This window comes from Sceloporus occidentalis, unplaced genomic scaffold (genome assembly GCF_023333645.1).
Source record: "Sceloporus occidentalis isolate IW3139 unplaced genomic scaffold, rSceOcc1.0.p SCAF_92, whole genome shotgun sequence".
In the NCBI taxonomy this organism is placed as follows: Eukaryota; Metazoa; Chordata; class Lepidosauria; order Squamata; family Phrynosomatidae; genus Sceloporus; species Sceloporus occidentalis.
The window spans coordinates 3,804,238-3,948,416 of record NW_028317072.1 but is presented as its reverse complement, the minus strand read 5'-3'; the positions used below and the strand labels follow the sequence as shown (position 1 = coordinate 3,948,416).

Sequence of the window (144,179 nt, the reverse complement as noted above, 5' to 3'; positions counted from 1 at the left end):
CACTTGTGGGAAGCCGCGGCGACCAAAGGCATCCATAATCTGTGGGGGAAAGGAAGGGAGAGAAACAGAGGAATTGACATGACAACTCTTTTACACATGCGCAACTGCACCATAGCAAGAACAGCAAATGTACAGTGAGGGGGTGACACTTGACACAGAATATCACAGAGCTGCCAAAGATTAAAGAGAAGGTGGTGTGGCTGTCCCTACCTCACGTGCGTTCCCCAGGTACACGGTCCTTGACAGCAGCAGCTTCTCCATGGCCAGGGCAAACTCCACCACGATCTCCCCCACGGTGGCAATGCCAGTCCCAAACAGCGCCCCCGTCACAATGTAGCTGGACTTGTGTGCCAGTGAAAAGACACCAATGGCCACTCTCTTCTCCACCGGGATGGCTTTCCTCATCACTGTGTCTGCCTTCTCCAGTTCTGGGCGCAGGATGCCCACTAGTCTGTGGAAGAGGGCACGGGGCATTCGGAAGAAATGCCTCCATTGCTCGTCAGACCATATGGTTGAGACAAAGTTGTCCTACAAGTCTTGTGATGCAGGGACCTTCCAGCATCGGCGGAGGCGTGCCACTCTGGCCAGGGCCATGGCACCGCCAACAGCAGCCTGATGAAGCGCCATGGCAGCCACTGCAGTGCGCTGTTCTGTGTCATCATCATCATCACTGCTGCTGTCATCCAAGTCTACAGCTGTTATGGTGGTGGATGATGGGACCTCCATTGCAGCGGCAATGGAGGCGGAGGGGGCGGAGGGGGCAGAGGAGGCGGAGAAGACGGCGGTGGCACCGGCGACAGCTGTGGCTGTGGATTGCAGCTTCAGGAAGACCACAGGGAAAAAAGGAGAGGAGGCATCCATGATGCCAGTGGTGGCACTCGCAATGCGCAAGCGGGCAAGGATGCCAACATCAGCTGATCACCAGCTGGCAGGAGGCCACCTTTGTTCTTGGGCAGGGCGGGGAAAAAAGTTTAAAGGGGCCTGGGCGCTTTAAATGTGCACATGCGCATTCCGCAGCCAGCAAAAGGGAAATTGCCAGCTGCTGCTGGAGTGCCGCAGCTGCGCACTTCTCATGCGGCAAAAGAAAAAAAAAAAGCCGCGGTTTGGGCCGCCCGTGCGGAAGCTGCCCCTTTCTTTGCAGCGTCCTCCGAGGCGGCGGTATAGAAGCTACGGGTCTGAAACGGACCCAGGTGAGGCGTCTTCACTGCCCCCCGTGTGGAAGCCCCAACACCTGAGCCACGCCCCCGGGGCGGGCGGTCTGGAGGCTCCGTATTCAGCAGAATACACCACCAAGACGTCTTCTCCTGCCCGTCTGTATCCCGCCATGGCTTCCTTTTGTAGGTAATTCTGTCTCATCTAATTTATTTAAATCTTGATTTTAATGTCCTGCTGGACAAAGTGACCAGTTGTTGTCCTGACTCCAAAGGAGGACAAGGCACGACAAAACGTTGGACATTCAAGAAATAATGTAGGACATGACCAAAGAAAAGCTAGAAACACTTAATATAAATGTAAATTCATGCTTCTTAGTGATGCTCCAAATGGAGGACATTCCAAAATTCCTTCTGGACATAAGGTTGAAATGTAGTATGTGTCCTGGAAAAGGAGGATGCCTGGTCGCCTAAGCACAAAGGAGGACAAGGCCCTGCAAAATGTCAGACAAGTGGGGGGAAATGTAGGTCATGAACAAAGGAAGACAAAGCACTGCAAAATGTTGGACTAAAAACACTTAATATAAAACGTAAGCTACAAACACTTAATATGAATATAAATTCATGCTTCTTAGTCATGCTCAAAAGGCAGGACATTTTGAGATTCCTCCTAGACATAAGCTTGAAATGTAGGATGTACAAATGTAGATTTGTTCAGAGGGGGTTGCCATTGATCTCCCAGAGGACTAGTCACAACAAAGTGTTACAAGAATTTCCTATCAAGATTTGTTCAGAGGGGGTTGCTATTGACATCCCCTGAGGCTGAGAGAATGTGACTTGCCCAAAGTCAGCCAGTGGGTTTTTGCCCAAGCAGGGAATTGAACCCTGTTCTTCTGAGCCATAGTTCAACATTCAAACCACTACACCATGCTGGCTCTTGTTGGCCGTAATGCAAAGTATAGTACGTAACATCCAAAATCCACAAAAATAGTGATATTCATCCACTGGTGTTAGTGCTGCATCTGCACTGCAGAAATAATCCAGGTTGGCGCTGCTTTAACTGCCAGGGCTGAATGCTATGGGATTCTGGGATTTGTAGGTTGGTGAGATATTTAGCCAGAGAGCTCTGGCGCCACAATAAACTACAATTCCCAGGATTCCCTAGCACTGAGCCAGGGCAGTTAAAGCAGTCTCACATTTAATTATTTCTGCAGGGTATTTTGGACTCTTGACTTTAGCTGTGGTTCTGCCCCTTGGAATTCCCACCCCCGGCACCCGGTGTCACCCAGCGCGGGAATGCCATTGAGTTTGGACACTAAGTCTCTAAAAGATTTGCCATCACTGCTCTAGATGTATTGGACTAAAACCTCCATTATCCCAGCCTGTGTGGAAATGATGGTAATTGTATTCCAACATACCCAGAAGGCACCAGAATGGGAGAAATTGCTACAATATATTTCCCTTCTGGAGACACAAAACTGACTTAATTGAACTATAGTCAAGTCAACTTTCAGGTTATTTTCAAAATTTGAGTCTGTTTGCTTTGAATTTTTAATACCACTATTGCCTTAGTATCTTATGTTTATACCCTTTACGTTTTTTAAACTGTATGTTGGCTTTTTAAAAGAAAAACAATAGTCACAATAAACAGCCACACACAGTTAAGGCACACATGTGCACACATAATGGAACCATTTTTTGTTTGTTTCTGTGTCCTTAAAATGATGATTCCAAAATTATATGCAGAAGCATAGCACTGTGTCATGAAATGCCATACCCAATGTTGGATGCATCCACTAGCCCTTGAAGCCATCCCTTCTATATGCCTACATTTATTATCAACACCATTCTGAAGGAATGGGGTGGAAGGCGAAAACAAAATACTTTCCAATGCAGTGAGTACTACAACTGATAGGCATGGGGTAATTTGAGCAGCTGCTAGGCAGAGGAAGGACTAATCAAGGACACCTCAGGGTTCTTAGTGGGCTGCGTAACTGATGTGAGCTCAGGACACATGCGCTCAATGAACCAAAGGTGTGGATGATGTAAAAAGGAAAATGTTATGTTGCTCATAATTTGAAAAAGTTTTTTTTAAATGAAGCACTCATCAGACTAATAATAATAATAATAATAATAATAAATGTTATTTATATACCACCTTTCCAACAGATCAAAGCGGCTTACAAAAATACATAAACATATGTATATGAACAATTACATAACACATAAACAACTATAAATTCATCCCCTTACCTTAACTAAATACAGTTAAATTAATCAAAATGCAGTTAACATCAAAATACAGTTCAATTAATGACATTCAAATATATAAAAATATACCGTCCCTACCAGCCAAATGGAATGGCCCTTGCCCTGGCTCTTCTAAAGGGGCAACCCCCCCCCCACCAGAGGTGGGCCCGCCACAGCAGGCACCAAGCCTTTATCCCCTTCCCAAGGGGAACAGGTGTTCCTGGCTGGGTACCTGGGGCCTAGCAGGAAGCAGTCTGAGGCCAGCAGTCCACCAGGTGAGATGGAGCATGCAGGTAGCAAGCAGCAAGTCCACGCAGCAGCAGCAGCAGCAGCAGGTAGCTAATGGAGGATGGGAGCTGTCAACAGCTACTACTCATGATGGATAGATTCATCCACTAGTAACAGTTAATGACAGCAGGAATGGGTAGCAGCTATTTCATTTATATCTCATTTCCTTAGTTAATTAATTGGCTATAGGTGCTAAAAAATATGGGAAGGCATAAGGCTTTGCTCTGACCGACCAACACAAGGTGTTTTTACTTTACAATTGCAGGTTATGCTTAATGATATCACCAGGAGCTGGCCCTTGTAATATCACCTGAGTAACATCAACAGGTCTCAGCCCTCTGTGACATCACAAAAGGTTTGTCCTTAGGTTTCAGATCTTTGCCCTGATATTTCAGGGCCTGAGAGAGTTATGACCTGGTAATCCTAAACAGAACATGTGATATTTTATTCTTATGATGGGATGATACCTAGACACCATATGAATTTGATCATCTTGAAGTTGCATTGTAGAACTGATTGAGAAAATACACATTATCTTTTGGATGCTCAAGCAAAGTGTGATTCATTTTAATACAGGAAAAAACCTGTGCCCCTGGCATCAAAATCTGGAATAACATTTGCTTGGGAAGATAGTTTGCTATAGTGAAAATATCTTCACAGCTTAATTTTAACATGTGCCCGTACACACATTTCTCCCTGGAGTCATCTAAATTCTCTTGGATCAGTCTTTCCCAATCTTCAGCCATGTTTTCAGGAATCTACCTTTTGTAATAGGTAGCTATTTTTCCTGAATCCTCTTAGGCCAAACTACTAAGCAGGGGGCAACATAAGAAGCTTTTACTGAAAAGCTGGTGGATGGTTGCAAAGTCAGTGTTTTATAAAGGACTAACATTTGGCTAATTTTTCATGTTATAAGTCTTATATGTGAGAGACAACAACTGATTCTTGAATATGTTTTGTTAAACCATCATTTTCAGAAATTCATTGACTTTCCTCTAATTTCTGGTATATTCTGCCTTTCTCTCATATATTTGATATTCTGTTCATCTGCTGTAATTTCAATAAAACTTTACATTAACTGTACCTGTGAATAGCTTCACATCATTTCTGATTATGTCCTCCAGCCCACTAGAGAAAACCTCATTCTCATGTTACCTTGAATCAAAGTGAATGGGGTGGGAAAAATTCAGGTCTTTTTTAAAAGGCATGTAATTAATCATATAGGAGGGATACAGACTGCCCCTTTGGGGCAGCCTGCACCCGTCCCTTTCCCCGACAGATCGGGGCCTGAACTGCCACAGCGGCAGCCCCAGAGGCCCCAATCCTCCGCTTTTCCAGGCCTTGGGGAAGCAGCAAAATGCCGCTTCCCCGATGCCTAGAAAGGGATGTCCTTGGGTCTTCATGCGCCAAGGACACCCGGACAGTGGCAGGGAAAGAGAGAAAGGAGCCACTTGGCCCCTTTCTCTTTTGTATCACTGGTGCAGCCATGTAAAGGCTGCGCCAACAATACAAGCAGCGAAAAGAGCTCCTGGCAGCAGCGCCAGGACACAATGGCTGCGCTGCGCTGTTTGGACACGACACGGCCATTACGTCAAAATGGCAGTGCCCAAGAAGACAGGGCACCACCATTTTGACGTCCTGGCAACGTACTAGGGTTGCGGGGCGTATATAAACAATGCCCCGAGGCAACCCTAGTACATCGCCAGGATGTGCTATCAGGCCCATCTGTACAGGGCCATAATGGCACTTGGCTATAAATGGAGAACTCTGTCTGTTTTACTTTCTCTTGCATTTGAAATGTTTAAACCTAGAGTTATTTCCGTCCCAAATGTGTATACGTCAGTGTTGCAAAATTTGTAAATGTTGGTAAGTATCTCAAAAATGGAACTGAAGTAAAACTTTCACCCATTTTCTCTGCCCAAATTCAAGAGCCATTTCCAATATGGAGAGGATCATACCTGCCATATACGTCTCAAAAAAGAGAAGCATCTCAAGAAAGAAAGAAAAAAGAGAGATGGCAGCCCTAGGTCAGTACTGACATGGTTGAATACATAAGGATGAAAATCCATCTTTTAAGAGTCAAGAATGGAATATCTTGGGCCTGTATATGTTAAGATGTGTTTTCTCTCATATTTGGTTTTTTAAAAACTTCATATTCTTCTGTGGATGTTGTGAAATTCTTGTAAAATGAACTGAAACAAATTGTTTACTCATCCTTTAGTTTTGATGACTTATTGACTTACAGGAAAAGTAACGCATATAAATTGCAAAACAGTTAATAAAGACCTCAGGTGCAGCCTTCCTTCATTCTTTGTAATTAGGGCTGGTTTAACTTCCTGTCCCGATTTGGTATAGATAATCTAACTTAACCCATTGTCAGTTCACCTTTCCAGCTGCTTTTAAAATGTCCTAAATTCTTTCTCGATCTCACACTTTCCCCATTTGTCTCCAGCTTGATTCATAGTTGGAACAGACCCCAAAGGCCATCCAGTCCAACCCCATTCTGCCATGCAGAAACTCTCAATCAAAGCATACCCTACAGATGGCCATCCAGCCTCTGTTTAAAGACCTCCAAAGAAGGAGACTTCATTATCCTCTGAGGGAGTGTGTTACACTGTTGAATAGCTCTTACTGTCAGGAAGTTCCTCCTAATCTTGAGGGGGAATCTCTTTTCCTGTACCTTGCTCTGTGTCCTATTTTCTGGAGCAGCAGAAAACAAGCTTGCTCCATCCTCAGTGTGACACCCCTTCAAATACTTAAACAGGGCTATCATATCACCTCTTAACCATCTCTTTTCCTTTTGTGATAATGGCATTGCTTTCTAAGTGTTCGCAGACTCTCTGTTTAATGATCTGCTCTTGAAGCTTTCCTGGAATTGATGTCAGACTAACCGAGTAATAATTGTTGGGATCCTCATTTTTCCCCTTTTGAAGATGGGGACAATGTTTGCCCTCCTCCAGTCTGCTGGGGCTACTTCTGTTCTCCAGGAGTATTGCCAAATTATTGCCTCCAGTCCATCTCCCCTGAACCAGGCGTCAGAGGTAGAAAAGAACTGCTGACCCTCATCCCCTTCACTCCCTTCTCCTTTTGTGTCATGTCTTTTTAGATTGTAAGCCTGAGGGCAGGGAACCGTCCAATTAAAAAGATTGTATGTACAGCGCTGTGTAAATTTACAGCGCTTTATAAATAAAGGTTAATAATAATAATAATTGCCAAAGTCTCTGAGATTACATTTGCCAATTCTTTTAATACCCTTGGATGTAGGTCATCTGTTCTGGAGACTTAAGATGCTGCAAAGTGAGTTTGAAGTGCAATCATATTTTACTCTCAGTTAACTCAGCAGGTGTGAGAGGGGAGGAGGGAGTGAAATCTTGCCCTTACCAGTAGACTCAGGCAAAAGCAAACTGCTTCTAACTCCTCCTAGATTGTGTTCCTTATTAATAACCTTTGTCATCATGGCAACACTCTGATGTTGCTTGCTTACACATGTTCTGGCTTTCATTTGTAGAAAGCTGAAGGGCACAGACTGGCAAAAGACAACTTTCTGCCTGAAAAGGAGTAACAAATGGCATCACTCACCTACTCAAATTATGGTGGATAGTACCAAAAGGCAGCCAATCTGTTTTGACACAGATGGGATAATATTTCTCAAGCACCCCAACCTCCCCATCCCAGCAGGAAAAACACAACAGCAGCAAATTAAAGCTTTCAAATACAAACACTGCTGCTTGAGGTAGTTGCCTTGCTCTGCTTCATGACAGGGCTGGCCCAGTTTCCAATTCACCTTCATTCCTCTGTCACTGCACTTTGGCATCATTTGACTTCAGAGAGCACAAAAGCTCCCTTTCATCTGCCGTCACCACCACAAATGTAACGGGCAGCTCTAAAAGGATCCTAATAAACAAGCTCCCTTCTCCTGCACTAATAATGTACCAGCCAAGGTCACAGGAAAGCCACAACTCTGGTTCAGAACAGAGCAATATTGGCAAGTGCTATGTCCTTCTCTGAAGGGCACAATGCAGTTATAACAGCAAAGGCCAGGCTAAGGGAACAAGGAGGGTGTTTTCAAATCCTAGCACAGAATGGGTGCCCTGAATAATATCCTGCCAAATCTGTGAAACCAGTCACCCAGGGATAATTTTATAAATAAATAACTACACTGCTGCAGACAACGTGGACTGCCCAACATCGCATGCGGCTGGTATCAACATTGCTGCAGTGGCACTGAAAATGTTTTCTCACCTCCCTCAGACCAGCCCCCAATTGTAATTGGTTTACCATATAGATATGGCAAGGAATAAAATCAGGTTTACTGGTCATAATAGCAAAATAGTGGCTGGGAGGGTTTTGGTGCTAGCAGACATGAGGTATCAAGGAACATGCTGGGATAAAGTTGTGGCTCACTTCAGGTGAGCTACCTGCCATTGCTATAAGAGGAAAGCCATTGCTCCTGTTAGGATTAAATTTTGGAGGAGATTTGTGTTCCAGTCAAGAGGATGGTGATGGTAAATACACATCATTTACTGGGTGGTGTGGGAAGGGATACAAAGTTGTGTCAAAAAGAATCTGTCTCAGAATGCTAGGCATTCATCCAGTGATGGTGTTGTTTGCATTCCCAGCATTTTAAAAAGGTGTTGTTTGAAAAGATCACATGGACACTCACCCAGCAGGAGACACTCCTCCCTGCAACCCCCAGCCCTCTTTTTTTGAAAGGGTGAAATGAACATTTTTACAAGTCCACCTATGGCACAAGCCTGAAGAAATCAACCCTTCCTGTGTTATCTTAAAGATGATTTGGTGGAAAGGCAGAATAAGAAAAACATTTCTGCTTAGTTGGATTATGTCCAGTTCCACACACCTTGCAAAGGGACAGCAGGGATTTGAATGTGGGTAACTATGGAGTTTATCACACGTGCAGAAACAGGATTTAAAATGGGATTTAAAACATGAAAAAACTCTAAGACATGCAAAAGCGCAACTGATTTTCAGACACATCAGGGTTAACACAACATTAAACCAGCTAGAAAGTCGACAAAACATGATTCTTTTTACTTTCAGGATTTTCCAGAAGTAAAAAAGAATCACGTTTTGTCTACTTTCTAGCCAAGTTAATGTTATGTTAATTACTTTAACAGCGATGTCGTCTGAAAATTAATTGCGCCTTTGCATGTCTTTTCTACTTTCTAATGTTGAGTTAACTTGGACGTCATCTGATAATAAATCCATTTTTGCGGGGTGGGTCCACTTTAAATCCCATTTTGCATATGATAAGGTCCTATGTGTCTTATTTTACAGAGCACAATCTTCTGTCTGCAGAGATGTCAGAGGAACATCTCTATCAGAAGGCATCACCCCTCTGTTTTGTTTGTTATGGTGAGCACTACATAGAAACAAAGGTACATTACTGCTCTGACAACATGCTTAGAATGTATATATCCTAATAGAAAATAATGGGTGTGGCTGTACCACCTGGACCACTAAGACATTTTGCTGAAAAACTAAAATATGAAACTATTTTCAGGGAAATCAAAAGTCTCTGTTGTGTCATCACACAGAACCCCAGAAAGCCACTTTGCACAAAAAGGAACCATGCCTCAACTGTTGTTACTTTTGGTGAACTAGATCACTGGAGTTCTGGCCTGTCAGGAGTTTCTGCAATGCCTAGCTAGAGGCAACAACACAAAATAATAAGAGATGCATAGCTGAAAAAACAGAAAGTATTCAAAATTCTCTTTTCTTTTCTTTCTTTCTTGAGAATTCACTGGTGGTAATTTATTTTGTGGGTTAGCTCTAAAGGTACTGTATTCCAGCAGCTTTCTACACACCAACAGTAAGCATTACCATATCTCCATTTCCAAAACAACTTAGGATCACGAAAACTGAATTAATGTTAGTGCTCTTTCAAACGTCTACACATGCATACAGAGGTGCACTGGACAGGCAAACAAGTATGAAAAAAGAAGTGTTTTAAAGGAAGTTCATTTCCAAGGAATGTTTACATGTTATATTTAAAACATTAGGTATGCAATGTACTGCTTTAATGGTGAATCAGGTGACTGTGACATCTGTGTGAATAAAAAGATGGATAGATAGTGTGTAAGTAAACTTTACCACATTGCATAATGAACATGGTCAGTTGAATCCTTTTCCTGTTGGCTGTCTTTGTTTGTGGTCTCTGAGAATTTAAACAGGGCAAAATATTTTATTATTGTTATTATTTTTATTTTTATTTCTAAATTAATTTTAACATGAACAATCTAATTTACTATCAAGGTTAACATTCATTCAGAAAAGAAAAAGACATAGAGAAATGATAAAGAAAACCCATCACAAATAACTAATAAATAATAGGCCTCTGATCCCTCATTCCTGACGGTAATTTTTTTTTTTTTGGGGGGGGGGGGAGTAAAGAGGAATACAATATTATTCTGCTATTACAGATTCAACTGAATAATCCTAATGAAATTGTTAAAAATCATAACCACAAATTCTTTCATCGCTGGATTTCTTATTGGTCAAAAATAACAAACAAACAAAAACAAATCTGTTTCCAGTACTTTAGAAAGTCTTCATTTGGCTTATCTGCTAGAACCCACATTAATTTGTCCATCAGGGCTAATTCAGCAACCTTAACAATCCATTCTTCCACAGTTGGTACTTCAGTCCATTTCCAAGTTGGAGCAAACAATATTTTTGATACTGTTAGCATATATTTAGAAGTAATTCACATATGCTCTCCAGTTCTTTATCCATAATACTCCAAAAAATATTTCTGGTAGCATTACAAAATCTAATTATTCTTTTTATAAATGTATAAAATTTTAGACCAGTAAATCCACCATATATGAAAAAGGAGCCCTTGAAACATTCTGGGACATTTTAATCAACTTATTTGGAGTTAGATACCATCTATTATAAAGGTTTTATTTTAAATCACAGCACAATGTAAATTTTATATCTTTAACCCACATTTCCCACATACATCCATAAGAACATAATGGTCAAAGCTTTGGGCTTTGGCCTATATTATCATCTTTTCTCTCTAGTTTCAGAAGCCATTTACACACTTTTTAAAATTACATGGTCATCATTTTTACGCAATTCTAAATAGAACTCATTTATCTAACCTCTATGGCTGTATTTCTCATCTTGATTAAATCTTTCCTTAAGTTGCTTATAAGCAAACCAATTAAGATCTTTACCTTCCATAAGAATAATCTCTCTTGATTTAAACTTCCAACTATCTTGTTTCATATCTAAAAGATCATCATAAAGCAACCATCTACAATTTTTAACCCATTCTTTCATAGGGCAAAAGATTTTAAACATGGTAAACTGGACAACCTCCCATTGCATTACTTTTCTATGGATATGGGGCATAAATGGCAAACCTTTTAAGGACCGAGTGCCCAGATTTGGTGGCGTCCCCATACTGGCTGTCACTGTGTGATCACCTGAGGACCTCAGCAACTGCATGGCCCAGTCTTAAAACATGCTGCCGCTGTGGTCCCAAATAGGTTGCCAGCAAAGAGCGCTTTTTCTATGCTCCTTTTTCTGGTGGCCTGAGGCCATCTTAGGCAGTCCCGGAGCAGCTTCTGGCCAATCTGGGGGCATGCATTGTCTGGACGCCACACACCCCAAATCTGAACTGACAGCAGGAACATTATCTTGGAAGAATGAAAAAGTCAATATGTCTAACCAAAAAGAAAGGTTTTATTGGATGACAGATGAAAACTTTTCAGACAGCTCAGGGACGTAGCTAGGATTTTAGGAAGGGGGGGGGGTCCAGACTAAGTGCCACCATTATTATGGGGCTTGGGTGCGGCGGCGTAGCAGCACACACCATTCATTTTTCTAATGGAAGGGGGGGGGGTCCAGACCCCAAGAACACCCCCCTTGGCTACGTCCCTGGACAGCTAAGAAGCAGGGGGGGAAATGACAGAAATAGGGTCAGAATCCCAAACGTTTAATAATTTGGGTGTAGGGACAAATAAATATTATAATAACTACAGAGAAAGAGAAGACAATAAAAAATGTAGAACCGGCAACCTGTCCCACAAGATTTGAGAAATTAAAAGGAAATTCAAACTAAGAGTATGGATGCTATACAGGGAACACATTATATGATCATGATAAAAGTAATATGATGAAGAATGACACAAAAGAGATAAAAGGATGACAGTTCCCTTCATGAAAGAATGAATCCACAATTTTAGAAAGTGCAGTGGAAGCTGCTGTGAAATCACTTGGAAGAAATAAATCACCCGGAACAGGTGGCATACCAACAGAGCTGTTTGAGCCTGTAGTAGATACAGAATCCATACAAATTCCAACAAAAATATGCCATCAAATATGGAAATCAAAACAAAAGTCCATGAACTGGAAATACTCAAAATGCATTCCAGTTCCCAAGAAAGGGTACACCAGGCATTACAGTAACCATTGGCCCATTGCATTAATCTCCTATACAAGCAATGTGATGCTCAATATTTTCCAACAATGATTCATACCATACAGGGGAGAAAAAAATGCCTGATGTCCATACTGGATGCACAAAAGGATGGCACTAAAGATCATATTACAAATGTACCTCGGCTAATGGAAGGTCAGTGTGGTGGTTTGAATGTGGGACTGGTACTCAGGGTTTGAATCCCACTCAGAGATGGAAACCTACTGGGTGACCTTGGGCAAGTCACACTCTCAGCCTCAGAGGAAAGCAATGGCAAACTCCCTCTGAACAAATCTTGCCAAGAAAATCTTATGATAGTTTCACTTTAGGATCACCGTAAGTCAGAAACAATTTGAAGGCACCCAACAAACAACAACAACAAATTGAGCACACCAAAGAATTTTAGAAGAAAATAAATCTGTAGATTACAGCAAAGCCTTTGATTGTGTAGTATAGATCATGAAAACATATATTTATTAACACATTTATCTGTTGTTGTTGTTCTTGTTGTTGTGTACCTTCAAGTCTTTTCTGACTTATGGCGAACCTAAGGTGACCCTATCATGGGGTTTTCCAGGGCTGAGAGTGTGTGGCTCACCCAAGATCTTCCAGTGGATTTCCATGGCTGAACAGGAAATCAAACCCTAATTTCCAGGGTCATAGTTCAATGCTCAGACCAGTACACCATGGGGCGAGGAGAGCGTGGAGGAGAGCGCGGAGGACCATCAGCTGCGCCCGCGCAGCGTCTGGAAGGGGAGGGTGCCGGTGGGAGCGGCGTCCTTAAAGCCGGCCTGCCAGCTCCTGGACTTGCCATTCATCTGAAGGATTCTCGCGCTCTGCGCCAGCGCTGCCTCCGGCGCAAGGAACATCAGCTGCACTCGGTGCTCCGTGTGGGCGGAGGAAGGGAGAGGCGCCGGTGGGAGCGGCGTTCTCAAAGCCAGCTCACCAGCTCCCGGACTTTGCCACACGCCTGGAGGACTCTCGCGCTTGTGTGTGTGTAGGCCTTTTAGGACCTTTGGGGGGGGGGGTTCATTGGGTTGCTGTTATTAGGGAATGTTGTTTCTTTTTGCTTTGTTTTGTTATGGGGTATCTTTGTCCTTGACAGGCCCAGGGGTGGGTAGGGTTGGCTTGAGGATGTGCTGGATGCTAATGTGAATATAATGGAAGCTCCTATTGAGGTTGTGCAGGGCAAGGGGAGGTATGGCGGTAGGAGAGTGGAAATTTGTCGAAAAGGAAGGCGAGATCGATGTGTAATATCTATCTCTCCTTCCTTCCACTCTCCTAACCAAAGAGATCTGAGGGTCAGCCCATCTGTACCACAAATCCTGCTTCTGCTCCTGTGCAACGACAGGTCGGTAAAAAACAAGACCCACATAATTTATGATCTTCTCCAGGATAAAAACTGCGACCTGGCGTGCATCACTGAGACCTGGCTTGGGCCTGAGAGTGAGGCTGTGTGGGCACAGGCCCTCCCATCTGGGTACTCAGTTAAGGACCAGATCAGGTTAGGTGGGCGGGTGGGTGGTGTCGCCTTGATTCATAAAAACACTCTCTCCTTAACCAGGAACCCAGTCCGGAAAATGGATTACATTAAATGCATTTACCTGACCCTGAAGGCCAGAGACAGTCTGGGGATTCTGTTGGTCTACCGGTCACCCCATGCGCTAACAGACTCCCTGGCTGAGCTGACACAGCTGGTCTCGGAACTGGTGTTGGAGTCCCCGAGGCTTCTTGTCCTGGGGGACCTCAACATCCCTTCCGAGGCCAGTCAAAATCCAACAGGTGCGGCTCGGGAGTTCATGGCTACCATGACTGCCATGGGCTTGTCTCAATTGGTCTCGGGGCCCACACATTGCGCTGGTAATACCCTCGATGTAATCTTTAGTACAGACATGGAGTCTCCATGGGCAGAGATCTCTAATATCTCTGCCCTGTCATGGACGGATCATTTTCTGGTTAGGGCTCGAGTCAAGGCTTCTACCTCAAGCCCCCCCAGGGGTGGTGGACCTATTAGAATGGTCCACCCTCAAAGGCTGATGGAACCCAAAAGGTTCCAAGAAGCCCTAGAGGGGCATATGGCTGGAGCTGACAACGATTCTGTTGATGCCCTGACTAACATCTGGGATATAGATCCCTCCAGGGCTATACACAGTATCGCTCCCAAGCGTCCTTTCCGGCCTGCTCCCAATAAACAACCCTGGTATACAGAAGACCTCAGGGAAAGGAAGTGGGCTGTGCAACGACTAGAGCGCAACTGGTGAAGACATCAGCACTTAGCCGACAAGGCACTCCTAGAGTCTCATTTGAAGGCCTACGGAGTGGCGATAGGTGCAGCAAAGCATTCGTTCTATACTGCACGTATTGTGTGTGCAGAGTCACGTCTGGCAGAATTGTTCAGGGTAGTGAGGGAGCTAACTCATCTGCCCCCCTCCCTGAATCCTATTTTAGAACCATCTAAAGCCTGTTGTGACAAATTTAATAACTTCTTTGCGGACAAAATCTCTCGGATAAGGGCTGATCTCGACGCCAGTATTTCTTCTGAATCTATTAGAGAGGTGTCCAGAGCTTCTGTGGCCTCTGTTATACTGGATCACTTTGAGTTTGTTAGTACTGAGGAAGTGGACAAGATCCTTCGAAGTGTTAGGAGGACAACATGCTCTCTCGATCCCTGTCCCTCATGGCTGGCGGCCCAGGGGGGGGGATGCGGTGCTAACTATGTTGCACCGCATAATTAATACATCTTTAAGAGAGGGACAATTTCCATCTAAATTAAAATTAGCAGTGGTTAAACCCCTACTAAAAAAACCCTCTCTAGACTCCCTGACTTATAACAACTACTGGCCTATATCGCTGCTGCCATTTTTGGGGAAGGTGATCGAGAGGGCGGTCGCCTTCCAGCTTCAATCAATCTTGGATGAAATGGATTTTCTGGACCCATTTCAAACCGGCTTCTGGGCGGGCTATGGAGTTGAGACTGCCATGGTCGCCTTAGTTGATGATCTCCGTCTGGGCATGGACAGGGGAAGCGTGTCCCTGTTAGTGCTTTTGGACATCTCAGCAGCCTTTGATACCATTGACCATGGTATCCTTCTGGAACGCCTGAGGGAGTTAGGTATTGGGGGCACTGCGCTCCAGTGGTTCCGTTCCTACCTCTCGGGTAGATTCCAGATGGTGCAGCTGGGGGACGTTTGCTCCGACAAGAGGGCGCTTACATCTGGCATCCCTCAAGGAGCGATTCTGTCCCCCATGCTATTTAACATTTACATGAAACCGCTGGGAGAGATCATCCGGAGACACGGGGCGCGGTGTTATCAGTACGCTGATGACACCCAAATATGATTCTCTGTGTCCCCGACTGATGCAGTAACTAGGGATGGCATCTCTCCTCTAAATGCCTGCTTGGAGTCGGTAATGGGCTGGATGAGGGAAAACAAACTCAGTGTGAATCCAGAGAAAATGGAAGTACTGGCGATAGGTTCCCCGGGTCTGGGTGGTGAGATTTGCCACCCGGTCCTGAACGGGGTCACGCTCCCCTTGAAGGACTCGGCTCGCAGCTTGGGAGTGCTCCTGGACTCATCCCTCCAGCTAACATCTCAGGTGGATGCGACGGTCAGGAGCGCTTGTTATCAGCTTCGGCTGATACGCCAGCTGCGTCCCTACCTAGACCGGAGAGACCTTGAAACTGTAGTACATGCTCTGGTAACCTCTCGATTGGATTTCTGCAATGTGCTCTACATGGAGCAACCCTTGTACCAAACCTGGAAGCTACAGTTAGTGCAGAATATGGCAGCGAGATTGGTCGCTGGTTGTTCCAGGTCTGACCATATAACACCCATCTTGAAAGATCTTCATTGGCTGCCTATTCGCTTCCGGGCTCAATACAAGGTGTTGGTAGTGACCTATAAAGCCCTAAATGACTTAGGCCCAGGGTACTTGGAGGACCGCCTCTCCCCATATAATCCGCCCTGCACACTCAGATCAACAGGGAAAAAATTGTTGGAGGTCCCAGCGACACGCTATGCGAGGACCTCACAGAGGGCATTCTCTATTGTGGCCCCTAGATCTTGGAATAGTCTCCCAGTTGAGCTCCACTCCACCACATCCTTAGCTCTTTTTAAAAAGAATCTGAAGATGTATTTCTTCTCCCAAGCCTTCCCACCATGAAAAATCTTTTCCCCTTACCCTCTTTCAGTGATGACCCTAGAATGTATATATCGACTTCCCCTTCTATCTGGCCCTTTTGTTGTTAGTATTATTATGCTGTTTTTAATGCTGTTTTTAATTGATTTTATTGGAATGTTCTTATACATAATTGTTCACCGCTTTGATCAAATTTTGGAAAAGTGGGTTACAAATAAGCTATATTATTATTATTATTATTATTATTATTATTATTATAACAGATTTCAGGGTGGCATACAAATGGCATTAAAATAGGTTAAAAAGTATAAATAAGCTAGAAACATATTAAACAATATAATGAGTTTTTAAAAAAAATTTTTTTAAAAAACCCTACCAATAACAGTTTTGGGTTGAATTAATAAGGCCCAAAGGCTTTAGAGAACAGCCAGGTTTTAGCAATATTTTAATAGTCAAGGAAACTATTGATCTCTCTAAGATCCACAACATTTGATTGTCCTGATGTGTAACCCATACTCTCAATAAGATGCCACTCTCAGAACAGAATGTGGAGAAACAGAATGGTTTCCAGTTGCTAAAGGTGTCAGACGAAGCTGCATTTTATCATCCTATCTATTTAACTTATATACAGAACATATCATAGAAAAAACAGTATTAGATGTGGAGGAAAGAGCTGGGAAAACTGGAGGAAGGAACATCAATAATATAAGAGACACATATGATACCATATTCCTAGCAGAAAATAGCTAACACTTGTAACAACTGCTGCTGAATTTTTTAGGAAGAAAGTGGAAAAGCAGGGTTGCAGTTTTATATTAAGAAAGCAAGTATCATGGCTGCAGATGATTTACCTAAGTTAAAAGCAGATTACTTAAGACATCAAAATTGTTAAAGATTTTCTGTACCTTAGCTCAGTCATTAATTGAAATGGAGACTTATTGAATCGGAAAACTAGGATGTGGAAGAGTAGCTATGAAGGAACTAGATGCGAGCTTCACGTACAAAGATACATCACTGAATTCCAAAGTCAGAATCATCCCTACAGATTTCTATGCATGGTTGTGTAATCTAAACACTAAAGAAAGTTGACAGGAAGAAAATCATCTCATTTGAAATGTTGTGCTGAAGAAGAATTATTTGGACACCACCAAGAGATCAAAGAGCAGTTCAAGCCTAAACTCTCCCTAGAAGCTAAAATTAGTAAACTGGATCCATCATACTTTGGACATATAGTGAGACAACATGACTGAATGGAAAATACAGTAACTTTACAATAATGAAAAATGAAAAGTAGTTAGAAGAGAGGAAGGCTACACTACAGGTAGATTGACTCAGGGGTGAAACAAGCTGCCCCTGAGAAAGCTGGACTGGGGCCAAGGCAACCATGTACAGTGGCCCCAATCTGCCTTTTTGCAGGCCAAAAAAGAAGCGGCAAACACCAGCTCCTTTTTGCGCCACCAAAAAGCCAGCTTTTCCACCCCACCATGGCTTTAAAGTGCTCTGGTGGTGTACGATGTCTAAATAATGCCCCACTGGAGCGTCCAAAAGCTGAGCCACATGTGGGCAGCTGGGTAGTGTGGAGCCAGCTTCCAGGTGTTTTGGAAGTGTCGTCGTGCATATGCCATGCCCCCAAGCCAGCTGGAAGCCAGCTTTTTATGCTGGTCTGTTCTAGCTCTCAGTCAAGGAAGCCATGGCCTGAATTTGTAAGACCTAGGCAGGGCTCATGATGATCAGGGCTTATGGAGGTTTCTCGTTCATAGAGTTGCCATAAATCAAAGCTGACTTGCCAGCAAATAACAGCAAACTGAGCAAGAGAGATGGGTTTGTGCTGTAACTGGGCTTATTCAACAAAAAATCTAATTTTATAAGCACAGTCCCCCTGTTTTCACCAAAGAAAGAAAAATAAAATCAGCAAACATTCATCAATACATATTTAGAAATCCAAAGAGTCATATTAAAAAACATAGGAGAAGCACAGGAAATAATTAGCATGCAACACATAATTTCTCCTGAACCTACACTGCAAAACAAGCTTACACCATCTACAGTTCCAATGAGATAACTATTGAACTGTTTTCTACAATTTCCTTCATAACTTGATCTTCTTAAGAATGTGCCAATTTCTCCCCAGTCTTGTTATTAGCCACTATTTAGTCTTCTGCATTGTATCATATACAAAATAAGCACAGGGAAACAAACCATGGGTCACCAACTACCACTGACACTCATGAGAGACCATTTGCCATTCTGGAGTAGAATCATATGATCATCAAGTTGGAAGAGACCCTAAGGGCCATCCAGTCCAATCCCTTGCCATGCAGGAACACAGTATCAAAGCACCCCCCAACAGAAGCCATCTAGCCTCTGTTTAAAAACCTCCAAAGGAGGAGACTCCACCACATTCCGAGGGAGTGTGTTCCACCACTAAACAGCTCTTAAAGCAAGTAGAAATTACACAAACTTGCCATAAGGTGTTGAATGGTGATATAACTGGGCTGTTGTTTTGTTTAAACTTCTCGAACCCCATCACGATGAAAATTTTCAGTCAGTCTCAAATAAGTGATAGTTCTTCAACTGTAGGGTATGTGGTCTCAAGTCTGGTTTTTTTTTTTTTTACATTATACAGTCGGCCCTTCTTATACACGGATTTTTTATACACGGATTCAAGCATACACAGTTTAAAAATGTTCCAAAAAAGTATAAATTTACCTTGATTTTCCATTTTTTATAAGGGACACCATTTTGCTATGTCATTATATTTAATGGGACTTGAGCATACACGGATTTTGTTATACACGGGGGATCTTGGAACCAAACCCCAGCGTATAACAAGGGTCCACTGTATAGACTGAAATGCTGGTACGTACTATGAAAATACTTTATTGGATGATAGGAGGAGAAATCCACAAACCAATGGGTTATTCCCCACACACCAGCTAGATAGCTAGGGCTCCATTCCCACTGGCTTATAAAGCGGTTCAAGACGCGGATTATGGGGCATCATTTCCATTTGAGCATGCATTCGATCCCCATTGTAACAATTTCGTTCCCATTGGAATTTGGATCTGATCCCCATGTATTCGATTTTTCCTTGGAAAACCCGAATCAGTGGTGGATAAACCAGTTTAAAAAGGGTGCACATTTTTAGAGGTTTTTCCTGCGCCTCCTGAGTCTGATTCAGGGCAAATGAATGGGAACGACAATGGTGTCTGATTCGGGAACTTGGGGATGGGAGGAGCAGTGCTCAAGGGGCTGACCTGGGGGTGTCATCCGCTTGTTCTCTTTCCTGCATTACCAGTGCCATTTTCTCCCATTCGCATAGCCTTTCCCCTGGTGGAGTGGGAAGCAGGGTAAGGCGATTGCATGTGTAGACAAATTTATTATTTAAAAAATTAAGCTTTCGATCGCTTAGGCACTCTGTCGGGTGTCCAAACATAGCAAATTGCTACATTGACCTCCAAATACGGTAAACACATTACGTCTCCCTGCAACCTCCCCCCTGCTCCACATTCATAGATCGATGTGTGAGGAGACCTATTGAACACCATTTTTAACTATTATTTTTTCTTTTTTTACATGCCTGCTCGATAGCTCCCCAAACAGCCCAGGGAGCAATGGGGGAGGCAAAGGGACTTGGGGGGATGGAGGCTCCCTTTCCCCTTTCCCAGAGGCACTCTGGGAAGACACAGGAGAGCCCGGGAGGCAAAGGGACATGGGGAGAATAGAGGCCCCTTCTCCCTTTCCAAGAGGGGAAAAGCACCTAAACGACTGATTGGCTGTGACATCAAGCCCTTAGGCACTTGATTGACAGCTACTTTTTTAAAAAAAGAGGTTCTGGAAGGGCAATGGGAATGGGGAGCAAAAAAGTCAGCTTCAAATTACAACCGAGATAATTTCAATGGGGACGAGAACATGGGTCAAAAAAACCCAGAGTCCATTTGCCCCCTTTCATAATGGGAACGAGGGAGCAGATTCGAATATGACTCGGAAAAAAAATCCAAATCAGAATCACAGCAATATAAGCCGCTTTCTTTGCCCAGTGGGAATGGGGCCTTTGAGTTTAAATTCTTTTTTCAGTTGCATCAATTTACTCCCTTCCTTTGTTCATTGTTTGTTTGTTTTTTTTTCGTGCAGCCATGTACCAGATAGGGGTGGATTGCTCCTCCTACCATCCAAGAATGACTTCTCACAGTAAGTACCAATTTTCATTCTCTGGATGGGTTAGAAGAAGCAATCCACAAATCAGCAGGAGATGACAACTCCTTGGCATCAGCTGTAAAAGTGAAATAGAGCTGCTTATCATCTGCTGGGCCAGCCTAACTGACATACTGAATTCTCCATTGTGAGGATGTTCTGGTCTAAACACTTTCAGGCAATTTTTGTTGGTCCATTTTGCCACCTTCAGGGACACATTTCATGGGAATTCAGCCCCTCCTAGGTTCTGCACTCTGCCAAAGTACAATATGTACTCCCACAACTGTTGTCCTTCCACTGACAGATAAATACTTTTTTATTCACACAAGCCTTTTACATCTAAACTGGATTACAACTGAAGGGGGCTGTTCTTTTTGTATATGTGTTTGACTGATTCATATAATAATAATAATAATAAAACTTTTATTTATATACCGCCCTTCCATTGATCAGGGCGGTGAACAACATAGTAAACAGTACATACATTACATAGTACATAGTAAAATCAATACATACATTAAAGCAAATTAAAACAGTCATAAAACCCCCCCGGTCAGCCATCCGACTTGCCGTCAGCAAAGAGAGGGAGGCCATCCAGGCTTTAACAGTATTAGGCATTATTTGAATATTACTGTTATTAGCCACCCCAAGAATTACACCTCTGAACCTGATTGTTATGGTACATTTCCCAGCTGAGGCACACATCGAAAATTCAGGCTAGATGAAATTCATTTCGTTTCATATTTACATCCATAAGGATTGTTCATGAAAAAGCCCATTTGCTTTCTTAAATCCTGAACTGGAATTTTGACCAACCATATTTATATATGTGCCACTATCAGTACTTTGGTCCTAGAGAGGTACTCCATGTCTGATCAGCCATCTCTCTTACTGTTATTGTTATTCCTTTTAGAGTGTACGCCTCGGGCAGGCTTTTATATATTCCTTAATTTTACTGACTTTGTACAGTGCTGTGTATAATTACAGCGCTTTAGAAATAAAGTTTAATAATAATAATAATAATAATAATAATGAAGTTATTGAGAGAGAGAGAAATACAAAAGCAGAAACAGAAGATATTTGGCAACTAAATGACAGAGGTACGGAACCATGAGAAGTGAGGTGGGGTGGTGTTATAGCATCTCCTCATGCCACAAATTGTAAAGTCCTCAATTAATATAATATTATATAAAATATAATGTTCAAGACACACACATCCAGATGTGTTTTGAGTGTACATAAAACAAATATTTGCATTTTTTACATGCTTGTATTTTCTTATTTCCTTTTAAATTAAGTCACAGTTTTACTCGGACACAACATTAGCTCTGAAACAACTGAGGCATGTGATTTCTTTGTGGACCATGATGCAATTTCTACTGGCTTTGTGGAAACGAGAGAGGAACAGGTTTTACAGTTTGTTTTCATTTTGGTACAGCCATTATATCTCTTTGTTCAACTGTGCATAAAAAAATCAAGCAAAGGTGCAGGTATCCATTGGGTGGCAGTATTATACAACATTGTACATTTAGAGCAGGAATGTGGGCCATTCGTTGTTCTTACACATCCATATATGGTCTAGTTACAGATCCATAGGTGGAGACCTGTTTTTCCTGATCCTTCAAGTAGGCATGACTCAAGCTATAACCATTTCCAAAAGAGTCTGAATCTCATAAAAAGCAACTATAAAAGCAAGATAAAGCTGCTTTATGTCTTTCTCTGTCATAAATGGTTTGCACATTGTGATCCAAAGAAAAAGAACAAATTGATTCAGAAATGAAACTGAAGGATATTATCTGACACATCTTAACTATCCCATTTAAAAACCCTGTAGCCCTATAAATAGCCTTTAGTTTGACTCTTGGGCCAGCATTATTTTGAGAATTTAGATTGGGTTGAACACTTATAAGTGCTTGTAATGTTGAAAAATATAAAGAAATGGAAAATATCTAAATCATCAAGCCCTGGACAATCAATAATTTTCCAAATTACCAGTCTTTCAAAACAACAACAACAACAACAACGCAGCATGGTGGATGAGAGCAAAGGGGAAGAGTCCCCAAAATGTAAAGTAGCGAGTAGGATCCTTGTGAGACTCACAATGTATTGCTAAATTAGAGCAGTCGCTTAGAAAACTCCCAGGTGGAATGCACCAAAAGCATCTGCAGGCATTAATGCTGCATATAGAGTGCAAATGCAATATAGAGGGGCCAGGAGCTGATCAAGAATGAGAGAGAAATCAAATTAGACTAGTCTGGACATGCCAAAGGAATATAATGCTGTTATAATGTTTACAGCACTAACATAATTGAGGGGGGAAGTGCAAGTACTGTATTCCACTCTCAGTTCAGCCTGTTACATTTCTAAGGAAAGACTTCAGCAGTCTCAAAATAGCAGCCCAATCCTTGCTGCCAAATATAACTCGAAAGTGTGTGTGTTTTCTTTTAAAGAAAAGGTAACAAGAACTTAAAGAGAGATAGTGTAGTACAGTGGTTTAAGCACTGCACTAGAATTCTAGGAGGCTAGGATTTAAATCACTACCCAGCAGTGGAAACCCATTGGGTGATCTTGGGTGTCACACTCCCTCAGCCTAAGAGAAAGGAGGTAACATATTATTTACTGCATTTATATATAATAATTCCAGTTAAATTGGCATCCCATTTGCTTAAAAATGTTGTCATACTCCAACACTTGCTGCTTTACAGAGATGGAAACACACTGCATATTAGTTAGGAAGAACCATCAACTTTGTCAATGTTAGGCATTCTGTTACTGGCTCTCCCCCTTCTGCATGGGAGACAGAAACTATCATGGGTTCCAGGAATAAATAATATTCTGAACAGTTGGGTTAGTCTCTGGTTTTGTTTCTCCTAACTCAGTTTCTTCACACACCTATTTGGTGCTATAGTGTGAGAAAAAGGGAAAACAGAGCACTTCCATGCAAGCATGGCCTAATTCCTGTTGTGTGGTGAAGCACACAACAAACTTCCTCCTACATTCCTTCAGTGTCTTAGCAAATAGCCTCAGAGTACTCATTACCATAGAAATTTAGAAATTATGGATATCGATCTGATTATTAACTAGACTGGAAAACTATGGATAGAAGAACATACATATGCACTGAACTTTGAAATCAATACACTTTGGTGTGTCTAACTTTGCTCAAAGATTGGACTGCTATGTTTCCAGTCTCATACCTCCTTGGGAGAAAGTACTACAGTCTACAGACCTAATGTGGACTTAGACCTTAGTAGATACTTGTAAGATGTTCATGGAAGTTTTGGGAAATTTCAGAAAAGTCTCAAACACATGTAATATATTTCAGAAAATATGCACATGTAATGCTGGAGATAATATGCTTGTTGTCATCCATTATATGTTGCACACAATCATGAATATCCCAAACGTTATATGATCTGAATATTCAAGGACAACAAAAACCAATCCATACCTTGCGGGAACGTATGTATTATTACATTTTGCATGACAGCTTAGAAGCCATGACAGGCAATAGTGAGGATATGGTAAGACTTTTCACATGCAAATAAAAGTCACATTGGTCCTATCAGCACTCAGCTTCTAATTAACTTTACATTTCAGCTGAAGGGGAAGGTTCTTCATATTCTGCTTAATTAAAAAATATTGTCTCTTAATGTGACATACAGTGATTTCCAAACTTTGGTCCCCCAGGTGCCCTAGCCAGCTTGGCCAACAGTCAGGAATTCTGGAAGCTGAAATCTGAAACATCTGGAGGAACAAAGTTTGGGAACCACTGAGCTGTTAGAGTACTGTGGTTGTATGTTGATATCCATTGTTTAAATTCCAAATGATAGGTGGCCTCATAGACTGCATCTGCACAGCAAAATAATCTGATTTGACACCACTTTAACTGCCATGGCTTCATGCTATTGGATGCTGGGTACTGTAGTTTTGTGAAACATTTAGCCTTCTCTGTCATAAAGTGATGGCGCCACAACAAACTACAGTTCTCAGAATTCCATAGCATTGAGTCATGGCAATTACAGTGGTGTCACACAAGATTATTTCTGCCATGCGGATGTAGCCTTAAGCAAGTGACCATTACAGTGATCTCCAGCCACATATATAAGCAATACATGAAAGGGGTCTGCACCACCCAGTCCTGCCTCTCTGCAACTGTGGTGTGTATCTCCCAACCCTTCTTCCCAAGAGCTGCTGCACACTGAAGAGTTGAGTATCAGCTTTGGTGAGAGGGTAATATCCATATCATACAGATGTCAGAGACAGGTAGGTCCAGTTCCACTTCCTTCCACACATTGGCTATATACAAGTTCTTTATTCCCACTATTTTATTTTGATCTAGTGAGCATATGTAGAGTGACCATTAAGTCAGAACCTCATCAAAAGAAAATTTAAAGCAAATTGCTGTCATGCAAAATGTAATAATACATAGAATAAATTTAAAATTTATTGAAATAATAGAGAAAATAGTGAGATAATCATACAAATGATTAAGACAAATGTCAGCCTACATTAAAATATGAGTAATAATGATTAAAGTCTAACAACTGAAGCAACTGTGTAATTAACTTCAAAGGAAATGATACAATAATAAATGTTATAAAATGCATAAATAAAGGGGAAATATAATATAATAATAAGTAAATGTAAAATAGCTACAAAATTGTCTGACACATCCTCCATGTCACTTACTGATGTATGTTTCTAGATGCTAAAATGAATAAATAAATGAATAAATAAAGCATGCCAAGACAATATAGTAGCAGAAGGTGGCCTTCTCTCACCTTTCTGAGAGAGATTCAATACAATCCACAACCAAAAGATCTACAAGCAAGCAAAGCAAGAAGAGAAATTCTCCTTTAGTGTTCCTCTTTAATATATATACTCCTACATGATTTAAATGTTTTCTGGAGTCTTACTAGTTTCATCTTATCAGTCCTGTTGGAATAAAAGGCCAGTTCTGTATTGACTGATTCCTATATCAAATGGCTGAATTTAATTATTTCTCTTAATCGATCTTGTCTTTGTTTGTCATAAATTTGGTATCCCCACAGGTTATCTATGGTAACAAGTTTGTGTGTGTGTGTGGGGGGGGGGTAACAAGGGGGAATGAGAACTATTTTGGTTACAATAAATCTGTCATCCAATCTGATTTAACTAGACCAGTGATCATAAAATGCTTTCTTTCTTTGGACCAAAATGTATAGCCATTTAGAGAGATACAAATAGTGCAACCTATGCCATCTAGCAAGGATTCAGAAGTAAGAGAAACAAAAATAAATTTAAAAGAAAGTATCTCTGTCAGTATCTTGAGTAGCTGGCAGACTGACAAAGAATTCACCATAAGTGCATAAAATTACTGTATGAAAACAGACATACAGAAAACAGTAAGATGCAAATCTGTTAGATTTAAAATCTGTTACAGAGATTTAAAAATAATTTATGATTGCGCTCTGCTTATTCTGTAAGACTTTCATACTTAAATAGTTCAGAGGTAAGTCCTCATTTTTAAATTTTATTTTTAACTGAGGGATTCTGCAAGTCTTTTATTGTTTCCAACAAGTTCTCACTTGCTATTTTGAGGAGGGTGACTGCTGGAATAAAATGTAGGTACAGCATTTTGAAATAAAACAAAAAAGCTTGGGAAAGGTGCCCAGTTATTCCAGTGATGAAGCTGGACTTCCTATTTTATATCCGAATAACATTACAAAATAATGATGAATTGTTCAAAATTTGCTAAGTGTTTTGCATAGATGAAAACACACACACACACAATGCCTGCTCGCTAATAGACATAATAGTAGGCTTGCCAGATTGAAAACTGGAGAGAACTTTTGTATTTTTAAATGCTGTTTCTGAAAAAGGAATTTCAGCAGATGTTTGTCTCGCAACCAGAGGTCCATTCACACTACCCAATTGTAATGGTAAGATTTCAATTTAACTGCTATGGTTTCATCCTATGGAATCCTGGGGTTTGTAGTTTGGTCAGAGGCACTAAACATCTCTGGCTCCTTGCTAAGCCACAAATCCCAGGATTCCACAGGATGTTGCCATGACAGTTAAAATGGAATCATAATACAATAATTGTGTAGTGTCAATGGGCCCCAGGTAACAGGCAACACATGCCGAAATTCTTTCTTCTACACAACCATTAAAGTTACAGGAACTCTCTCTAGTTTTCACACTGACAATTCTCAAAGGAATACAGTGGGAAGAAAAAAGGAGAGAACCAAAAGAGACCAGCAACTGCAGGCAAGAAAGGCTATTTCCATAGCAAATCAGTCCCGCTCCATTGCCCGAGAGACCTTTGGTGGACTTGTTAGCAAGGGATGAAGAAAGGTCATGCTGACCAGACGTTCTCATTTTACCAGACATGTCCTATATTTCAGCCTTCTGTGCGAGAAGAATCCCAAAATGTCTTCCAGTTTGAGCATGACTAAGAAGCATGAATTTATATTTATATGGATGTTTTTAGTTTTTGTTTGGTCATGTCTTACACTCTTCTTGAAGGTTCTACATTTTGCGGTGCCTTGTCTTTGCAGTTAGGACATCTAGGCATCCTGTGAAGACTGTTTCCATCCACAGTCTGAAGATGGGTGACTCCTTTGCCTCAAAAGAGCCGCCAGGAGAAATGGCTTCCACCATGAACTGAGAAGAAACACTCCTTTGCCTCAGCATTTTTGAGGGATCCACTGCCACCTAATATGATGACAAGGGGTTTCCTAGGTGTTTTCTTTTACCATGGATACCATGTAATTTCTCTTCCAGTATTAGTTTTGAGTGTGAGTTTGAAAATCTTTGTACCCTGCTGTGAGCAGGGTGACAATACGTCATAACTATAAGGGACCACAAAATGTAGAATATTCAAGAAAAATGTAGGATATGACTAAATAAAAGCTAAAAACACTAATATAGTGGGACCTTGGTATCCATGTGGGAGCTGTTCTGGACCACCACCACCCCCCCCCGGGCTTACCTGAAGTCCTGTTGTCTCTAATGGCAGCACAGCCGTGTGCATGCACCACCACCGGGGTCAGTGAGGGCCGTCCCTAATGGTGGCATGGCCACATGCACACGCCACAATTGCAAACAATGGCTGGCTTGCCATCCACGGATGCTTAAATCCATTGATGGCAAGTCCACAGATATGGAAGTCCCACTGTATAATGTAAATTTATGCTCAAAATTAGTACTGCTGTGACTTGGCTATATAAGAAACTGCAGGTGATAGCTAATATACTAGGACTCCAACTATGAACAAATATCCCTACATATAGAAAAATAGCTTGGCCAGGAGGGAGTTTAGGCTGGAGTTCTCTTTCTTAACATCAACTTTTCTATAAGGGAAGAATGTTTTGTGTGGAAAACATCATCATAAGAATTCCTATGCAGTGTAAAATGGTAGCGAACCAGACAAAAGTCTTCTACCTTATAGGATTATCTCATGGCTTACTACTGATTTACCTCTATCTGGCTAAAAGCTTAATTTGGGCAGCATCCTGATGTTATCAGGTTTATGTTGCTGAATTTGCTGCCCGAATACATCCCGGGTGCATCTCCGCTTCCAGGACTGCTCCGGCAGCTATTTTCTTAAGTCAGAAAACTCCTGGATCTGAAAAAAGCTGTGAGGAGTGCTCGTGGAAGTGGGATGCACCTGGGGTTAAAAAATATAGTCATGTGAGATTGTAGTCAAGACTTGATATATAGTGAAGGTGGAGGTGAGTGGATGCTTAACCCTGTCCATCTCCTTCTGTGGTTCTGCTCAGAAACTCTCCCAATAATGTTTTATTACCTTCAACTGAAAAGATGCTGGTGCAGCTATGTTTTCACCTAAAGGTAAAAGCATGGGAAGATGATTGCAACAAGAACTAGTCAGGCAAAAAAAGACCAAGCAGACACTTCTGTTTCTAATTCTTCTAATGAAACTGGTAGCCTCCTATAGCTGCTTTTCATTTAAAAAATATCAGAAGACTCTTAAACCTGTCTAGTTCTCAGGATCAAATTAAACATCTTGTTCAGACTTAAGTAGAGGGTCTAGCATTCTGAATTGAGACTGTTAATTTTAGGTATTTGCTATTTATTCAAAATATAGTTTGGGGTTGTTGTTTACTGTGTATTGCACAATAGTGTATTGCTTCATTAAGCAGATGCTTCCTGTGTTTCAGTCTGTTTTATAAGAGAGAAAAGCAGGAAGAGATTTTCAAAAGCCAGGTGTTTTTGCTTATTCAAGAGCCATATTAAATGAGAGAAAGGGAGGGTCTCACCATGTTAAAAAAACGTATTACACATAATAAGGCGGAAGTTATGTGATTAAGCATAGATAATTGATGAGTTGATAAATTACATACTTTATATCCAAGCATTCCTGCTAAATGACAGATGCCTTGCTGTAAAATGCGTGGGTGACGGAATGTTCCTATCAGCTCACTCCATAAACCAGTGTTTGTTCAGTTCCTTTTAATATCATTGACACCTAAATTTGTGCAGTACATAACTCACATAAATTTGGATCCAGATAGTTCAATTTAACTAGATTAACTCTTAGCAAAAAATATCATCATCAATATATAGGGTAATTAAATAAAAATGATGCAAAACTGGATAAGAACAGCTTTACTTTTGCACCATTATTTTAGGAGCGGAACAGAAGGACATCAAAAAGAGCCTTGAACCTGCATTTTCCAGAAATAGATTGAAACCCCACTGTCTGCACCAGCCGCTCCCAAGGTGGCTCGCATGCACACAGCCCAACTGCATGGTACGACATCAAGCCACACTGCTGAGTAATTTTTTGTTGGCTCCCTACCATGCCTGCACACTGTTGCACAAACACACCACTAGCAACTGCCTGCTACCTATTATTATTATTATTAACCTTTATTTATGAAGCGCTGTAAATACCTAGATGCCATCTGATCAGCTACACAGCCGCACCTGCAATAATCCACCAGTACAGAACATTGCAGCATCGGTGTGCCCAGTAAAACCCTGGCAAAGCACAACCATGCCCCTTCCCCCCCTTTTGGACTGTCTGGTTTGTGTATGTTGTGAATGTGTCACACATTCCCTTTTTTGCATTGCTGCCCAGCTCTGTTCTTTTAAATGTTCACCTGCACCGCTGCATTTATATGCAGCTGTAGGGTTAGGATGGATCGCTCTTTTAGGACCGCTCTGGCATCATTTTCTGAACGAAGGCCCGGTACAGACAGGCCAAAAACGGCATGGTGCCATCGATACTAGGGTTCAGGAGAGTGCAGCAACCACACACCACCGAACCCTAGGATGTATGGGTGCCGCCATGACTGCACAGCCCCGCCCACATAGGTGCGCGTCCATGACACAAGTGCTGCACGGTGTCCACACGTCGCTGTGCTTGCATCACTGATGTGCCACAGTATGCTAATGGCACACTCTTGGCATCAGATGCGAGCTCCTAAAAGAACCCAGTTTTTCTGGGTTCTTTTAGGTGCGGAGGGACGCTGCGCAGTTTGGCTGCTGCAGTGTCCTTCAGGAGCAGAAAGGGGTGGCTGCAGACCACCCTTTCAGGGCGGCCTGTACAGCCCCTAAGTCAGAATATCTCAGTTTCTTTTTGCTCTGGATTTTAGACCCTGATTTCTGACTGCTTTGGAGGCATGCATCATCTAAATGCCCTACCTTCCAAGCAGGTCGAAATCGCTTTATTTGGCCTCTTTAGAATCAATCTGTATTTTATATTTTTAATATGCAGAGTCAGATTTCTTAGTTTGTTTTTCCTTCCAAAGAAACACAATAAATGGTACACAAAAAGGCTGCTTGATTCCATGCAGATTTAGGCATATCTGCCTCATTTGAATCAATGCATTTGATTATCTCTCTTTAAAAATAAGCTGTAGTTAAATGCCTTTGAGCTGGCCCGAACTCATGGCCACCCTGTGGATGAGACATCTTCAAAAAAACGCTATCCTTCACTGCTCTGCTTAGGTCCTGTAGACTGAAGCCCATGACCTCCCTGATTGAGCCCATCCTTGTGTGTTCTTCCTCTCTTTCTACTGCCATCTACCTTTCCTAGCATTATTGTCCGTTCTAGTGAGTCATGTCTTCTCATTTTGTGGCCAAAATATGACAGCCTCAGTTTCATCATCTTGGCTTCCTGGGAGAGTTCAGGCTTGATCTGTTCAAGGATTTATTTATTTTTCTCTTCTTGATGTCCACAGTATCCTTAGTATTCTCCTCCAGCACCACACCTCAAATGAGCTGATGGCTTCCCTCCACCTCATGCTTTTATCTACAGTAGGCCTAAATAGGTCTATATATAGTTTTTATTAATTTAATGCATTTTAGTATGTTTAACTGTTTTAATATGTTCTGGTTTTAAGGGCTGTTATCTTTTTTAAAGGAATTTTATTCTTTTAATGAGTGAGGCATTTAAATACCCTTTATTGTATAAGTCTAGAAATTTAGGTCAAAATATTTACCCAAAAACCCTGAGTTGACTTATCCGTGGGTCAATGTATGTACTGTATCTTAACTCTTATTTAAAAGAAGGAACCATCCCCTGGTGAAAAGCAAGGGTATAATCTGTCCCACAAGCACTGACCCCCTCTACTCTCTCATCCATCCAGCTTTAAAAGTAAGTACAAAGAGTTATGTCTGCTGGAATTTTGTAAGTTCTTTGACACTGTTTTGCTTTGCCTCATCTTTTAGATCCTTTGCTATGTGCTCCTAAATTTTACCCTCGACTTATCCATGGGTCATAGCAAAATTCATAATTTTGGCCCCAAAATTTGCCCTCGACTTATACATGAGGTCGACTTATAGTCGAGTATATACGGTAGTTTAATTCTATTTTGGTGCTCACTCTTGTATGTTTTAACTATTGCTCTTTTCATTTGTAAGCTGCTTTTGTGTCTCAGTTTGGAAGCGGGGGGAAAGTGGGACAAAACAACAACCACCCTAAATGCAACAGATCTGGTCTGATCTTGGAACTTAAACAGGATCAGCTCTGGTTAGTACTGGAGTGGGAGACTGCCAATGCATACCAGATGCTGTGGGCTCTAGAGGAAGAAACTGGCAAAACCACCTCTGAGTATTCCTTGCCTAAGAAAACCCTATCGGAGCCAGCATGGTTTGAGTGTTGGACTAAAGAGCTTATCACACCAAGGAGATTGAAAGTTTCTCTTGTGAATATCCCCCCAAAATTGCGAAACGATTTCACACAATGCTGCACAAAACCCGCAATTAAAGTAGCCACAAATAAGCATTATTAACGCACTTCATTTTACTTTTGGGGTTTCAGTGACAATGCATTTCCAGTTGTGATAATCATTTGCACAATTATTCGCCACTTTTGCTTCATTTGCGGGATGCTTTAAATGCGCTTTAATCTCTCTTTAATGCCAAAATTAGTCCCAGTGTGATAAACTCCTATGACTCTGGAGATCAGGATTTGATTCCCTGCTCAGCCATGAAATCCAGTGTCACACTCTCTCAGTCTCAGAGGCTGGCAATACCAAACCCCCCCTGAAGAAATCTTCCAACAAAACTTTATGATAGCTTCGCCTTAGGGTCACCAAAATTGATTTGGGCCTAAAACACACTACAGAAATAATCCAATTTGAGACTGCTTTAACTGCTCTGGCTCAATGCTGGGGAATTCTGGGAAGTATAGTTTTGTGAGACAAACTACAAGTCCCAAGATTCCCTAACACTGAGCCAGGGCAATCAAAGCGGTCTCAAACTGGATTATCTCTGCAGTGTGAAGAGTAGAGCTCTGATGCCGCAACAAACTATAACTCCCTGAACTCCATAGCGTTGAGCTGTGGCTATTAAAACCAGATTATTTTCTGCAGTGTGGATGAATCCTCAGAGCCACTTCTGACAGGCCTTTTTTATTTTCTTTTTTTTTTTGGTTGAGGTGATTTTTCTTGTGTAATTATTTTCGAGACTGAAATCTGTTGTGTGTGTGTGTGTGTTATATATGTATTCTTTTCTAATTTAAAACCAACCTACGTGGACAACATGGAAGTTGTGACTCTCTTTTAGGCCATTAAACCGCTTAATTCACCCGGCCGTCGTTAATAAATACATAATAGGCTGCATCCACACTGGAGAAATACCCGGTTTGACACAGCTTTAACTTTTTGGGCTCAAGGCTATGCAATTCTGGGAGCTGGAATATGTTGTGGGGCCCTCCGCTCTGGGTCCGCAACAAACTCCCAGAATTCCATAGCCTTGAGCCCAAAAAGCTAAAGCTGTGTCAAACTGGGTTATTTGTCCAGTGTGGATGCATACACCTCACTGACAGGACTCTTTTATTTCACCCTTTTTGTGGAGAAACGCGTCCTTCCCCCTTCCCTCATCCCCCAACAAACACACACAAACACACGTTCCCTGCTTGAAATGTTTTATTATTATATTATTGTTGTTTAAAACCCGTGAGGACTGAGCCCCTCAAGCGGCTGCCTGCCTCTCGACGGCGCGCGCAACCGCCTTTCCCTCCCTCCCCTAGTCTTGATTGACATATGCTAATGGCCATTTTTGCGTGTGCTGAACTAAGCGCGGGGGGGGGGAGAAAAACTGCGCACTTCGAGGAGGAGGAGGACTTCACCATAGCGACGGGCGCAGCGACCTCGCCTTTATTAAAAACAACCAACCAACGGGCAAAACCGCTCTCCTGCTTTTGCGCATGCGCGCCCCTGCGAGCCGGCGGCCTCGCCCTTAACCCAGGGAGGTGGTTAACATCAATGCACGCTTACTTCCTGCTTGTCCTCTTTTCCTCCCTCTGGGAAACTGCGCATGCGTAGGGAGAGCTTCCCTATCTCTTTTTTCCCTTCCCCTCCCTCCCTTTTCCCAGCGTCCTTTGCGCGGTGAAGAAGCGTCGACTGGAGGCATTTTGTGTGTCCTGGATATCGGCGGTTGAGGGAGACAAGATGGCGGCGGCCGCTGAGTGAAGCGCCCCTTGGCGGCGGCCAGGGACCCGCTTAGGCTTCTCCCTCCCTCCCCATCTTCGCGGGCTGCCTTCCTGGAAGGGCGGAGAGCGGCCCGGCAGCCGGGGAAGCCTCGGGGGCGCCTGCGCCTTATATATCTCCATCTCAATATAACTATAGATATATAGGGACCCCATTCCGCCATTTCCCCTTCTTCTCTCTCTGCCAAGGCTTCGTCGGCGGGGTCTAGGCGCGTGAATATCCCTCCCTCCCTTCTTCCTTTCCCTCCCCCGTCCCTTCCCTCCCTCCCTCCCTCCGCCATGGCGAGCAGCAGCGGCTCCAAGGCCGAGTTCATCGTCGGGGGCAAGTACAAACTGGTGCGGAAGATCGGCTCCGGCTCCTTCGGGGACATTTACCTGGCTATCAATATCACCAACGGGGAGGTAAAGTTTGGAAGCCTTTTTCTGCTCTGTTTCGGCTGCGTCCACACTGGAGGGATAACCCGGTTTGGCAGCGCTTTGACTCTTTTGTGGCTCAAGGCTATGGAATTCTGGGAGTGGGCCCCACAACAAACCCCAACTCCCAGAATTCCATAGCAGAGAGGCAGACAAAACGCCCAGAGGGGTCTTTGAATGCATTGACAGAAGGTTCCCTTTGCCCCCCCCCCCCAAGTTTCCCCTCCTCTTGCTCCGCGGAGCAGCCTCTGACCCGTCTCCCTCTCCACTGCAGGAAGTGGCTGTGAAGCTGGAGTCGCAGAAGGCCAGGCATCCTCAGCTGCTGTACGAAAGCAAACTCTACAAGATCCTCCAGGGGGGAGTGGGCATCCCCCACATACGGTAAGAACTGCAGCCTTGGGCTGGGGGCAGTTACTTAACACCTCCCCCCCCCCCCCCAAGGATTGGCATGTCTTGTGTTCCTCTGTAGTTGCAGTTACAGGAGTAGCTGCTCTGATGTCTGGGGTGGACCAGTGGAAATGGCTGCTCTCTTTTGTGTTTTTGTTCCAACATGTCTTCCTCTGCTCAGAAAATGGCGGATGTCAAGACTTAAACGTTCCTGGGAAGTGGGGCATGTTTTTGTTATCTCTCTCCTGTGCGTCCTTTCTGACATCAGTATTGTGTCCAGAAAAATGGGGGCGCCTGAGAACGGGGGAGGGGGGAGTAATAAGTATAGAAACGCGGAAGCCCCTTTCTGTTGCTGACAACACATGCGTCACTGAGCTCAGTAATTACATGCTCCTGTTTAAGGCAGGCTTCCTTGCTTTCTTTTGCTCAGCTTTATGGTATCTGTTTTAAGATCTATTTGGGGACTGCCAGGCCTCTTGTTGGAGCAGTACCCCAGGCAAGAGATTAAAAAAAAGTAATACATCAAACTGGAAATAATGAAAAGCAGTTTTAAAGAATGGTGCAGATCCTTTCATGTGGAGAAGTTTTCTTATATAGAGAAGGCTTCACTGATACTTGAAAGTTATGCACCCATCCAGCTGTGAACAGTTTTAAAAATCAGTTTGGTTTTTACACTTGGATATACACAAAAGGCAGTAGATCTTGTCTGGTCTTGGAAGTGAAGGAGGGTCAGCCCTGGTGACTGCAAATGAATACCAGGAGTTAGAGGCTATATTTAGAGGAAGGAACTGGCAAAATATTACCTGAATATTCATTTCTGGACAAAACCCTATGAAATTCATGGGATCACCATAAGTTGACAGATGACCTGAAGGTGAAACACACATACATACACACTAGTGTTAGGTTATATGCGAAGACAGACAGGTAATAGCAATAGTGTAGATGGATTGATTTAGTTTCAAAATCCTGTTTTTTTTTTACTTTTATTCTTGACAGATTAACATTTTGAATTTTTAAATCTCACTTACATATATAACATCTGGTATTCACACTCCAAGAGCAAAGTGAGCTTAATGTAAGCAGATAATAAACTTAGATCCAAAACACACAGTAGAAATAATCCAGTTTGAGTCAGCTTTAACAGCCCTGGCTCAGTGCTAGGGAATCCTGGGAATTGTAGTTTTGTGAGACATCTAGCCTTCTCTGTCATAGGATTCTGGTGACACAACAAACTGGAGTTTCCAGGATTCCCTGGCACTGAGCCAGGGCTGTTAAAGCAGTCTCAAACTGGATTATTTCTGCAGTGTGTTTTGGATCTTAGTTAAAATATTACTTTTGTATTCCCCTGTTCATTTTTCTAAAGTAGGAAAAACATTTGCTATTAAACCAGCAAGAAATGCTGATTCCTTAGTCATTACAGGTATCTGCTGCTGGTAGTTTTGAGCTACAGAGGTAGTAAGCAGTGTTGTAACATGGATAAATCCCTTGCCAAATAGATGCAGAATTTAATGACACACTTCTATGAAGCAACTCCCAGCTCTAATTACACTATGCGGCCAAGGGTATAAAACTGTTTATCATCACACAAAAGACTCTTCTATATTCTGTGATGGATTTTCTGCTTTTAATAAAAAGATTGTCTTTAGGGTTGTCCTTAGACTTAGCAAATGTAATACAAACATCTAGATTTGGGTGATCTTGTCCTAAAAGCCAGCTTTTGTTATAATGCAGGTGTTACAATGAAGCACTGTAGATGCACTTTGAAGTAATGGATTGTATTATGTGTCTGTATTAGTGTGGTCCTTGGCTTAGGCATCTTGCTTTATTTTCTTTGCATTATGTGTTTGTTTATGAAGTGTTAAGTGTCTTTGAAAAAAGAAAGAACTAAAGACTAATACAGGGAATCCAGAAAATGCAGAATATACTTTAGCTATGCAGTTAGATGAGCTTATGTAAGAGAACTAGTTCATACTAATCTTCATAAGTAAATGAAATTGATTTGAGCTGGCAAAGTGTCACATCTCTCTTAGAGAGTGTCAGAATATGGAAGAGTTGTGAAAAGAGCTGCATTTTTCAGCTTTGGAAATCAGTCATGCTGAAGAAATGATACAAACGAAAGTAATATAAAGAAATATCACTGGGAAATAAAAATTTGTTTGTAAAATATTTTGGAATGTTTGCTTAAGTGTTAGATTCATGTTGTTTTGATCTTACAAATAACTTTAAATACTTAAATGAATTGTGCCAACCATGGTTCCTATGCAGTTAATGGTTCAACTCAAACATGGTGCTGAATCACAGTTAAAGAAAGTTTAACTCTGAATGGACAAACCATAGTTTCATTCACTTAGCAAATATAGACCCGGAATTACAGTTTGAAGTGGGTTTTCAGATGGCTTGTGGTAACTAATATTTCCTACAGTATCTCAGTGAACAGACACTGCTTGACATGTTTGTGCACCACAAAGGTGTTGAAGTTAAATGGTTCTGAAAGGCTGAAACCGTTAGTTTGTACATTTGGAAGCTTAGTCTCTGGTCTGTATTCCAAACCCATTGTTACCACAGACAGTGCAGTGTTTCCACAAGATATTAAGATTACTGCTGTATAGCTGTAAAAGCCATGCTAATTTATCAAGTTCAGAATACAAACAAAACAGTGAAGTAGATAGATCTTGGGTGCATAGTTAATATGTCAGTGGACTGTTAATCGCTAGAAGTTTTAATAGATTTTTATGCTCATCTGTTGTTGGTATGGTATGTGTGTATTTGTTATTTTATTGTTACCTTTGTTTTGATTTTACAGGGGGCCTTTGGTATCTGCTGGGGTTTGGTTCAAGGAACACACACACACACACATCCCACCATGGATACCAAAATCCACGGATGTTCAAGTCCCATTAAATACAGTGACATAGTAAAATGGTGCCCCTTAAATATAATGGCAAAATCAAGTTTTGCTTTTTGGAATTTATTTTTAAAATATTATCAAGCCTTGGATGGTTGAATCCATGGATGAGGAATCTGGATATGGAGGGCCAACTTTTTTTTTTCATACATGTTCTCCGCAGCCTTTGCATTGTCTAGGTGATGAAAGATTGAATATAAATAAAGTTTATTCGTGACTGGATTGTGTTGAACTGTAATTTTTGTTGGAGAGTGCTTTGAATATGGTATAATAGGAGCTTACAGCTTCATGTATTGTGGCTAATATGTGTTATAAAGAGAAAATTTTTGCACATTATATATTGTGAATAATGAACTGGAATTAGTAATAGCATAATTACAAATGAATACATAAAATATCATTAACTATTTCCACAGAGCAGCATGCTTTCACTGTACTGTAAATTATTCCTTCACTTTATGAAGGTTGTAAATAAAAATGATACTTTTAACTTAGTTCTGAAAAGTTGTTTGTCAGTATTAGAATGAAAAGAATATTGTGGTTGAATTCTGAGTACCAAACTCTGCTGTGGAATTATTAGCACTTAAATTAAGATAACACCTGAGATTTGCAGACACATTGATGACATCTTCCTACCCCCCCCCCACACACACACACACTTAGTAATATGGTGAAGACTAAATATGTTTACATGGCCGCAGACTATCTGGATTGTAATGTGGGTAAGGGGGGGAAATGTGTGTGAAGTCAAATGGAGTGAGATGTCTTGGAAGAAGTCATGGCCAACTGTAACCCTGAACAGAAGCATACCACCCTATTACATTTTGTTGCAGTTCCTGTTTATTTTATTTATGTTTAAACATGGAATGTAATAGTTACGGGCCAGATCAAAAGTCTGTGCAGGGAGCTGCTTAAAGCGTTTTCTGAGATCAATCCCCCTTGCATTGTTCAAGTAAGATTCTTTTGAAGCTCATGGGGTTGTCTTCAAAATACAGTCAGCCTTCCATATCACCACAGGCTTGTTCTCCACCCACAGATATGAAATATCTGACGTCCATATAATTCTATGGACAGGCTTGTGTCTGCATCAGTGCAGCTGAGTGCTTGCACTGCCATTGACCCATATGGGGCAAGTTAAGCCACGGACACTCCAGATGCTGGATTGGTAGTTTGCTGATGGATGGCCAACTGGCATGAGAAGCTGTAGTTGCCACGTGTATGGTTTTAGGTCTACTTAGCAATTGCTTTGGATCTTGTGGGTTTTTTTTTTTTCCTGATACAAAGATGTTTGGTTGCAGCTACATATCGTAGTTGTTTACACCAATTGTTCTGGATGGATACAGCATGTGTTGCATCTGTTATAATTACCCAAATATCCAATATTTGAATGAAAGTGTAGATGCTATTTCTTATTTAGAATTTTATAACTATTAGCATGAGTTGTAACCCTGATTCTTTGTCATAAACAAGTTGTTATAGGAAATGTGAAGTCTAAATTTTGCCATGTACCTCTTGGGCTGTTTAAGGCCCAGAACCCTTTTTAAGTTCTGGAAATAAACCAGACATCATTTCCTATTTAGTTTCAACTTTTAAAAAAGTCTGAAATAAGTGTAGGGGAAGAACATGGCAAAACTGCCCCAGGGGCATTTTTTTAAAAAATTAAAAGTTAAAAAAATAACAGTTAAACAAGTGGTCATGCTGTTGACACTTTGTGACTTTAACTGAACACAGGAACCTCTGGCTAAACTTTCACAGATTCCAGTATTAGTGTATCCTTGTCGAGAGGCATACTTCAACAAAAGGAATACAGTTAATCTCTAGACAAACTCACAATATTTTTCTGGTTTGATATCAAGCAATAATTTATACAGTATTTGTGAACTCTGTAGTGCTTCTGAAATCAGTGATGAGATTGGTTACAAACCTCTTAGGTACCCAAGTGGTACTTGGAAAATTGTCCTAAGGAAAATAGTCAAAATATTAAAATTTATGGGTAGTTTTCAAGTTCTCAAAGTCAGTACTTAAGCACTAATGTGAAATTGTTGCTTGATGAGTTGCTGCCAGAATCTGGTAGAATCATTTTTAATAGCAAAATATATTTTTAATACTCAGTGATGACGTCAAGGGAGCCAGGTGATTCCTGCAACCATCTTTTCCTTTCCCTCAAATGTTTCTAAGCCCTTGCCTCAGTCTAGCTCTCTGTAATACTAAGTTGGGAGCAGGGTCCAGGCGGAGAGGGAAGAGGCGAGTTGCAGCAGAGCCTTTTCTATTCAGTGCTAGACCTGGCTTTATACTTAGGCATTTGGTCTTGTTTTATTTTTCCATTTTAAGGATTGGTCCACTGCTTAGTGAAGGAGTGCCGGGGAAAGTAGTTGCTATCACTGCCCTCTGGTTTTCCTCAAATGTCTCTGGTCCCTTTTCTCCAACATAGTATCATAGAGAGATGGTACTGAGGGACAAAGGTTCAGAGGGGGGAAAGGGGAGATTGTAGTAGTTGCGTGTTTTGGTTTTTCTCAAGGCCCAAACCTAAAGGAAAGCAGTGGGTTAAGGTACATCTGCACCATCACCCTGCCATTTTGGAAACTACAGTAATGGTGGTGGAAGGCATCTTTTCCTTTCCCTCAATGTCTCATTAATCCTGCTCAATGTCTCATTAATCCTGCAGCTGGGCCTATTAATAAAGACATGAAATATAAAAATGCATGGCTTGAGAGGCCAGCAGTGCATCATTCCCATCTACACAATTCACAGGCTTAACTCCAGAAGAGGAATAAGTTGTCCCTTTCCCCTTGATCTGTTTGTGCAAAATACATTTTGCACATTGCTGATATAATTCTCTTTGTTTAAGGTGACAAATTAATTGTTTTCCCTGCTGCAGCTGCTGAATTCTTTTGTGGGGGTGGGGGTGGGGGGAATGTAGATTTATTAACTGTAACCAACTTTGTTTTATTTAGTGGAACTGACGATTGTACACAGAACATTCCCAGGAACCAATTCTGGTCTGACCACCTTAGCTTTTCAAAGCTTTCAGAATATGTACTGTTCCTGTTCACTCCCTCTTTTTCAGTTACTAGTGTGTTGAAGGAGGAATGCATTGATAATGCATTTATCCCCCTTTCTCTCCTTCTCTAGTTAAACCATGGATTTAGTCCAACACTCAAGCCACTACACCAGGCTGGCTCCAATAAAATCTGAACATAGAATGCAGGTAAACTGGGCAATATTCTAAAGGCAGTTCTTTAAAATATGAAGAGAGCCAGAGTGGTGAAGTGGCTGGAGTGTTGGACTATGATTCTGGAGGCCAGGGTTTAATTACCAGTTCAGCCATAAAACCCACTGAGTGAACTTGGGAAAGTCACATGCACTCAGCCTCAGGGGAAGGCAGTAGTAAACCTCTTCTGAACAAATCTTGCCAAGAAACCCCGTGATAGCTTTGCCTTAGTGTTGCCATAAGTCGGAAACTACTTGGAGGCACACAACAACAATAGAAAACTTCAAGTATGTGTAAGGGCCTATTAGAATGTTGGGGAACCCCCCCCCCTGCTGTTTCTAATAGCCTAGAAAGTCTCTTAAGATATAGAGGATCATTTGTGGAGAGATAGGGCAGCATTTATTTATTTATAAACCATCTTTCTCTTGGAATGGGACCCGTTTTGGTTCACAGAAGAATCAGCTGAAACAATACAGTTTTAAAACACACAATTAAATCATTCCATTAAAAAGATAGATTAAAAACAGTTTAAAATTATTTTTAAAAGCAGAAGTGAAAAATAAAGTGCAATCTTTATTTAGCTTCTTTGCATCAAAACTTTCTGGTTAGTTCTTTGGTTGTTGGAAGATCTAAGTCTTTCTTATTCTGAAGTTGGGAGGCAGCCTTTCTTAATTCATTTTTAATAAAGCCAACAACTGCTTATTGTTGTTAGATTGGTGGTTCTGCAAGTCCAGTTAACTAATTAGAATCTAATTCTGTGCCTTAGTAGCTTTATGTTTGTCAGCCAGTAATCTGTGTATGTGTTAAGTGGAGAGATATTTATTGTGAAGTATGGTGTATATATTTTGAACCAACAGAGAGCTCTGTGGTTGTAGCTTATTTTTTCCCCAGCATCCATATGTTCAGCCTCTCACTAGATGGTCTGTATAATAATTGTTGGGAAAAGCATGGTAATACGAGTTTAAGATTTTGTGAATTTGTTTTACCAAAGCATAAAGATTAATTGTGCAGCTGCATGTGAAGGATACCTTTCATATTAGAGAGATCTTTAGTAATGAGTAAATGATAACCAAGTAGCTTCTCACTGTGTTCACACCATTTATTGTGTAAAACACTGTAAGTCCTACCTGGGAAATATGCAGTCTTAGTTCCCCCCCCCTCCCCTATTGTAATCCTTCTGAAAATGAGAAGAAGCATGTTTTTTCAGGCAATTGTATAAAACATTGGTCCCCAAACTTTTATCTTTCAAGTGTTTTGGACTTTAACTCACAGAAATGCTAGTCAGCTTGGCCAACTGCCAACAGTTCTGGGAGCTGAAGTAAAAAATATCTGGAGAACCAAAGTTTAGGAATCATTGCTATCTATAAAATAAGGTGTCATTCCCTCCTTAGAGCCACTGACATTTGGACTATGACTCTAGAGACCAGGGTTCAAATCCCTGCTCAGCCATGGAAATCCACTTAGTGACCTTGAGCAAGCCAGATTCCCTCAGCCTCAAAAGAAGGCAAAGACAACCACTTCTGAACAAATCTTGCCATGAAACCCCTGTTTCCTTGGGCTCCTCATAAGTCAGAAACAACTTGAAGGCACACAACAACAAAGTTCCCTATCTGCTTTGTTTTAGTGGGGAATTTCCTCCTCTGTAATTGTAACTGACCTTATGTCACTTCCCCTATGTGACTTGAGACTGTAACTTACAGCAGGTCCCAGGAGTTGAAATCATTTTCCAGATCAAGCCAAATTGTTCAACCTTGCTTTGTCACTTTTGGAAGGTAAGGGAAATGCAAACTGATCAACGAAAATCAAGAAAATTGTGATTGCAATGTGTCCAGACTTTGGTGGAGGACTTTCTCTTGGTACCATCATTGTCATGCTTGGTAAAGACATAGGAAAGGGCATTCTCAGTGGCTTCTCCTAGACTAGGGAATTCTCTCCCATGAGAAGCTGAATTGAGCTCTTTGCTCTTGTTCCAAATGCAAGGGAATGCATTTGCTTGTGTTCAGTTATTAATTGGCTGCTTCAGAAGGTCTTCTGATGGGCTATGTGTATCTCTTGCTTTGTTTTGGATTGTCTCCTCATAGGATTTTCAGGGTAAAAATATATTCAGAAGTGGTTAACCTGTGCCACCTTTTGCACAGCACTGATAAGAGTTAGCTGAAGTGTCACTGCTGTCATCTCTGAGGGAACCTCTGTCAGTATCAGCTCAATACTGCTGCTGCCCAATAGCTTTTCTGCTGTCGTTATCATTAAGGCTGCGAGTTACTTCTTCTGATGCAGCTGTTAACTCCCTGAACAAAATGGTGCCTGGTTTCTCCAATTTGAGTATTGTGCAATGGATGACTTGCCTAACAGTGTAGTGTCCTGACAGTACTACTCTCAGGGACTCTGGCACATTCAAAACCTTTCCTTGTCTTTCTTTTAGACATCCATGGAGAAATCAGACCTTATACAGAGAGTCCTGTCTTCCACCTAAGTCTACTCTTCAGTATTCCTTTTCTGTTTCTGTTGATGACATTTCTATTTGACCAGTCCAGGAAGCCCATAGTCTTGGTTTTATTTTTTACTCTTCTCTGTCGTATATCTTCCAGATCCAGACCACAGCTAAGGCATGTAAATTCTTTTTATATAATATTGCCAAAATCCGACCATTTCTCTCTGCCTCTACTGCCAAGATTCTGGTCCATGCCCTAGTGGTCTCGCGACTTGATTTCTGTAATCTCCTTTTGACTGGGCTTCCTCTTTCTCTCTTCGGTCCTTTAATTTCTGTCCAGGATTCAGCTGCATGCATTATTACATCCATCCACCGCTTCGACTATATCTCTCCTTTATTGTCATCCCTTCACTGGCTCCTCCTCCCTTTCCGTATTCAGTATAAGCTCCTGTTGTTGACTTTTAAAGCCCTGCATGTGCTGGCCCCTCCTTATTTATCTAACCTTCTTTCTCCTCACCTTCTCGCTCGGTCCCTCCGTTCTGGTAATCAAGATCTGCTGTCTCAGCCTAGGATTTTATCTGCCCTGTCCCGGATTCGTCCCTTTTCACTTGCTGCCCCTCACTCCTGGGACCTCCTTCCCTCACAAGCACGGGTCATCACTTTAACCAGTTTCAAAACTGAGTTGAAGACCATTCTTTTCAGAGAAGTGTTCCTAGGCATTGCGTGTATTTGTTATTTGGTGTTGTTAATTTGTTGCCTGCTTCACTTTATTGAATCCTTTCCTGTATTGTTATGTATTATTTATATGTATTATGCTATTATTTCTTAGATTGTATGCCATGGGCAGGTTTACTTTATTTTATTGTTTGTATGTACAGTGCTGTATAAATCAGCGCTATATTATTATTATTAATAATAATAATAATAATATTGTATTTAGTGCTCTTGGTTTTATCTATTTTATGATGTGTTTTGTAATTGGTTTTAAACTCTATGGAAACTGCTTTGATCTTTTTGGAAAAGCGGTATATAAATAAAATTTATTATTATTATTATTATTAATAATAGGAAAGCTGTTTTAAAGCGGTGGTGGTGGTAATAGTAAAACAGGAATTTTGACTCATTATTGTCTACTATTTAGCATAGAAATGTTTCTTCTCTGTTAATACAAAAGGGAATGAAGGTGCATCTGTCCTGGGACAGATGTTAAACACTCACTTTACATTTTAAAAGAGTCAAAATAAGGAATAGAAGAAAAAATAACCAAACCAATTTTCTAAGGTGTTAAAGACAGAATAGTGCCCAAATCAGTATCCCATAGAAGTGTGTGTGTCGTTTTAGTGACTTAGCCTTTCATATTTGGAAGAAAGGTGCAATATAAATTAAATAATTCAATAAATATCTATGAGTAATGGTCTTCAGACTTTGTATTGAGTTATCAGTAGTTGATGTTTCTACCCTTCACAAAGGTGACTAATGCAACAGTACAATATAGGTTGCAGCAGTGATAGATGAAAGCATTGGATAAAAATAAAACAGTTGGAAGCTATTTAGGTCTTAAAATCAGTTTTGCTCAGTCTGGGACTGATAAAAACTTATACTTGCTGCAGCATGAGGCATGTACCTAATTGTAGGCAACCTGCAATTATGTATTCTGAGTAGTACACATTTACCATACATATAGTTTTTAAAACATGGTAACTGCAGATTTATAGTAACCAAAAACATACTGCCTGTTCCCCAGTATAGAAATACCACAGACTTCCATACATAAGAGTTATGCATGGGAAGAGAATGATAGACAAGAGAGAGATTTTTCTTTCCATCAGGCCCAGAGCTGTGTTAAATGAAAAACTTGCAAATAAGGTTTGCAGTTTGGGGATTTTTGAAAGCACCCATTTTCTTCAAATAGGGTTTGTCTGCTTCAATTAGATTGCAGAAATGGTCTGCAAACACTCAGACTCCACCTATTGCCTTGCTGCTCATTTTGCAATTGCATATTATTGAACTCTTTGAAGTCAGTCATAGAGATTTCTAGAAATCAGATAAAATTTTTACTATATCATACTATTAGATAAGTGCTTATTTTTAAGAGGACAGTTTTGAACAAGCCGTGGCCAGATGTCAAACTTTCATTTTAGTTTTGTTCTATAGCTATCACCAGTTGATGAAGATAAATACAAAGGTTATTATAAATTGTTCTACAAGACCTCCGTACTAAATAATATGAGAATCAGAGCTATGCAGTCACATGCACAAGCACCAGTATATTAAAAGAACCTGAAAATTAGGTCAGCAGTCTATTTCAGTGTATTTTGATTCAAATCAAAATACAAGTTTAAGTAATAAAACAGGAGGAAAACAGAATCTGAAGATATTGAAACATATGTGGAATGAGGAAAAGTACTAAAACTATGCCAGCCACAGATGCTGGCGAAACATAAGGAAGAAACATTTCTAGAACATGGCCACATAGCCTGAAAAACCCACAAAAAACTATGTTTATATATTGTAACAATATGAATTAGTTATGTAAATGTTTTCAGATAGCCAAATAGTTGAGCTTCATCTTGAAAGTCAAAAGGAGTTAGATTGTAATTTCTGGCTTGGTGTGATACATCTGACTTGTAACTGGAAAAGCATTAAATGTTATTTGTTCTGATGATGCACTGAACAAAATTATTCAAATAGATTTAGTTGTGTGTGTGTTTTCTTTTGTTTTTGTGGATAAATACTGCCCAAAACTTCCAAATGGTACCTGACCAGTGCTTTCTTCAAATTGCTACTGTTGGAAGACTTCAGAAATTATGATGTTTGCCTTTATCCCCACATATAAAATTGCTAAGTATCTGTGGATAAGCCAAATATGAATTTCCTTTTTCCCCCTGGGGAGGGGGGGAATGAACAAAATAAAAATGTCTAGAAGGAGTAAGAAATAATTTATTGACTTTGGATCTTTTAGTCTTCATGTTCTACATCTTTAAAAACAGGATTGAACACAATTAAATTGGACTCAGATTCAGTTGGGCTACATGTATTCTTTCTTCCCCAGCTAGGCAGGCATCATTTACTGTGGCTGGAAGCATATAACCCCCTTTGGGTCATTTTAAGCCACTTCCATTTTTTAAAAAAAGGCTCTTTCTAGTCCTAAAATGTCCTGGATGGCTGCAAAATATGGCCCAAAAAAAAAAAAAATACCCAAGAGGGATTTGGGGGTGAAAAATGTTGAACAAAATGTTGACCTTTGGAGGACTTGAGGTCACATGTGGTCTGCAGACTTCACTTTGCCCACCCCTTTCCTAGGCAGTTGGAGAATGTTATAATGTCTCAGTAAGGCTGTCACTATATTGGACAATATCAAGCATTGCATTCAGAAACAAAACACTCAAATAGTAAACCTGCAGCTCGCATAAAAACTGCAACCAAAACCTACTTGTGAAGCTTAAAATGGCTTTTATGGAAACAGGTCCTGTAGATTTAAACCATTTCTGTGCAAGTTTCAGAGCCAAAAACAGTTGGCAGCTTTTTTTATGCAGAGCTTCATGAGCTGATCAGATGACCTGAGTAAAATTAGAAAAGCTGCAAAGTTGTTGTCTAGATCCCAGTTGTTAGCAATTAACATGATATTGTTTAAGAACTTGCTTGATGAGAAGAAGGACAAAATTGCATTTGTAGCAAATAAGCACTGAAAAACTAATGAATATTAGGTGGGCAAGTTTAACCTTGAATATCAAATGTCAAAATAGTACTTGTAAACTTGGTTGAGAGAAGACTTTTGAAGTTCATGTTGGTTTGTGGCTTATTATCATTGAATCATCCTGTCACTATGTACAATCATTAGAATGTTACAACAATTAGAATATAGACTACTTGAATTTCAGTGAACAGGAAGTTGAGTTCATGATACGGCAGTTGCGGCCCTACCTGGACCAGGGGGACCTTGAAATGGTAGTACACGCTCTGGTAACCTCTCGGCTGGATTTCTGTAATGTTCTCTACATGGGGCAACCCTTGTACCAAACTCGGAGGCTACAATTGGTTCAGAATATGGCAGCAAGGCTGGTCACTGGATGTTCCAGGACCAGTCATATAACACCTATCTTACAAGATCTACACTGGCTGCTGATGCACTTCAGGGCACAATACAAGGTGTTGGTTATAACCTATAAAGCCCTGAATGGCTTGGGCCCAGGGTACTTGGGGGACCGCCTCTCCCCATATAATCCACCCTGCACTCTCAGATCGGGCAAGAAACATCTACTAAGAGTTCCTAAATTTAGATACATGTCATCTCAGAGGGCTTTCTCGATCACAGCCCCACAGCTCTGGAACTCTTTGCCCAATGAGCTCCGCACTGTCACCTCCCTAGATGTGTTTAAGAGGAATTTGAAGACCTTCCTATTCTGCCAGGCTTTCCCCCCATGAGCTCTGATGTTATTCTAATCCCCCTTCGATGATGTATACTGTCAATCCAGCTATTGCATGGTTTTTTATGGTTTTAATCTGTTGTGGTTGTTGTACAGTTTTGGCTTGTTCATGTTGGTTTTCTTTGATTGTATGGAGGGTGGGTTTGTACACTGTCGGGATATTGTTGTAATTCATTGTTTTGTTGAATTTTAATGTTGGAAACCGCTGTGATCTGTATAGGAATAGCGCTATACAAATAATAATAATAATAATAATAATAATTATTATGATACATTGATTAAGCAACAATACAGTGTTTTAGCAGCAGCTGCCCACAAGGAGTGCACGGCTGAGCTTTAAGCAGCAAAACAAAATAAAGTTGCTCTGGACACATTTTACAATGATGCTTTAATGGCCGGCAAGAACTAGCAAATGTTGTCAGAATGTATCTTACCCTTTCTCATAACATTTCAATTGAGAGTAGATTTCATTAGATAATAAAGCAACACACGAAAGATTGGGTATATGTAATTCCATTATGGGAAAATAAATGGGGGAAAACAGCAACAATAAGTTCTCAAGATTGGAGTAATTTATAATATTTATTAATTAATATAAATGATAAATAGTAATATGATAGTTAAATAACAAATTATGTAAGAGAAAAGGACAGGTTATATGACTATATATCAGAAAAGGTAGGAACAAAACATGAAACATGCCCTGAACAGAAAAAGATCAGGGATTCAAGTCAGTAGAATGTATATATAGAGGTGTGAAAGAAGAAAGGATGAAGATGAGAGAGGAAGTTAGAATGAAGTGGGGGAAATGTAAGAAAGTATGAAGTATGTGAGAGGTTGAGCGGCTGCAAGGATGGAAGAAAGAGAGAAAGAAGAAAATAAGGAAAGTGAAGGACTAAGGAAGATGGAATGTAGGAGAGTAAGAAATATTAAAGAAGAAATAGAAGGGAAAGCAGAAATAAAGAATGGGAAGGAGAAGAGGGTAAGATGAAGGGGATGAGAGGAGACAATAAGTTGCAAAAGAGAAGGTACATAGACACAGACATAGAGCAAAAGTGGAATACTGACATAGTAGGTAAAATTATTTTAAAATTATATTAAAGTATAATTCAGATAGTGTACGGTTTATGATAATTGTATGTATAGGTGGATGTTCGTATTAATGTAGTAATACATAAGGGATCCATTTCGGATTCCCTCCCTCTCCCAGCATAAGGCAAATTCCACCTATGATCAAGCCTCATTCACACAGTGTGGCATGCGCCCCATTCACCATATTAGGTCCACGTGACCTCAAGTCCTCATTTGTTGAGCCTGTGTATGGCATAAGCATTCTGTATTTGCTTGGGTTTTTTATGAACAATTGTAGAATAAAGATATTAAATAGATTTTTTTTTAGTGTTAGCAGAGATTGTACATGAAGAAATGATTGTCTGTTAACATCAGGTTTGTGATGCTATCCTGAGGTCTGGAAGACTCTTAAGTCTGTTGAAATTAGCAAGAGTATACAGTCAGTCCTTTATATTCACAGCTTCAAACATCTGTGGCTTGAAAATATATATTTTTTAAAGTAATTCCAAATACCAAATCTTGATTTTGCATTTTTATGTAAGGGACACCATTTTGTTATGTCATTGTATTTAATGGGACTTGAGCATCCACAGATGTTTTTACCCACGAGGGGGGGGGGAGACTGGGACCAAACCCCAGTGGATAATAAGGGCCCATTGTATTATACCTGCTCAGACTAGTTCATGAAGTACAGTGTACACACGTCATGTGCGGCTTTCAGGATACGCTGAAAGCCGCGTGGGGAGAAGAGGTGGCACGTCTCATAGGGACTAAGGGGCGTGCGCCCATTGCCATATTGTGGCATGCACAAACCCCATTCATTTAAATAGGGCTCGAGCATAGGTAGCATTTCCTTTACGCGGGGGAATCTGGAATGGATCCCCCACGTAAAGCAAAGGCACACTGTACTTGATAGATAAAAAAGAAGAAAAGGGAGAAGTTCGGTACTTGTATACAGTGGTCCCTCTGGATTCGCAGCCTTGGCATTCGCAGTTTCGGTCATTCACGAGGCCAAGGCTGTGGCTCTCCCTCCCTTAGCAGAATCTCCCCCCCACACACACACACACACACCAGCGCTGGGGTCTTCAGTTGGAGCCCGGGCTACTGGGGCTTGTAATCAGCTGCAGCCAATTGACATTCTGCACACCCATTGGCTGCAGTAGAGGGGGCAGGCATGCACACATTGGACCCCAAAGCTGCTGGGAAAGAAAGTCCTGATGGCTGCTGGGCCCAATTACAAGACCTGGCGGCCCAGGCTCCCATTAAAGTCCCCAGAGCTGGGGGGAAGATGCCAATAAGAAAGGGAGGAAGGGAGGGAATTCACAAATAGCCAAGTCCCATTGTCCCCAATGATGCCACTGGGGACCATGGGATTTGAATAGTTGCGAAATGTTGGATTCACAACCCCCCCCCCCAAGAATGTATCCCCTATGAATCCAGAGGGACCACTGTAGTTTTAAGAATATCTGTGAATTTTTAAACTTGGAGGATGTTTATTTAATGGTTCGGGAACAGAAAATAAAATGTTGGTGACAATCTTTTGGAAACATTTGCTTATAGAACTTACAGAATAGAAGCAAGTTTTATCCACATGTTTCCTGCTTTTATAATCATTTTTTGCTAGCATATATAGATAATCACAGATTTTAAAATATTCATTGTTATTCTATCATTATCATTTAGACAAATTTGGGGGGGGGGGGTTATGTAAGTGTATGAAGTATAAGCAAGTGATGCTGGGGATTTTAAAATAAGGACATTGTGGGTTCTAATTAGATTTCTAGAGTAAAATGGTGGTTGCCATTTCTTCCTGCTTGATGGTTGTTAGACATCTGTTACAAGATGTGGTTGTTGCATAAGTGAATACTTCTCTGCAGATCTTTTCTGTTTATTTCATACTCAGTATTGTGAAATGACAAGTAGCAGTATTTCTCCTATAAAATAGTGAATTTGATCCTGAATTGCTCTTGTGTTTATGGAAGCGACTGATTTAATGGTGACCGCTGCTAGTAGAAGAGAAGTTTCTTGCCAAGTATCTTTTCTATCAGTGGTCTGGAGGACTCTCTTTTGTTGTGTTTGTTCCTTCTCTTTCCCCCCCCCCCCTTGCTTTCTTTCTTTATTTTTGGGGAGAGAGGGAGAAAGAGAGTGTGAACGCATGCATGAGCAAGCAGCCTGCAGGAGGGAAGGAAGTTAGCAGAAATGGCACACCTTCCTCCTGTCAGCAGGAGTATCTTGGCAAGATCAGCAACAATGCTGATAAGGCTAATGAAATAAAAATATGCCTGAATAGAACAGATCTTTCCCCCTCCTTGTCATTCTCTAAATGGATACTAGTCATATACTGTATGTGTGCACATTCTCAGAAAGCAACTAGGTATTGGCTTTGTTGCAACTGATGTTAAAGACTGGCTGAGTTGATAGACTATAACTACTGTGATTTTTGACAAGTCAGATTTGGTAGGTTTGTAATTTGTGAAAGTCTAATGGAATTATTCCCCAGTTTTCCATTGATTTATTTATTTCATTTACACTTTTTTTTCTCACAAGATGGGACCAAGATGGCTTGCAAAAATAGTTTTTTCCAAAAGTTGGCATTCTGTGTCCATTGAACAGTCACTGTGCTTTCTTTGTATTATTTTGTTTATGGAGGTGGTTACTCCACCTGTTTTTCCCCTTTAAAGTATACATTTCAGGTTTGTCTCAAGCTTGCTGGTTTTCTGTCTTGTATGTGGGTGATGCTATTTTGATATTATTCGTCTACATAAGTATCACTTGCAACAAAGTGTTGTAGTATGTTCTTGTTTTGGATGCTTCTGTCCATTCCACCAGCTTTTTCCTTTTTCCATACTAGCTTCTTCCCACTTTACTATCAACTTCTGTTGTAACACCATATTATTTAAGAGCTATCAGTATATCTGATTATGCAGATAAAGATTATGTAACTGAACTCTAATGTTTCATCGCCACATGATATTCAACAGTGGGCTAAAATAGCCACATAAAATATATTTCATTTAAATATTCTCAATTCACATTTGTTTCTACTCAGAATCTGTTTTTGAAACAACACTAATGTCTAACATGGAGTTAGACATGTTTAAGCAATTTGAAATAATTACACTTAAACATGCTTAGTAAACATTGGATTTACTACAGTCTTTTCTGACTTTGAATATTCATTTTTACCTTCCTGGACTGCAGAAAGCTGGATGTTTGTGCAAATTAAAACACATTCATTTGTTCTTGCACCTTATTATCTTGTTTCTTGATTTGGATTAAATTGTAAAGTATATAGATCAGTTCTCATACAATACAGAAGATGCAGGGAATTAGAAGCAGTTAATAAGATTCAAGTTATGTATGTGATTTAGTGGGTCTGCTCAAGTAAGGATTAGGTTTGTCTTAAGGTGGGGAAATGTGTGGCCCTCCAGATGATATTGGATTACAGCTTCCAGAATTATTCACCATTGGCCTCGCAGGCTGGGGCTTATGGGAATTGTAGTCATGCAACATTATGAGAGTCACTCAATTCCGATACCTGCCTTAAAGCATCTCATTTATTCTAAACAAGAAGATACTTCATATGGGGTGTCTAACCTGTAAAACGTATAGCCTCATTCCATTAGAAAAAATACAGGAGGTGGAGGTAGGGGATGTGGTGTTTCCTCAGTTATTTCAACCCTTTACATCTCTCCCATTCTCAGGTTAAATTCAGAGTGGGGAGTGCAATCTTGTACTTGAAAGCCCCACTTGAATACTGATAAGTGTATAGGAAAGTATAGGTCTTGGGTAATAACTGTGCTCTCTCAGATTTACTAACACTTATTGCAGAGTATTCTTGTGTGAAAGTGCTTATCATGTGAAGGCTCACTAAAAGCTATAGTTAACTATGACAGCTAACAACTATGACGGTAACTTTTCCAGGCATTTAGTCCACAAAAAGAATTCTTATCATCAAGTATAGTTATTCATTTATTATTTATTTTGTGTACATTCCTCTTTTCTCCCAAGACAGGACCCAAGGTGACTCACACCATGGATTAAAACAAAATAGAGTCGAAGAAACAGTGATTAACCTAAAAAGGTTTAAAAGCACTTGACTAAATCAACCTGTTAAAAACTGCACTTAAACAGCTTAAGCTCATGCTTCTTGTAATGTTGCACACGTCATTATTCCTTAGAATAATCATTTAATGCATAATCATATGGGGTATGTTGAAAGTGTATGCAGTGATGGCCAAGTGGGGAAAAACAGTGTGTTGTTTTGGGTTGTTTGTTGTCAAATTCATGTTTGTCATGTTCAGTTAGTGATGGTCACAGGAGACCAGCCTGTGTTTTGTAGTGGTGTTGAATTAGAACAGTGGGAGGCCAGGGTTTGAATCCCTGCTTGGCCACGTAAGCCCACTGGGTGACCTTAGGCAAGTCACATTCTCTCCACCTCAGAGGAGAGGCAAAGCAAACCACCTCCAAACAAATCTTGCCAAGAAAAGCCCATGATAGATCAGTATAAGTCAGAAATGAAGACAAACAAAAACAGCAATTATTTAACAACTACAAGTCTTCAGGGATGTTGCTTTTGTTCAGCTTAATTTCATTTAGTTCTGCATTTGTATCTGTAAAACGTGTTCAAGGTCATTATATTTTGTGACACATCCATAAAAATAACTACCCTAATGTGTATGCATTTGCTCAGAATCTGCTGTTTTGTAGGTAGAGGGTTACTACCTAACTAGAAATTCAGGAAAATGAAAGTGGTCTAGGAAAGTTAGAAATAGTGAGATATATTTATAACAGATTGTTGCTGCGAGAGGAGAATCTGCACGGGAGGCAGTGGAATAGAGTAACGGAAAAATCATGATGTCATGATGCTCATGTATTCCATAATACTGTATACTTTCTGGAAGAAACATTCAAAATCATATAATCATATTATGGCTGTTAACTCTAAAGCATAATGAAATTATTCTTTATGTGACAGCATTATTTTATTAGGGAGAAGCTGATAGGCATCTCGCGGTTGGATAATTTGTGGGTATGAACAATGAACAAACTGCAATCAGCTGTAGTGATTTGTGGATTTCAATATTATCTTGGGTCAGCAGCTTGTGCATGGCCATTTTGGACACCCCCCCTTGTGTAAGGCAAAAACACATGCAATTGAATACAATGGAGCTTGTGCTGCGGTGCTGGACAGCACACCATGGGCGCACACACCATTCATTTTATTACAGTGTGGCTTCTACATAGGCTAAAAGCCATGTATGGCACAGGCATACTGTGTTCCTTTTAGCATGCTGTGAAACCCGATCCTGCCACAATATTATCCTATGTCTGCCCCAGGATTAAGGTGTGCTGAAAGGGCCTTCTTTTGTGTCCCACCATTATATTATATGTAGAGATGGGAAAGGACCTTCTCTGTTATGGCAGCATGGTTGTGGAATACCCTCATATTGGCATTGATCTTGGGCAAATCACACTCTCTCAATCTCAGAAGATAGCAATGGCAAACTTGCCCTGAAGAAACTTGCCAAAAAAACCCCATGATAGATTTGCCTTAGGACACCATAAGTCAGAAATGATGTAAAGGCAACAGCAGCAGCAAAACATAGAGATGTGAAGGCCTTGAAAAAACTTGGAAAAATGAGGGGAGGGGGTGATTACCCCAGTGCCTGTTCTCCCCAGAAAAGTTGAAAATTTAAAAGAGAGAGGGAAAATGGGTTTTGGAATATTTTATTTTAAAATGAGGAATAAAGTGTTTGAAACTAGGTGTTCATAAACTTACTCCCCTAAAAATATTTCTTAGAATTATATAATGTGAAGAATATCTTTATGTAAGATGATGTATGATCATTGCAGTTCCTGGTCTTGGTATTCCCTCCTCAGTTCTTTTCATGGGAATGAGTACTTTATGTGCACTTGAAGACTAAAAGACTAATGTTGATCCTGTCTTTTGTTTTGTTTGTTTGGTCTGCTCCATATAAAGTGGGAAAATCAGAGGGTTCTTACACTTCAGGATATTTTGGCTCTATTTGCAACAAAAATATAAACATTTTAAAAGGGAAATTTACTTTGTAATTGTTGTGAGATTGAGGTGTACATTCATTGTATCATGATGATTATATTAAATTGTATCATCCTACATCCATATCCATGGATTTTTTTCTGTGGATTCAGGCATCCACAGATTGAAAATATTGCAAGATAAATTAATTCCAAAAAGCAAACCTTGATTTTGCCAATTTATATGAGGGACACCATCTCACTATGCCATTGTATTTAATGGGACTTGAGCATCCATGGATTTTGGTATTCACAGAGAGTCCTGGAACCAAACCCAAGCGGATAATACACAATCAGCAAATGAGTCAGCCGTTTTTGTTTATTCAGCCTCTATGCAGAAAATACCATATGCTGAGCAGGCTTAGTCTCAAAGACAATAGGAGTAAAGATCAGAAGAAAGAACATTAACAACCTAAGATATTCAGACAGCACAATACTACTAGCAGAAACCACCAACACCTGTAACAATTACTATAAAGGGTCAAGGAGGATAGTAGGCTTGATGTTGAATATTAAGAAAAGAAAAATAACGACCATGGAATATGTACAAGAATTCATCCTAGATAACAAGAGACATGAAATCAACAAGGAGTTCCCATGCCTTGAATCAAACTGCCCTGTTGTGTAGAGGGCATTTCTGCCATTTTTGGAGGAATATTTAAGAAAGCATTTTAAAATAATCACTTCCAAATGCTCAAGAATGCCCTCCTGAGCACCTTCCAAGCCAATTAAGTCCCAAGAGATGCCTTTTTAAAAACAGGAAGTGACTTACACTCACATCCTATTGTTAAAACTAGCTTTTAAAATGGCCAGGCCTCTAAAACATGATGAAAATCCCTCCATTTTGTGGGCATTTGAGGCCTCTTTTTTGTGACAAGAGTAGGTGTATTGAGGGGGTACAGCTGCCCCCCCCAGTCTCTTTGAAGGCTGATGTAGGCCCCTAGTCTTACGCAGTTGCCCACCCCTGCTGTAAAGGAAGATAATATCATGTTTACCCCCAAAGTTTGGTATCAAAATTGCCAGAATTTTACATCTTCTGGAAATTATCCATCTTTAACATAGAGGTGTCTCCTATATTTCATTGAAAGAAGTTATACCTTTTATACCTTTTAAACAGAGACAGATTACAGAGACCATACAATGCCCCTGTTGAAACAGCTTCATTGGCTGTCAGTTTGTTTCCGGGCACAATTCAAGGTGCTGGTTATTACCTACAAAGCCCTACATGGCTCAGGTCCACACTATTTGGTAGACCTTTTCTCCTGGTACGAACTGTCCCGGACTCTGAGATCCTTTGGAGAAGCCCTTCTCTCCGTCCCAGCACCTTCATAAACATGGTTGGTGACGATGCAAGAGAGGGTCTTCTTGGCTGCCCCTAGACTCTGGAACTCCTTGCCCAGGGAGATCAGAATGGCTCCCTCCTTGATGGCCTTCCACCACAATCAGCAAATGAGTCAGCTGTTTTTGTTTTGCAGGTGAAGACCTACCTGTTCACACAGGCATTTAAAGAATTGCTATAAGGACAGGCTGGGATGTTGGACCAGTTTAAAAATTCTTTTTAAATGTTTTAAATTTTACTGTTTTTTAATGCTGTTAAGCCGCTCTGAGTCCCAGTCCTGGGAAAAGAGTGGGATACAAACAAATAAAACAAGAACAAAAATGTTCTGCCATTTGTCATTTAGAGATTTCATGTATTGAAATTTCCATCTTGATATAAAGTTTAGAGTAGTTTCAAAACTGATCTGCCTCTAGGTAATAGTCATTGTTCAGAGAAGTTCATATTGAATGTTGTATCTTGACAAAAAGTAATTTTAAAACATTTAATAGAACATTTGTTTCATATAATGTCAAAAAATTGTAGAACATTGTCTTTAAAAAAACACACACATCTAATAGCAAATAGTTTCCCCTCCCCAGCCTCTGAGGAAGGGCTTCCTTTTCATTGTATTTGGGAGCATTTTTATACCGCTCTCCCATTTCAAGTCTGCATAAAGCTTATTTCCAAATAGGAAGTGACCACTTTTGGGGGTGGGGATCGCCTTCCAGTGCTAAAGTTACCCAGATGCATTGAAATTGGGTCTAATGCATATCATTATAAGGTTTAGGAGTATTACTGTCCTGGTACCAGGTGCAAAGTAGCAAATATTTGATTCTCAACATTTATGAGTTGAAATGTATGTGGGAACCCTTTGATAGTCTCAAAGATGGCCTGAATATAACACATGCCCCTGCAGGCTGCATTTTCCCTCTATTGTTATAAGTTTTGTTGCTCTAGGTTGGAAAAAAAAGGACTTGAAAATACTTTGTTCACAATGTTTTAGGCTACATGTGTTGATTCCCCTTGATTGTAAGTGACAGTGCAGGTTTGGCAGAGAGCTGTGCTCCTATTCTTTTTGGGAGGAAAAGTTTGAGGGCATTAGAGGAAGATTGAAATCCTTTAAGATAATTGAATGAATATCACTTCCTGAAAATGGTTGCCTTGTGTATTTGCTCCTTTTCAGGGCTGTTAAAAAGTCCAATAAATTCAGTGAATATAACTCAGTCTTGTTACCTTTTTAAAAAAAAGCACTGACAGAATTTAGTTTTAAGATGGTACTTCTAGCTGCAATTTGATTGGATTTCAGTAGTGAGGGGGGTGTAAATAAGACATTATTAGTAGGCCTTCCTTTGTTGCAGTTGCTGCTGTTCTTCAGCTGTATGTCTCTGGGCTGGGCAAATGTAGCCTCTCAGAGAGGCAAATTATTGCAGAGTTCTTCACTTCTTATTGCTATCTCTTTTCAATAAAACTAGTGTGTAACGCAATATAGCCTAGCTACTGTGCCATAAAATCAGTATGCTTATATTTTCCTTTCATTTCTTGCTGCTTACATATTTGGAGAGGGCAAGTGATCAGGTAGCAACAGCATGATGGACCTGAGCAGGTGCCCTGATAGTGCCAGCATTTTCTTTACTCTAGCCCTGGTGCACCAAATGCCATCATGTCACATTTGCTTAAATCATGATTTCAAAAGTCAAACTGAAAGATAAAACTGCACAAGTGGGGCTCATGAAAATAATAATAGAATTGCACCTGCCAGCTGAACTTAACAATGTATGAATTGTATTCTGTTGTACATAGACTGAAAGAGAATCCTAATAGTTTCTGCTTCTCCACAGGTGGTATGGGCAAGAGAAAGATTACAATGTTCTAGTCATGGACCTTCTTGGACCCAGCCTTGAAGATCTCTTCAACTTCTGTTCTCGCAGGTTCACAATGAAAACAGTACTTATGTTAGCAGACCAGGTATGTGAGCCTGCAAATATTTTACCAGGAGGTACTGCAGTGCCTTAAAGTGAGGTTAACTTCATTCTTCCAAGTAGGTCACACACCACAGCTTAGTATTAAATGTACTCTAGTGAATATTTGACCCAGATAGAAACAACAAAGGAAAAGATGGCAGTTTAGGTGCATGGCACAAGAATAATATAGAAAATAATTGACAAAGGCACACAGGTAACTAACAGTATTAGTTTTGGCTTCATGTTTGCTGATTTCATATTATATACAGGTGGCCCTCCATAGCCATGGATTCAACTATCCATGGCTTAAAGCAAACCTTGATTTTGCCATTTTATATAAAAGACACCATTTTACTGTGCTGTTGTATTTAATGGGACTTGAGCAGCCATGGATTTTGGTATTCTTGGAGGGGACCTGGAACCAAACCCCAGCAGATACCAAGGGCCCAGTGTATTATCTCTGCAGGAAGTTGTAAAGTTGTGTGTGCTTACTTGGCTAGGAGAGGCAACTGTGATAGTGTTACAGTGAACATTTCCAAAGCCATATTATAATTGTAGACATATTTCCTAATAAATAGGTAGTAAATTGAAGGCAAGTGAAATGAGAAGTACTGAAGGTTACATTCACAGAAACTTTCAGTGGGATCATATGTACATAAAAATGCAAACTACAGTGTGGTTATGTGATGCAGAAATCTACAAAGATACAGATCCTTGATTTTAGGGTGCAATCTGCTCTATTGAAGAAAATTGAAGCAGGCCTTTGGCAGCTGACATTTGTGTGGAAGGTTTTAACTGGAGGAAAGTTTTTAATCTTGTAGAATTTTTTGTACAATTTTGATTATGCTTGTGCATATTTTATGGTTTCATTTTAATCAGTTTTATTTCAAGCTATCTTGATTCTATGTTAGGAAGCAAGGCAGACTAAAAATCACATAAACAAATACTGGATAATTATTCATTTCTGGAATGGTTTGCACTGTATAATCTAAAATTCCAGTCATCAATTACACATTTACTATGAGAACTACCATTAGAAATATTGATTGTTCCAGTGCTGGCATTTTGGCATTGGCATTTGATCTTAAGTAATGGCTTGGAAACAATGGCACCAGCAGTTCCAAGAATCTTGCAAAAAATTAACTGAAAGGATAGTGTTGGTGACCGCCTGATTTACCTACTTCTATATGAATAGTTGATACAGCTGCCTTTATATTTGTCATGGTTATGAAGTTTTTAGGAAGAGTTTTCTTGAGATCAAGATAGAAGTGAGATTCTCTCCAGCAGATATCAACGTGGGGTTTGAATTGCTGCTACTGTATTTTAAAAAGTAGCTCCGAGCATAATGGATTTGGTATGAAGGCACTCACTTACATGGAGACCTCCTGAACATATGGAATTTTCCATTACACTTCTATCAAGTGAATAATATGAATCCCATGCTTACATAATAAAAGTTTTAAAAGTATGTTCAGCCTTTGAAGAAGAATGAACTATGATTGATCTCTGAACAATGGATGGTTTGGTTTTTTGCTTTGCTTTGTTTTGTTTTGTTGATTAAGGGCACAAACAGACAGGCCATAATAAAGCTGCTTCGGGTCACTTTGGAGGTAAGCTGTTTAAATGATGCACGCATCCTAAGAGGCTGGAAGCTGCCCAAAGCCACGCTCCAGTCCTAAGGACTGGAATGCTGCTTTGGCGCAGCTTCTGGCCTCTTAAGATGTGTGTGTTATTTAAACAGCATAGCTCCAAAGTGACCTGAAGCAGCTTTGTTTTAGCCTGTCTGTTTGGGCCCTAAGTTTGTTTTTTGGATGCAGGCTAATACTTTTAAAAGTGTTTTTAATGAAACCGTACTATATTACTTTCCATTTTAAAAATCTCAAAGCAGTTTTTGGTGTTGCCATGTTATAAAGATAAAGTAATAAGATAAAGTGATATAAAAATAATAAAGCAATTAAATATTTCATTATGCTCACTAGAAATAACTTGAGTTGATTATTATTGCAGAAAATTTACTACCTCAGGAAGAGAAGTTCAGTCTTCAGGTACAGGTAGAAACACATTATTCAGGCAGCCAACTGCATTCAGTGAGGAGACCATTTCACACTGGGTATCACAGTGAGAATATTCTGCTCCATACTGTGACCCATCTGAACCAACTGCACATAAAGATCAAGTTAGTCTAGAAGAAGGTGGCCTTTCAGATGACCTGGTTATTAGTCGCCTTTATTGTTTGGATTTGATTACTTGCAAATAAATTAGCTGTTAGTTCTTGTATTTTTATGTTGTAGATTACTGCCAAAACATTCTTAGTTTATGCCAAAAATAATGTATTTAAAAGCTTTGAAATCTTGACTATTTTTTTCTGCTTACAGATGATCAGTAGAATTGAATATGTGCATACAAAGAATTTTATACACAGAGACATTAAACCAGATAACTTCCTAATGGGTATCGGGCGTCACTGTAATAAGGTTAGTCTAATATTTATTGCATGAAAGAACAAAAGATAATGCCTCTGAAAATGGCAGTTCATGGAAATGCTGTGCAGCTTGAATTAATTGCTTGTTATTGCTAAACATGTCATATTTGGCAAGGCTCGGGAATTGCATTTGTATGCTACATGCGGAAATAAGCTATGGCTCAACCTTTGGCCAGATCTTAATTATATAAATCAGTATGCTGCATAACTGACTCCTGATTGAGTACCCAAACTAAGTCTGTCAATAATACTGTTCATTATTAAGAATAAAAAAATAAAGTAGCACAACTTACCATAAACTGCGATTTCTTATTGTCCACTGCATTTATGTCAGCATGGTGAATGAAGCCTTAGCTAGCAGTTTCCTGGGTTTTAAAAATTGACTGTAACCAAAAACCAGTGGCTTCTAATAACATAAGTGTGTTGACCTAACTGCTTCCTGTGCTTTCATGAGCCTGTGGAAGTTCAGAGTGCAGTTAATGGTAGATGTAGATTAACAGAAAGAGAATTAAACTACTGTTAACATTTTTACTGGATTTTAACTGTGGGCAGAGGGGCTGATGGTTTAATTTAGCTATAGATGCATGTTTCTTTCTGAAACGTTTATTGGGAAATATTACCTTGATTAGCTTGTGGGAATAAAATTTGCTATACTCTAATGTGAAGCTCGGGCAGACAGGCAGCATTGGCAATGCATTAAGCATGCTGTTAAAAAGAAATTCTTAAGTGCAGGACAAATGTATGTGATTGATTATCTTATTGGGAGCAAGATTCCCACCTGGGCTTTTCATAGGCCATCAGCATTTAACTCTTTAGACACTACTAGCTACAAAATGTTACCTTTGTTTGCCTGTATGAATGCCAACTTGGGGCCAATATTTTAGAACAAAACCTAACCAGTCACACAATACCTGTTGAATTCTGCTTTAAAGGAGTTCAGTGTACCAGTTTTTTAAAAAAACATTGTGGGTGAAGGGAGAGAATTTGCAATAGTCAATTTTAAAAAGGTGAAATACCTTACTGTAATCCTGCCTCTGTTAAACTTTGTTTATCTATAAATTTTATACTGTAGCATTTTGTTTCCTTAGAAACCAATTCTTTAACTTTCTGACAGGAAAAGAAAGTATAGGTAGAAAAATTTAAGCCAGTTTCATTCTGATTTTTCTCGTTTGATGGCCCTTTCTCCATATTCTTGACAGTCATACTAGGCTGGCATTGCAGCACCTTCTTTTTCTTTGAAATGGAAAAGTGGCCTGGAAAGTATTGTTGTGCTCTTAAGACCTTGTTAGGATCGCACTGGAGGAAGTAAACTGAGCAGGATCACATTTCTCATTCTCAGGAGGCCATGTAGGGTCAGTGCCAAATACTAAAATAGTGGACATTGCTTTCTGTTTAACATTTGAAGAAATGCTGGACATAGAAATGTAAAAAAACAAAAACCCTTGGTTTAATTGAAGAAGAATTAAAACAGATTTTTGCTTTAGGCCTGTCAATAGCAGCTCCCTTTTAGGACATTTTGGTGCTTTTTATGCAATTTCCTTGTACCAAAAACAGGTAAATCTTGGCCTTCTGTGTTTTTAAAGACATATTAGTTATGATAGGTTAGGGTGTTACGGTAATCTTGTTCCAGTCACATTGTTCATTAAACTAAATGAATTTAGTTTCATTAAACTAAATGTAGTGAAAATTGGAATGTTGAATTTCACAAATTAATGCCACACTTTTGGAGTGATGACATTCCAAGCATAAGATCATCTTTGAGCTCTGCTAGAATACGCCCTGCATGCTTATGAAAGTGAACTTAAGGTGACTAAATGCCTTCTACCTCTTCCTTACTGAAGATTTACTTTCTACATGTTGTTTGGGGGAAGGACAGTTTATGGAGCTAAAGGAAACTTTCATACATAAAATCCAAATTTCCTTTTTGTTAAAGCCAAACGTTGCCATTGTTATCCCTATTCAAGGCAGTGTCATTTTCAAGTGGCTAATGCTCAAAATTTATCTTGCCACATCATCAAATTTTTTTCTGATAATATTCTCTGGAAAACTGTAGTGCTTGGTGGAAGAAGGATGGCATTTGGCTACCCTATTCTTTCTCTAACGCCTCGGTGTTGCCTGTCTGCGCCAGCCATTGTTGCAATGTAAGCAATACTGTTTGATGCACTGCCACCCTCTATTGTTTGTTCAGTGTTTAGAATCTCCAGTGGGGAAGAGGAAAAGAAGCATGACTGTTAGTACTTCTCAGGACCCATCTTTCTCAGGATTAAACCAGGTCTGAACTGTCTCCTATTCCAACCTCAATCCCAAACTCATATGCTTTTTACTTTGTTTCGGAAAACGTAGACTTGCAAAAAGCACCTTATGTTGGCATTATTCAGACATACTTGGCAAACATGTAACATTATTAATGTTTCCTTCCAGCGCTTATTTAAATTAATACTTTTTTGTCCACTTAAATGTGAATAATGTTGGGTATTATTTAACTACGCAAAAATTTTATCAGTTCCTGAGGAATAGCCCTGTGCTTTAAAGTGCAATAACAAGAATGCAGGGTGCACTGTGAAGGATCACATACCCTACTGAATTTGCATGGTCTGTATCTGGATGGTAGAGGTCTTGGTGAAATGTGTAATGTGTATGTTGACAATATGATCTTTGGGAAAACATACTCCAAGAGGAAATAGATGAAAATTAATATACATCTTCCCTTGTGTATTATCCAAATCCAATATCCAAATGTATAGTAAGAACCAGTTTTTGTTTCCAGTAGTACCTTTAAGCTAAAAGTTTGGAATACAAATCAAGTAGTTTTGAATTCTCAAAGCTTTGCTTTATTCCAGTTAATTGACATGAGATATCTTAAGAGCTTTTTTGTTCACTTGTTAAAGCTGAATGTTACTCTTTATCTCTGGAGGCTCTTGGTTTTCAGAATTCAGTAAGTGGGATGGGTAGTATTTTGTTATATGAAGCCTCTTATTAGGTAGACCAGGGGTAGGCAACCTTTTTGAGCCGGGGGCCAGGTTGCTGTCCCTCAGACAACTGGGGGGTCGAAGCCAAAAAATAAATAATTAAATATTTTTTTTAAAAAAAAAATTAAATATATAAATAAACCAGGACAAATGTAGGACAAAATTTTCAAATTGAAAACACTTTTTTAAAAAAAAATGGAGGACACGTGAAAAAATTTGCTGATTTTTAAAAAAATGTTAATATAAATGCATGTTTCTGAGGCTTCTACAGACAATTGCCCTCCAAAGACCCCGGTGGCAATCGGCGGCAGGACCAGGCTGGGGCCGGTCCCAAGGCCTTGCCGGGCCGCATCCGGCCCGCGGGCCGCAGGTTGCGTACCCCTGAGGTAGACATTAGCATTTAATTGAAACAGTGCTGTCTGGCTTGTTGTGAAGCTACTGTGAACTGCTTACAAATAGCATTAAAACATGGTTAAGTGCTGAGTACAAGAGTAAAAAAAACAACTCCTCAGATTCATGTATTCCCTGCTTTTCCTCTTGGATTGTGGGAGGACTTCAGCAGTTTCACTTTCATATAATCTTTGGCCTGTTACAGACTGCCAAAATAAAGCTGCTTTGGGTCCCTTTGGAGGTATGCTATTTAAATGATGCATGGGTCCTAAGAATCCGGAAGCTGTACCAAAAGGTGCACTCCGGTGCTTAGGAATGGAGTGTGGCTTTGGTGCGACCTCCAGACTCTTAGGACCCATGCATCATTTAAATAGCATACCTCCAAAGAGACCCGAAGCAGCTTTATTTTGGCAGTCTGTAACAGGCCTACGATTCAAAACAAACCAGTGTGGCTTAACAAACTCTGGTCAGTTAAAGGAGCTATCTAAACAAACAATAGGTTGTTTAATTTGCTTGTTTCATTAACCAGATTTTTAAAAAAGCATGATCTCACAATTTGTGTACAAGAAAAATTAGCTTTTATGAGATGCAAAATTAAACTCTTCTGAAGTCCTTTTAAGCAAGTAGAAAAAAGAGTAGAGGGCATAGTGTGAGAGCAGGTCACTTCAGTTTTGCTCAGATTAATGCACATAGCATCAAACCATGGCTCAGAATTATGCGGATCAGCTTGTTAGATTGGATAGGCTATGCCATTTAAAAGAATTACCAGCATATTCCTGTTCTAAAGTTAAGTTACTTGTTAAAAATGGATGTGGTGGGCTTTCACTGTCCCTTGAGAATATCAATCAGTTGCTTCTGCAAATGGTATCATATTTTTATAGTTTTTTGTGGGCTTTTCGGGCTATGTGGCCATGTTCTAGCAGAGTTTCTTTCTGACGTTTCGCCAGCATCTGTGGCTGGCATCTTCTCAATTCTCTGAAAAACCCACAAAAAACTATGGTGATCATTACCAATTAGCAGACATTAATCCTTGTTTGCATTAACCTCCCAGACTGAGGCCAGCCATCAACACAGAACAATATACATGCAAATCACTCCTGCATTCCCAGGCTCACACAGTATATATGCACCCAATTTTTCCAGGCAAGCATTCTCTGAAGATGCCAGCCACAGATGCTGGCGAAACGTCAGAAAGAAACTCTGCTAGAACATGGCCACATAGCCCGAAAAACCCACAAAAAACTATGGATGCCAGCCATGAAAGCCTTCAACTTTACAACGTATCATATTTTGTTTGGCCCACTGTTTGTTTATCTTCTGGCTGAAGTAGCTTGACTCAGTTAGACCCTTACACCACTGCCTAGTAAAATCCTTCTCCAGTATTTTCCCCACCAGAAAGGCACATAGTGCATACCTGCGAATTAACAGAATTATTATCTGGCAGGAGAGTAATTTGGAGTCGCTTTCCCTAGGATTGTCAGGAGAAAGAAAGGATAGAGATATCCCTTTAAAAGCTGGGTGGAAGAAGGAATGTCAGCAAGTATACCTTGTGTGACGAGCAGAACCTGTTGAAATTCCATCTTCTGCACAATTATTATTTCACCTGGCTACCCTACCTTTCCCCTACCATAAGTCTGGCACTTTGACAGTGGATATTTTCACCTGCAGAATGTGGTTCAACCCAGCTCTCAAGCTGTTGTTTCAAAATCCTATTAATGAACATTGTCCACAAGTGGATATATTTTTGTCAAGTATGCAGTGTCTAGTAGTGTAGTCTACCAGACATTGCAATAACCCTTTTATGGAATGAGTTTCAAATGGAAGGAAGTTTGTCTTCACCTTTAAAAAAAACATGCAGGCATGGAGGTTGTTTGTATTATGTATTCTGAGGTTCTGTAAACAGGAGGAGGAAAAGGCTGTTGTAAGATCCTTGAGTCTTTTTATTAAAAAGTATCTAGAAATTTAATAAACCAAAGTCAGTGTTTGTGCAGGCCCCACTGTTTGTCTGAACTGGCACCTTGATTGAGATCAAGAGTACTTTGTTGCAGTGAGAAATACTGCTACAATAGTTCATTAGAAGTTATAGCTAATAGAATTTTAGCTCTATAAATTATAGCTGCATTTTGATATTTTATTTTACTGCCTCTGTAATAGAACACTGGAACATGTTTTAATAAGGCAGTCTATCATGTTATATTTAAATTTATTCTAATAAAAAGTAGGAAAAAGCAGCACTATTTGAGATCAACTACAGTGACAGATTGTAACTTTTCCTCATTTGAATCAGCTGCTCATTAATTGCTTTTGCGGCTGCTTCCAGATGATACGAGCTGATTAATAAAGGGGGGAAATTGTGCTTCTTTTTATATTTGGGGGGCAGAAATCACACACACACACACCCACCCACACACACATAGACATATTTATCCATACCTGTCTGCACTCTTGTATTGCACTCAGTCCTTTAGTGAAATTGAATGCTCACATAATTGTACTGAATCAGATTTTACTTTATTTGAAATGGAACTGAAGTAGTGCAGAGAATGACTGAAGCGGAAGGTAGTATAGGTATAAAAATCAACCTCTTGAGAGAGAAAGTTAAGCTCATGAGAGAGAAGCTGTCTTTAGGTCTGCATCCTTTAAAATAGTGTTTTTCTAGGTGTGGTCATTTTTCATTACATTTAAGGGAGGTGTATCATGTTTTCTGTACCTCATTTAAAATATTTTTCAAAAATGTCCATTACCACCCCACTCTCAAAGAATTTAGCCTATGATCCTAAACTTACTGACCTGGGAATACATTTCTAGGGGTATTACTTCCAAGTAGATAAGTGTAGGATTCTTCTGTGGGTCAGTAAACTAAGGTCTGTTACAGACAGGCCAAAATAAAGCTGCTTCGAGTCACTTTGGAGGTATGGTATTTCAATGATGCATGAATTCTAAGAGTCTGGAAGCTACACCAAAGCTGCACTCCAATCCTTAGGACTGGAGCGTGGCTTTGGTGCGGCTTTTGGACTCTTAGGATGCATGCATCATTGAAATACCATACCTCCAAAGTGACTCGAAGCAGCTTTATTTTGGCCTGTCTGTAACAGGCCCAAAATTCATTTTCAGGGAGAGTTCTCAGTCCCATGCAATTGCTTGGTAACTGTAGTCTAAAGACCACATGTCACAAGAATGACATTTTTCTGATAAATTTTGCCATCTGGGTGACTTGTTTCACAGCAACCAAGGAAACAAAAATAGGTCAGAGAACAGAAAGTGTTGAATCTGTTGGGGTCATGCCATTTAAATCCCACATGCTAAACTACCATATATACTCAACTATAAATTGACCTCATGTATAAGTCAAGGGCAGATTTGGGGGCCAAAATTATAAATTTAGATATGATTCATGGATAAGTTGAGAGTAAAACTTGGAGATGTGTAACATAGGATGAAGCAAAAGAAAACATTGCCAGAAAACTTTAAAAAAATTCCAGCAGGCATAACTGTTTGTGCTCATACTAAAGGCTTCATGGACGAGAGAATATAAAGGGGTGTGAGTGCTTCCAGAACAGATAGAAATCTTGCCTTTCACCAGGGGATGGTTCCTTTTTTAAAATAAGAATTAAAATAAAGTACAGTATTTACATTGACCTGTGGATAAGTCGACTCAGGTTTTTGGAGTCATTTTTTTTTTTTACTAAAAATTCTAGATTTATACATGAGTATATAGGTAGATAACATTTAGAGTGCTGAAAATTTTTGCAGTTCTACTTTTTCTGGGGAACATATGTTACTGGCTTCAAGTCATTCATTTGTAATGGATAAATGGGAGCCAAAGCACGGCAGCTGCATGTCCCACTCCCAAAGCAGACCAAAACTTAGCACTGCCAGGAGCCAGATTATAGCTGCTCCTTTTTGGGGGCATGCATCATGTGAATGCCAAACCCCCACAGCAGCTGGAAGCCACCTTACTTGGCCTGTGTGTAGATGGCCAAAGTGAGTTCCACCTGCATCTACCTGTATCATAAACACACGTGAAGTTACATGTGAAAACTGTCCATCTTCTGTGTTTTCCTCAGCTTCATTGTGATGTAGAGGCTCAGCAGGCTTTAAGCATAAAAACTATGTTTAAAGAAAGACATCTTCAGTAATTTGAAATGGCAGCAACTTTGAATCTATCCAAAAATAAAGACCCAATTTTTATACTAGAGCTTGATTGTCAGATGTTTTGTTCATTTTAAAAGGAGATTTACTTTCTCTTTAATCTGTAACTGATTTACTGCTATTTATTACAGATGTCTGTCACAAGAATGTGCAAATAGAGCTATGTTTCATAAATTTACCCAGCTGTATATTTCCAATTTAACATGTTCTTCATTGAACTGGGACAAAATAAATTATATTGGATGTTAAATGTCTGTGGCTGATCAAGTTGAATTGCGTCTGAGAAATTTCATTTGCTGGTGCTTGATAAATATAGGAAAGATAGTTAAATGTTTTGACAGTCACATTTTGAATTTTATTATAAAGATGGCCTTTAATAACAAAGACTCACCACAGCAGCGTAAATACTTAGCACAAAAGGAAAATTACTTTAAGAAACCAATGCAAAGTACAGAAGTTGGGTTTTTCTTGGTAGTTAAATTTTGTCAATTTTTTATTTTATTGAACTTAATTACTATTTCTATACCTCAGCATAATGGCTGTGTTTGAGTCCAGATCCTACTCTGAATAATATTATTCAACCTTTTTCTTAATTAGATGAGAAAGATTTAGGAGTATTTTAATATTCTCTGTTTTAACCAGTTAATATGAATTAAGACTGTCCTTCCCTTGGTTTAATTATAACCAAACCTATATTGTTATATTTATAATGAATATATTTATAATGAATTTATAATAAATGTATACTTCAAAGGCATAGGTGTTGGTTTCAAATACTGTTTGGAAATTTTAACCTGTTTCATTTTTTTAAAGTTATTCCTTATTGACTTTGGGTTGGCCAAAAAATACCGGGACAACAGGACAAGACAACACATACCATATAGAGAAGACAAAAATCTTACTGGTACGGCAAGATATGCCAGCATTAATGCACACCTTGGCATTGAACAGAGGTAAGCATCCAAGCAGTTTCTATAACAGTACTAGGCACTGCAAACATTTATGATGTTTCTTTAATAAACGTCACCCTACTGAATGTTCAGTTCTGTGTCTGAGAAATGAAAACGGCTTAAATATTCCTAGGGCATCAGATGAAATTGAACTCCCACATCCAATTCAAAAAGTGTTTCCTGTAATGCTTTTGGTACAATGAAAAATTCCAAAGCCATAAATTCTGTTTGGTCTCATTACTGCAGTTTGTGCTGCTGGTATTGTGGGTTTGCTTACAGGCATCTGCTTTCGCTTTGAATTAAAACTACAGACATTAATCCAGTAGCACCTTTGACACTAACTGGGGAAAAGAAATTTCTAGCATAAGCATCTGTGGGCTGAAACTTATGTAGACTGTAGTTCATTTCATGAGAGGCAGCTCATAAACTACAGTCTAGTGTTGTCTACTAAAAATCCACTAAAGGTCATGCTGGAAATTCCTTTTCCCCCAGTTTGGCTCAGATAGGCTACTGGTTTCCTTAAGTCTTTTTATGTTAAAACAAATTAAACTACATCAGATCTTTTAATATCATAATTTAGCTTCTGGGAAGATAGTTGAGCAATGAATCATCAGAAATTATGAAATCTGCTCACAGTTCAGATCTTCTGATATTATATTGATTGCTCTAGAATGCCTGGATATGCACCCTGGTCTCAGACTTGTCCACCTTCAAGTGTGTTCATCCTCCTTTGTTATGACCCCTTAAAGAAGTTAGTGTGCGTTCTAGGAGTAGATTCATAAAGCTGTCTGTTTGTTTACAGTCGTCGAGATGATATGGAGTCACTAGGATATGTACTAATGTACTTTAACAGAACCAGCCTGCCATGGCAAGGATTAAAGGTAATGTTGTAAAATCGTACTGGAAAATCAGGAATAAAGCCCTTTTGACAGTAGACCAGTCATAATGCTATACATCTGTCATTCCATACCAAACTCCATTATTTAAAGTCTGGCAAATGAAATAGCCATATCTGTCAAATGAAACCTGTTATGGGTCTCAATAAAAATACACATTTTGACTCTTAAAGCATTAGAATGGTGTAGAAAGTTGAGGGGGAAGGACTCCACCGGTTATAAGTACAGGTTGAGTATCCCTTATTGGAAGTCCTCCAAAATCCAAAAGTTTTTTCATGTGTGGCTGCAATGGCAACATCTTTGCTTTCTAATGGTTCATTGTACACAAACTTTGTTAAATGCACAAAATTATTAAACATTTTGTATAAAATTGCTTGCTGGCTATAGGTATAAGATATATAGAAAACTTAAATGAATTTCACATTTAGATTTGGGTCTTATCCAAGATATTTCATGTATATGCAAATATTCTAAAATCCACTTCTGATCTCATATATTTCAGATAAGTGATACTTTAACCTATTTTATCAGTATGACACATGAATGACATAACTGAGATGATATAGGTACAGTTATCAGATACTAGACAACATTCTCTATTGGAAATGCTGTCTTCAGATTCAGTTTTGTATAGTAACCCTTAAGGGGCATACATTATACATATAAAGCCATTTGTCTTCCAATGTTCTGCCTGTCTGATATGGCAGCTATCCTCTGTCACTTACATTGATCTACATGTTTCATAGGCTGCAACAAAGAAGCAGAAGTATGAAAAGATTAGTGAAAAGAAGATGTCTACTCCTGTTGAAGTTTTGTGTAAGGTAAGCTTATTAAAGCTATTTTTAAATGGTAAACTGTCTTGGCAAGAAAAAGTGTTTCCTTGAGTAAAGCAGAAAGTAATCCGTACACAGTATATGAATTTATTATTAACGTTAACCCATATATTAGATTCCATGTATTAACAACAGTATTTTGCTAGTGGTGGTTTGGCAACTTTGCATTCATTTTCTTTGTGGTCTCTGCTTTTTTAAAAATACTTTTTACTCTCTATATAATATTTTCTGAAATTATGACCTTCAGGGAATTCTACCTGTAGGTCATGATTTGACTGCTTCTGTTTACAGGGATTTCCTGCAGAATTTGCAATGTATCTGAACTACTGCCGTGGACTGCGCTTTGAAGAAGCTCCTGATTATATGTATCTGAGACAGTTATTCCGTATCCTCTTCAGGTCAGTTTTTGAATGAAAATTTCCCAAATGCATTTCAATATACCGACCAAAATACTAGTATGTAGAAGTAGAAAGTGTTTAGAAGTGATTACTAAGTGACTAGGAAAGGTTTTATTAACCTGAGCAGAAGCATATGTGTTATGAAAACTACAGTCCTCCCTCCATTTTCGTGGTCTTCAGACTCATGTCCCTCACTTATGCAGGAGGGACAAACAGAGGGGGAAAGAATGGGGTGCTTGCCTCTGCACCTATATTCAAGCCAATGGGGCTTGAATATAAGCAAAACTCCATTTTCGTGAGGGGGTCCAGAATGGATCCCCCGTGAAAAAGGAGGGGCGACTGTACTCCCTCTTATGCCTAAATGAGCATAGCCTTTTGTTCAAGATTGGATGCAGTGTATTCAGTAGCTTTGAGATTTTCAGTCTCCACTTCACTACCTGGCAACCTGCTTCACCATCAAAATGCTCTGGAGGGATACCCAGCCCCTTCTTTCTGTGTTCCATTGAAATCACACTGTGGAAGTGGCCTTAATACCTTTCATCTGACTGGACATGTGTTTCAGCCAAAACCAGGAGAAATGCTGAAGGCAAGTACTTTTCAGTATTAGATTTTTTTTAAAAAAAAAAAGTTGGCACTTAACACAGATCAGTTTTCCAGATGAAAGCAAATCTAATCTTTGAACAAACAGGAGAACCTTCTCTCATGGATCACATCAGTTACTTTGGTTTTCAAAAGAGAGAAGCCACTCAACATTAAATTGCCGTGAAATACCAAAGGAGCCGCTTTTCAGTGTTCCTTTGGTTGCTGTGGCACGGCTACGTGGAAAAGAGAGGCAACTCCCGGCCACCTCTTTCTGGCGGTCTGTATCCCGCCATTGTTATTTTTACTGTTAATGTTAGTTTATTACTGTTACTACTACTACTTACATGTGTGGAGTATTCCTGGGGAATGTTTCTGCAATTGCAAATACGTGCTATGTAGCTTTCAAGCTTGCTTCAAGAAGATTAATTTTAAACTTCAGCCCTGCTCAGTCTTCAAAGTGTTTTATAAAATAAACTTCATTTTTAGCTTAAGTTAAACCTATTTGGTATATAACAACAGTGTATGCTTTGTATTTCAGTTAATGTTTGGGTTCTTTTCCCCCCTCTCTCTCCAGGACCTTGAATCATCAATATGACTACACATTTGACTGGACAATGTTAAAGCAGAAAGCAGCACAGCAGGCAGCCTCTTCCAGTGGGCAGGGGCAACAAGCCCAAACCCCCACAGGCAAGCAAACTGACAAATCCAAGAGTAACATGAAAGGTTAGTAGCCAAGAACCAAGTGACGTTACAGTCCAAAAATAATAAACACTAATTTGGATAATGTTGGTGAACTTAAGTGTTAGATCAAGGAGGTCATTAAAAACATACATTTGGCTATTTAGTATTAAAGAAAATGGACGTCCTTGGAAAATTTGACTACTAACTTTAAACCAAGTGTCCTTGTTTTTCATACCATTTCTTTGGGGATGTTGGGTCATTTTAACCACTGCATCTTCTGCTCCCGCATTAACCCCTCTTCAGAATAAACTGGCTTGGTGTTGGGAACATGATGAATAGTATGATCCAAAATCCTAGACCTAACACTTTATGGAGAACATTTTCTGTTCACTTTGTATATTGTGCCAGTTTGCAGACGCTTGGGGATGGGTATCTTTGCTTTTACTATTCCAGATGAAGATGGAAAGCAAAACATGATTCTATTTAAAGTTCTGCGTAAAGCATTTGTGCAATAGATTATTATTTATTGGCAACAAGAATCTCAATTTTCCATCTTCAGTTATAACTTAAGGGATGAATCTCCTGCAGGGCTAATAATGGGTTTTTAAATATTAAATAAAGTTTTTGATATCGACTATAGTACACTTTTGTTTTCTAGAAATAATGTGATCTCAAATGAAACCTTGAGTTGAATACAGCCTCTTAACACTGATTTGTACCTCTTTAGCCTGAATTGGTGACTAAGTATTTGAGTCAAGACTAGAGATGGGAGGGCCAGGAAAAATTCATGTTGGAAGGCACTGGGGAAAATTTGGGGGAGGGGGGTGGGACAGGTTTTTCAGTTTTTTTCTTGAATCCTTTTTTGTTTTATTCTAAAAAATTGGAAAAATTGAAAATATGAAGATAATTATGGAATGTTTTATTTTAGCATGATGAATAATAAGACAATGTGTTTGTATATTATCCAAATCATTTCAAAAAACTATGTACAGTATCAGATTATTCCAATTTCTGTGCACTGAGTGGGGAGAAGTACTGAGTGCATTTCTGTGCACTGAGTGAGGACAAACCTAGATTACAAAATGAGCTCTCCATTGCAAGAGCAAGGTGCATTTCTTCCTATAGGGGACACTGCTATTATCACCAGAGATGAAAACGGTCTGTTTGGTTCTGGTGTGTTCTCTTCACTGGCTTCAAAGTACTGGGAGGAAGTACAGCAACAAAAAGGATGTGAACGTATACTTAATTTAAAAAGGTAAGAGTTTAAATTTATCTGATTTCAGAAATTTGAACCATATGTTTATTTATTTATTTTGCGTATTTATGCCCCGCTTTTCAGCCACAAAGGCTGTCAGGGCAGCTTACAAATTACTAATTAGACAGTTCCCTGCCCTCAGGCTTACAATCTAAAGACATGAGGTAAAAGGAGAAGGAGAAAAGAAAGTGGGGAAACGGGATCAAGTCTTTCTCTGGGCCAAGCCTGATGGAGCTGGGCTTGCCCTTCTCTGAAGCCTGAGGCATGGCAGATAAAACTGGAGGGAGGGCCCTTCTTCTGTATCTGGGCTAGGCTTGGTGGAGCTGGACCTGCCCTTCTCTCCCCCTGAGGCCATGGCTCATTACCTATATTAGTTTATAACATTCTGGTAAATAATAAATTACTACTAATCTGGTTCTTTACTTCACCCACCCCTAACCATGATTTAGTGTTTTCTTGCAAGCTAGCCACTAAATTATTTTTCTTTCATCTTCTCAGGAAAATGGTGAGAGCAACATCTAGTATATGGCGGCATTTTCACATTACAAATTCTTCTCAGAAGAAAAATGTGATTTGCAAATACTGTCAGATGAAATATGCATTTCCAAATGCTACCAGGCTGACAAAACACATTCTCATATGTAACAAGTGTCCTGTAGATATTAAAAAATCCTTCATGGATCTTAGTGAAGAGGACCATAAAGATGAAAGTGCATATAGCTTTCCTCAACGTTCTCGCTCAAGAAGTCCTCTTCCTGCTCCATGTGTAACATCAGAAGCATTGCAAAATGTTGTTCCATCAGCAGCGCCTTCAACCAAACAACTACTGAAAACAACTGCATCCAAAAAATACTCTATAACTTCATTTGTAGACAAGATGACACCTGAAGATCAGGAAAAAATGGATCAAGCTCTTGCAAGAGCAATATATTCTTCTAGAACACCATTTTCAATAACTGAAAATACATACCAGCAGGAAACTTTGAAATTATTAAGACCATCATACCATTTGCCCAGCTGACATTCTTCGAGCAAGCCTCTTTTGGAATCAGAATATGAACGTGTAATGGAACCTATGCAAGGAAAATCAATGAAGCACTGTGTCTTGCACTACTTACAGACAGATAGATAAATGTGAGAGGAAAAGGAATTATAAATTTTGTGATAACACCTCAACCAGTGTTTTACAGAAGCATTGAAACAGGAGACAGCAGACATACTGCAGAGTATATCAGTTGTAAAATATGTGAAGTCCTACAGAAAATTGGGAGCGGTAAAGTATTTGCTTTGCTGACTGACAATGCCAGCAATATGAAAGCAGCATGGGAGATTATAATGGATAAGTATCTACATATTACTGCAATAGGATATGCATCTCATGGGCTAAACCTGGTTCTTAATGATATTATGAAACTGGACACCCTTCAAATGATCTATAGACAAGCAAAAGAAGTTACAAAACATGTAAAAGTTACTCATATTGTAGCTGCAGTGTTCAAGAAGAAGCAAGTAGAAAAATGCAAAGAATAAAATAGTGACACTGAAGCTCTGTAGGGGTGGAGCTGTGATCTCCTTTGAAAGTTTACTATAAGATGAAGAAGCTCTTCAAGAAACAGTAATAGTTGAAGATCTTAAAGTACCCAGGAGTGTTAAAAACACTGTTCTTGATTAGGATGTCTTCTTGGTTCAGGTTCAGAATTTCCTGAAGATTCTAAAGCCAACTTATGCAGCAACCACTGCATGTGAATCAGACAGTGCACTTCTGTCAGAAATTCCTTATCAAATGGCCAAGATAAAAACAGCTGTTTTGGGGAATCTCAGTGTATATCCACTTAAAACTGTAGAAAAAAAGTAAAGTGAAAGATTTTATTTAAAAAGGAAGAAATTTTTGCCATCCAATTTCATGCTGCTGCAAATCTGTTAGATCCAAGATTCAAAGATGGTGATATAAGTGATGATAGCACTGCTAGTGCATTTGACTGGGTTACAAAACAAGCATCACGCTTAGGACTTGATGTTGGGAAGGTACTTGCAAAGATTGCAGAATATAGAGTATCTTCAGGGATTTTGTCCAGGAATACTATTTGGGATTCTGCCAACATATACCTCTTGCACATAGCGGCAAGGTCTTTCCACAGTGCAGTCTCTGACTCCTCTTGCTTCTCACTTTCTTCATATTCTTGCATCTTCTGCAGCACGTGAAAGAATCTGGTCTATGTTTGGAAACACATCAAGAAATAAACTGACATGTGAAAAAATAGAGAAGCTTATTTCAATCCGAGCAAACATTTCGTTTTCAGAAATCCATGATAACTGTGATGATGACAAACATAATGAAGCAGAAGCAGAGAACGAAACTGATACTCATAACTATAGCTCAGGAAACAAGTCTGATTAAATTTCATGACATGAGTGCTTTATGTCCATTTGTTGTTAATGTTGATGATTTCTTTCTTTTTCGCCTGCTCTACATAAATGAGCAAAACTAATGTTCAGGAGAGATTATTAATCAATTTATTACAATATTTTTAAAAAAAATAAAAGTAAATCATGTTTGCAATAATTGTTTGAATGCACTGTATTTTAATATACTAACTGATAATTTTATGCCAGATTAAATTGTACAGAGACATATTTTAGGTTCTTAAAGTAACAAAGTGGAAAAAAGCCAGTTTTTTTCTTTTTCTTTCTGTGTGTGGCTTCAAAATTTCTGGAAATTTTACATCTCTAGTCAAGAATGCTTCCTGTGTGAAAAGCAAACCATGGTGAAAATATCTTATTTTGTGCAGTCAAGCATTATGGATAATAGCCCTGTACTGTATGATATGGGGATAGAGGCTACAGCTGCAGTCTCTTCCATCAGTTTGGCTTATTCTCCACTGAGGAACCCCCTCTGTTCCTTCCCAGAGTAGTAGTATCATGGTGAGGCACTCAGGGCTATGAACAAGGTGGGGAGGGGGAATGAAGTGGCTTTTTCTTGAGGTGTTGCAGGAAATTAGGGCTATGGGTGAGCTGGATTACTCATCAGGAGGGTGAGGTTTAGATGAAGGCTGTTTTCTGGTTTGGCGGGCAGGATAGCAGAGGAGAGTGCCAGTGAGGGATCACAAGTCTTTGAAAGAAGCGTTTTCGAATATAAAATCTGGAAAGAAATTCATAAGCAGAGACTAGCCCTTGTGAATCCATTGCAAATTTTGGATTTAAGGTGCTTGAAAGAAACAGGAATGTATGGAGATTTTCATGAGACCCCATTTTTAAAACTCAATAGAAAAAGCTAGGAATGCTGATAACAAGCTTCTTTTGAAGGCAGGAGATTGAATAATATCCTATGTTAAAAGACTTAATTTTAAATTGGTTTTTGTGAGTATACTGTGTCATTACATTATAGTATATATTAATAAACTATTGATAAAATGTGATTTTTAAAAATAAATATTGAAAGATTAAGGCCTATATAGAAGGTTAGAGGTGTACACTTTGACATGTTGAATCCCTGACCATCTGTGATATCTTGAGCTAAATATTATTTCCAGACTTTTAGTTTTTCAGCATTGAGAATTATTTTCAATGGATTGTGCTTGTTACTGCTATGTGCAGAAATTGACACAGTAAACATTTGAAAATCCCCATTGAATTCATCTCTGTAATAATATGTTTGAAATCTGAGTTGTTCAAAACCTGCATATAATAGAAGTTGAGAGAGCAAATTCCAGTTGTTGATACTTTCCATATTCTGGTCTATATTTGTCCAGGTTGTGTCTTTGCTTGGTTATATAGCCTGATGGAGATTTCTTTGACAGCAGAAACATGCTGCAGTTCAGAACTTAAAAAGCAAACCCTGGGGAGAAGGGCCCGCTACAGACAGGCACATTGTGGCGATATTAGGGCTCGATAGGGCTGGGTGTCCAGATGCACTCAGCCCTAGTGACGTCACAGGTTCGCGCATCTATCCACACGGTGGGCGCCACAACAGAAGCACCATCATAGGGCTGCCTCACAGCCCTTATGACGCTGCAAAAAAGGGGCTGCCTAGAGCAGCCCCTTTTTTAGTGTGCATCTGTGCAGCAGAATGCAGCTGCTGCTGCACAACTGCACAGCAAAGAGGAGCGGCGTTTCACCGTCCATGTGTACCAGGCCAAGGAAAGCCTTTGTGAGCCAAATATTTGTCCTTGTCTGGTGGCTAAAAAAACACTCCTATTCCAGGCTGGAGGCTTATGAGGCCTCCTCACCAGCTGCTGGGAAAATAGTATAACTGTGCTTAAATTTTCTGCCAGGTATTCTAATACAACTCTTACAAGCAGTCGTGAATTTCTTCTAAATAAGCAGTTTCTTTGCCCTCTGAGAGCATACAGCAGGGCACTGACATTCTTAACTGAGAAACGGAAGGGAGCACAAAGTAACAGAAATAGAGAAGCATTCAGGAATCAAGCCCTTATGACTGTATATTTAAATACACAACATAGTGGAATAAGAGTAAACATATCTGCTGAATGTGTTGTATAACTAACTGGTGTTTATAAGAGAAGAAATGTTCAAAAAGATAGTAGAGTGGACCAAGCTTATCTGATCTAAATCACAGGTTTGTTCTGGAACCACAGCAAGTTATCATAGATCTGGACATCTTTTGTTGCATCAGGTTCCTCTATTCTGCTTAGTTCAATACCTTTATAGTCCTGTATTATGCCCTCTTCACTATTTAAGCAGTATAACATATTCATTAGTTTTACCAACTGAACAACATGGGTGATAATTTTCAGGATGTGGAAAAATAAAATAATGCTCAATAACAACAACTTGCTTTTCATTTTCTGGATGCCTAATCGTTAGCTAAATTGTTTATGTCTTTTTGTGTGTGCAGAGGGAGCTAAAGAGAAATAACTAGATTGTTGGCTGCTCTGATCTTCTAATATTGACATATCAAAAGAAGCAAACACACAGGAGGAACTAGGTACAAAGGTGGAGAAGAGTGCATTGTTTACTCTCCATCAATTTTGGGTCACAGCGGGCTGCTGGAGAAAAAAATGTGTGTAGCTACTGGCATATAAAAGACAGCAGGGAAGAAATTTTTCAGATTTCAAGAAAACAAAATACTTTAAATGGAAACAGTACAACAAAGATACATCTCTGTTGTTAAGCTGATGTATCATAAGAAATGCTTCTCAAGTCGATGTTACTTCAAATCATATGGACATACCTGAACAGTCTGGATCAACTGGTTAGTAAATGTCTTTGAACTATTACTGATGCTCTAGTAATGTAGTGATTATTATAACATTACATTATTTGTTTTGAAATAGAAATTACTACTGAATTTTGTTCAATGTAATCAAGCATCCTAGGTTCAGAAAATCAGCTCCTTTTAGGTCATGACTTTGTATAATAGTTAAAAGTAATTTGGACTTATTCTTATTCTTTTTTGGGCAAGTCCCTAAAGATGACTTCATGTCCGAATCAGTACTGAGTGAGTGGCAGTGAATACAATGAGTAATACAAAATGCAGTAAAGCAGAAATAGTATAAATAATAAAATACCAGCACTGAATTATTATTTTTTTTTAGGGGAATCCATCGTCAGCATAAAGGATTCTAGAAACTTTGCCTTTGAGATCACCATTTTCCTGTTTTACAGTTTCAGAGTCCCTATACATCAGACATCCAGAGTATGTCATTTCAAAGAAAAAAGCTGTTCCAACCAGGAACCACAGATAAGTTTGTGATAAAAACCAACAGATCAGAAAAAAGAGTTAATTGATGAAAAAATTGCCCTCTTTGCATACGCAACAAGCTCTTCTTTCTGTCTCATTGAAAACCCATACTTTATTAATATGGTTTGGTCACTGAGACCAGGATACAGTCCATCAGAGCAGATGTTGCAGGGAAACTGCTGAATAAAGAAGCTGCTGGACAAAGAAATGGAGCAGTGTGCAACAACTCTAGATAGTAAAATTGTTTACCTGAATCTTGATGGATGGAGTAATGTTGACAACGATTCTGTTATATGTGCTTGTATAACAACAGAAGAAGGGAATGTCGTGTAGAAACTATTGATACATCAGGAAATGTGTACACAGCAGACTACTGGCAAGAAGTGGTAGCAAAAGGCATAATAACATGTAAACAAAAATTCAAATGTACACAGTTTGGTCACAGACAATACTTCAAATGTATCCAAGATAAGAAGAAATTTAGAAGAGAAGGAAGGCTATACAAAGTTAATAATTGATGGTTGCGGTGCTCATTTACTGCACCTCCTAGCCAAAGACTTCAGTGTCCCAGAAATAAAGACTACCGGCGTTGACATTGCTAAACAATTATTTTGCTGCAGCAGCTCTGAAAAGAATAGGTGGAATCAAGTTAACACTGCCACGCAATGTTGATGGAACTCTGCAGTGAACTGTTTTGAGCAGTATATCAAGAACTGGCCTATTCTCGTGACACTTTGTGAACAAAATCAAGAGAAAATAGATGGCATGGTCATGACCAACATCCTCAACTTTGGGCTTAAGAGGAATGTTGAAGATATCCAAAACATCCTGAAACTTATTTCTGAAGCTTTTTAAAAAAAAATACAGAGAAATAGCTGTTTTATTGCAGATGCTGTTGAAATTTTGAAGGAACTGAGTGAGCACTTAAAAACAGAATACACACTGACAGAATTAAATTACTTAATTTAATTAAAGCATTAAAACACCAAATGGGACAAACACTTCTGCACCTCATTTTCTTGCCATTTTCTGGTATCATAGTCAAATCTTAAGTGCTGAGGAAGAGGTGTTAGCTATGACATGGATATCTGTACTGCCAACTATAATAAACTTCAGAGTTAAGGGGGAACCATATGTTTGCTGCTGCTAATAATTAATAATAATAATAATAATAATAATAATAATAAAGATTTATTTGTATCCTGCCCAATCACGGGGAATCCGCTGCTAACAGCAGTAAGAAAATACAATACAGAAAATACAATAAGATACAAATGATGTTTTGAAGAAAGTCACAACAGTGAACTTGTGGAAGTCACTTAAGAACTTGGATTTCAGATCTACTCTGTGTCCAATAGCAATTTTTCCAGGAAAAATTGGGGGGGAGAGGATTGTGGGGGGATTAGAATGCTGGGTACAATGTTTTAAATAAAATATTTTAAGTGACACACACATACCTTCTTTATAGCCAGTTGCCTTTGCTTTGAAGCATAGCAGCTCCATATAGCAAAATAGTTATCCTACAAACTGAGCATAATTCTTTTTAACATCTCCCTCTCTACAGCAGTCATCAACTTAGATTTTTGGTGGGTACGGTAAAGTGATGAAAGCTGGTCCTTAGGCCAGTTTTAAATTACCAGCTGTTTGCTGTGGGGTTTCCTAGAATCCCTGCTGGGACAGCTAGTAGTTTAGATGACCATGTGCCCCGTTACCTGCCACCATTCTCCTTGCAGGCCAGTCTCAGTCTGTGATGTCAGACACCTAACCATTTGGGTAAAGATAAGTGGCCCATTTCTTCCTTTATGGGCATGGCAGGGCTCTGCAAAGAGAATGGCACAGTAGTGGTGTGGTGGCAGCTCCATGGTTTTGCGGCAGGCAGGCATCTGAACAGCCACCTGTTGCTGCACCAGACCACCTAAGTGCTGGGGGATCTGTGAGCAGAATACGATGGGGTTGGCCGCTTTCATTTGAGCCCTTAAAAGTTAAATTAACTTTATTGAATGAATCTACAGTGACAGTAGTCAGATTAGTGCTTCAGATAACATAATCAGTGCTTTTATAGTTTAATTTTAATTAAGAGCAAGTGGAAGTCATATTCAGTACAAATACTATTGGAATCCAACTGTTCAAATTGTAGAACTGCACTTGCTAGCATATTATGATTTAAGTATCACAGCAAGGTGTCTCAGACATTTACATGTACTTTTCCTAATATCACGTAGTATATGCAGTTGAGGAATTTTTGTTCTTTGACCCTCGACCAGTTCAGCCACAATGAAGAGTTGATGTTAACTGTACTTTTGCTCTACTTTATCAAACCTATGAGTGCTAATTGTTTTACTTGAAAACGTTCTTTCTGAAGTACCAGTTCATATGGGAGTTGAATCCACCAGTTAAAACAAACCATGTGTGCCTTTTGAAAAGGATCTATCTCAATTTGTTTTTCTATCAATTGGTTTGGCTGAGTATACTGTAACAGTCTAAAGATATTTAGACAAAATGGTCAGAGAAGCAAGCATGCCTAGTTTACCAAACAAAAAGACTTCTGTCTACAGGAACATCAGTATCCTAGATACAAGATCTTAGATACAGTGTTTATGTTTAACTCTTTTCAGAGTCTGTGTGATAACCAATGTGATATAATTCAGAAATAGCTAACTAAACTAATGGAGATGAATAAAGGGAAAAACTAGTCCAAACTAGTAAGACAGTGTTCTGTGTTAACATGCAGCATCCATCATATCTCAGCAATCCTTTCTGTTTAACATAAAGCAAAAATGTATTTAAAAGATTTTGTTTCATTGAGACACCTCAGTGAAACAAGTTAACTCTAGCCCCAACCAGGAGTTCAGTCTACTCACCTGTGGACTGAAGGTGAGAAGAGCACATGGGCAACTATAAAAGTCTTGCTTTAACTTCCCTGCCTTTTTAGACCCTCATCTTCCTATGATGATGGGGAACTTCAGCAGGGCTTCTGTCCATTTTTTTGAGCATGAGTAGAAGCATCCATGTGATTGGGAGTTCTGTTTTAGCAGGCTTGTTAAGATTGTAAATGTGAGGCAGGGAATTGCAAATTTAAAAGGTTGCTAAAGGTATGACATGCTGGCTTTTCATTGTAGTGTTCATATGTTTTTCTTTTGCAGAGGAGGTGAGAAAAGGGGGGGGTTCTGAATGACAAGTGTTACAGTGCTTATAATGGAAAAAGGATTTGCATAGGTTCATCAGCTGCTGCTCCTGGTGTTGACTTGCATGTGTGTTGTGATCATCATAGTGTTGTGGTTTCTTACTTCATCCCACCCATACTGTTCATTAGAGAGGCAGAGTTCACATAGTTGTGAATCAGTTACATTCCAAGGAAAATCAGCCCAAATTTGGTTATAAATGCATTAGCGTTTTTGCTTTGGCACATATGATGGGTTGTGATGTTGAACATTACTAGCTGAGATGTGATGTTGTCCATATTGTTGAAAGTCTGGATCACCCATTCATAACTTTGTGGAAAAGATAACATTCCATAACATCATTCCATAGTAGTCTATTGGCTAGGTCAATAAATTTCACTTGAGGCTAAGCCCAATTATGGAGTTTGCTTCTTTAATATTTTTACACTTCAATATGTGGGTTTCTGTTGTGCTTTTGCTTTCAGTAAACCTAATTATAAGACAATAAAGAGGCTGACTAAATGATTTTTTTAAAATATTAAACTATAAACCAAATGGGCCAGTTGGTAACTTACAAATGTTACGTGTGTGTGCCTTCAAGTCACCTGTTCACTTACAGCAACCCCATGAATTTCGTAGTTTTCTTAGGCATGGAACATTCAAAGGTGGTTTTACCAGTTCTATTTTCTGAAATATAGGGCCCCAACAGACAAGCCAAAATAAAGGTGCTTCAGGTCTCTCTGGAGGTATGTTCTTTAAATAATACATGTGTCCTAAGAGGTTGGAAGCTGCACCAAAGCCATGCTTTAGCCCTAAAGACTGGAGTGCAGCTTTGGCACAACTTCTGGCACCTTAAGATGTTTGTGTCATTTAAAGAGCATGCCTCCAAAGAGACCCAAAGCAGCTTTATTTTGGCCTGTCTGTTTGGGCCTATAGCACTTGGTATTCATTGGCAGTCTCTCATCTGTATATTGACCAGGACAGATCCTGCTTACTTTCCAAGATCAGACTGGATCTGATGCCTTTAAAAACTTGTATAAATAATCCAAATTCTGTTACTGATTTAAAAATCCCCCCCCCCCATTCAGTACCACAGGTCTAGCACCTCAGCAGTTTTTGCATGCTTGCGTGAATGTGACAAAACTGTAATGCATATATTAAATGGTAGTATGTGCTCTTGAAAGTAGTATTAAGTCCTGCAACAAGAAATTGCCAAGTCAGCATTTGCAGAATTCAGTTGTACGTGTGACACTTTATTCCTAATATCCATGAGGATTCTAAATGATTTCAACAAGCATGGAGGAATTCTTTCAAAGACTTGACTGTAGAGTAATTAATTAATTATTATTTGTTTTGTTTTGTTACTTATTTTCAATTTTATTTATTTTATTTATTATTTTTGGTTTCAGATTAATACAGAGTTGAAGTGTTGTCTTTATGTATAAACAAGCCAACCAAAGAGGTGTTCGGCTATGTAATTTGGAGAAGCAGGTTGCTCTACCCACTCCTTGTTTATCACATGGGTGCCCTGTTCTGACCTCAGCAGAAGTGCCTCATCAGGCTGGCTCTCACAGGGACTGAAGGGCCAGTGAGGAAGTGATGGCAGCTCTGAGATGGATCCATCCCCTTCTATGTGGCGTTCAGTGCAGGATAAAGGGGATGGCATGGCTCTTGGCATGTGGACAGCCAAATCAGGCCCAATCCACATGGCCTAAAGAACTTGAGGCTCAATGGGTTTCCCCCCCAGATTTGCTTACTTCAGAACAAAGTCAGGTAAAGGACTGAAAATGACAGATCCTCCATGGAAGTACCTCTGTGTCATGCAGGCTACCAGCACTGACTTCAGGGCGAGTGCAGTGTTTTTCACCAGTATAGACAAGCCCATAAATGACTTTGTGCTTGTAAGTAATTTGTTGTTTTTTTTAATGCAACCTTGACAAGTCATATGTTACCCCTAGCAGGTGGAAGTTAGAAAATACATTAATAGTAAAACTTTATTGTTGTATAGATGTGTCATAAAATAACATAAACAGTTTCAAAAAATAAGGCCCTGTTTGTTGAAAGAGAGTGTGACGGGGTTGGACTGGATGGCCCGTGTGGTCTCTTTTAACTCTATGATTTGTGAACTTTAGTACAGATAGTTTTCATCCATATTATAACAGTGTTTCTGTTGCTATATACTATTGTTGCAGGGTAAGGGTTGCATGTATTTTAGGATGTGTGAAACTGAATAGTTTAATACTAATCTGGGTGGTTAACATCAAGTCTACTGGTTTGAGGTAACAAACTGGACTTTTGAATTTCTGTAGAATTTCTGATTGGTAATCATTGAGTTCTGCAGCATTCAAGCATATGAAAATAGTTGAGCCTCCCTTATCCAAAATGCTTGAGACGAGAAGTATTTTGGACTTTGGATTTTTATTTTTGTTTTTAGATTTTGGAATACCTGTGTTTGCATATATGTATATAATGAGATATTTTGGAGATGGGCCCCAAGTCTAAACACAAATTTCATTTGTTTCATGTATACCTTGTACACATAGCCTGAAGATAATTTTATACCATATTTTTAACAATGTTTTGGAAGAAAAAGTTTGTGTATATTAAACCATCAAAAAACAATGGTGTTACTATCTCAATCACCCAGGAAAAACGTTTTGGATTTTGGAATACTTTCAGTTTTGGAATTCTGGATAAAGAAGACTCAACCTGTATATAATGGAATACTTGCAAAGTTCAACATTCTTATTTCTCTTAGTCTAATCATGATACATATGGAAATGACTTCATCTAATAATCTAATAGCATTAAAAATGTGAAGAATTGTGCATTTGGTTGTGATAGATGGTGCAGCTAATGTTTCACAAATATGTCACTTGCTAGAAAACCTCAAAGATATGCATGTGATAACCTATGTCTGTTTGGCACATTTTCAAGAAGGATTTGAGATAAAGAACAAATTAGACAATAAGTGCTGAAAATCAGGAACAACCATTGGAACTTGGTATCATGTATGGTGGAACTATTCACAAGTAAAAAGTTCTGGATAAGCATTCACTCAAACATCAAAACAATACTGAGGATAAAAATGAAATGAGGAATGGGTCGTTCTGCTTATGGCTCTTTGCAGAGCTACTTAATTCTATTTGGATTGGGCATTTTCCTTAATAAATACTTGATATTTATTAATAAGGACTTGAAATACATATAGGCAATCTTAATTTGTAATAAATATGAGTTATTGAATGTATCTTCTTAGTTAGGTAGTCTAATATTGTAGCAATTAGAGCAAAACTTATTTTCCATTTAAAAGATCTAGTATTCAGAAGTGTTACAGCTTTATTTCAGTTATTATTTAGGCCAAGGATAATGTTGCATAGTGTCAGCAGTCTACACTCTTGATAATCCCAGTAGTGTTGCAGTTTAAGACATACATAAACCAGATGCATTGACTGAAGAATCACTTCGGCAAAATACTTGATTTTTTTGTGACCAAACCAGTTTCTATAGATGAATAGCTTGACAATTTACCTGTGTGAGATGCTTTCCTTTTTATGCAGAAAATATCTTCCTGATATAATTAATTTGCTATATACATACTACACTGATGGCAGAATGGCTACTGCTGGAAATTGTATAACAAAAGCGAGGCATTTTTGCTCTGCTGTGGGTCCGTCATTGGTTGGTTTCATCATAACCTGTGTCACTCACACTTCATTGGTGATTGTTGATCTGTGCCTTGAAGTCAATTCTGATTTATGGTTTACCTAAGGCAAACCTATCACAGGGTTTTCTTGGCAAGATTTGGTTGGGGGGGAGGGTTTGCCTTTGCCTGCCTTCGCTGCATTTGAGATAATGTGACTTGCCTGGGGTCACCCAGTGGATTTTCATGGCTGAGCAGGGATTCAACTCTGGCCTCCTGAGTTGTAGTGTACCAGTTGGTTAGGTACATATCTGTGTCACTACCCAGAATGAAGAGATTCGTGTTTAGGTGCCACATTCTGGATCTTGTTATCTTAAGTGACACACAAGTACAGCCACCCATTGACAGTTCCAAGCACATAGGCAATAATTCTACCATGTTATGACTTTATGTAAAACCTGTAGCAGGCTTCAAGGGAAGTAAATATCAGTAGGACTCCCAGTGACTGGGCGGTATATAAATAAATCCTATTATTATTATTATTATTATTATTATTATTGTGATATTAGCAATATAACTGCCTTCTTTTTGTTTCCATACATTCATAAATAAGGGCTGCAAGCATTAATTAATTTGATTGGGGCCAACTTTCATAGGCAGATTCAGTTTGGGAGTTAATTTTTTGGTGGCAACGTAAAAGGTAATACGAAAGAAAACCATTTAGATGTTCTTACAATGCCACTTTTGTAATGGAAATTGATGATATGCCATATCTTTTAAATATAATTGGGTGAAAGACAGATGGTATTCCACAAATTATTAAATGGTTGACAGCCTTAAAATGAATGGTAATTTTGATACATACTTCATTAATAGCATTCAGCCTGGATTATGAATATTGATCTGTTGCTAAGGTTAGAGGCCATCAGTGACTGGTCAAGAAAAAATGGGGTCTTGCATGTCTTTCTCTTCATGCACAAAGAGGACAGATCTGGGGAAGGGCCATTCTCAAATGATAACTCAACTTCGGTAAATAACATTTTGATCTTTGAATAGAGTGGTGTTTTCTTTAAAGAAGGCTATAACTGTCTCCCAATGAACTGGCTTGTTTATTTCCCACTATCAAAGTGTTTTGTTTGTTTTCCAGGTTTTTGAGCATGAAGAAGACAACAGATGAAGCAGAGCAGAATGGAGCAGGATGTATCACTCCCCAAATCCTAGGAATTTTTAGTTCATAAACACACTTGCCAGTGGTTGTGAGCAGCCATCTACTTGATGTAAAGAACTTAATTTCAATATAAACTGGCTCTGGGCAGCACCGTGGATGCTGCACCTTTGAGTTGTAGCAGCTGTAATTGTGAATATTGCTGAGATAGTTGAACATGGTGTCCAGTTTTCTATTGCATTTTTTCAAGTGGAAAAGTTAACTGAATGGTTGACACAAAAGTGGTGGAAAGAATTGTGCATATGCCAATTTTTGTAACCTTTTTACTTTGAACTACACTGCTTACAAGATCTCATTGTTTTGGAAGAATGGCATGAACAAGTCTTCAGGAACAGTTGTGATAATTGTAAATGCTCACAATTGTGCACTCTTTCTGGGTATTCCTTCCTGGTTTTGAAAGTTGTACACTTAAAACATTCTTAAAATTGCTGGTGTCTGAATGGCATAAAAAGCCAGTTGACATGGTAGTAACCAAAGATTCCAGTTTTTAAGCATATGAAAGACTCTGCCTGCTTACCTGTGCTAGAAGTAACAGCATCTAAAGTGAAGACTTAAGAGAAACTTAGCGACTACTAGATTATCTTTAGGACTCTGCATTAACTCTATAATGTTCTTGTTATAAAAGGAGAAACAGCATATTTGTCACAAATTTAGTTAACATCTTACAACGAAACTGTATGTAAGTTGCTTAGATAAATGTAATCACTGTAAACATCTATATGATCTGGGATTTTGTTTTTATTTTGAAACGGGAGCTTTTTTGTTTACAAGTTCATTAAAAACTAAACTGTTTCTGTAAGGAAATGAGATTTTTTTAATTTGCCTTGATAATTTGCAATCTAAATTAGACACCACCCTTTTTTAAAACAGGCAACTACAAGGCCATTTGTTAAAGCAAAAGTCCTATTTCTTAATCATTTTAGATCTAGTGTTGTAACTCTTCCTCACTTTTGTTTTTAAATAAATTTTGTATTTTTTTTTCTTGATGGGGAGGGGCACTCTTGCATTTTTATAATCTGTTGCATTGATACCCAGCCCGCTGTAACAAGAGACTGAATAAAAATAAAAGCATCTTTTTGGACCCATCATAGCAGCTCACAAGTCTTGCCATTGTCTCACACTGGCTAGACTGATTTGCAGAACAAGCTTTGCAGATTTAAATTGGAGGTATATTGAGGGTTTGAAAAGGAGGAATTTTCTTTCAAGTTCTTGTGAAGTGGATATAACCAGATTTACTCTTGTTCTTAGGCAGCCCCTTGGTGTTCACATGGGTTACTGGTTACTGCCTCAGGCTGTCCTTCTCACCTTAATCCAGCTGAAAGATATTCTTACTGCTGGCAAATTCATCTAATGGTGTAATTTATTCCTTTATAGCATGTCAGAATAAATTTTAAAAGTTGTCTGAAAATGCTGCCAGATGCCTATTGTGTACATGGTTTTAATGACTTTTGAACTTTCAGTTTTCATTGGAACATAAATTTGGGTTGCACTGCATACTTTTTTGTGGGATATTAAAAATCTTCAACATTATCCCCCTACTCCTGGTAATAAAGTGAATAGTTAAAAATATTGTATCCATGCAAACATAGATAACATTTTCAGCACGTGGAATATACCAGTAATTTGGAAAGCGTTGTTTGGATATTTGCTTAGGGTACTTTTCTTCCTTGAAAATGATCCAAATTTCAATACATCCCAACACTCATTAGGTGGTATATCACTTAAGAATAGAATCTTGAGTTTCTTTGATAAAATGTTTAAAGAATGAGTATTTGGTTATTGTATTTTCAGCTGTTACAGCACAGCTCAGCCATGCTATTGAAAGATGGGCAAGAAGTAGAGTAACTGATAGGGCTTAGGGGTAGGACAACATGTTATCTTTAAGCCTCACAAATATTCCAGCTATGCAAAGGAAACTAATGCATTCTTTTTTCTTTTTTACAGTAGTGAAGTTGCTTCCTTAAGTTGAATCTGCTTGCTTCTTAAGTTTTTATGCGAGAACTTCTGTATCATGAGAGTGCACACAGCCAGATGGATAGTGCTGTCAAATAGTTTATTCTGTATCTTAAATTAAGGCACTCTTGGTTTTGTAGAAGTTTGGAAAGGTTTAGGGCAGTTGATGTTGAACATGAATTGTAAAGTAAGACTTTTGGGGTCTTGATCTATTAGTGTAACTTTTACTATTTTAAATTGACACAAAACCTGTTTATAAATAAACAATAGTCTTGAAGAAAAAAAGACTTTAAAAGATGCCTCTTCTATAATGAGGACTTTTAAAACACACATATTACAGCTGGAAGCCTGCGATCCATTCCCTTCTCCATCTAAGAAGCTTAAATCCTATCTATAGTTTTATGAAACTAACTTAAATTGGCCAACTAATTACAGGAATCTTTTAACAGGATATATTGCTTTTTATTCCATTAATTAAATGGCCTAATTTACTCAATGTTGTCACCTTACCATTAAACCTATCTGATTCACCAAGTATAATTGGATGATGAAATAGAGTAATGAAACGGTTGATTCAGAGGACCTAATACTAGCCATAGAATTACTATCAAGTAAATAGTTATCTTTAAAAAGTCAGTAAGTACTGACTGCTGAAGGGGTGTCATGTTGAGGAGGGAGCATGCTTGTTTTCTGCTGCTCCAGAGAACAGGATCCAGAACAATGGATGCAAGCTACAGGAAAAGAGATTCCACCTCAACATTAGGAGGAGCTTCCTGACAATAAGGGCTGTTCGACAGTGGAACAAACTCCCTCGGAGTCGCCTTCCTTGGAGGTCTTTAAACAGAGGCTGGATGGCCATCTGTCGGGGATGCGTTGACTGAGAGTTCCTGCATGGTAGGGGGTTGGACTGGATGGCCCTTGTGGTCTCTTCCAGCTCTATGATTGTATGAAATTAAGCTTTCAGAACCTGAGCTATGAGTTCTCATTATAGTCGTATAACCAGATTTCTGTAGGATGCCATGGATAATGTTGTTAAATACACCATAGTCTTTCCAACCTTTAAAACATTGGAATGTCAAGGTTAGAATTTCTATAAATATTTATCTTCCAGTGAAATACTAAAAATATGCCTCTTTCAACTCTTGGTACTTAGGTAAATCATGCAGTCACTAAGCCATTATTAAATACTTCCCATTTACATTTTCCAATGGTATAGTCATATTAATCTGTTGCAAGAAAGAGTCCTGTGGCATGTTGAAGACTAAAGGCCAACATTTTATTGGCGGGGGGGGGGGGATCCAATGAGAGTTCTTCCACTGAGAGGGTACTGTCAGCAAAATGGGAAAGCAGAATCATGGAGGTACTGACACACCACAGTCTGCTCTATGTTTGGGGACCTGGTGGGCCGCAGGAGGAGACAGGAGGCAAGGGACATTATTGAAGTGACAGAAGCTGACTTGGATAGCCAGCGTGCACATGCCATATGCAGGCTTGCCATTTAAGGTCACGTGGATTCTTTTCTTTTAGAAGTTTATTCTTCCAAGCATCATCTTTTAAGCAAATGCTGTTGAAAATTTTCCTGTACATGTTGTAAATGTTCTGAAATGGCCACAAAGGATATTTTTCAGCAAGAAACATTGACATGTCTGTGTGAAAGAAAACAGTATGAAGAAAGATTGTTGTCTTTACTTGTGCACATCATAAGTACAGTACATACAAGGAAGTGCTGGAAAGTTCTTGGGCTGACTGGGAATGACCTAGAGCCATGAAGCTTGCATACTGTTCCACATATTCAGCCCACAGTTCAACACACTTGGCACATTGTTTCTCAATTTTTAAAAAAAATAAATAAATCTGATGTCTGCCCACTGAGATACTGCTCTGCCGCTGCTATCACCTCTGAATTATTAGAAATTTTTCTTCCTTTCAAACACTTAATTAGGTTTAGAAATAGGAAATGGTCAGATGGAACATGATCTGGGTAGTACATGCTCAGACCCCAGATTTTTCAAAACTTCCATCAAATTCCCAGCACTGTAAGCAGGTACATTGTTCAAAAAAAGAATACCCTTTGCTGTTTTCCCTTCAATGCTTCTTTTAATTATTTTTTTTACTTTTACTGTACTTTTAATCCCATAGCAAATTAGAGTAGTGTTCTACATTAACTGTTTAGCCCTTCTCAAGACAATCAATCATTAAAATACTTTACTAATGCCAGAAAAAACTAGCCATGACTTTTCCTGCTGATCTTTGAGTCATTAATTTTTTTGGCCACGGAGAAATGGAGTGCTGCCACTGCAAGGACTGTTGTTTGATCTCTAAATCAGAGTGATGGAATCATGTTTTATCAACAATGATGAATTTTTTTTAAAAAAAAAAATTACCACAGATGGCTGAAAAGCGCTACTGTCAGGCCATGCTGAGGGAGGGGTGTGGACATGATTCACGCCCCGAACATGGCTGAAAGTTGCCCCAGGCATGGCTCTTTTCCAAAGAGCCGGGCCAAAAAGGAGCTGAAAAGATCTGCTCCTTTTTGGCAGGACAGTTGGGGACTGAGTTGGCAGTCTGAATCAGGGACATGTGCATGCGCCTGCCGTGGCCCCATTGTGAACAGGCCCCACACAATTCCAAAGTGGCCCTTTTGAGCCATCTGTTTCACCCCATGATTGCTCGAAATGGTACAAAATCAACTTGGATGTACCCACTTGATTTTTTTTTTCTGGTCAGCATTCAAACATTTCAGCACCCACTCAGCTGATAGCTTCTGCATAGCCAACTGCTCGCAAATGATAACCCATTTTGCTTAATGGGACTTAATATTTCTCAGGTATTCTTTATTCACAGATTTCTTTCCTGCAGCTTCAATCTTTTATTTAAGTATGTTAATCATTCTTTTAGTTTTTAGTCTAAATCAAATCATTAGTCTCAGTTACAGTAGACCCACTGAATTAACCTCTGAATCAAATCAACAGCTATGGAAATTCTGTTGCTTTACTGGAACTACTGTATTTGGATTAACAATTAGATTTGGCCTTTTTGTAGTTTCAAAAGCAAACTCTGCTGAGTTTATTGGGCATGGCATGTTACAATAATAGGAGGTCAGTTTGGATTCTTAATGGCTCTGTGACGTATAGACCACAATGAAAGGGCATTTTAATCAAGCCTTTTGGAAATCTAGAAATAATTATACCTCCACATCAGAGGTAATTTTACAGAATAAACATTTTAAAACTGCTTTTTCTGGGGTTCATTAAGTTATTAAAAAGCTACCTGCCCCACAAAAAAAGAGTGGCTTGTTCAGTTGCATGGCTACATGACTAATGGAAGTAGTGATAGTAAAGATCTTTGCAGGAGAGAACAGCTAGCCCTTTGGGAACAGTGCTAAATGTTCTGATGTGCTGGATCATAACTGCTTAGAATCAACACATATTATGACCGAAATTATCTCTGCAGTGGAGGCAAATGCCAGTAAGGTAAGTAGCAAAGCTATAAGATTGTCTTGCTTCCAAACCTCTACCCTATATCATCTCTACCACAATGTGGGAATTCTTTAATTTGTCCCCTTAAAAAACATTTTGTCCTGTGTCTGGTGTATTTTGAGGATCATATATACATTAGGTATGTGACGCCTGCACTGAAACAGTTTAACTCTAATTTTGTGGAAACAGTTCAAATTTTCTAAAGAGTGGTATGCAGTGCTGTTCTGTTTGGTTCAATGTACTGAATTGAATTGCGGGTCTTAGTAAAATATCATTGGTGAGCTTGCTTATTTGTAGGCATACCTGAACTGAACTACTAAATATTGGTTTCCCTTAAGGGTCTCTTGACACTTCTATATGTCAAAGATTTGCAAATTTCCCTGTCTCAACAATGTCTGTTTTCATTGTCACTGTTTTATTTTTAATGTGCTGCTCTAGTAAAGGTTAGAAGCAGAAGGTTGTACCAGTGGATTCCATAAACACTGTACTTCTTCATTACCATTCCAAATAACTATTTTTAACCAGGATTGGAGGAGACTCCAAATAGCTACTTCCTATTTCTCTAATTGGGGATTAAGAAGAGAACTTTCTTTTGCATTTAAATGAAAGAGATTTAATAATAATTGCAGCAAAACCTAACAATGTGATGCAATTTGTAGAAGCCCACTTTAAAACCATGGAATGACTTTATGTCCAATTTCTTTTTGCTATGTGGTACTGATATCTGTATGGCTCAGCTGGGCTTTTCCCTCTTTTTGAACTAATCTCTTGTTTTTATAAAGCAAAATCAGCACCTAACAGGAATAGGAGTTCTTGAGAGAATTAAAACAATTTGTTTGAATATCTGTATTTAGGAACTTTTTCTGTGCTGCAGTTGGATTATCCTCCATATTTGTTTGAAAGAACTGCTTTTAAACTCATTGCCCTTTTGTTTTAATTGCATTATTTAAATGGCAACATCTTTGGCATTTTGCAATTTCAGGACACAGTGCAAAACCAGGATCTTCTGATGGAGGCTTTTAGAAAGTTTCAGGAAGCTAAGGACATTTTAAAAATGTATTGAGTGTGCTGGAAATGCACTTTCCAGCACTTAATAGTGCTAAGTGTTGACTGGTTTGCTATTGAGGATTGGAAACTTTAATTATTGACCCATTGATCTGGATCTGAAAGCCTGGTTTATTTTTCTAAAAGCCTGGTTACAGCTGTGCCCAATTTGTTTTCTCCATAATCAGAACAGAGTCTTCATCCTGCATCTTCCCACATGCAATGGAGGACAGAGAGCTTCTCTGGCATAGATATAGGGTGGTGATAGCAGAAGGAAGTTGCCATGTAGCCACATGAGTTAAAGCTAATTTGTAGGATATTGGCTGTCACCCTCTAAAGTGAATTTCTACTGCATATGCAATATATTCCTGCTTTTAAACAAGATAGCATGAAGGTATTAAATGTCTGCCCATGAGGCTTTAGAAAAACAAAGCAGTTGTGTGGTCTAAAATTATTAGAATCATAAAATCATAGAGTTGGAAGAGACCACAAGGACCATCCAGTCCAACTTCCTGCCATGCAGGAACTCTCAGTCAACACATCCCCAACAGATGGCCATCCAGCCTCTGTTTAAAGACCTCCAAGGAGGGAGACTCCACCACTCTTTGAGGAAGTGTGTTCCACTGTCGAACAGCCCTTACTGTCAGGAAGCTCCTCCTAATGTTGAGGTGGAATCTCTTTTCCTGTAGCTTGCATCCATTGTTCTGGGTCCTGTTCTCTGGAGCAGCAGAAAACAAGCTTGCTCCCTCCTCAATATGACATCCCTTCAAGTATTTATACAGGGCTATTATATCACCTCTTAACTTTATCTTCTCCAGACTAAACATCCTCAGCTCCTAAGTCGTTCCTCATAGGGCATGGTTTCAAGACCCTTCACCATTTTCATTGCCCTTCTTTGGACAAGCTCCAGTTTCTCAATGTCCTTTTTGAATTGTGGTGCCCAGAACTAGCATTCCAGGTGGGGCCTGACCAAAGCAGAGTAGAGTGGTGCTATTACTTCCCTTGATCTGGACACTATACTTCTATTGAGGCAGCCTAAAATCACATTGCCATTCGCACTGTTGGCTCATGTTCAACTTGTGGTCTTCTTGGACTCCTAGATCCCTTTCACACATAGTCTCCTTAAGACAGGTGTCCCCCACCCTATCTCTATGCATTTTGTTTTTCTGCCCTAAGTGCAGTACCTTCTATTTCTCCGTATTGAATTTCATTTTGTTAGCTTTGGCCCAGCTTTCTAGTCTATTCAGGTCATTTTGAATTTTGACAGTGCTATATAAATAAAGTATCATCATCATCATCATCATCATCATCCTGTCCTCTGGCGTATGCTACTCCTAATTATGGTATCATCTGCAAATTTGATAAGTATGCCCTCAATTCTGTCATCCAAGTCATTTATAAAGATGTTGAATAGCACTGGGCCCAGGACAGAGCCTTGTGGGACTCCACTGGTCACTTCTCTCCAGGACGAAAAGGAGCCATTATTGAGCACCCTTTTGGGTTTGGCCAGTCAACCAATTACAAAGCCATGTAACAGTTACTTTGTCTGGTACTTACATGGTGTGAGCATTCAAACTCTCAATTTCAAATACTCTTCAGGCATGATGGTACCAAATTTAGCTGTTAGTGTTGAAAAAAGCATTGAAATAATAATAATAAAAATAGGATTTATTTATATGGCACCCAATCACTGGGAATCCGAGCGGTTTACAACAGAGGGGATAATAGACGGTTCCCTGCCCTCAGGCTTACAATCTAAAAAGACACGACACAAAAGGAGGAATGGTGGGGGGAGGGGATCAGGTCCAGCTTTCTTCTCTCCCTCTGATGCCTGGACCAAGGTAAATGGACCGGAGGGAGGGCTCTTCTTCTTTAGGCTAGCCCTGGTGGAGCTGGGCCTGCCTGGTCAACTCCCTCATAGGCTGGAGGATGACAGTTATGGAAGGAGGAGTCTCTTCTTCCAGCCTAGCCCTGATGGAGCTGGGCCAGCCTATTCTCTCCCTCACAGGCCGGAAGATGACTTATGGAGGGAGGAGTCTCTTCTTCCAGGCTAGCCCTGATGGAGCTGGGTCAGCCTATTCTCTCCCTCACAGGCCGAAAGATGACAGTTATGGAGGGAGGAGCCCCTATACAATCATAGACTGTACCACTTCAGAATGCAAGTTGTGGAGGTGGTTTGTGTGGTTCCATAGTCTGGACACTTCTACAGGAAAAACCTCTTGCACCAGCTGTTAAACATCTGACAATAGTGCAGGGAGTTGAACTACAGGTACTGATCTCAAAACCTGGGCAAGTTCATGGACAAAAATAATTCTTAAGGTTTCCTAGTCTGACATTTGAAGGATTCAGTGGTCAAAACTAGTACTTTGAAATCAGAATGTTAGAGTTGGAAGGGAACACTAGGCCCATCTAATCCTCTGCCATGCAGGAATATGCATATACAGCACTTCTGAAAGGAGCCTATCCAACCACTGCTTAAAGACCTCCAGAGATGGCAAGCCCATAGCCCCCTGAGACATTTCCCCCCATTGTTGAACAGCTCTTACAGTAAAAATATTCTTCATAATGTTTAGGTAGAACCTCTGTTGTTGTATTTGAACACATTACTCCATGTCTTAGTCTCTGGAGCAGCAGAAAACAAGCTGGTTTCACCTTCTACATGATATCCCTTCAGATATATAAATCTAATCATTATGTCACCTCTGTATGCACTTCTCCAAGCTAAACAAAGCCAGCTCCTTAAGCTGTTCCTCACAAGGCATGGTTTCCATACTTTCGATCATCTTGGTTGCTCTTCTCTAGATGCAAGCCAGCTTGTCAGTATTTTTGAGCTGTGGTGCCCAGAACTGGACCCATTATTCTATGTGAAGTCTAACCAAAGCAGAATATAGTGGCACTACTATTCCCTTGATCTGGACACTGTACTCCTGTTGATACAATCCAGAATTGCATTGTCTTTTTTGGCTGCCACATCACATTGTTGACTCATGTTTAGCTGTGGCCTCCTAGAACTTCTAGATCTTTTTTCACATGTACTGCTTTCAAGTCAGGTGTCACTCATCCTATATTTGTGCATTTCATTTTTTCATTGATGTATTGCCTTACATTTATCTCTGTTGGGCCTGGAAGCACAGTAGAAATGTACAGTTATTCTCTAAAACAAATCTCTTAACTCCTAGAAATCTGAAAGTAAGCATCACAAACCTATTTTCATGAATCATTTCAGTAAATGAATTCAGTCTACCAAAACACATTCTACCTGAGCTGCCCTGTACTACTGAAACTGCTTTTAAATGTCTTTTCCCTTTGAACATACAGGACTGTGAGTCAGCAGGTCATGGAGAGTGAACAGCGTAATATAGCAAATGTTAAAGTTCAATTGCCAATAGAGCAATAGATCTCTGAGATAAGAGTGGTGTCACTATTGAAGAAAACACTTTTTACTTCAAGTGAAAGTGATAATGAGAGCTGGTCTCCACAACAGCAGCACCTCAGAAACCAAAAGAAGTACCGTCAACATTTAGCAGTAAAGTAAATAGTGATTTTTGAAAAGGCTAAAATTGAAATGAAGAATGCACTTTGTAAGTCCACTAAAGGTGGCAAAGAGTCTATGGAGCACAAAAGCATGGACACAGTCTCTTAGGACCATACTGAAAACAGATTTCATATGGCGATGCAGGGTGGATCTGGAGAAAATTAGCACCTAATCAAGCAGTCAAGTGGGCAAATGCACACTTTGACTTGCTGGACATATTAATGATTCAGAAGCTCCAGAAAGAGGAAGAAAAAAAACCCTCTTTAAATAGAAGTGTACAGAGTCAATTCATAAATTATCTGTTAAGTTATATCTCGGGCTCAACATTAGCATCACAAGATTCTCAGTTTATTAATGCTACAATGGCAAATACAAATGTTATGAGGCAGTCGTCTTCTGCAGCTCAGGCTTTTCAGTTAAATAATACTCCAGTGGCAAATGTCATAAGAGAGTGAGGTCAGAAGTATTCAGTCAATATTAAATAGATTTTTTGTAAAAAAAGAATTTTATCTAATATAAATAATTTAAGCAGTTTAACTACTTTAAGTAATCAACTTCATTTAGAAAGTTACTCCTTACTACCATAGATCATGCTTCTTCTTAGTGGTCTCTGCGAAGCACACAAATGGGTTATTCTACATCTGCGCGGCATTTCCTGATCCTATTGGAATCACTAGGGGAGACTTTTTGGCGGTAGCTCCGGCCATCCTCTAGGCAGAATATTTTCCCGCCCTTTCTCAGTTCCTTTTGTCCACCGCATGAGCACCTTAGGAACCTCACTTAGAATCACTCCTTCCTTAACTTTCGCTTTCATTTGCTGCGTTTGCTCTGACTCTGATTACTCTTTTGGATTGTGATTTGGACTTGGTCTTTTGGACTTCTTGACAATTCTCTTTCTTTGTCCCTTGGCTTTGGTCTAAAGATGTCTGCACACTCTTTTAAAAAGTGCACTGAATGTGGGACAAATATCCCGGCACTCAACGGACACTCTTTGTGCCTCCTCTGCCTGAGTGAGGACCACGTCCCTGCTTCCTGCCCTCACTGAATAGCCTTCACTCTGCAGACCAGGAAGAATAGATCCATGCTCTATGTGCAAATCTTGAAGCCTCCCTCCACCTCTAGAGCCTCTGCCAAGGCTGCTGCCACCAAGGGCAAGCTCCCATCTCGGGCCTCAGGGGTCCCTGTCAAGGCTACTGTTGCCGAGGGCAAACAGTCTTCGGAAATTTCTGAGTCACCAACCCCAGAAAAACGGAGGTCTATGGACCAGGATGTGGCTGGCCACCCATCCTCTCCAAAGAGGAAAAAATCATCAGACTCCAAGCCAGAGAAGACAAAACACAAGTCTCGGAACAAGTCCAAGGACTCATCCCATTACTCTGGAAAGAAGTCCCGTCCCTGTCTGGACTCCGACTCCGACCTCCGGTCCCATACCGACACTTCCGTCCAGCCTGCTGACACTGAACTGGAGTCGGTACCATGCACTGAACCAGCGCCTCAGCCTGAGATGTCCCCTCGTCCCTACTCCCGGGCCCGACCAGACACTTTTCTGCATTCCTTGTCTGAACCCTACCAACTCTTGGAGGGTCAAGAGGAACCTTCTCCTTTCACCCAGGTAGGGATACCGGACCGACTCTCCCAGACTTCGGAGGTCGTTTGTTTTGAGGACGAACAGGACTATGATGCATCCTCTGTCCTTGCTGAACCCCCCAGATGGGATGTTGTTTTTGATCAAACCACAGGCACTTATTTTTTGCCTCTTGATCCTTCTGAAGTCCACAGAGGCCGTTTTGTTTCAACCTTTCAACCTGTTGAACCTCTCTTGCCTCCCCCAAGGTCATCTGTCGTGTCCATTCCACTTTGATCTCGCCTCTCCTCAGCTTCCCAAGTGGAACCAGTTCGGCCCATACAGTTGGCTTCTGCTGTCTTCTGCACCCCTCGTTTCTGGTATCGGTAACCACTCAGGCCCTCTCAGCTCGCACCAGGACCAGGTCAGCTTCTGCTGAATCCTCAGACCACTCCGTCCCCGACTGTGCTCCAGCTCAACAATCGCAGGCTCTCACCTTTCTCGAGGCCCCCTCTCCTTCAGATGACATTTTTTCCTTTTTGGAACAAATGATCCGGATGGGCAAAGCCCTAAACATTGAGGTCCTCCATGCAGACTCTCAAGCTCTTGATCCCACTGATGAAAGGGTTCAGAACAAGGTCCCAACTGCGACCTCTACTGCATTCCTACCATTAATATCCAGGATTGCAAAGAGTTCTTGGCCCACTTTGTCCATGGCCCAACCTTCTACCAAGAAACTTGACAATCTCTACCATATTACACCCTCAGAAGAGATTTGGCTCTTTGAACATCCTCGCCTGGATTTGGCAATTGTGGAAGCCTTGCAGATTTGTTCAGCCCCAAGGACAGCTTTGATCCCTAATGACAAAGAGGGCCGTAAGCTTGACACCATGGCACATAAATCCTACCCCTCTGCAGTCCTGGACCTCAAAATCCAGAACTACTCTGTGTGTATGGCTGCCTACCAACAGCAGCTTTGGGAAAAAGCTCTTCCCTTGTATGAAGACCTCCCTGAGGACAAGAAACGGACGGCTATGGCCATCCATGCATAAGCTCATGCACTGGTCTTGCACCAAATCTCAGCGGCCTGACACTTCACTGACTGTGCTTTCCGACAGCTCTCGGGTTCCCTAAGCCCTCTGGCACCACGCCTGGCTAAGGGTCTTCAGACCTAATGCCTCAAGCCAAACAGGCCATCAAAGAGCTCCCCTTTGATGCCACGGGACTGTTTCATAAGGAAAATGATGAGAAGCTGGACTTCAAAAACAAAATGAAGAACACAGCCCATAAATACGGTATGTCTTCATCCTCCACTTCTCGCCCTCCTTTCTGTCAATGCCGTTCGGGATGGCAAAGACCTCCCTATCTCCCCAACCAGTATTAGGACTACCAACAATAGTGCTTCCCTCCTCAACAGGGGAAACACCAGCAAAAATACAAACAATCCTTCCGTAAGAAGGATGCAGAACAAGACAAGCACCACTTCTAAAGCTTCCCAGCACACTCCGTTCTGTTAACTCCCTTTGGGGATCACCTGGCCCACTTCCACCATTCTTGGGCTTCCATAACATCCGACTCCTGGGTGCTTTCCGTCGTCTGTAGGGGTTATGCCCTGGAGCTGCAATCCTCTCCCCCAAGGGGCATCATTCTCACCAGTCTCCCCTCAGACACCCTTCTTGACGAAGTGCGCTCTTTGCTTCAAAAAGGGGCCATCAAGCCTGTCCCTCCGTCCCGGACCCAACATTGCCTTTTCTCCAGGTACTTCATTGTCTTGAGAGCCACAGGCGGCCTACGTCCCATCCTGCACTTGCATTTTCTCAACTCTTTCATTACCTATAAGCGTTTCCGCATGGTGACCTTGGCCTCCATCTTGCCTCTCCTGCAGGAGTCAGACTGGTTCGCCATCTTGGATCTTCGGGATGCTTATTTCCACATCAGCATCCGAGAAGATCACCAGGACCTCCCCGCCTTCTCTGTCGACCCTGACTGTTTTCAGTACTGGGTACTGCCCTTTGGACTTTCTACTGCACCGAGAGTTTTCACAAAGTGCAGGGCAGTCATAGCTGCATACCTCTGCCAACAAAACATCATTGTCTTTCCTTACCTCGATGATTGGTTGTTGGTAGCCCCATCCAGATGGACGCTCATCTTCCATCTCGAGTCAGCACTCTCTCTCCTCCACCACTTGGGTCTCATGATCAACAGAGAGAAGTCCACCCTCTGCCCAAATCAGCTGGTACGCTTCATAGGGGCCACCTTGGACTCCACCACCTGCAGAGCATACCTGCCTCACGACAGGTTCCTCAACCTCAGGTCTGCAATTCGTCGTTGCCTTGCCTTCCGGTGCATCACTGTGCAAACAGCTCAGGTCACTCTCGGCCATATGGCATCCACAACATATGTCACGCCATGGGCCTGCCTCCGCTGCTTCCCTTCCAGTCATGGCTCCTCTCAGCCTTCAATCCTGCCTTCGACGATCAACAGAAATGGATCACCGTTTCAAGGTCTGTCGCCCACTCCCTATGCTTGGGGCTCGACCCACACAATGTCTTGGTAGGCATTCCCTTTGTGCCTTCACAACCACAGACCTCACTGACCACCGATGCCTCAAACACGGGCTGGGGAGCCAATTTTGACAACCTCTCTGTCCACAGGAGATGGTCCCCCAGGGAACGCCAACTCCACATCAATGCTCTCAAGATGTTAGTGGTACAGAAGGCACTGAAGGCCTTCGAACCCTCCCTACGAAACCAGGTCATCCTCCTCACGAAAAACACAACTGTGATGTATTACATCAAGAAGCGGGGTGGTACCATGTCGGCCACTCTTTTCGGACTCACCCTTCAAATTTGGAATTGGTGCATCCGAAAGCAGATCACCTTGCAAGCCATATACCTCTCTAGGGAAGAGAACGAGCTTGCAGACAAGCTGAGCAGGACTCCAGACTCTTGTTACGAGTTGCAACTGAATCCTCAGGTTGCCCTCCTCAGGAATGCTGGACATCAACCTTTTTGCCTCTCATCTCAACACTCACTGTGACCACTTCTGTTCCGGGATCCCTTCACCTCAGTCCCGAGGGGATGCCTTCCTCTTCCAGCGGTCCGGCAAAATGTTCTACGCCTTCCCCCGATTTCCACTGATCACCAGAGTAATAGCAAAGCTACACACAGACAGATCCTTGGTGGCCGAGAGCCCGTGGCTCGCCCCCCTCCTTCATCTCTCCAACAACCAATTCCGGCCTCTGCCCCTCCGTCCCAACCTCCTGACCCTTCACGACGGTTGGGTTCGCCACCCCGATGTGGACACTCTCCATCTTGTGGCGTGGAGGATTCAGCCTTGATTCAGCTCTTGGTACTGGTCAAAGAGATCATCCTGGTTTCTTGAAAGCCTTCCACCCAGTGCTTCTACATGCTTAAGTGGACTAAATTTTTTACTTTTCTGCCCTCAACAGGACTCACCTCTTCAATGTCTCCAATGTTTTGGACTTCCTCCATCACCTATCAGCATCTGGACTCTCCATTTCATCCTTACAATGCTACTTCACGGCCATTTGTGCCCGCTACCAATTCTCCAGTTGCCCATCTTTCTTCATCAACCCACTCGTGAAGAAATTCTTCAGGGGTCTTGGCAACTGAGCCTGAGGTCACAGGAAGCCAGAGGTCAAGACATCATTCTCCCAACACTAGCCCTGAACCCAACCACTGGCACCGAGTGCCGGCTCCACTCCCTTGATGTCAAGTGGGCACTAGCCTTCTACCTTGACAGGACTTTGTCCTCTCGTCATTCCTCCAGACTCTTCGTCTGCTATTCCAACCCCCAAAGTTGGGGCTTCCAGTCACACCTCAATGTTTCTCCAAATGGGTGACTTCCACAATCCTCCTCTCCTGTGAGATTTTTGGGAAGACTCTGGCTGCTCAGATTCAAGCCCATTCCACCAAGGCGGTAGCTTCATCTTCACCCTTCCTCTCCGGAATTCCATTGGAGGACATTTGCAAGGTTGCGGTATGGTCACAACCTCTGACCTTTATCAAGCACTACAGACTTGATACCAGACACCAATGTGAAGCAGCCTTTGGCAGAGCTGTTCTCCTTTCCAGAATGCACTAAGGTTAGTTGGCACCTGTCAAATACTGGCAAATCATACTGTTTTACTGGTTTAATAATTTATTTATTACCAGGACACTCCCTCCTCCACAGAGGAAAAGCTGTTGGGAGAAATATGCAGAGATAAACGCAGAGTAATCTTTGAAGCTTGTGAGTAGATAGACAAGCTGGCAGACTGGAGCTTTGCCAGGAAAAACAGCTGCTTGCTTTTCTCCAAAGAGGCACTGTTTATTCTTGGTTGCAAAACACACATGAGAGCTATACCAACACCATCCACCAACTACAAAACCCACACTGTACAAATATGATTTGAGCTTATATACACTTTTGCCATGTGGCAATCTAGCTCAACCCCTTCCTGTACAATTTCCTGTGTTACCTGGTTTACTGTCCACCATTCCAGATGACACAGCATATTTACATAAGTGCTATGTGCTCTCTGGCACACTCTGCGACCTTGCTGTCTGGAGCCACAGCTGCAACCAATTCCTGGTTAAGAGCAGTGAGTGTCCATTAGCTTCTCTGCCACATCTGAACATTTTCCATGCTGCTCCATAGCTCAACACAAGCTTGCCAGTCTAACCCATTTGTATGCTTCGCAGAGACCACGAAGAAGAAGGACAGGTTGCTTACCTGTAACTGTGGTTCTTCGAGTGGTCATCTGCGAATCCACACAAATCCCGCCCATCCTCCCCTTTCTCTCCCTTGTCTGCTCTTATGGCGGACCTTTGGAACTGAGAAAGGGCAGGAAGAGCTCCTGCCTGTATAGAGGGTGGGTGGAGCTACCACCAAAAAGTCTTCCCTAGCAATTCCAGTAGGATCCGGAAATGCTGTGCAAGTGCAGAATAACCCATTTGTGTGGATTCGCAGATGACCACTCGAAGAACCACAGTTACAGGTAAGCAACCTGTCCTTTCCTCATGCTGAATTTGTTGTCAGAGGAACCAAGTCATCTGCCATGGATACAGTACTTATTACTTCAAGGGCCAGCAATACATCCAGATCCTGACTGGCTATGCTTAGCCGCTTGGAGTTTGAGTGGAAAAATTAAAAGATCACTGTTATTCTGACTAAGTAACTAATACCATTATAGCATCAAGGAGACAATCTACACAGCATATCTATGACAATACTTAGAAGGTTTTTAGTAGATGGTGTTTAGAGAACTGTGATGCAGGAGGACGTGAAAATGAAAGATCTCTTGGCTTTTTTGCAAGATGGTTTAGGTAAAGGGTTAAGGCCTAATACTCTTAGAAGGAAGGTGTTGACTTTATCCACAGTTATTTTGACTGAAGGGAGTTCATTATCTTCATATCCACATGTTAAAAGGTTGCTCCAAGGGTCAACATTGCAGGCTTCTCCAACAGTTAAGTTTTTACTCACTGAACATTTTGTGTTAAACATTTTGACTGGATCAGCTGTTTGAACCTTTGAAGGAAGCTTCACTTAGATACCTTTCATTCAATATGTTATTTTTGGTAGCTGTTACATTGGCATGAAAGGGTTTCAGAGATGGCATCTTTATCCACCAACCTCAATTTTTGTAGATCCAAGGGTGATAAGTTGTCTTTGGTTATAGACCCATCATTTCTTCTGAAGTCAATACAAATGAGAACAGGTTGTCTAACTGTAAATTTGACATTTTGTTTGAATCCTGTGCATCCATTTGAAAGAAAATGTTATTTGGATGTCAGATGGGTGTTACATCTATATTTGTGAAGAACAAAAAGGGTCAGACAAACAGAAACTTGGTTTGTTTCCTTTAATCAGGCCACTTTGGGTCATAAAGCATCTCAACAAATCCTTTCTGGATGTTTGAAAGATTGTATTTTTCTTTGCTATATCTTAGCAAAGTTCTGAGGCCTAAATGTACCTGGGCACACTCCACTAGATTGATGGCAACAACAACTGCCTTTAGAGTAGCAGCTTTAATTGAGGATATTTGCAGAGCTGCTGGATGGAAAGAGCCTCTGACAATTTTAAGACATTACAAAGCAGATAAATACTGACCATATCAATCAGCCTTTGGGAGAGCAGTATTGCAGGCAGTGGTGCAAGGCCTGTCCTGGAGGTGGTTGCTTGTGCACATCCCACATATAGTGGATTGCTCCTTCAGCCTACCTCAGAATGAGACTCACAGTGAATTGTTACTCTAGGGAGGCTGAAGGAGGAATCCATCAAGGGGAGAGGACTATACAATGGTCCCTCCACCTTCACTGGGTTTAGGGATGAAGCCCCCCCCCCATGAATGTGGAAAAACCACAATTAAAAAAACCACTATTGTTCTTAAATGAGGGAACACCTCCCTAGGAATCTCCAGATCCTCCAGGGCAACTCTTTGGTCAATATCTGCCAGAAGATGACCAGGGAATTGGAGTGTGGTGGAATCTCCTTCGTTGGAGGTCTTTAAACAGAGGCTGGATTGCCATCTGTTGGGGATGCTTTGATTGTGATTTCCTGCATGGCAGGGGGTTGGACTGGATGGCCTTTGTGGTCTCCTCCAATTCTATGATTCTATGAAGGACCTACAGAAGTGTTTTCTCTAGGAACATCTAGGTTCTTCAGCACAATTCTGTGGTCAATATCTGGCAGCATCGTGCTGGAGGACTGAGAGATTCGTAGAGAGAACATTTTAATCAAAACTGTGAATAATAAAGCCACAAATGTGGAGGGCTGGCTGTATTTCAATTCCTTCCTGTTTTATCACTGTGTGCTGTGGTTAACAAGGCTATGTAATTAAACTGAGGGGAGAAGGTGCCTGGAGACAACCACTGTAACAGATTAGAATTCTGAGAGTTCCTGCCTTAATCAGGTTGGCACAAGTAGTTAACCCACATGTAGAGAATTGCTCCCTACTCATGGCTCTCATTCAGCTTTTCTGAACTAATGAAACTGTTTTTAAATGTATGTTCCCTTTGATTGAATATATAGAGAAAACATTTCATTGACATCCAGATTTGCTCTTTCCCAGTCAAGTATCTGCAGTAATTCTGGAGCAGGATATTTTTTCAGTTACTCTGTATGTAACTTGTGGATACTTACTGGTACTTTTCTAGCCATTCTGCCATAAGTATGGAAAGCTCCACAGTGCTATCCCTTATCTCTGGATCTGGGAATAGAGGATCTGGGAAATTACAGGCTCATTAATGCCAGTTCTTGGTATATTAAGAGAAAGCATTATTAAAGACTGGGGTCCAAAATACACTGAAGAAATCATCCAGTTTTAGACTGCTTTAACTGCCTGGCTCAGTGCTAGGGAATCCTGAAAACTATGTTATTGTGGCACCAGAGCTCTCTGACAGAGAAGTCTAAATGTCTCACAAAACTACAGTTACCGGAATTGACTAGCATTAAGCCAGGACAGTTAATATCAAACTGCATTATTTCTGCAGTATGTTTTGGACCAAAATGGTCAAATAAAAGGACATCCTGTTGAAGAAAAAATCAACAGGATTTCTACAACAGTTAAGTCTTGACCCAGCAACTTTAAAGCTGTTGAGAACTTCATTAAACACATGGACAGGAGTGATCTTGTAGATCAGGAATGGGAAAACTTTGCTCCTTCAGAATTTTGGGCTATACTTCGCATAGCCCGTTAGCATTGACAGTAGTGGCTGCATTGCAGAGAAGGGCTACCAAAGTGATCAAGGAGTTAGAGCAGCTCCCCTGAGAGGAAGGTCACAATATTTGGGGCTGTTTACTTGCAAAATGTGAGCGCAGAGAGACACAACTGAAGTGTGTAAATGCATGTATGGGGTATGCAAATAAAACCCATCATCATCCACTAATGTGAATGGTGTGAGAGTCAGGACAGGTTGTAGGATTCCTACAAGATGTTGTAATGACCACCAAGTTGGATAGCTTTAAGATAATTAAATAAATTAATAGAAGATTATTTATTATTATTATTATTATTATTAAACTTTATTTCTATAGTGCTGTAATTATACACAGCACTGTACAAAGTCGGTAAAATTAGGAGTAAATAAAAGCCTGCCCAAGGCATACATTCTAAGATAATAACAATTAAAAGAGGAATAGATAAAATTACCATATAGAAAGGAAAAAAAAACCAGATTAAAAACATCAAATATCAAACAAATCACATCACATCAAATATTGTCAGACAGCCAGATAACAATCACAAATTCCCTGAGAACGCTTCCCTAAACAATATGGTTTTCAGCTCAGCTTTAAAGCTGGTTAGGGAAGTGATGAGCTGTGCATGCAGAGGAAGAAGGTTCCAGGAATGAGGGGCAGCTAGAGAGAAGGGACGGATCCGGAATGGGGCAGAGGAGATCCTGGGTTGAGAGAGGAGATTTGGGCTACCAGAGCGGAGAGTGCGAGTAGGGATGTAGGGAGAGAGAAGATCAGTTAAATAAAGAGGGGCCAGCCCATGCAGGGCTTTAAAGGTGAGTAGCAAAAGTTTGTATCTGATGCGGAAAGGAAAAGGGAGCCAGTGAAGGGAGGACAACAGAGGGGAGACATGATCATAACGGCGAGCGAGTGAAATAATGCGTGCAGCTGAATTCTGAACAGAAATTAATGGGTGGAGGTGAGAGAGAGGAAGCCCTGCCAGGAGGAGGTTACAGTAGTCTAATCGTGAGACCACTAGGGCATGGACCAGTGTCTTTGCAGTAGAAGCTGAGAGATATGGACGGATTTTGGCGATATTATAGAGAAAAAATCTACAGACTTTGGCTGTAGTCTGGATCTGTGGGATAAATGACAAAGAGGAGTCAAAGATGAAACCAAGACTGCGGGCTTCCTGAAGATTTGACTGCCAGTGGCTATTAGCTGCAATGGCTATACCCTCCAACATGCCACTGCTGCTTTCACTTCTATCCTGCTTGGGGGCTTCCCGAAGACATCTGGTTGATCACTGCATGATCAGAGTGCTGGACTAGGTAAGCCTTTGGTCTGGTCTAGCTGAGCATGTCTTAAATTCTTTCAGATGGTGCACTGAAACTAACGCTGACCAACCCATCCCATCTCATCTCAACCCTACTGGAGTGAGTTTCACAAGTATTCCTAAGAAGTGAGCTTGTGTTCTTCATTTTTAAAGCATTGGTTGGGAAAAGTTAACTGTGCAATATGAATTAGTGCTGACTTTGGTTAATTTCCTTTGCTGTTAAAGTCCCAGCAGCAAGAGAAGGCTGGGCTGAGTGTATGAGGAAGGCAGGAGGGGGAGATGGATATGTTTGCCAAGGTCAGATAAGCAGCCCCTTTGCTCTTGTTTCAAAGCAGGTCTTTGGCTTCCCATAGTACTGAAAGTGTCTGCTGTTGCTGCCATTCTTCCATGGTATTGTGAGTGGGGATGGGAAGAGTTCAGTTACAGTACTTAAATGACATGATATCTGTATTAGCTGACTCTTGGATATACTGTACTTGCCATTGTTTCCTTAAAGGGAGAAAGGGGTTCATCAACTGGCCAGCTTGTAAAAATGGACCACAGTATCCTCCTCTCATGGTTGCTAGGGAAACTGGTCAACATAGCAAGGCATAACTTTTGAGGGTGGGGAGATTGCATTGCACTTTTTCTGCAGTTGGTGCCCAGCTGTTTCACCTTCATTTCAAGTGCTTTTGCAAGCAGGAAGGGGGAGGAGAGGGAGAGGGGTGAAGTCACTGGACTTCCATCTTCTTCAAGTTTAACTGTGAATGTCGCATCCATCTGTAATTCCTGTCAGAGTTCAGCAAAGACAGAGAATTCTGATGTTAGCCAATTGTAGAGTTTGTGAGAAGGAGGGGGGTCTGTTAAATGGCATTGTATATTTGATTTGCTTCAAAATGTAGTAAGGCAGCCCTTTCCAGCTTGTTGTGTTGAGAGAAGCCATGGACTTTGTCGTCTGCCCATAAAGACTTTCTCTTGCAGAACCAGGCAATATGGGATGACTTCACTCTGTTACCACCACCTGTCCTGAATTGGCAGGGATGATCCTGATTAATATGCTTTTAAAATGTCCTAAAATGCATCCACACAGCAGAAATAATCCGATTTAACATCACTTTGACCACCCTGGCTCAATGCTAGGGAATTCTGGGAATTGTACATTGTTGTGGCATCAGAGGGAACAGAGCTTTGCTCTGGTGACACAAACTTCCCAGAATTCTCTAGCATTGAGCCAGGGCAGTCAAAGGATTTCTGCAAACAGAATTCTTTATATGCCCAATTCTTCTGACCTGTCCCCAAGCCCTTCCTCTGAAGGATGTCACTCCATTGCTAGGTGGGTTAGCTGGAGCCATTCCCTTTGGTAATGTGTCTGTGAGGAGAGATTCAATTGCACCAAAGTTCCAAAACTTATACTTGAGGAAGCCAGTAAGAGAACTAGGACAACACTGTTTCCTTAGGCCCAGTTGGCTTCCCTCTCCTGTGTTGCTCTGAAGTCATATTGTTTTGTAAGGATTTTCTCTTTTCTTTAAGAGCCTGGCAGCTTTTGCTTTGGCATCAGTTAATAAAAATGAGGAAATGTACACATCCTTGTTTTTGAAGCACTAGGAGTGAACCTTCCCAGCTCTTTCTTTTTGCTTAAAACTGACACCATTTGGTATTGAAGATTTTTTTTTCTCAACAAAGAATGCAAAGCACTTGGGGACCATCTTGGAAAACTATAAATGAGGGTTATCCGGAAGAACCCTGTACAGAAGCACCAATTCCTTCTAAGAAAGCACTGTGGATGTACCATATCATTCTGTTCCCAGAATAAGATTAATGACATCAACTATTGCCAGTTAGAGGTAGTGGAAAGAATCTCCCTTCTGAAAGCAAAACATGAATAGAAGCTTTTGCTTACTTTAGACTTGTTTCTGGGGGATACTAGTGCGGGAGGAGTTTTCCTAGGGTTCAGGCCATGGAAGGTAGGGTGAAGACCTTAATGAAACAGTAATATTATATGCAAAAGAAAAGTGTGCCATTATCTTAATATGGCTAATTTTTTTCAGTGATGGGAGTTTATTGCTTATCACTAGAAGACTTCTGTTGAAATGTAGTTTTTGGAATGTGGGTAAAGTTGCTGTGTTTCCTTATTCTTAAAGGGAACAGAAATGGTGGAGGAGAAGTTTCACTTCCTCTATATCAAAGTGAAGTAGATCCCAAAAAAACCTAGTTCTGAGTATATGTATGCAAATTGTTTGTACTTTGAAGATACATCTTCCCTGGGTTTCTTTTTTCATTTCCTCTTTTTTTGATTGCTCATCATCCATGTATATTTTTGTCTCCTAATCAGTTTTCTTGGGATGTGGGTTCAGGTTTCCCTTTTAAGATGCTGAAGGTGTGCTGTCCACCCACTGACACACCAGATCATTGTGATATGACATGCAAAAAAGAAAGAAAAGAAAAGAAAAGAAAGTGCAAGGCCCTGAAATGTCTTCATAGGATGGTGAAACGAGGAGATTTTCAACAATGCCTACCTTCCCCAGCTAGAAAAAATGTAATAAGCAGAGATGCATATGTTCATCTATTTTTCAAAAAATAAAATAAAGGAGTAAACCTAGCAGGGATAAAATACTGGAACAATAGTTAGGGCAAGTCACAATATACACTTCATTCTATGGTAAGAGAGTTGTAAGCTGGTGTCACGCTAACTTATTCATGAAAGATACTAACTGATGATAGGACACAGGGCAGACTGTTTCAACCTTTTGAGCTGCATTGTTATGATGCATGACAAAAACCATCTGGAGAAGATTGCTGAAGAAGGATTCAGATGTCACAAAGGACAGCAGATACTTTGTGTAACTTGTCTTGTGTACTTCTAATGGGTCAAAGTATGTTAACATTAAGTAACATGGAGCTGATCTGCTCTGAGGTTTTTTTTTTACTCTAAAGTGTGCAGAGCTGTTGTTGAAACTGGAACTAATGTGTGTGAGGACATTCATTCCTTCCTTTGTCACATTAGCAACTTCTCAAACCATCACCACATTTAAAAGAAGACACCTTTCATAGGAACCAATAGAGTCTTCTTCCTTTTTATCCAGAAAGTGGGAGCACTAATTTAGATCTGTTTGGGTCCCATGCGCCTGTTTGTCGTATGAGGCTCAGCTGCAGGCAAGTTCTTTAATGTGATGTAAAGTTTGAACCTGTCAGTTTCATATTGCCCCCACTGAGAATAACACAAATGCCTGATGTAGGGACAGCTCATCTATCTTCCTCTGAATGAGGTTGTGTTGGAGTGATGGAGATGTACAAACAGGAAATCCAGTAAGGAACTGCATCCTGCTACTCCTACTGATTCATCATGCCAGGGACCACATTAAGGCTCATGGTATTGCAATGCTCTTGGATAAAGAGATGATCCTATAAATGTATTACAGCATATGATGTCATTATCCCTGAGCACAAAGTGATCTTTTCCCAAAGTATCTGAGATCCCTGGAGGGCTAGGCAAGGGCTCATAGAAACAAACAGTTCTGCAAATGGTTTGGTAAGCATACAATCAAGCTGGGCCTAAAGCCTTTCTTAGTCCTATTGGGGCAGTGGGTAGAATTTCAATTGTTTTGTTAGCTATATGATGGCATTTCAAAAGAAATTAAAGAATGGTTGACTATTGGAACAGCCCAGTTAAGGATGCTTTGTGCATTCATTTAGATTCCGCATATATTTGATTTAAAAGATTTCAAGTATCACGTAGGACTTTATCACATCACCTCCAATCTTGCTGCAATCATATTATTGAAGGGAAGTGATAGTTTAGGAGCACTTCCTACTGCACATTCCTCCATTAGCACAACCGGGCTGTTGATCCTTGCACACTCTTCTGCCCTCATCGTTATCCCTGCCCTGTGCCCTACCCAGTGTGCCTTTCGTTTGTGTGTGTGTGTGTGTGTGTTTTAAATGCAATTTTGGAGTTATATGAATGAGGTTTAACAAAAACAAAAAGTAAAAAGCAAAACAAAAAAAGCCTGTTCTGGAATAGAGAAGGGAAAGGAGGATGTGGAAGAGGAGATACTGACACTAAATAACTGCATAGTCCAGGAACTGCCAAAGGAGTGACTTACTGCGCCTGAGAACTACCGCTATACCTGCACTGTTGGGAGCTTATTGACTGCTTTTTTTCCATCAGTGGCAAGGTGCGGACTAATCAGCCTTCAAGGACAAGGCAGCAATGAGAGGCAAACAGCATCATGTGATAGGTATTATCAAAAGCACGGTTATCAAAATTTTATGGCAGTTTAAAAACAAGTGTGATTGAAGTCCTCAGTACAATAACATCCAGAATCCACAGAACAGTGATACCTTTATTAGGCCAACCAAAAATGCATGAGGCAAGCTAAAACTCCACTGGCTTCTTCACTAGGCAAAAGTGTTAAGAATCATATAGGAGGGGAAAATGTATATATAATTACAGTTTTAGTCAGAGGCTTGTTGTTCTGTTGTTTTTTGTAGAGATATCTATGCAAACAGGTCCTTCCTCCTCCTGGCCATGTGGCACTGAGGACAAAGCTCCCAAAGTCCAGGAGGTAAAATTCGAATTTCATTAGCAATGCAAAAAATTACTTTTTCTGAAATCCCAGATGTCTCCATCCTTTGTGAGGTCACAGGCTCCTTTTTTAGACAGAGAACACTGACTCTCTCAAGATTCAGCTTTTGGATTAGTAAAATTTTATGTGTTTTGGTAAAACATGTCAAATATAGTAGTCACCATCATCATCATCATCATCATCATCATCATCATCATCATCATCATGGTTTTACCTTTGTTGGAGGTAGAAACCCCAAATACTAAGGCCCCAGTCCATTGTTTCATTCTTTAGGATCCCCTGTAACAGCTAAAATGTGTTAGCTTCACATCCAAGAAACACACTCAGGGTAGTCATGTTGGCCATATAGCAAAGTACAATAACATCCAGAATCCACAAACAGGAATACTGTTATTAGGCCAGCCAAACTGCATAAAATAAATGATGCAAACTTTTGAAGCTCCGCCGCTTCTTCATCAGGCAATGGTGTTAATAATCATACAAGAGAAAAAGATTTTTTAAAAAAAATAAAATTATGTTAGTCAGAGCCTTGCATTTTCTCAAGGTATTGTATTATTTGGAGAGATACCTATGCAAGCTGGTCCCTCCTCCTCCTGGCCATGTTGCACTGGGAACAAGGCTTCCAAAGTCCAGGAGATAACATTTGAATTCCATGAGCAGTGCAAAAAAAGTAATGGGGGAAAAGTCCTAAAGAATAAGCCAATGGACTGGGACTTTACTATTTGGGGTTTCTGCCTCCAACAAAGGTTTATTATTATTATTATTATTATTATTATTATTATTATTATTATTATTATTTACTATTGAGACTACATTTGGCATGTTTTACCAAAACAACACCTAAAAAATTTTCTAATGCAAAAGCATGGGGTTTCTCTTGAAAGATTCAGTGTTTTCCACCTAACAACTGGGCCTGTGACCTCACAAAGGATGGAAACATCTGACTATCCCGAATATAAAGTCCTCAGTGTGCAGCATCCTGCCCCGTTATGCAAGGTTTGCCTATAAGTTTCCTCCAACATTTGGTTAAGACCATTGCACCTAAAAGACTGACCTGGCACATGTTTTTTAATATGTGTTGCAAATGTGGTACTATTGCATCAGCGTTCAAAGTTGTATTTTTCAACAATAAATATCTGGACAGTTCAATTCCATACTTGCTTGAACTCAGCCTTAAGGCCACTCAGTTCTGTGGGACTGGAGCAGGGGTGAGCAAGGTGTTGTTGGACTGCAATTCCCTTTCAGACCTAGCCAGCAGAACTGATGCTGAGAAATACTGGGAGTTGTGAACCAAGGTCACAGATATTTTCCCCCACTCCAGGATGCAAGAGTATGATCAGAGACAGGACTTTGCTTTGCTTTCAGGTTGTAAGTAGTACAGTTAAGAGAAGATTAGCCACTATTCCCTAATCAGTTTGGGCTGTTCATTTCATAAACAGGTTGCAGCACAAAGCAAAATGCACCTCTTCAGTATTCTCACTGGATATTCAGAACTTTGTCAGAAGAAACCTGATTTGTCTTGTCTCAAGAAGAAGCAGATTGGTAGTTAAGAAGGTGCTAGGAGCTAGGAGCTTCCTGGTTCAAAATCTTATCTTTTTCACAAGTCCATTACACGGCCTTAGGCACTATCTTATCACTATCTTCCCCATTCCAGGCTAATAATGACCTAGTTTGTAATGCTGTTAGAATTAATGTGATGTCTGTGAAATAGTCTGAGCATGAAAGCTGTGATATAATGAGATATCACTATCTGTGTGTGTTTGTGAGTCTGCTCTACTACCCACCTACCTGTTTTATATGTTCATGGAATGAGGAGGCTGCCTGTCTGATTTCTTAGGACAAGTCAGTCACCTTGACTTTAGGTCAACAAAGCCTCCTTGTGCTTCTAGCTGTTGCCCCTTGTACCAATGTAGGCTGGCAGGGCATCTTCAGGAAGAACAAGATGAAAAAGGATTAGCTGTACTGCCTCTGAGCAGATCTCTTCATTTAGGCTGTTGTTATTTATTACTGGGCTTTACACCTGACGTGTGTGAATGGGCCCTGATAAAAAAATACAGCATTGCTTTTACGAAAGACAGGAAACAAAGGCCCCAATCCCACTGGTTTATAAAGCGGATCAAGACACGGATTATGGGGGCATAATTCACATTTGAGCACACATTCAATCCTCATTGCACCAATTTCGTACCCATTGGAATTCAGATCTGATCTCCATGTAATCGATTTTTCCTGGGAAAATCCGAATCAGTCGTGGATAATCTGGGTTAATTTGACTGTACTTTTTTGGAGGTTTTTCCTGCACCTCCCTAGTCTGATTCAGGGCAAATGAATGGGAACGACAAGGGTGTCTGATTCAGGAAATTGGGGATGGGAGGAGCAGTGCTCGAGGGGCTGGCCTGAGGGCATCACCTGCCTGTTCTCTTTCCTGCATTACCAGTGCCTTCCCCCCCCCCCCCCACGATTCGTGTAGCCTTTCCCCCGGTGGAGTGGGAAGCAGGGTAAGGCAATCGCATGTGTAGACAATTTTTTTTAATTAAGCTTTTGATCGCCTAGGTGCTCTGTCGGGTGTCCAAACATAGCAAATTGCTACATTGACATCCAAATAAGGTAAACACATTACATCCCCCTGCAACCACCTCCCTGCTCCACATTTATAGATCGACGTGTGAGGAGAGCCATTGAACACCATTTTAAACTATTATTTTTTCTTTTTTTTACATGCCTGCTCGATCACCCCCCAAACAGCCCAGAGAGTAAAGGGGGAGGCAAAGGAACTTGGGGGGATGGAGGCTCGCTTTCCCCTTTCTCAGAGGCACTCTGGGAAGACACAGGAGAGCCCGAGAGGCAAAGGGACATGGAGGAATAGAGGCTCCCTTTCCCCTTTCCCCTTTCCCCTTTCCCAGAGGGAGTCTGGGAAGGCACAGGAGAGCCTGGGAGGCAAAGGAACTTGAGGGAATAGAGGCTCCTTTTCCCTTTCCCAGAGGGGAAAAGCACCTAAGCGATTGATTGGCTGTGACATCAAGCACCTAGGCACTTGATTGACAACTGCTTAAAAATAAAGAGGTTCCAGAGGGCAATGGGAATGGGGAGCAAAAAAGTCCTCTTCAAATTACAACCGAGAAAATTTCAAAGAGAACGAGAACATGGGTCAAAAAAATCTGAGTCCGTTTGCCCCCTTTCGTAATGGGGAGCAGATTCGAATACGACTCGGGGGAAAAATCTGAGTCAGAATCGCAGCAATATAAGCCGCTTTCCTCCCCCCCACTGGGAATAGGGCCAAATACAGGATACTGCCTATCCCTTGGCAGTACCAAAATCTTCTGACCCTCTCCCTTCTACTTCCTAGCCAGCTGCTCAAAGCACAGTGCTCTCTTGCTACTCCTGCAGACCAAACATTCCTCTCACAAATGGAAATTGTACCCAGACAAGGAGAGAAAAAAGGCACATAAACCTGTACAAGGCAAACAAAAAAAGATGCAAAAAGGGATTTTAAGGAGCACAACACTACTACCATTAACACCAAGGGTAAACTATTTAGATAAATCAGAAACAAGAAACTAGCGATGGAAATGGTGGGGCCACTGCATGATAAAATTAAAAATACTTTAGTGTTAAGGAGACTGCAAAAAGAGTGCATGAGTCTCCTTGCATCTGTCCTCACTCCAGAAAATGGAGAGCAGAGACCTGTGCCTGAACAGATATTTTCAAGAAGGGAGTGTGAGAAAGTAAGCCAAATAGTGGTGGCAGGAGATGAAGTTCCAGACCTTCTTGACAAACGGAAAACTAACCACTGGACTGACATGGCATACATCCAAGAATGCTTGAATGCAAATATGAAACTGCTGATTTAACAGAAATAAATTAATGAATCCCTGATAATCAGTCTTTCTACTAGAAGTCTGGAAAGTTGAAAATATAATGCTAGTTTTTTTGTTTTGCTTTTAAATTGGGGTTGTGGAGAAAAGGTTTGTGCAAGAAATTACAGGCCGGCTGGTTTAACATCTGTTCAGGATATACTGATGGAAAGAGGTATTGAAGACAAAACTGCCACACCTAAAGGAGGACAAGTAATGTTTAAGAAGAATCAATATGTCTTCTGCAAAAGTCAGTCCTGTCTCACTGTTGTTGTTATGTGCCTTAAAGTGATTTCGGCTTTATGCTGCCCCTAAGGCAAACCTATCATGAAGTTTTCTTGTTATGTTTCTTCAGAGGGGGGTTGCCATTGCCATTGCTGAGAATGTGTGACTTGCCCAGGGTCACCCAGTAGATTTACATGGCCAAACTGGGATTCAAACCCTGGTCTAATCATTCAGAATCCTTTGAAACAGGGGCATCATGTGGCTGTACCAGGTGACACTTGAGCATTCCTCCCCATACATTTTGGCAGAAATGGGTTGTGGCATTTGCCTGTGTCCCTTTAAAATGCTGGAGCTGAGTAGAAGACATGGTGTGAATGGGGTGAAGCTTAGTAGAAGGAGAGATCTCAGGTTTTCTTTTAAAAATTAAAAAATAAATTAATTAAAATTAAATTGATTAAAATTTTAATTAAATTTTAATTTTAAAAATTAGAAAACTATTTAAATTTTTTCTTTAAAAATATCACAACTTATCAAAATTTCACTTTAACCACATAAAACTATGTACATTTAAATACATTTAGGTTGTACGTATGATAATGTAATTTAAAGGTATAATTTTAACTTTGCAAGTTGTTTATGTCACAATTATTGCCATTATTTTCAAAGATATATGGGAATTGAGATTCATGAGTAACATTAGTACAAAAAACATTACTAAGAATTCTGTATAGTGTGGTATGGGAAAAGGTCAATAAGGTGTGTGTGTGTGTGGGGGGGTGACACCATGAGTTACTTCACTGGGTGATGCCAACCCTAGTGATGGCAATACTTTGAAAGTCTAAGGGGGATGTCTGACAGAGATTGTTGATTTGGAATTTCAAAAGGCTTTTGATGAAGTCTTTCACCAAAGAGTCCTGAGCAAACCTAGGGCCCATACAGACAGGCCAAAATAAAGCTGCTTTGGATCTCTTTGGAGGAATGCTGTTTAAATGACACGCACATCTTAAGCGGCCAGAAGCTACACTCCAATCCTTAAGACTGGAGAATGGCTTTGGCGCGGCTTCTGGTCTCAGGATGCATGCATAATTTAAACAGCATACCTCCAAAGTGACCCAAATCAGCTTTATTTTGGCCTGTCTGTATGGTCTCCTAGCAATTCTGAGATGAGAAGAAGTCCACTTATGGTGGATAGGTGATTAAAGACCAGAAAGCTGAGAGCAGAAATAATGTTCACTGGAGGGAGGTAATCATGGGTCTTCCAAGCTTCTGTAATGGGACTGGTTCTCTTTAACTTGTTCATTACTTGCTGGATGAAATCTAGAAGTTGCAAGTTAGAAAACATCATCATCATCATCATCATCATCATCATCATCATCATCAAGCTTTATTTATATAGTGCTGTAAATTTACACAGCACTGTACTTACAGCCTTTTTAATTAGATGGTTCCCTGCCCTCAGGCTTACATCAGGCTTACAATCTAAAAAGACATGACACAAAAGGTTCAGGTCCATCAGTTCTTCTCTCCCTCTGAGGCCTGGCCCAAGGCAGATGGACTGGAGGGAGGGCTCTTCTTCTTAATTGAGGCCAGGCCCAATGAAATTGGGCCTGCCTTTTCACTCCCTCCCAGGCCAGAAGATGACAGTTGGCATGGAAGGAGGGCTCTTCTATTTCAGGCTAGCCCTGATAGAGTTGGGCCTGCCTTTTCACTCTCTCCCATACCAAATGGTGTCAGATGCCATGGAGGGAGGGCTCTTCTTCTTGGGGCTAGCCTTTTCATTAGGAAAGGAAATAGAAATAAAACTTAGTAGAATGCCCCATATATATTAATGTCAGTGTAAACACACTTGAAATATGTGCAGTTCTGGTCACAGCACAGCATACAGGATTATTGTGAAGTGGCAAAAGATGGAGGGGGGGAAGCAACCAGAATTACCAAGGATTTTTCTTAGTAGACCATTCTCATGCTAAGGTTTTTTTTTTTTTTTTTTTTTTTTTTTGTTATGCTATCTTTGTCCACTACTGTTTTCAGAAAAAAAGAAAAGAAAACCAAAGGATGTATGCATGCAATAGGAATGCATTTTTAAACATTTACATAATCCCAGCGGCACCCTTTGCCTATGCTCTTTAAATGTTTGCACTACTAAACAAAGATGATAGTTTTGGTGTGTGGAAAGTCCTTTTTGTGTCTGTTGGAAAAGGCTGGCTCTTGTACCATGGCAGTTCCTACACAATTGCTTTGAGCACATGGGCTACAGGTCAGGTTTGTTGCTAGGTGGTACTGAGAAGACATTTTATGTAAGCTGCTGCCTCCATATAAGTGATATGGTGACAGCATTTTTCCAGTGTTGCCCTCAATCCAGTGATGTATGCAAGTAATAAAGCAGCTCTCTTCCCAAATCCTACTTGTATGTGAGATGATGGAGAAATAAAGTTTTTTTGTTCATCCATGCTGCACCCAATAATAATAATAATAATAATAATAATAATAATAATGATAATAATATTTTTCCACGTCTCCTAGAGAGATCGAGGCAGGACTGCAGTCCGCTAAAGTACATACAATCCATCAGTGATGCAATTAACTTGATTGGCATTTTTTTAAAAAAATGGAATGGATTGAGCAGTGCAAATTCTAGTGGGAATAAAAATCATGTCTGGGAAAAAAATGAGGATTTAAAAGATCCTATTTTGTAGTGGGAACGATGCTCACGTGGAATCAATTCATCGATCTGATGTGAAAACAAATTGAGAACCGGATTAAATAGTAAATGGGAATGCGACCTGAAACAACCGAGATGAAAGTGCACAAGTTGACAGCAGCGGGCACCATCTCTTGCATACTGGCTCTGGCTGCAGCCAACTCTTCCTCCTTAAAAGCAGAAAAAACGGTGTACCCACACTTTCTCTTCCACCTGGCGGGCCTTTCTGTCAGCAGGGCATGCCTATGCTGGCTTGGATGGCACAGGAAGAAAGGAGCCAGACAGGCTGAAATGCTGCACCCTAGGGAGAACACTTGCCCAAGCATGCCTGGCATAGTCAGCAAGCCTGCAATAGTGTGCCACCACTCAATGGACAAAGTAGAAATAGGAAATTTAAAAAGACAATTACTCTTGGGCCTGCTCTCCATTCTCCCTACAAGCAGTAAGACTGGATGGATTATGACAGCTTGGTGTGTGTGTGTGTGTGAGTGCATGTTTCAATCCAATATATGCCATTTTGTAGCTTCTAGCGCCCCTTCCCCACAGTCTAGGAGCTGGGAAACAGACAAATGGGCGTCAGTCCCTCATAAAGGTGGTGGGTATGGCTAGAAAGAATATTAAAATCATCAATGAAAAAACGTGCATTTTTTTGTGCAGAAAATGTTAATTTCTGTGTAGGAATGCTTTTTTTCTGTCTACAATTTCATGTTTTCTTTGCAGTTTTCAAGGACTTTCTCACAGAAGAAAAAATTGATTAAATCATTCATTCTTGCTTATGAGAATGAATTTTTTAAAGATTTACATCCGGGGGGGGGGGGAGGGAGAGGAATTATTTTTTCTACCAGCCGTGGCTACATCCAAAGATTAACAACCACCTGGGTGCTTGAGAAAGAGCCACAGTGCACTTCCCCTTTGTGAATTTGCTTTTGGCAGGATCCTGTGTATTCTACAATGCTGCATTCACAGCAGTTTTCATAGAATTTGGCAGATGCTGCAGAAGATACTAGAGGCTGCACAATGTCAAACATGAGGACATAAGAGAACCATAGCCAGTTGGGGGGACAGAGGCAATTGGTAATACATAGAAGTTCTCTTCAATCACAGCTTTTGGAAAGTTTTACTGTGATGACCTCTCTGAAATACCCTTTTAATTTCATTTCATCATAGTGTTTATTTTTAACAATCGTTAGAGAGACTCAAATGGGGACTACTAGATTCAGATGTATATTAAAACCAGAATTACATCAAGTCAGAAGCAAGAAGAACAATGTCATCAGTCCATAAAGGTTATAGATTTGAAAGGCCTGATAAAAAAGCATGTAGAGTCAGCCCTTCTTATACACTGATTTTTTTATACATGGATTCAAGCATCCACGTTTTGAAAATGTACTGTCTGGTATCTAAAACCTGGAAAAAGATACAGGCAAGCATCTTCAGTATGACTGTAGGACCATGGAACAGTTACAGATGATACATAGCTTGCTATGTACCAAGCCACACAACCATTCTCAATTTTCAAAATATGCCTATTGGCTCAGAAAGCCATGGACGTTATTGCAAAATGGCTGCTCATTCAGAATATGGTTCCCATGATACATATGGCCAGTCATCCAACATCCATTCCATAGAACTGGTAATGCTAAAAGAATCTTCTAACTTGCCCAAGAAGCCAAGTGTAAGGCACCAGTGGAACCTAAGGCCCGAGACAGACGGGCCAAAAGCACCATCTTGCTGTTGAAACTAGGGTTCCAGAGCATGCAGCAACCACACACTCCAGAACCCTAATGGAGGCCTCCCATCCATACAGGGGCTGCCATCTTTACATAAGTGATGCGCAGTGTCCACACATCACTGCGCGTTGCTTACATCATGAGTGCACCAGTGGCACACTTGTGATGTAACCCAGGCACCGCAAAAAGAACATGGAACCGGGTTTTTACTGTGGAGGGATGTAGCATGGTTTGGCGGCTGTGGCATCCCTCTGCAGTTAAAACAGGCATCTGCAGACCACCATTTTCAGGCGGTCTGTCTCGGCCCTAAGTTTCAGTATGCAAAACCATGCTTTTTGGGCTTATAGTATCCCCCACAAAGAACAACAGAGATGGCAAACTGTTGATTTTCAGAGACACACTCAAAATACATACCCCAAACACACATACACACACAATGGCAAAATTCACTCACTGGCAGAAACTAAGATAGGTTTATTGATGTGCTTTTATATGTATTTTAAGTACCGATGTATGTACTTTAGCGGACTGCAATCCTGCCTCAATCTCTCTGGGAGAGGCAGAATAATAATAATAATAATAATAATAATAATAATAATAATAATAATTGGGTGCAGCATGGATGAACAAAAAAACTTTATTTCTCCATCATCTCACATACAAGCAGGATTTGGGAAGAGAGCTGCCTTATTACTTGCATACCCTGCAACTGTCCCAATTCAGTAGGAGCAGTCCCAATCAATCCTCTCTCACCCCATTTTTTCTCCAGCTGCTTTTAAAATGTCCCAGTTTCTTTTTCTTCCTCCCATCTTTTCCCTTTGTTCTCAGCTTACTTCAGTTGCTGCAAACTAAGTTCAGAAAAAGTAGTTAGTGGGGTGAGGAACAGGGAAGAAGTAGCTGAATCTTATCCTTTGGAAGGACAAACTTCTGCAGCCTCTCCTAGTTGTTTGTTCTTCCTCATTAATACCCTTTGCCACCTTGACCACATTCTGATGTTGCTTGGTCACTTCCTGAAGGTAAGAGCTCCTCCACAGTGGAATACACTCCCTCAGTGAGTCTCCTTCTTTGGAGGTTTTTAAACAGAGGCTGGATGGCCATCTGTCGAGGGGTACTTTGATAGTTCATTTCTGCATTGCAGGGGGTTGGACTGAATGGCTCTTGGAGTTTCTTCCAACTCTGTGATTCTATGCCCCAGTTTTCATCTGTAAAATGTTGGAGGGTATACACTTGGGAAGGTTCATGAGAGGAGGACCCTCGTATTGCCTCTTACCTAAGGCTTCATAGATCATCATTTGGGTGCAATAAGTCACCCAAGCCTTCAAGAAGCAGACAGACAACCAGTGGACAGTTTTGACCTTAATAGCTGGGATGACAGAACTGAGACCAGGTGAATCTGATCACAGTGAATCAACTCAATTTGAACAATAGATTCCTTGTGCTAAGTAGAACATGAACGGAAGGATGGTGGGGGATCCTGTGCCTTTAAAAGCTATGCAGATGAAGAGAATTTCAGCTGGTGCAGCTTTTCTTACTCCTGAATGACAAGCTGCCCTTGGAATGCTAGCAACTCCAAAAGATGTACAAGGGCCCCATTGCATCAGGTTACTCTCATGGGTTGGCGACAGACTGGACTCAGCCATTACCATATAGGCAGCTGGGTCCCAAAAGCTTAACCTCTCCCTTCTACACACAGACCATAAATCATACTTTGGGGGAGTGAAGAGCTCTGGCCTTTTGGCACTTGCCCTGCGATTGATCTCACATGAGGGTGGGGGGAAAGCTTCCTCCCTGAGCCTTGGCTTCCATGCAGCACTGAACAGTTGTTCCCAATCTAGCTCTTTCTATAGAACCCGTAAAGTTGGGGAGGGGGGAAGGCTAAAATGTTTGCAAAAGCAGAAACAAATCCCCTGAAGTAAATAATCTGGCAAGCAGTGCTGAATTCAGTTTCCATGAAAGGAGGGGACGAGGGGAGAAGGGATTATTGTGTGTTTGGGCAAATACAAACTCCTTTCTAATAGATCGGCTTTAGTTTGGCTCCCTGAGCTGTGGCTGCCTACCCCCCTCACAGAGGAAAAACTAAAGACATACAATTAAGCAGAGAATTATAGCCTAATTGCCCTTTCTCTGATCCATCTGCTCAGAGTGTATTGAAAACAGTCTCTAGGGTTGTTGCTACAACCTTTCATCCAAAGGCACACCCCACAGGCCTCTGGCATTTCTCTCCCTTTGTGCACAGGAAAGCTCAGAAGCCAGTAGGCTTCCAAGAACAGGCATTCATTTAGCCTTTGCAAAACAAAGGCTAAATGCTCCCCTTTCTCTCAGTAGCACCTTGCTTCCAATCTGTAGCCTACACACTTATTTGGGCCACCAGCTTGTCTTTTCAAGGATCCCAGCATCTAGGCACAGCCAGGGGGCTTAGTTCAGGGATGAACCCATGGATAGGTCCCACTACTAAACATGTGCTGCTTGATTAAGAAGGTCGCATAATAGTTTAGCTTGGAAGTGAAGCTTGGATGATGATAACTATTATTACAGTTTCTGCTTGTTATTAGAGTAAAATCCCAAGATTCTGGGGCCTGCAGTCGAAACATTTATTTTCCTCCAAACTCTGGTTGGCTTCTAGTTTCTTCCAGTGGCCAAGAGGCACTGCATGAAAACAGGTCCTGAAAGGATCACCATTCAAACCACAGCTCCACTAGTAGTGGTTGCAACAAAAGATAAATGCCAGATGCAGGCAAGTCAAAACAAGCACAGTAAATGCAGGTAGCGAGGGAGACACTGTCTCCTCCTTTACAATTCCTGCTTAGCAAATGTACACATATATCTCCAAGGCTGTCAGAAAATAAAAGTCTGGCCTTTTGACAATGATATGCCTACTTAATCCATTATAGCACCTGATTCTAGGATTGTTCCTCTAAGGTCTATTTCACACCACATTTATAGCACCTCAATGTAACTTCAACTGCAATGGCTGCATCCTATGGAGTACTTGTATGGGGGATGCTGAAAGGTTCTCTGCCCAACAAGAAGGGAATGACAGAGCTGTGGGACTTGCATGCTATTTCACATATTCAAAATTCAACACACTTGGCACATAGTTTCTCAAGTTTCTTTAACCCTTCCAGGGGGTTGTTCCCACTTAAGATTTGAAACGATTTAAAATACAACGTTTTTAATAAAATCGATTCAAAATAACACTGTTCTTATCCCGCTATCCGAATCGCTTTGTTCATCGTTCCCATCTGGTTATTTAAATCGAAGTTTTTACCTGCAAGCGTTCCTACTTGGCATGAAATCGGTGTTTAAATAAAGCGATTCTTCTCCTCCATACCTTATTTGGAGCTGTCAATCAATAGTACGTCAGAATGACGTAACGTTAATCCGGAATATTTGGAAGCGATTTATCTTTTGGCATCGTTTCCATTTCATTGACTGTTTGTGAATTTAGCGAATTTAGGAAAGCAAATTTAGGAAACCCAAGCTCTTTCCAGAGGAACTATGGGATAGGTTTTGCATGACAGCATCCCCTCTTCATGTCTCCCAAAAGACAGCCAGGGAGAATCCCTTCAGAGAGCACAGAGATCAATGGGGGAGGCTTCTGGCAAAGCGAATTTAAGAAACCCAAGCTCTTTCCAGAGGAACTATGGGATAGGTTTTCCATGACATCATCCCCTCTTCATGTCTCCCAAAAGACAGCCAGGGAGAATCCCTTCAGAGAGCACAGAGATCAATGGGGGAGGCTTCTGGCAAAGCGAATTTAAGAAACCCAAGCTCTTTCCAGAGGAACTATGGGATAGGTTTTGCATGACAGCATCCCCTCTTCATGTCTCCCAAGACAGCCAGGGAGAATCCCTTCAGAGAGCCCAGAGATCAATGAAGGAGGCTGCTGGAAAAGCAGGGAGGGAGCACTCTTCCCAAAGATTCTCTTTCCAGGGTTGGAGGAGAAGGCAGATTCTGTTTGAGAAAGAGAGGGAGAAAGGCTCTATTCCCCCCCCCTCATTGATCAGAGCCCTTCCTTGCCTGGGCGAGATCAGATGCCTCCTCGTGAGGAGCCTTCCCTTTCCTGTCTGGGCGAGATCAGAGCCCAAGCGGGCAGGGAATGCCTCTTCGAGAGGAGCCTTCCCTTCCTGCCTCTCCTCTGTTAGAAATGGGCTCTCCCCACACAGAGGGGAGGTTGCAATCCACCGGCAGATGCAGGCGCTTGAGCAGCCGGGACTTCAGGCGCTTAAAGCGCTGAAGAGATTAAGCGCCTGTAAACCATTAAAATAAAAAATAAAAATAATCCTTATCTCTTATTGAAAGACCACAGCGGACAAAGGGGTGAGGGAAGCAAAAATGGCCACAGCCACGACGGATGGGGACAGAAAGGGCAACTCCCCCAAGGCCAGCCCCATCGCAGTCCGTTCCTCCCATCCATCTAACACGATTCAAAGGCTGTCGTTCCTATTTAAATACTCCGGTTCCTAACTCGAATCAAGGGAAAAACGTAGGTCGGACCCTAGTGTTTTTTTAACACGCATTAAATGAGGAAAATTCGATTTAAATTTTTATCCCGCTCTATGATTCGATTTGTAGTGAGGACGATTGCGGGTTGCTCTAGAACCATTCTAGGTTTAAATCGGATCCTAATAGGAACGCCACTCCTTGGATTCGATTCAGAACGCGGGGTTTCACCTAGTGGGAACAACCCCCCAAAAAAGAAAAGAAAACAAATTGAATGTCCAGTCACTGAAAGCTCTGCTGCTGCTCTGCCCTCTGAATCATTCAAAATTTCACTTCCTTTCAAAACTCTTTTTAAGGTTTGGTAACAGGAAAAAGTCAGATAAGCAAGATCTGGGGAGTGGAGTGAATAGTCTACATGCTCAAACCACATAATTCTTCAGAACATCCATTATCTTGCCAGTCCTGTGAGCAGACATGTTGTCCTGAAAAAAGAGAACACTTTTCTACAGCTCCCCTTGCCGTTTTTCCTTCAGTGTCTCCTTTAACCATCAGTACAAGTTATAGAGTAGTATTCTGCATTAACTGTTTGGCACTTCTGAAGATAGTCATCTTCCTTATGCCAAAAAACTGTGGCCACGACCTTTTCTGCTAACCTTTTGAGTCTTGAATGTCTTTTGTCCAGAAATTGAGTGCTGCCACCACAAGGACAGTTGTTTGCTCTCCAGATCATAGTGATGTAACCATGTTTCATCAGCAGTGATGAGTTGTTCCAAACAATTATCATGAGATTACTGAAAAGGCTGAAAAATCAATTTGGTGGTATCCACTCAATTTTGTTTCTGGTCAGCAGTCAAACATTTCGGCATTTGCTTGGCTGATAGCTTCTGCATAGCCAAGTACTCATGAATGATAATCCGAATGAGTTCCCAAAATATCTCTAGTTTTTCAGCAATTGTTTTATCTGAAATTAGTCAATATGCCAAAATTAGGTCATGGACATGCTCAACATTTTCACAGCTGATACTGTTGAAGGCTTCCCAGACCTTGCTACACCTTTGGTCTCAAAATCTCCATGCTGAAAGGTGGCACACCATTTCTCCATAATTGAGTATGATGGTCACTTGCCACTTAATGTTTGCAATATACACTGAAGGTGATGGTTCAGCACTTGAAAATTCCACACTTTCCATTGAGATTGAACTAAGTTAAGCAAAGGGCTTGGTTACTCTGCTGCCTGCTTTCACTGCCACGTCATTTAGAAATCTGGCTTTGGTTCTTCTGTGTCAGGGTACATGTGATCCTCTGGATGCCTTTAGACTGCAACTCCCATATTCCCTTGCCACTGCCTGATATTGTATTGTATTTTTTAAAGGTTGTACACCACTTTGATTGTGGAAACAAAAAGCAGGATATAAATTAAAGTTTTATATTATATTTATATATTATGCCAATGAATGAAGGGAGAAAGCACCCAGAGGCCGGCATCCAGAGACCACTGGTTCATCACTTGTTCTGCATCATCTGTGGGGCCACATGTAGCTCAGCCACACTCTGCACAGTCTACAGAGCCCCAGGAAGCTCCACTCAATAGTTTTCCTGTTGGCAGCTGGGCTTCAGGGAACAGAGTACTGGTTCCCCACTGCCATAGCATTGGTTGCTCTTCATTAGGATTGTAAAGCAGATGAAGTTAAAGCCTTTCTTTCCCTCAGCCGTTTTGTACTGATTGCCATTGGCATATTGTCTGGCTGGTGGTTATAGAAGCTTTATTAGTTCTAAATCTACAAGATTCCATTTTGAACTTTAGAGGGCCTGACAAGAAATTGTAAAGGAAGCATACAGCAGCCATGACTCTAATATCTCTCCCTCAATAAAAAACTTTCCAGGTTGCAAGGTTATCTTGTTCAGCACCCAGCATAATAAGCAAAGCTGAGCAGAGTTGCAGAGGTGTGTATGTGCAAAATCTTTTGGGTCCAGATCTCTGGAGAGCCTAGGCCACTCAAAGTCTGGACAATGAGAAAACAATTAGTTACAGAATAAATTCTGGTATCCCGAAAGATCAGAGTGGTTATAATATTTGTTACTAGATGTAAGGCAGAGGTTCAGTCATGTATCTTGCTCTAAGCTCAGCCATGATTACAAACAGCAGCCTGTGAACTGAAAATTTAATATTTTGATTTCATGTTACATATTTTCATTTACAAGACATTATATGAGAGACATATGTTGGAGACAGCCCCTCATAAGGTCTACATTAGAAGTTGAACCAGGAAGAGTTAAACAAAATTCACTTACTCAGAAACATATGTTTGTTTTATCTAAATGTGAGATGAAGGATAGAGATTTTTCTTGAGTAAATCTTTTCTGATTCATGTGGTTGCTCTCATCAGCTTATACAGGGCTTACCTCTGCTACTAGTTCCTCTCGTACTCACACAATCCAGTTTGTATCATAAAGTCTCCATTATGCCTCAGTGAGACATATCTACACACCCCACAATTGCTCACAAATTTACCATTAACAATTGCTTTCCTTGATTGTTGCTATAATAATAAAAACATTCACAACCAACTCCAGAAAGGCAATAGCCTAGAAATAGGTGGCTTCACCTGGCAGAGACCTGCAAAGCCATCATTGATCTCCCAAGATATTACTGATTCATTTACAGCATGGAGATTAAAATGTCCAAGGTGGGTCAATCACAACTTCTGAAAAATCCCACTCAAACTCTGTTACTCATGAACCTACATAAAAGATATTTGTTCTCGCTGGAGTAGTTAAGCTGCCATCAAAGATTTCTCATCCATAAAAGTGCAGTATAAATTTCTCTGTTACAACTCACTCTTATTTACTGTAGAAATCTGAAATGACAATACTCTTGATGTTCTCAAAGGGAACATTTAAACAAAAGGGGAAAGAATTCCTAGTGGCTTTTCTAGAAACCGGTCAGGTATGCTAGGATGGTGTTTCATAAAACAGCAAGAATTACCTGTGTAGAGATACAGAAAAATGCTATAGTAAAAAAGGAGAGTAGTGAGAACGTTGCATACCTTTTTTGGATTCCGCATCCACCACTTGCAAGATAGCTCAGAATCAAAGGCTGTAATTATCTATGATGGAACAAGATTCCTAAATGAAGAAAGATAGAAGAGGAAATAGAGATCCAGTGTGGTGTAGTGGTTTGGGTGTTGGACTAGGACCCTGGAGACCAGAGTTTGAATCCCAGCTCAGCTACAGAAACTCACTCAGAGCCTTATCACACGCAGGGTTTTGCAGCTCTATTCTGACGCGATTGTGGGTCCAAACATGCAGATTCACATTAAAACGTGATGTATTATCTCACGTGATTGCTTTCTATGGGGGTTGTTCTGGTGCGCTTCCACAGTCAATCCAAAGTGGTTCTTCTCTCCCTCTGAGGCCTGGACCATGGCAGATGAACTGGATGGAGGGCCTTCCTTCTTGCTCTGGCTAGCCCTGATGGAGTTGGGCCTGGCTTTTCACTCTCTCCCAGGCCAGATGATGAAAGATGGCATGGAGGGAGGGCTCTTAAATTTATATTTATAGATTCCTTCTCTCATGCAAACTCTTTTGCACATCTCTGCCCATCACACATGCCCATAACCAGACTTTTTTTTTTTTTTTTTGGCTGAGTGGCCAGCAAATTAAATGCAGTTGGATGCATATACACAAATCACTGCAACATGTAAACAGACATGGGACAAATTTGCATTGAATGAATCTCATGTTATTTGTGTGTGTGTTGTATGTCTTTAAGTTGTTTCCAGCTTTTGGCAATCCTAAGGTGAACCTGTTACAGGGTTTTCTTAGCAAGTTTCTTCAGAGGGGATTTGCTATTGCCATCTTCTAAGCTTGGGAGAGATTGACTTGTCCAAAATCACCCAGTGGGTTTTCATGGTGAAGTAGGGAATCAAACCCTGGTCTCCAGAGTCATAATCTCAAACCACTACACCACACTGACTTTGTCATGTCATCTGTATTTGAAATTATACTGGACTTTCCAGATTTAAAATAACAATTTATGTGATGCAAGCACACACCTAATCACTGACAATCTTTCCTGCCATCAACTTTTTTCTTCTATGTGAGGTTAAAGCAACAATTTAGCCTAGTTTCAGTGGCAGCCCTTTCTCTGAGGTACATGTTTTGCCATTCCACAGACCCTTGTTCCTTTTTGTTTCCCTCCCATCTTTATATTGCTTTCTTCCATTAGCAAAGGCTGGTCTTCTTTCATTTCTCTACTCATACTGCAGGTCACATGTTCTGGTTGACATGTACATGCTAAGCCTACAAGAGCTATCATGACCCAGTAGCAGCTGCAGCAACAGTTACCTCCTGATACTTTCCATCGTTATCCCCTCATTTGGTTGCTTGATCATTCTGTCAACTCTTTTCATTGTTTTTCAGGGAAGAGATCCACTGTTGTGATTAGATTTTTCTGTTTGGTGCCAAAACCAGCATGTTTTGTTCCTTCTCAGTTTTTCCCTTTCTATGCATTCTTTCCAGTGAGGGCAGGGGGCAGAAGTATCATCTTCAGAGTGCAGGATATAGTCAGTTCCACTGAAATGAATGGGAATTATTTTTGAGTCAGCATGGCATAGTGGTTTGAGTGTTGGACTATGGAGATTATCACACAGAGGAGGCAAGTGTCCCCCTCCAGTCATTAAATCATGTTAACTGTGCAATTGGGGGAAGATTATCACACACCACTGCATTTATCCCATTCTTATCCTGTCTGTAAACAGTAATTGACCTATCATTTGGTATTAACTGGAGTTTCCATTAATACCAAATGACACATCCATTACTGTTTACAGACAGGACAATAATGGGATAAGCGCAAGGGTGTATGATAAACTACCCCCTGATTGCGCGATTAACATGATTTAATGACGATTTAATGACAGGCAGAGGATGCTTCCCTCCTGTGTGATAGGAGATTATCTCATAGGAGGCACAGTGTCCTTCTCCCATCCTTAAACTTTGCTAATTGTGCAATGGGGGGCTGAAGATTATCACACCCCTGTGTGCTTCTGCCACCCTTCTCCCATGTGTTAAGAGTAATGGAGCCGTTCCCGCGTGCTTTTCCTGTCGGTAAAATGTAATGGAGTCGTCATTTGGTATTAACAGGAATCCTGTTACACTTTACACATGGGGGAAGGATAGCAGAAGCACGTGGGGTCTGATAATCTTTGGTCCCCGATTACACGATTATCAAAGTTTAATGAGTTGGACTCTGTACCTCCTGCATGATAATCTCCATAAAGTCCTATGACTCTGGGGACCACAGTTGGATTTCCGCTTGGCCATGAAACCCATTTGGTGACCTTGGGCAAGTCACATGTTCTCAGCCTCAGGAGAAGGCAATGGCAAACCACTTCTGAACAAATCTTGCCAAGAAAACCCAGGATAAGTTCACCTTATTCCAGGTGGCTAAACCTCCCTTAACTATCTCAAACTTCGCTCCCTCCCAAACTAAGATTGAAATTGCATTTGTATAAGCATTTAACTCAGAGTGAATCCTGGTGAAGTCAGTGGGGATTATTCCTGTTCAAACATGTGTTGAACTTTATTGTACAAAGCTTCAAAAATCTAGGAGTCAGAAAAAAAAACATTTAAAGGGGGGGAAAAGACATTTTTATCCTATATAAGGATTATGTCAGACTTGTAAGGCATCATACAGTGTGAATGTCATGACAATTATGTATATAAGGGACACCCAATGTGAGAGAGTGGCACATCCACAGCGTCATCACACAGGATTATTTGCTTGCCTAACGACTTATAGAACTGAAACATCTGAACTAGTGATATGTAGTCTAGAGGCAATATGTCTCAAAAACAAAGGCGGGGTACAGACCACCAGAAAGAGGCGACCGGCGGCCACCTCTCTTTTCCGCATAACCACCCCACAGCATCCAAATTGCACTGCGCAGCTACAAGGAAGCAAAAGGACCGCTAAAAAGCGGCTTCTTTTCGCGCCGCCGCAAACTGCCTGCAGCGGCGCGAGAACGTCACTGCCGTGCACACTCGCCTGGAAGGTGCACGGCAGTGACATCACAGCAGTGCATGCCATCTATACGGCGCCGCACAGCTATGACGTCCTGGTGACGTCCTAGGGTTGTGGGGCATCTAGAAATGGCGCCCCGAGGCAACCCTAGCACATCGCCAAGACGTGCTACAGGGCCCGTTTGTCCAGGGCCAAAGAGAGAATTTATAATACCGAATGTGAATTGCAAGAAAAGTTTAAAACAAAGCAGTGTAGTACATTTTTTCTTTATTTTTTTTTTAGCAAGGGAACATTCACAGCCAAGAGAAGTACTGTATATATCTGGATATGAATTCACCCATGGACTTTGGTAATAGAAACATCTTCAGATGTTACATGCTCAATTCAAATAATAATAAAAAAACATTTGGGGCAGTTAATCTAGGTCAGCTTCAGTACCTGGGGAGCAAATGAAAGTCATTATTATTGGGGTACCCCTCCACTGCCCCTTCTGTATATCCCCTGCTTGCTAATGTGCTTACTGGGGCTCTGTTTTTCTCACTGCTAAACTCCATCTGGCAGCATTTATTCATCCATGTACCACAGGTTAGGCCTGAAAAATGCATTTGTGGCAATTCAGCATTTCCATGACTTTTCTGAAATGCTGACTCAGCTTGTGTAGAGAGAGAGGAAAGGTGGGGAGAGTCAGGCTGTTCTGCTGCTGGAAAGTAATTCCTCTGCTTTGAGTTTGTGCTGTGATGGGTGAAGGGCAGGCAGCTGAGTCCCTCCAGGGCAAACACTTGTCTCCCATGGATACCATGGGAGACATGCATACCAGTTCTACAGCTATGCCCTTCCTATTAATCAATAACAGCTTGTTGCTTTGCCAGTCTCCCAAAACAATCCTAGGCCCACTCTTTTAAGATAAAAAATGCAACCATTCACCATCTCAGCTCAATTTTAGACCAGTTTTGAGATCAGCTGGGTCCTCTCTGGATGGTCAGTACATAAGTGAGGCATGGATACACAGTTCGTTCTTGGTATTTCAAGGCAGATAGACTTTTTCTGCCAGGAAGCAATGTGGTTGCTATACACTCTATTGTCTCAGTGTTCCCAACCACAATATTTTGTTGTTGGGTAAACTAGATCGTTTCCTGTCCACTCAGTCACAATCTGCCCATGGGTTGCAATCTTGAGTGTTGTGTGGAATGTAATTGAGCAAGTATTGAGGCACCTCTCTGTCTATGCCTGTGCTGTGTCTGAATATCAATTTATATTGTTTTAAAAATAAATTGTTTAGAACAGGAGTGGCCACAAGTGGCTTTTCAGTTGTGCTTTGGTTGCAATGCTTGTCATGCTTCATTATTGCCTATGCTATATAGGGCAGATAGAAGCTATAGTCAAGCAACATGTGGAGGGCCACATGTAGGAGAGTGGTAGAGTCTCCTTCTTTGGAAGTCTTTAAACAGAGGCTTGATGCTTTGATTCTGCATGGCAGGAGGTTGGACTGGATGACCTTTGTGGTCTCTTCCAAATCTAGGATTCTATGGACCCTTGTTTTGTGTTCAGATTTCTAAAGTAACATATTCCTCCTCCCAGTGGCATTACTAGTGAGATGCGTGTGCGGGGGTGCAGACCACACCATATGACACCCTAAGGGTGGGGGGGTGACAACACTGCTGCTCATGTATTTTGGCAGAAACATTGTGGCCTTTGCCTGTATCTATTTAAAATGCTTTAAGAGTTGGTGGGAGTGAGGTGAAGCTCAGTGGCAGAAGAAAGGAGGGCCCCCAGAATTTTTAAAAATTAAAATTTCAATTTTTTAAAAATAATTACATTTTTAATTTTTTTAATTTTTTTAAATATTCTTTTTAAATTGTCTTTAACAACATTACATTTTAACCAAATCTTCACTATGTATATGTAAGTATATTTATGCTAGTTTTTTATGTCACAGTTATTAGTATTACATTCAGTGGTACATGGGTGCACTATACGCGGATTTCATCATAGGCACAAACTTGTACAGAGCTGCGTGGGAGTGCGTTGGGCACAAGGAGTGGCACGTCCATTCGAATGAATGGGGTGCGCACCTATGGCACGCGTGCGCCGCCCTGCTGCCTTGCCACCGCCCTGCCACCCCCCCGCTGCTGCCCCGCTGCATGCACGAGCCCCATTCAAGTGAATGGGGCTTGAGCATATGCATTTTTTGCTTACGCGGGGGGGGGGTCCAGAACAGATCCCCCACGTAAGCCAAGGGCGCACTGTATATGGGAATTATGATTTATGAGTTACATTAGTGCAAAAAGGCATCAATAAGGATTCTGTATAGTGGGAAGTGGGAGGAGGTCAATGGGTGGGTGACACCATGAGTTCCCGCACTGGGTGATACCAACCCTTGTGACGCCACTACCTCCTTCTGATATTTCTCCATCTGAGTGTGGCTTGCATAATTTCCTCTCTCCAAATACTTTGACCGTCTGTATAAAGTGATTTCTATCTACCTAGAACAGGGCTGGAGGCCTAAATACTCCATCTCATTTGAAAGGGCACTGGCCTCATTTTGCCCCACCCCACCCCTGCCCCATGTAATTATTCCATGAGAGCTTGCTTGGTGTAGTGCTCATCCATGAAAATCCACTAGGTGACCTTGGCAAGCCACATTCTCTCATTTTAGGAGGAGGTCTAGGCAAACCCTGTCTGAACAAATCCTGCCAAGAAAACCCTGTGATAGGTTCACTTTAGGGTCGCCATAAGTCAAGAATGACTTGTAAGCACCCAACAACAATAATCATTCTAACAGGATGATTAGTCAGGGCAGAGAGAAAGATGTATTCTCCAGTGCCCATGCACTCCTCTGAGATGTAGCCTTCTGCCTACTTCTCTGATGCTGGCCAATGAGTTTGCAGCATTTGAAGTGCTCCAAATGCAGAGATGGCAATTAGCATTTAAAATTAAGAGTAAACTAGATTTTGGTTCCATTTTAACTGGCCACCCATGTGGATGGCTGGAGGCATGCATCAGGCACAAGCAAGTCCCATGGAGAGGGCAGCATGACGTTCCTTCTGCATGAAGGCCTGTGTCCTGACTAGTTCACATCAGAGCCAAGGCTTGCGGCAACCTGTCACAATAGCCATTTGTCAAGCTGGTAGAATCTGGTAAACCCTTCCCCTGCTCATTCCCAGATTGTGACATTCACTTAAGATTGTGGTTCAAAGATTGGAAGCTCTTAGAATTAATCAGCATGATCTCTCTCAGGTCAAAAAAAACCTGGGGGTTTTCTCGTGTTTTAACTGAGGCAGAAAAACAAAAAATATGTGCCTGGCTGAGCAGTGTTTCTTGTCCTGAAAAGATGATGCAACTCCATTTGAAAAAATATGAGGGAGGAATAGGTCCATTTTAGTAAGGGAATCAAGTTGCAGCCAAAGCAGAATCAAAGACTGCTGTAGAGGAGCAGAAGGCATGAGAGAGCTATTCCCTATCTTGCCCCTCATACTCACATACACACTGGACTCTCACACGAGAGGCTTACCCATGAGTAAATCACCATGAAATCATCATAAATAATGAAAGACGTGTGCACGCTTCTCGTGTCAATAAATTGTCATGGAGGCATCAGGGCTCACTTCTCCCATCAGTGAATCGTCATGGAGTTGCCATTTGGTAATAGTGGAAGATCTTGTTATTACCAAATGGCGGCTCCATGACGATTCACTGATGCGAGAAGCGAGCCCCGACGCCTCGATGACAATTTACTCATGAGAGAATCATGCGGGGGTATGAACCCCGATCATGCTTCTTTCACAATTTATGATGATTTCATGGCTATTTACTCGTGGGTAAGCCCTCCATGTGAAATATTCCATTGTCTTTATTCTCTAATCTCTGGAGGTAGGGATTCAATTGTCTCTGCAACTCTTTTTTCCTCCTTAAACAGTTCTTTGGGGGTCATTCCCTTTGCTCCCCCCCCCCCCCCCCGTATAACTGTTGCCTTCTAGTTTATTTGGACTTGAATTCCCAGAAACTCCAGCCGGTAGGGCCCATGGGAAGGATTATGGGAGGTGTCACCCAATACATATAGAGGGTTGATGGTTCAACCTCTAGAAGAGTCAGTCTACCCTCCTGTACCAAAACCAACATATGGCAGTTAAGCCTATGATGGCTTTTTAGATAAGGGTGCCACTTTCTTTACTACAGGTAGCATTTACTGTATATTCTCAACTATAAGTTGACATCATGTATAAGTTGAGGGCAGTTTTGGGGGCCAAATTATGGATTTTGAAATGACGTGTGGATAAGTCAAGAGTAACAGGCATAACTGTTTGTGCTCATCCTAAAGGTTTGGTGGATGAGAGATAGTGTGTCTGTGTGTGGGGGTGGGGGGGAGTCAGTGATTCCAAAACAGATTACATTCTTGCCTTTCACTAGGGGATGGTTCCTTTTTTAATGAGAGTTAAAGCATAGTATTTCCACTGGCCTGGGATAAGTTGACTTGGGTTTTTGGGGTCAGTTTTGTGACTAAAATTTATAAACGTACACATGAGTATATACAGAACCTGGTGAAATTATGGTGGGAATGAACAGGAATATGCCTATTTTTTGCATGTGTGCATGGGAGCTTTGGGGTGTTATATAGGCACTGGGTACTGTGGTATCACAGCACAGCAGAAGTGGCGCCTAGCAGAAGTTAGTGCACAAAGCAGCTTTTCTTCAAGCACCTAAGTTTTTTGTTTGGAACAGAAATTGACTAATAAGTTAGAAGTAAAGCCATTACTTGTCATTAATTACTTTTCTTGGTAACAAAGTAGCACTTCAAAAGTAACATAACAAGAAGCCTAGAACAATAACATCCAAAATCCACAAAACAATGATACCTATATTGGACCAACCAAAATGCACAAAATACATTATGCAAGCTTTTGAAGCTCCACCGGCTTTCTTCACCAGCCAAAGGTGTTAAAAATCATCCAGGAGAAAGAAAAATATGATGATAGTCACAGGCTTACATCTTGCTGTGGTGGTGGTGGTGGATCTCAGTTAATATGGTGTGGAGGGATATCCATGCAGGCAGGCCAATCCTCCTCCTGGCTGTATGGCTTCTGGGAGACAAAGAGTCATAAGGCCAGGAAATAAAATTTCCTATATATTATACTGCTGTAATGAGGAATAGTTAGTGCTTATTTTTCAACAAAACATAAAGAACATTTGGGATACTGTTACAGGGCTTCCCCCCAAAAAACACTCAGTACTATTATCTTATTTCTCATTGCAACAAATACAGAATAACTAATTATTTTTGAAAAATAACTTTTCCAAGCCCTGCTTTGTGATCACCTTGGTATCTGTCTCCAAGCTTGGGCTCTTAGTCCCTGTGCAGACCAGCATTTTGGGTTGGCCTGGGAGCAGAGTCAGGATGTAGCATCTACATGACGCACACCTTGGCTCTGCCCCCAGGGCACTGTGATGCCACGTGCCACACCACATGGCGCACAACATCATGGCACTCCTCTGGTGCTACATCCACATGATGCAGTGCCAAAGGAGCATTGTATAGCCATGGTACCATGGCTATTGCACCCTGGAAAGGTTAAATTGGGGCTGCAGCATGTGGTTGCCACAGCTCCGATCTGGCTGAAAAAGTGGCGGCTGGAGGTTGCCTCTTCGGGGCTGTTTGCACAGCCCCTTAATTAACTGAGCTCTCTTGGGCCCTGTTGTTCAAATTGGTGATGGCACAACATTCATGGCTACTTCCCCTGTGTTGCTAATAAGGACCTCTCCCAACACCTTTGATATGAGAGTTTTCAGATGTCTCATATCTTTCAGGTGAGCCTGAGTCTGGTCCTGGCCTCCAGCTAGGCAGCTAATTGTCTCTGGAGATGGCAATGATGCTGCTGGGATGCTGCTAAGGGCTACAAACTGTGTGCTTGCTTTGTTCTTGTTTATTCAAATAAGTACACATGTAACTCCATCTGTGCACACTATTGAGTGGCTGGCTTGAGTACATCGAAGAGAATAAATACAGCAGGGCCAAATCTCCCGTGGAAGAAGAGGACGAGCACTTTGACACTACGATGGTTTGTCTTGATACTTACAACTGAGATCTACACTTTAAAAAGTTCCTTGCCCTGGAACTTTTGGACCTGCCAAAAACCGACAAAGAAGCCAGCTCTCGAGGCGCCAATGTACATACATTCTAACATCTCAGATCAAAACTGGGACACATGTGCCCAAGCAACATCAGAGTTTGGTAAAGTTGGCAAAAGTTATTAAGGAGGAAGAGCACACAAGCTGGGAGACAGGCTGCAGCACTTTGCTTTTGCCTGATCTTACTGGGAAGGGCAAGACTCCATCCCCTCTTTTTCCTTTGGATGAGTTAACTAAGTACAGATTATTCTTGCACTTTCAACTCAGTTTCCAGCAGCTGATGTAAGCTGTGAACAAAGGAGGAAAATGGGAGGAAGAGAGAGAAACTAGAACATTAAAACACATCTGAAAAAATGAGGTGAGAGAGGTTTAATTGAGAATTTCCCTGCCGAATCAAGACAGTTGGAGGGCAGGAATGCATAGATTTCTGAGTAGTACGGAATGGTACTGGGTTGTTTGGGCTGAAAGGTAACTCTTTTGGGGAGACAGGAGTTCAAGCCGACTCAGTGGACCCAATTAAAAATCAATCCTGAGATTTTCAGGGCTTCAACAAAATAGGATCATTATTCCCTCTGTAAAGGGACGATCAGTTCTAGCTTGCCTCCTTATGTTGGCTGATTATTCAGCCAAGCTATTTTTATGGTGCTTTAAAAAACATCCACAAAGAGGGAGCCCTTTGAATACAGGAATATGTGGTGCTAGAGGTAGTGTGGGATGGCAGCACTTGGTGATAGAGCAAAGAGGCATGCCCACCCCACATTTTGCTTTGGCTGGCATGTTAATAGTTGGCATACTTTGCTTTGGCTGGCTGGCCTGAGCTGTTGAAGGAGCCAAGGGCACTGTGTTCTCACAGACAATAGCCAAAGACTGAGAATAGATGATGTGCGTTATGACGTATGGTTATGGCTGGTACATTTCAGATGGGAAAGCCACAGGCTCACAATACTGCCCAGGCAAGAAGAGTCTGAAAAGGAGTGCAAGGCAACACACAGTTTTCCTAGCACTGACTCATCTGCCGAGTGCTGTCTCTTCTCTCTTCTGGCAGCTGATGAAGGCTTGACTCACCGGTGGGACTCAGTTTCCTAGGCTTGGTTTTCCTTTTCCCTTTTGCTCCCTCCCCCCAAGGATTGTGCCCTTGGTCTTTCTCTTTCATTGCCTCAGTGTGTTGTGTGTGTTTTTGTTCGCTCTGTTGAACAACCTCCTCAATAAGGCCCAAGAGGCCAAAGGGGGACAAGCGGAGATTAATTTTAAGCTGATTTCTGCTACAGCCGGTTAGGGAAATGCTGAAGAGATTCTTTTACATCATTGCTCCCAGCTGCTGGCAAGCCACATGATGCCCAACCTATCAGAGGTGGGATTAGAACATCAGCTGGGTCAGATGGGAGAGAGATGGGGATTGACATGAAAGAGGAGTGGGGGCTTCCCCCCAGAGCTCCTCTGCCTGCTGATGTAACTTTTAAACTCCATCCGGGGCAACATTAATGTCTACTCAGGAAAAGCCAGTGCCTGAGAAGTCCTACTGTATAGGACATTGGCTCTTGGGATCATCAGTGGCTAGATGAGTTGAAGTGCAAAGGGTAGTGTTACTCTGGGGCCATTGTGTTACTTTGGTTTTTTGCAAGGAAGTGGGTAGTTGGGCAGAGTCCCTGATGCTGAGATCCTAGAAGGTGAAGTGTTGAAAAAACATGGTTGGCAGAGCTGCTGCTACTGCTGTTTGCAACTGCTTCAAAAAGATGCCTTAAATTAGACTTCTTCCAAGCTGGCAACATCCAGATACGTTGACATACAGGACCTTATCGCACACACAATTTTAAACATTCTGGGGATGGAAGGAGGACGCTCGTGTGCGCGCACGTGCTTCAGAAAACGGAGTTTATCGCACACGAATACATCCTCCAAGAGGCCCTGTTCCTTCCCCCGGCACGCACCCGTTCGCGTCTAGTCCTGACGGGCGTGATTTTTTGCTGACGTCCGTCAGGCAAAAATCACGCCCGTCAGGACTGGACGTGAATGGGTGTGCACCGAGGGACGGAACAGGGCCTCTTGGAGGACGTATTCGTGTGTGATAAACTCCATTTTCTGCAGCACGCGCACGCACACAAGCGTCCTCCTTCCGTCCCCAGAATGTGTGTGTGATAAGGTCCATAATTTCTATCATCCCCAACCAGCCCTAGCAGCCATTCTTAAATGAGGGTTGTTGGAATTATAGCCCTCCAGAAGTGGAGGGCCATTGGGGGGGGGGGGAGGTGTGATTTAGCACCCCACCCCCAGGGCAGATTATGGCAATTGCCCTATATAGCTTTCTGTGTTTTGGTATATGGAGGAGGGCTGCTGGAAAGTTATTATTTCTTTCAGCTTGCTTTCTCCTAATCTTCATTCCCTTTCTTTTACATCTTTCTTTTCCAGTTTTTAAAAAGGATTGATTATTATAAAATTGCTTCTCTTTCACTTCCATGATAATGAATACCAGGTTGCTGGCCCCTGTTACTTGGTTGCAGCAAACAAAAACAACCAGATAAGTAAGGATGTTGTCGTTTTGGAGTGTAATTTAAAACCGGGCAAAGCAGTGCTGAAGACCTTGTGCCCCCACTGGCACTGGCACTGGAAGATGATTGCCAGGTGACTTTTTGCTTGTATCCTTGTTGCTCTGCAAAACTGCTGGTATTGCTTGAAGAGGCAGCTGCTGTGTTACATTTTTAATACAAGAAGTGCTGCCTTCTGATAACTAGGCTCTGCTGATACAGTCTCACTGGTCATTTTCTCAGTCTTTGACCCCAATTACTTCTATGCCATCTAGCTCACTGTATGAGGTTGTTCTAACATTCCTCCTCCTCTCTTTTTTTTATTATATGCCTCCGAGTCATTTCTGACTTATGGCAGTCTGAGGCAAATCTGTCATGGTGTTTTCTGAGGATGAGAGTATGTGACTTGCTCAAGGTCACTTAGTGGATTTCCATGACTGCATAAGGATTTGAACCCTGAATCCAGAGTCATAGTCCATAACACATACCCCTATGCTACACTGGTCCCTGAAATGGGCTGTTTTACACTACACATTGTAGCACTTTGGGGCCATTCAGACTATCTTTTACCCCGGATCAGGAACTGAATTATGTACGTGAAGTTCATATTCATCCCGAATCTCCCACAAGCGAATCTGAGGCTTCCACAACCATTTCGGGGCAAATGCCCCTTAGCGCGGGTCAATTGAAATCGGGGTAAAAGCTGTATCTTTTGGGGGGAAAAACAGGTTCAGCGATATATGAATATGCCCGTGATCATGATCGGGGCAAGTTCAGGGGAGAGGTTTAGGTCAGAGGGAGGGCAGACCATTCCCTCCCCTTCATCAGAGGAGGAGGAGGAGGAGGAAGAAGCCAAAGGGTGCCAAGAGAATCGGGGACGGAGGAGGAAGAGGAGGATGAAGGAGCCGGGGGAGAGAAGGGGGCCATGGAGGGAAATTGGGGTAACGGAGCAGGAGGAGGTTCAGGGTAGGTCATAGGGAGGGCACCCAATGGAGCAAGCCTCCACTCTCGCAACAGGGAGCTTTCTCTTTTTTTAATTTTTAAAATTATTTTTGACAAACTGTGTGCATGGTTTTTGCTATAGGTAGATAGATATATAGATAGATAGATAGATAGATAGATAGATAGATAGATAGATAGATAGATAGAATGTGGCTGGCTGCCTGTTCACTTTCCCTTTCATTTCCGCTTCCATCAGCAAGGCACTTTGCAAAAGGCTTTTGCAAAAGGCTTTTTTTCTACAGGAATGTTCCAATGTGAATGTTACAAATGTTTCTCTTTCCAATTTGGCAAATTGATACAGAATGCTTTTGCTACATAAGTGTATTCTGGGGTGGCAATGAGGGAAAGCAAAAGAAGCAAAGGTGGCATTCCAAGGTGAGGAATTATTATTATTATTATTATTATTATTATTATTATTATTATTATTAGGCATTCTGGAGTGGCAAGGAGGGAGGATGCAGGATGCAAAGATGGCATTAGATTGCATTTTGGGGTTGAAAACGGGGCCAAGGGAAGATCCATAACCTGCAGTGACCCAAATACCCACAACACACACACACACACACACACACACACACAGAGGAGGTTTTTAAATTTGACAGCATCTGCATATTCTGGCATCTGTTTTTTTTTTTTAAAAAAAGGAGGGGGGAAGCACAGTTCCGATTGCCCAATGTCTGCAGGAAACATTACGTCCACAAAAGTGGAAATAAATTTGATTGACAGCAAAGGAGCCTTTCTTTAAAACCTCTTTGGGAAATGTGAACTCTCCATGAGAGCTGCACGGCATTCAGGGTTAAATTACCCTAACTGGGTAGTGGGCACTTGATTCCGGAGGGATTTGGTGGGGGGGGGGGCAAACTGAATCTGCCCAGTTCCATCCAGCGCAAAAAAGTAAGTCTGAATGGGGAGATATCATTTTAACAGCCATGGCTGCATCCTATGGAATCCTGGGATTTGTAGTTTATTGACAAGTGATTTTGACAGTTAAAAGTGTCATAATTGTGTAGTCTGAAAGGGCTCCATCTTAACTAAAACACATTTCTATATCCTTCAGCTGTCCCAATTTGGCACAGACAATCTTGATTAATCCTCTGTCATCCCGTTTTTCTCCAGCTGCTTTTAAAATGTCCCAGTTTATCTCTCCTTCTACTTTTCCCCTTTGTCCTCAGCTTACCTGAAATGGTGCCAGCTGAGTTCAAAGTATAAAAGTAGTTTTTTGTGGGTTTTTCGGGCTATGTGGCCATGTTCTAAAAGTGTTTGTTTCTGATGTTTTGCCAGCATCTGTGGCTGGCACCATGGTTTCTCTGAAGATGCCAGAGGAAAGAAGGAGGAATGTCACCCTACTTAGTAGGCTGAGCCATAAGCAAACTGATGTAGTGGCTCCTAGCTTTCTCATTAATAACTTTTGCCGCCTTGACCAACTTGAATGTTGCTAGGGCAGCCTGGTTTTCATCTGTAAAATGTGCAAGGATGTGCTTTTCTGGCTATCCACAAATATTCCTGCCTTTCCCCAGTTTTATTCAATGCTTCCTACCTTTGCCGGCTTAAAAAAATCCAACTCTTCCTAAAATAGTGTCCTCTTCCTAATGGAATGGAGCTTTTCAGTCCCTAAACAGCCTCCCCCCCCCCCCCAACTTACTAGCAGACTCTTGTTGTTTCCTCCTGTGATGATTCAGTTTTCCTCACTTCTAAAGAACTGGCAGCCTGGCTTGAGGCAGATGATATGGTGGTTTCAGTCAGAAAGCCTGGGCATGACTCATCCTGTAGAACTGGCAAAGAGTGGCTTGAATGCCCCTTGCCAAGCATGTGAGTGACATGGTTGGAGAACAGGCATAAGTATTCCCTGTGGTGTCAGCTGCAGGGAAGCAAGAGGAACACACCAAAAGGCACAGCAGGAATGTGCTTTCTCATGCAGGCCCCTTCCCTCTCTGACCCTTCTGTTTGTGTGTGATGCTTTCCTGCAGCCTCAGCAGGTTGGTAGCATACATACATCATGAGCTTGTAGAGAAACAAAGAGGAGAGAAAGCACATGAAAGAGCAGTGCAGCCCAACAGGCCAAGAGGAATGTACAATGCCAGAGGCACGGGAGAGGCCCTATATCAGCAACAGCTGAAAAGCCTGGAATTATTTATCTCAGTCCAGAGAGGGCACCCACAATGAAGGCATATTGATTAATGTTAAGTTGAGGAAGTGGATCATAAACTATGTATGTAGATGCCTTCAAGTCACCTGTCAACTTACGGTGACTCTATGATTTTCACAGAGTGTTTTTAGGCAAGGAATACTCAGAGGTGGTTTGGCCATGCATAGGCTATTACAGGAAAAAAGGGAGGGGGAAACTAAATCTGCTAAGAAACCCCTTTTCTGCATTGTATGAGCACATAAGGCAGCCCGAGGGAGTGTCTGGGATCAAACATACACAAAGGGAAAGCATGTTGAGTTAATCTCAACAAGCTATTTTGGTGGATGAGCAAGAGGTGCCCAAAAATGAAACTAAACTTGTACTGATCTATAACACATTAGACAGAGCATTTATACTTCCCACTGTTAGCTGTCAAACCAGTACATATTACTGGTGTGTTTCCCCCCTGTAAAGCTTACATGAAATTTAATTATATTTAATTTTGAAATAAATGTAACCAATTCACGGGACATAATAAATTGTGGAACATGCACATGTAAAACTATGGGTCGTAGATGAAGTTTACCTAATCATGTAGCTTCCAGATGTTTTGGATTTTTGACTCAGCATTCCTGGCCATTAGCCATGCTGGCTATGGCTGATGAGAACTGAATTCTACCAACATCTGGAGAGTGACAGGTTATGTGGTAAGAAAATGTGACAATAAAAGCAAGTTGTTTTCAAAATTTACAGATGGGTATACCAGCAAATGCAGGCACACAAAAGCAGGCTGTTTATATAATGTGTTTGTCTCCATACAGCTCCTTCCCTACACAATAAAAGCCATGGCTGTCTGTCTGTCTAACAAATCTTTGAGGGTATATATAAACCCCTTTCTAACTATTGGGGATTAGGATGAGCTTTGTGTGTGGGTGGTGGATTATAATATGGCATTTCCCATGCCTCCTCCATACCAGCTGATGGAAAACATTATCAGATGAATCAAGAAAGAGAGAGACTATTTAAATCTCCAAATAATCTTTTGTGGGTCACTATCAAAAACACCTTTCCTAATGGCTCTGGAGTTCTCCTCAGAATGTAGGTTACTTGCAAATGCACTCTAAATCATTCCAAACCTCCATTCATCTTGCCAAAGCTATAAATCAGGAACACACCTATGTAGAGGCATATGATCATATCTCTCAGTACATCTGTAGGTGAAGTATCCTGCACTGCCATTGTGCTATTAGAGGTCTTTCCTGAACTAATCATCCTCCAGATGTCTGGGACATAGTCATATTATTCTGGAATATCAGTATGTGAAGAGATATTTAAGCACCTTTGAGACT

General features: G+C 40.8%; 1 protein-coding gene and 1 long non-coding RNA gene across 4 annotated transcripts; both read left to right on the top strand.

Annotated features, from left to right (window-relative positions):
- Positions 1–33,224: 33,224 nt before the first annotated feature.
- On the top strand, positions 33,225–88,010 carry LOC149284492 (casein kinase I). 3 transcript variants are annotated; one of them, XM_089496712.1, is made up of 11 exons: positions 33,225–33,820; positions 34,107–34,213; positions 57,484–57,610; positions 59,982–60,080; positions 62,277–62,360; positions 68,413–68,552; positions 69,352–69,430; positions 70,192–70,266; positions 70,570–70,676; positions 71,833–71,945; positions 86,847–88,010. In XM_089496712.1, exons 1-11 carry the CDS (start codon positions 33,698–33,700, stop codon positions 86,852–86,854), a joined length of 1,062 nt encoding a protein of 353 aa, XP_089352838.1. In that variant the 5' UTR covers positions 33,225–33,697; the 3' UTR covers positions 86,855–88,010. The 3 variants fall into 3 exon arrangements, with proteins under 3 accessions (XP_089352838.1, XP_089352837.1, XP_089352839.1); XM_089496711.1 differs by having other exon boundaries at positions 33,227–33,820; positions 71,833–71,981; XM_089496713.1 differs by lacking the exon at positions 62,277–62,360 and having other exon boundaries at positions 33,294–33,820; positions 71,833–71,981.
- Positions 72,770–74,712, top strand: LOC149284493 (uncharacterized). Its single transcript, XR_016277848.1, has 2 exons — positions 72,770–73,194; positions 73,693–74,712. It is a non-coding gene; the product is annotated as an uncharacterized LOC149284493 (long non-coding RNA).
- Positions 88,011–144,179: the final 56,169 nt, after the last annotated feature.

Excerpts from the sequence above, each read along its gene's own strand:
- LOC149284492 (XM_089496711.1), top strand. The coding sequence starts at position 33,698 with ATGGCGAGCAGCAGCGGCTCCAAGGCCGAGTTCATCGTCGGGGGCAAG. Across the intron at positions 33,821-34,106 it reads TCAATATCACCAACGGGGAG|GAAGTGGCTGTGAAGCTGGA; the intron begins GTAAAGTTTGGA and ends TCTCCACTGCAG. Across the intron at positions 34,214-57,483 it reads GTGGGCATCCCCCACATACG|GTGGTATGGGCAAGAGAAAG; the intron begins GTAAGAACTGCA and ends GCTTCTCCACAG.